The 144179-nt window shown below is 38.6% G+C and overlaps 1 protein-coding gene and 1 pseudogene across 1 annotated transcript; one reads left to right on the top strand and one right to left on the bottom strand.

Annotated features, from left to right (window-relative positions):
- Positions 1-12237: 12237 nt before the first annotated feature.
- On the bottom strand, positions 12238-20750 carry LOC100431799 (FAS-associated factor 2-like; annotated as a pseudogene).
- A 25223-nt stretch (positions 20751-45973) lies between these two features.
- TNKS2 (tankyrase 2) lies at positions 45974-111147 on the top strand. The gene is made up of 27 exons (XM_024253859.3): positions 45974-46503; positions 58760-58984; positions 62935-63030; positions 65086-65122; positions 65285-65360; positions 65744-65838; positions 68135-68201; positions 72856-73042; positions 74130-74251; positions 76752-76843; positions 76932-77010; positions 79689-79860; positions 82711-82790; positions 86355-86500; positions 87077-87242; positions 87960-88179; positions 90693-90802; positions 91526-91714; positions 94167-94419; positions 95296-95378; positions 96984-97104; positions 100809-100906; positions 101391-101465; positions 103208-103313; positions 105245-105431; positions 107785-107941; positions 108720-111147. Exons 1-27 carry the CDS (start codon positions 46305-46307, stop codon positions 108780-108782), a joined length of 3501 nt encoding a protein of 1166 aa, XP_024109627.1. The 5' UTR covers positions 45974-46304; the 3' UTR covers positions 108783-111147.
- Positions 111148-144179: the final 33032 nt, after the last annotated feature.

A 144179-nucleotide genomic window follows, 5' to 3' on the forward strand; every position in this document is an offset into this window, starting at 1 on the left:
TTAAAAGACTGACCATCGAGTGTTGAAGATAATGCAGATCATACATACACTGCTGATTAGAAACATTTAATGGTAGGCCGGGCTCGGTGGCTCACGCCTGTAATCCCAGCACTTTGGGAGGCCGAGGCGGGTGGATCACGAGGTCAAGAGATCGAGATCATCCTGGCTAACACGGTGAAACACCGTCTCTACTAAAAATACAAAAAAAAATTAGCTGGGCGTGGTAGCTGGCGTCTATAGTCCCAGCTACTTGGGAGGCTGAGGCAGGAGAATGGCTGAACCCGGGAGGCGGAGCTTGCAGTGAGCCGAGATCGCGCCACTGCACTCCAGCCCCTACGGAAGAGCGAGATTCCATCTCAAAAAAAAAAAGAAACATATAATGGTACAACCACTTTGAAAAACTGGCAGTTTTTGATAGTATTAACCCTACAACACAGCAATTCTACTTTTAGACATCTATCCAAGAAAAATGAAAATACAGGTCTATATGAAGACTTGTGCACAAATTTTCATAGGAGTTTTATTTATAATAGCAAAAATTGGACACAACCCACATTTTGATCCACAGGAGGATGGATAAACAAATTTTGCCCAGCATAATGTCTGTGAGATTCATCCATGTTGTATCAGTAGTTCATTCCTTTTTCTTGCTGAGTGGTATTCCATGGTAGTATTCCATGTAAATACAATGGCTCAAGTGATCCTTCCTCCTTGGCCCCTCAAGTAGCTGGGACTACAGGTGTCCAGCTAATTTTATTTTTTTTGTGGAGATGATGATTGCTATTCCATGTAAATACAGTGGACTACCACTTAGCAAGAAAAAGAATGAACTACCGATGCTCACAACATGGATGAATCTCACAGACATTTTGCTGTGAATGTCAAAAGAAGCCAGACACAATTGCTTGACACAGTGGTTCACACCTGAAATCCTAGCACGTTGGGAGGCCAAGGTGGGCAGATCACTTGAGTTCAGGAGTTCGAGACCAGCCTGGGCAACATAACAAGACCTCATCTCTACAAAAAAACATATATATAAAATTAGCTGGACCTCATCGCTACAAAAAATATATAATTAGCTGGACACCTGTAGTCCCAGCTACTTGGGAGGCAAAGGAGGGAGGATCACTTGAGCCCAGAAGGTCGAGTCTGCAGTGAGCCATTTTTGTGCCACTGCACTCAACCTGTATGACAAAGTGAGGCCCTGTCTCAAAAACAACAACAGTGAAAAAAAGAAGCCAGGCACAGAAAAGTACATGTTATATATTTATTTGAAATTCAGGAATAGGCAAAAGAAATCTATGGTGGTTACCTTGGGTTGGGGACAGCAGGGAGATTAACTGAGAAGAGGTATGAGAGAATTTTCTAGGATAATAGAAATGTTTTTATCTTAATTTGGGTGGTGTTCACACAGGGATATATAGAGGTAGACTCATCAAGCTGTACACTTAAGATTGGTGCGTTTTACTTGTATATAAACTAAACCTCAATAAAGAACTGAAAAAAATTTAAACATACATTTGTGCCTGAACACATGCACACGTACACACACACACATATCCATCCTGAGGATTTCCTTTTGAAGAAGTGGTACGATTTTTTAAAACTATTTTCTTTATATAAAAGTAAACGTAGATACTTGGGCTTCTAATATAACTAATGTCTAATCTTTCTCAAAGAAAAGCAATTGAATTGCTTCAAGGGAATTATCACCAAGAATTCAACATCTCAGTGTCAAAGACTCCCATTCACAATGTATTCCTGTTGTCTTCAAAAGCCAATGCTCTTTATATTCTTCTATCCAAAATCAAAGGGGTTAAAATTCCCAGAATCTATGAAAAAAAATTTCAAACTAGCATTCAAGTAGTCTAGAGGCAGTTTGGCAATTTCAGAGGGAAAAAAATGCTAAAAGTATTTTGTTTATGTACATTTGATAAATTTGAAGTTTAGTTTATTCTTTTCACAGAAATCCCACTACAGTTTTAAAGGCCAATCTGGTTTTTTTTAAGTTTTCATATATGCTACAAGGACTATATTAATATTAGATAAAAATTAAATAAATAAAGTTCATCAAAACTAACTTTTTAAACATGATTTGGCATTAATTTTTATGTTTGTAAAATGTGCAATTTTTTCTATTATATTGGGTAATATCCCTGATTTGAAAATATACATTGAAGCTCAACAGTGGTTCATTAAGGTATAAAAATAGTGATTAAAATTATAACAAAAATATTACCATTAAGAATTGTATCACAAGTCTATAGTGTGAATACAGAACTAGAATTTGTTCAGGTACATCTGAGTGTAACTTTTCCATACAGAAGCTTTAAAAGACAAGTTCCACTAAGTATGATGATTAACATCTGAAGACAGAATTTTTGAGAACTGATAAGCCATTTGCTCTTAGTCTCCAGAACATTGTCTCTTATGAAAATTCATCAAATAGTTTATGACTTTGAAATATTAGGGTCATTTTCAGTTAAAGCACCATGATCTCTCCGGTAACCAAATATGCACAAAATAATGCTTTCCAGTCTCAAACTGAGGAATCTTGATTACCACAGGCACAAAAGAGACCGAATTACAGAAACATCATTCAAAGTTTCATTCCTTACAGTAAAAACTGGTATAAGTTATAGCATTGGTAAGAAGTTTGTAGTAATAGCCATAATCAATAAAATTGATGTTTTTCTCCTAGAAAGCATAATGAGCTATTAGCAAAATTTGTCAAATAACACTATTGAACTCTGAGTATCTGAAATATAGCTATGTGGAAGGTAATTACTATCACATATCCATGCTAGAAGGTACTTCATTCTACATAGTTGCTCAAAATCACTGAAATGATGAGTCACCTCTGTCTTAGTCCATTTTCTGTGCTTATAACAAAATACCTGAAACGGGTTAATTTATAGAGAAAAGGAATTTATTTCTTAAATTCTGGAGGCTGAGAAGTCCAAAGTCAAGGGGCCACACCTGGTGAGAGCTTTCTTGCTGGTGGGAATCCCGTACAGAGTCCAGTGGTGGTACAGGAGATCACATGGTAAGGAGACTGAACATGTTAGCGTGCTATACTCAGGTCTCTCTTCCTCTTTTTATAAAGCCACCAGTTCCATTCCCATGATAACCTATTAATCCATTCACCCTCTAATCCATTAATCCATAAATGGATTAATCCATTCATAAGAGCAGGTTCAATCGCTTCAAGGTTCAATCACCCCTTAAATATCCTCAAGGTTCAATCGTCCCTTAAATATCCTACCTCTCAATACTGCCACACTGGGGATTAAATTTCAACATGAGTTTTGGAGGGGACAAATATTCAAGCCATGGCAACCTCTTAACATTATATATATTATATAGATCCCCAACCTTTTTGGCACCAGGGCTCAGTTTCATGGAAGACAATTTTTCCATGGATGGGGATGGGGGAATGGTTTCGGGATGAAACTCTTCCACCTCAGATCATCAGGCATTAGATTGTCATAAGGAGCATGCAACCTAGATCCCTTGCATGCGCAGTTCACAATAGGGTTCGCACTCCTATGAGAATCTGATGCTGCCAATGATCTGAAAGGAAGCAAAGCTCAAGTGGTAATGCTCACTCGCCAGCTGCTCACCTCCTGCTGTGAGACCCAGTTCCTAACAGACCACTGACTTGTACCATTCCACAGCATAGAGGTTGGGGACCCCGATATAGGAAGGACCTCATGACTTTATGTGTTTACCACTGAAAATGCGTGCTACAGAGGAAGAGAATATGGTTAACATCTATTTTGTATCCATCTGTGATGTGAAATGGAAACTGTATCAAGAATTTGGTAGTGATAGAATACTAACTATGGATAGAGCAAGAGCATATTTTAAAACTACAACCAAACACTGCAACAGAATATCAAGAAATATTTCTTAGATGCACACACAAGCAGAGTGTTATTAGACATTCAAATGTTTGAAACATTTAAATATCAGCATCTGAACAAGAAGAGAACCAAATGTGCTGCTCAGAGAAAAATCTCTCCAAAATTTCTGGATTAATATGCAACTCAAAAGTCCAAAACTATCTGACAAAGTCTTCAAATATTTGCTCTTTTAATGACTTACAATTGTAAATTAGCATTTTCTAATTTAGAAGAAAATAAAAGGTAAGAAAAAGTCTGCGTTTAAAACCCGACCCACAGCTCAGGGCATCCATCATCAAACCTGTTAAAACTTAGAGAAACACATTAATGATAAGACATAATGAGAGAATTTTACTAGGTGCCTCTGGGTACCACTAATTCACAACTAACATCCAACAAACCAAAAAAAAGAGAGTTGCTGTCTCCCTGGGCACAAGTCATTGGAGTGGATTTTGTTACTATACAGTTTTTATAAATAAGAAAAGTGTAATTCGGGTAAGTAAAATAAGCAAAGTCATAAGATTATACACACCAGAAGCATACCCAACTCACATCTTCACAGTTCTAATTCAGACTCTTAGCTTTATACCATTCCTTCTCATAATCAGAGCCTGTAGTGTGCTTTTGATATATTGCAAGGCTCTAGTTATTTAAACCATCAACTTAAAGGAATACTTATTCTAGAACTCTTACTGAGCTGATGGCTACCAACTAACTAAACTTCCTACACCACAACTAGGCACTGGTTGTTCAGCTTACATTAAAAAAAAAAAAAATCCTGCTATCCCACCAAATTGTCTTCTTTCTGCCACCTAGAGAGATCATTCAATACAGTCCAAAGCAAGGCACATTTGAGTCCAGCGCTCTCTCTATTCTAATGGCACTCTATTCCTCCCTAGACCAAAGTACCAATTTCTTTCCTACCCCACAACCTACACTCCCTCCCCAGTTCCAGATCTGGACATAAGATAAGGAGCATCCAAATACTGGATCTTTTTTTAATACCTCTTCTTTTTTTTTTTTTTTTTTAGAATTAGTTGAAATTTTATTAACATGTTGTCCATAATTAGTTCACCAAAATGAATGAATTTTACCTTGTGAAAATTATTAAAATACTTTCCAAATGCAAATTATGATGTGTGCCCCAAACTTTATAAATGTCCTGTTAAGATGGATTACCTCTTCTTAAGCCTTAAACCAACATTGAAGTTTAAGCTGAACTGAGGGTTCATATTCATTCTATTTGCCAGCCTTCAAAAGTCAATAGAACTATTTCCACTAGATGGCTGTCTTTACCAAGAACTGTAAGAGCTATGCCAACTTGCAGCAGTTTGCAAGTTTTAAAGCTTACCTTTTACGGAGGCAAGCATATATGCAGCCATTTAATAGGCTCACTCCTACAAAATGTCCATGTATTACTTTATTTGTTCACTCCCACATTACAAAAAGTCAATATGATAAAAATGTAATGTGTTCTAGAAAATAATAAGAGAGAAATTTTATTTGTTTCAGGCTGAAAATTTTCTAAAAGATGTACGGAATTTTGCCCTGGAGACTGAAAGACATATATAAAAATTATCTCAGTGTAATTGTTTATATTGTCAGATCAAAAGTTACTTGTTGGTTATAAAAATTGTGTTCTTTAATATTTAAGAAAAGAGATTGGCAATCACTACTCATAGTTGGAATTTGTTTCGCACCTTTCTCTAGGTCATAAAGGTATTTTAAAGTTAAAATATGATACATTGAATAGAATTTGTTATATGCTACAATTTCTACTGTATCAAGGAAATTGTTTCTTCCACTCATATGTTTTGTTATTTCCTTAGTATTTGATTCCTTGTTATTTGATTAGTACAAAAATTCAGCACCAAGTTTGGAGAGGATTGGTTAGGTGGTTGGTTGTTTTTCAGTAAACTTTTTATTCAGATATAACAAAACTAAAGAAAAGTGCACAAATTGTAAGCATATAGCTTGACTGATGTTCACAAAGTGAAATTAACATAAATGTTTTTGTGCAATTGTATATTTTACCTTTTTAAATTTTATTTGCTATTTGTTTAGTTACATCCAAGTAACCAGCACCTAGATCAAGAACTAGAACACTACCAGCCACCCAGACGTTCCTAATCACCTCCCCGAACTGGTGACCATTATTCTGACATCTAATACCACACAGATGGCTTTCGCCTGTTTTGAAGTTTATATGAATCATCCCACTTGTTTGGCTTTTCATTGTGTTGATGAGAATCATCTACTTTGTTTTCACTGCTATGTATCACAACTTACTTATTCATGATCATTTGTGTGGTGTCCAGTTTGGAGCTATTATGAATAGTGCTGTTATGAAGTTTCTATATATACGCTGAATCAATATGTATATCCATTTCTTTGAGTGAGCATATACCTAGAAGTGGAATTGCTGGGTCATGACATTTGCATATGTTCAGCTTTAGTAAATACTGCCAATTTTCTGAAGTAGTTGTACCAATCCACACTCCCACAAGCAGGATATGAACTCCACTATTCCATTTCCTCCTCAGCAGTTGGTATTGTCAGTCCTTTAAACGGTAGCCATTGTGGTGGGTATATAGTGATATCTCATTATAGTTTTAAATTGCTTTTTGCTGAAAACTAATGAAATTGTTTATATGCTTATTGGTTAAGAATGTTCCAATCTTTTCTTCATTTTCTATAATATTTTCAGGCTAGGTACAGTGGCTCATGCCTGTAATCCCAACACTTTGGGAGACCAAGCTGAGAGGATTGCTTAAGCTCAGGAGTTTGAGGCTGAAGTGAGCCATGATTGCACCACTTCCCTCCAGCCTGGGCCATAGGGCAAGACCCTGTTTCCAAAAAAAAACACATATTTTCTATCTTTTCTTTATTAATTTGTGTGAGTCAGTGGTAAGATATAAATATATTATAATTATCTTCACCTACTCTGGGGCTTGACCAGTTATGGTCTTAATATTATCTTTGATGAGTAAAGTTCAGTTTATTAATTTTATCTTTTATGGTTAGCACATTCTTTAGGTCCTCTTTTTAAAATCTTTGCCCAGATAGTCATCAGACTATGGAAAGTCAGTGTGAAGGAATAAATTCTAAAAGCAGCAAGAGAGAGGCAACTAATCACCTATAAAGAAAATCCCGGCTGGGTGAGGTGGCTCACACCTGTAATCCCAACACTTTGGGAGGCAGACGCAGGCGGAGGCAGGTGGATCACCTGAGGTCAGGAGTTCGAGAGCAGCCTGGCCAACATGGTGAAACTCCACCTCTACTAAAAATACAAAAATTAGCCAGGCATGGTGGTGTGGCCTGTAATCCTAGATACTAGGGAGGCTGAGGCAGGAGAATTGCTTTAACTCAGGAGGTGGAGGTTGCAGTGAGCCGAGATCACACCACTGCAGTCTGGGCTACAGAGCAAGACTCCATCTCAAAAAAAAAAAAGAAAATCTCATCAGACTAGCAACTTCTCAGCAGAAATCTTATAAGCCAGAAGAGATTAGGGTCCTATATTCAGTTTTCTTAAAGAAAAGAACTGCTGGCAATTAGCCAGGCATGGTGGTGTGCACCTGTACTCCCAGCTACTTGAGAGGCTGAGGCAGGAGACTTGCTTGAGCCCAGGAGGTGGAGATTGCAGTGAGCCGAGATCACACCACTACACTCCAGCCTGGGTGACAGAGTAAGACTCCATCTCCAGAAAAAGGAACTGCCGGCCAAGAATTTTGTATCCTGCTAAACTAAGCTTTATAAATGAAGAAGAACTAAAGTATTTCCCAGACAAGTCAATGCTAAGGAAATCCATCAACGCTAGACCAGTTGTACAAAAAATGTTCAAAGGAGTTCTAAACATGGAAATGAAAAGGCAATACTCATCATCATAAAAGCACACAAACATATAAAGCTCACAGGTCTTATAAAGCAATTTCACAATTGAGACTACAAAGCAACTAGGTAATAATTAACATCATAATGGGAAAAAAATTCATATATCAATATTAACCTTGAATGTAAATGGACTAAATGCTCCACTTAAAAGACATACACTGGAAGAGTAGATAAAAAATAAAATCCAACCAAATACTGCTTACAAGAAACCCACCTAATGGGTAAAGACATTTACAAACTCAAAGTAAAGGAGTGGAAAAAGACATTCCACACAAACAGAAAACAAAGAAAGCAGGAGTGGCTATACTTACATCAGATAAAACAGACTTTAAACCAACAACAGGAAAAAAAGACAAAGAAGGTCATTATAAAATGATAAAAGAATTCAACAAGAAAATGTAACAATTCTAAATATATATACACCCAACACCAAAGTACTCAGATTCATAAAACAAATACTACTAGACATAAGAAAAGGATAAGACAGCAATCCAATAATAGTGGGGAATTTCAATACCCCACTGACAGCACTGAAAAGGAAGTTTGTAGCTTGCCTACATCAAAAAGACAGGAAGATCTCAAATTAACAACCAAATGTTGCACCTCAAGGAACAAGAAAAACAAGAACAAACCACACCGAAATCTAGCCTAAGAAAAGAAATAACAAAGATCAGAGAAATTGAGACCAAAAAAAAAAAAACAAAGGATCAACAAAAAGTTGGTTATTTGAAAAGGTAAACAGGCTGATATACTCCTTGCTAGGTTAATCAAGAAAAAAATAGAGAAGATTCAAATAAGCACAATCAGAAATTATAAAGGAGACATTACAATGGACACTACAGAAATACAGAAGATCATCAGAGACTACTATTAGCACCTCTATGTGCACAAACTAGAAAACCTAGGGAAAACGGACAAATTCCTGTAAACATACAACTTCTCAAGATTGAACCAGGAAGACATAGAAATCTTGAGCAGACCAATGACAAGTAGTTAAATTGAATCAGTAATTTTAAAAAAATCTCCTGACAACAATAACAAAAATCCAGGACAAGAGGGATTCACAGCCAAATTTTGCCAGATGTACAAAGAACTAGTACCAATCCTACTGAAACTGTTCCAAATGCCAAGGAGGGAATCCTCCCTTACTCATTCTACAAAGCCAGTATCACCCTGATAACAAAGCCAGGCAAGGACACAACAAAAAAAGAAAACTATAGGCCAATATCCCTGATAAACATAGACACAAAATCCTCAGCAAAATACTAGCAAACCAACAGTACATCAAAAAGAACATCATGATGGGTTTTATTCCAAGGATGCAAGGATGGTTCAACATACACAAATCAATAAATGGGATACACCACACTAACAGAATTAAAAACAAAAATCACATGATCATCTCAACAGATGCAGAAAAAGGATTTGATAAAATTCATTATTTCTTCATGATAAAAAACCTCAACAAACTAGGCATCAAAGGAACATATGTCAAAATAATAAAAGCCATATATGACAAATCCACAGCCAACATCACATTGAATACGGAAAAGCTAAAAGCAGTCTCCCTAAGAACTGGAACAAGACAAGGATGCCCACTTTTACCACTCCTATTCAACATGGTATTGGAATCCTACCTATGGAAAGAAATAAAAGGCATCCAAATTAGAAAGAGGAAGTCAAAGTATCTCTGTTCACTGATGATATGATCTTATCTCTAGAAAAATCCTAACACTCCTCCAAAGAGTTTTAGATTTGATTGATGACTTCAGTCAAATTTCAGGATACAAAATCAAGATACAAAAATCAGCAGCATGTCTATCCACCAATAAAATGAAGCTGAGAACCAAATCAAGAACTCAATCCCTTTTACAATAGCTAGAAAAATAAAATAAAATACCTAGAAATACATTTAACCAAGGAGGTAAAAGATCTTTATGAGAAGAACTACAAAACACTGATGAAAGAAATTGTACGTGACACAAACAAATGGAAAAACATCCCATGCTTGTGAATTAGAAAAATCAATATTGTTAAAATGATCATACTGTCCAAAACAATCTACATATTAAATGCAATTCCTATCAAATTACCAATGTCATTTGTCATGGAATTAGGGAAAAAAATCCTAAAATTCCAATGCAATGCAAAAAGAGCCTGAATAGCCAAAGAAATCCTAAGCAAAGAGAACAAAGCTAGAATAAAGCATCACCTTACCTGACTTGAAATTATACTATGACGCTATAGTAACCAAAACACCATAATACTGGTATAAAATAGACACATAGATCAATGGAACAGAACAGACCAGGAATAAACTACACCTACAACAGACAACATCAACAAAAACATATACTGCGAAAAAGACACACTTTTCAACAAATGATTCTGGGAACATTGAATAACCATATGCAGAAGAATGAAACTGGACTCATATCTCTCACCATATGTAAAAATTAACTCAAGATAGATTAAAGACTTAAATATAAGACCTGAAACTATAAAAATCCTAGAAGAACACCTCAGAAAAACTCTTCTAAATGTTGGCCTAGGCAAAGAATTTCTGACTGTCATCAAAAACAAATACAACAAAAACAGATATAGACACATGGGACTTAATTGAACTAAAAGCTTCCATATAGCAAAAGGAATAATTAACAGAGTAAACAGGCAACCTACAGAATGGGAAAAAAATGTTTGTAAACTATGCATCTGACAAAGGGCTAATATCTAGAATCTACAAGGAATTCAAACTCAACAAGAAAAAAATAGATAACCCCATTAAAAATGGGCAAAAGACATGAACAGATATTTTTCAAAAGAAGATATACAAGCAGCCCACAAACAGGTAAAAAGGCTCAACATCACTAGTCATCATTGAAATGCAAATTAAAACTACAATGAGATACCATCTTATATCAGTCAGAATAGTTATTATTAAAAAGTCAAAAAACAGATATCAGTGAGAATGTGGCGAAAAGGGAATGCATATACATTGTTGGTGAGAATGTAAATTGGTACAATCTCTATGGAAAACAGTATGGAGATTTCTCAAATAACTGAAAATAGAACTACCATTCAAGCCAGCAATACCACTATTAGATGTCTACCCAAATCAAAAGGGCACCTGCACTCATATGTTTACTGCAGCACCATTCACAATAACAAAGTCATGAAATAAGTCTAAGTGTTAATCAATAGATGATTGGATAAAGAAAATGTGACATATATATACCATGGAATACTATGCAACCATAAAAATAATGAAATCATGTATTTTGCATCAACATGGATGGAGCTGGAGGCCATTATTCTAAATAAAATAACTCAGAAACAGAAAGTCAAACATAGCATGTTCTCACGTCTAAGTGGGAGTTAAACAGAAGGTATACATGGACGTCAGAGGGCAATAATAGATATTGGCGACTCCAAAGGGTGAGAGGGGCCAGGTGTGGTGGCTCACGCCTATAATCCCAGCACTTTGGGAGGCCAAGGCAGTCAGATTGCTTGAGGCCAGGAGTTTGAGACCAGCCTGGCCAACATGGTGAAACCGCACCTCTACTAAAAATACAAAAATTAGCTGGGCATGGTGGCAGGTGCCTGTAATCCCAGCTTCTTGGGAGACTGAGGCAGAGAATCACTTGACCCCAGGAGGCAGAGGTTGTAATCAGCCAAGATCACGCCACTGCACTCCAGCCTGGGCAACAGAGTAAGACTCTTGTCTCAAAATAAATAAATAAATACATTTTTTTAAAGGTGAGAGAGTGGCAGAGGGGGTAAAGGTTGAAAAATTACTTACTGGGTACAATGTTCACTATTCAGGTCATGGGTACACTAAAAGCCTAAAGTTCACCACTACACAATATATCCACGTTACAAAACTGCACTTATACCCCCTAAATCGGTGGAAATAATTTTAGAAAATCATTGCCTATTCCAATTTCATGAATATATTCATCTATGCCTTCTTCTTGAAACTTTTTTTTTCAGCCCCCTTGGTCATTGCAAAACAGAAACAAAATTATTCATAAATTGTGGGCAGTTCAAGGAACATCTCTGCTGTGTACTTTCTCTTCCCTCTCCCCTCCAGAGGTGGGAGAAGCAAGTCCTCAGAAGATGCTGCAAGTAGCTGGTTGGTGGAAGTTTTTCACTTTATTTTCCATTAAACCAAGAATCAATGAGAACTAGTGGGAATGTCCCCTTCCCCAGTTGGGGCAATGGATGAGTTGAAGGGGAAGAGTCTCTGTTTACTGGACGGTGCATGTGCATAGGCCATCGAGAAAAGGTGAGCTTGCTGCGTGGGTACGTTCATTGCTAACCTTGGGTACGCACAAACAGGTTGTGATGTCTTGCAGGCAACATGGCTTCTGATCCTTCCTTTGGATGCAGCAGTCTTTTAAAAAATATATTGTATAATAATAATATGAATTTCTCTCGGGTTTTTTTTTTTCTGTTTTGTTTGTGTGTTTTTCTGTTTCACTTAGGGATGGGAGTAGGAGGAGAGAGGAAGAAAAAATGTCATTTGTGTATTAGATCCTAAACAAACAGAACTCCTGTATGGCTGAGTCCAACCTCCTGCAGCATAGGGAAATTGGGCAGCACTTGCCTGGAAAAACTGGCTTCAATCGGAAGCTTTTCAGGGCTTTTTTTCAAGGAGAATAAGAAGTCATGGATTATTGTTAGAGACTGTGAAAAGTGGAATCATCTCCCTACTTGAGAATCACTGTGTAATTTGAAGATAATCTTGACATTTTCAGGGTCATCGGGGAAATTTCAGGTGGCAGGCATTCCAACTTCCTTTCCTTTTCCTCCTGTAAATTCCGCTACCATCTCTTCTCTGCCAGCTTTTGCTCTTGCACCTCCTCCTCCTTCTGCTGCTTAAGCTCCCACTCCTCCTATTTCTTCGTTTCTTTCTCCTGGTCAGCCCTGGGAGAAGCCAGGTAGGCCTCATCCTGCTTTTGTCTCAACACCTGGGTCTGGTATCTTTCTTCCCTTTCCAGGCATTCTGACACCAGGTAAGTCTGGTTTGTATCCATGATAGATGTCAGTTGGTTAATGAGGTCATACTGTTGAAGGAGGCCTTCTAGCCATCCCACCACAGTCACCCGCTGATCCTTCAGCATCACCATGGCCAGACCCTGTATCACCATGGCCAGACAAGCCCACGAGACCCTGTATCCCTCAGACTTGTCTGTAGAGCATGCCCAGAAGAGCACCCTAGAGAAAGAATTTTAGTGAAATAACTTTGGGTTCACAGAGTGCATTGTAACAAAACTTATCAGAGACCTGTTGATCATCTCCAAGAAGATAAACCAAAGAGTGAAGCTCCAGCTTGGCATCATTAAGTGCCTGGCTGTGTGTTCTGGGCTAGAAGACAAGGTGTGCCCTCCCATATTTCTATTCAAACGCTAGCATAAATGAAACAATGTACCCAACAGGGTCAGTGATCTGGCTGAGAAGGTCAAGCCATATAAAACAAAGGGCAAACCTAAATATATCAAGTATTGTGTAATAGGTAGACTGGAATGGAAGCATTATCAGGTAATAACCCCATCCAAGCAGACCCCTCGGTTGTGGTCTTGAGACAACATAGCTGTAGATCCTGTGGTCAGCTGTATTACCCTGCAGGGGTGGGGACAAAGGCAGGTTGAAAACACTCCATACACCATCTTGCTCATTCAAGCTGTCCTGTTCAGCAACCTCTATGTTCCAGTTATGCTGCTCCAAGGTATGGTGACACTGATCCATAGATTCTATGCCAGTTAGATCCTGAAACTGCAGCAGCTTCTCTGTCTGCTCCTGTGTTAGATCCTGCTTCTCAGACATTGCCTCTATGCTCCTGCAGAGTTTTATTACTTAACCTTTTATATCTATATCTAATATATCTGCAATTGCTTTTGAGTGAGAGCAGGGTAAAAATTCATTTTCCTATGGATATCAAATTGTCCCAGCACCACTTATTGAAGACTTTCATTTCATTACTATACTGCAGTTTCATCTTTGTCATTAATCAGATAACTGCATATATTGTGGGTTTGTTTTCAGATTTTCTATTCTGTTGCATCGGTCTATTTGTCTATCCTCAGGCCCATGAGCTTTGTTATTTTAGCAATGTAACAAGTCACAATATCTGGGAGTCTAAGTCCCCAGCCTTCTTCAGAATTGTCTTGACTCTTCTTGGTTCTTTGCATTTCTAGATGAATTTTAGGATAAATTTGTAAATTTCCACAGGAGGAACAAAAACAACTACTGGGACTGTTAACTAAAATTGAATTAACCAATAAATTCATTTGGAAAAAATTGATGTCTGGGTGGTTTTGTGATGGACTGATTTAGCTAGGCAATACTGTATCTCCCAGAATTCTTTTCCCTGATGATTTTTGGTTAGGGTGGACCATAGGAGGCCTTTCTTGCAAGAGATTTGGAGAGCAGAAGTAAAGTAGCAGCTATAATTTTTATGTTCATATGTCAGAGCAGGCGTTGTTATAGCTCATGTACATTGTAGCTAATCTCTTGGCTCACCTTTGTTGGTGCGGAAACAACAGTCAGGTTGTAATTGCTCCAAAGTACTCTGAATCCTCTTTCAACCCCTCCAACTCCTTAGCAAGTGGCACTAGTTTCTCCTGCTGGACACCCACATCACCAAGACTAGAGGCAATGAGACTTAAGCTGATCTAGGTTCTGCCTCTGTTCTACCCCCTAATATCCTTCTTTCCTTCTCAACTGTCTGTCGTACAGATTTCAAGGTCCAGCATTGGACACAGAGACAACAGCCTTATAGAGGCTGTTTTACCAGCTCCTATATTGTGCAAGGTTAAATTCCTATAACAAATCATACATACATATGCATGTGTTTATATTTATGTACATATATATAGTGTGTGTGCACATGTGCATGTATGTGTGTACAGTCATGAGTTGCTTAATGATGACGATACATTCTAAGAAATGTGTCATTAAGCAATTTCATCATTGTATAAATATCATAGAGTGTACCTACCCAAACCTAGATGGTACAGCCTACTCCACAGCTAGGTTATATGGTATAGCCTATTGCTCCTAGGGGACAAAGCTGTACAGTATGTTACTGTACTGAATACTCCAGGCAATTGGTAACACAATGATATTTGTGTATCTAAACATATTTAAAGAGCATATGCTTGCTCTATGCTATTACCACTGCTACAGCATCACTAGGCAGCATCAAGTTTTCAGCTCCATTATAACATTATAACATTGTATATGCAGTCTGTCATTGACCAAAACTTTGTTATGAGATGCGTAAGTGTATTTATTTGTTTATCTTATCTTAGTGATTCTGCCTCTCTGATTGAAACCTGACTGATACAAACATCTTTACAATATTGGGTTTTCCAATTCTTGAACATGCTATATCCCTCTACTAATTTGGTTATCTTTAATTTCTCTCAATAATAATTTGTAATTTTTTGGCATGATCTTGCCCATGTTTTATTATATTTATTCCTAGTTATTTGATGGTTTTGATGCAAATGTACATTTTATCTTTTTAATTTTCACTTGCAAATGTTTGTTTCTGGTATATAAAATACAAATTAATTTTTTTATTTTGATCATGTATCTTGCAGCCTTGCTTAAAGTCAGTTATTAATTTTAATAGCTCATGAACTCTTTTGATTTTCTACATACACACTCATGTCATCTGAGCTGATGTGAGCTTCCTTCTTCCTTTTCTTGCCTTTTTGGACTGGATAGGACCTCCAATAAAATGCTTAGTAGAAATGGTGATAGAAGAGAACCTTGTCTCATTGCCCATCTCAAAGGGATGTCTTTAAATACTTTACTCTTCAATATTATATTTTCTTTAGGTTTTTCTGTAAATACTCCTTATCTTATAAAAGAGATTCTTTCCATTCTTAGTTTGCTAAGAGTTTTTATCACAACTATTCTTTGCATTATCAAATGCTTTTTCTGTATCCAATAGTAGGTCATATGATTTTCCCATTTTTTCTGTTAATGTGATGAGTTACACTGATAAATTTTCAAATGTCAAACCAACCTCAACAAAAGCCAATTTGGTCATGATTATTGTCTTTTTATATATTGATAAATTCAATTTGCTAACATTTTGTTTAGAATTCTTCCATTTCTGGTTTTGAAAGAGATTGGCGTATAATTTTCATTTCTTAAATGTCATTTTCAAACTTTGGTCCTAAGGTAATGCTAGCCTCTTAAAATTAGTTAGGAGTATTTTACCTTTTTATATTATCTGAGGAAGTTGTGTAAGATTAGTGTTACCTCTTCCTTAAATATTTGAAAGAATTCACCCATAAGGTTGTCTGGGCCTGAATACTTCTTTATGGGAAGGTTTTAAATTACAGAAGCAACTTATTTAGTAGCTTTGAGTCTATACAACATTGGCAAGTTGTGTTTAATATCATCTTTTTATATTTCTCATGCCTACAAAATCTGTAGAAATGTCCATTTTTCATTTCTGATGTTGGAATTGTGTGCTTGCTTGCTCTCATTTGCTCATGCTATCTCCCTCTTTCTCTCTTTCCCTTTGATTTATTTGCTAGAGGCTGTCAAATTTATTATTATTTTCCAAGATCCCACTTTTCGTTGTGTTGGTTCTCTCTATTGTGCACTTGTTTTCTATTTAACTAATTTCTTTTCTTACATTTATTATTTACTTCCTTCTACTTTTGTAGATTTATTTTGCTGGGTTTTTTCTAGGTTTTTTAGATAAATATTTAGAGTCTTCATTTCAACCTTCCTTATTTTCTTTTTTTTTCTTTTTTCTTTTCTTTTTTTTTTTTTTTTTTTTTTTGAGACAGAGTCTCTCGCTCTGTCACCCAGGCTGGAGTGCGGTGGCGCGATGTCGGCTCACTGCAAGCTCTGCCTCCCAGGTTCATGCCGTTCTCCTGCCTCAGCCTCCCGAGTAGCTGGGACTACAGGCACCCGCCACCAAGCCCTGCTAATTTTTTTGTATTTTTTAGTGGAGACGGGGTTTCGCCGTGTTAGCCAGGATGGTCTCGATCTCCTGACCTCGTGATCCGACCGCCTCAGCCTCCCAAAGAGCTGGGATTACAGGCGTGAGCCACCGCGCCGGGCCAACCTTCCTTATTTTCTAATAGTATGCATTTTAAAGCTGTAAAATGCTCTATAAGCACAGCTTTAGTAGAAGCTATGCGTTTTAATGTTATATTTTCATTATCATTCAATTCAAAACACTATCTAGTTTCCAAGTTCTTATTTGAGCGGTAATGTATTTAGAATTATATTGCTTAATTTAATAACAGTTGAGGGTTTTCCAGTTAACTGTCATTGATATCTAGCTGGATTTCACTGTTTCAGAGACACAATCTGTATGGTTTTAAACCTTTGAAAACTTCATGTATACTTTATGGCTCAGCATATGGTCAATTTTAATAAATGTTCCACGTACACTTGAATTGAATGCATATTCTGTTGTTGTTGGTTGTAATGTTCTATACGTGTGTTAGGTTAAATTTTGTTAATCATATTGTTCAGATCTTCTATATAGTTGCTAATGTTTTGTCTGTTTGTTCTACCAGCTTTTGAGAGAGCTATGTGAAAGCATCCCACAATGACTGTGGGTTTTCCTATTTCTCCTGGTTCTGTAAGATTTTTGCTTCATATACTTTAAAACCATTTACTGAGTGTATATAGGTATAAACTTGTTATATCTTTCTAAAGGATTCACCCTGTCTTACTCAGTTTGGGCAGCTATAACGAAACATCCTAGACTGAATGACTTAAACATTCAACATTTATTTCTCACAGCTTTGGATGCTAGGAGATCCAAGATCAAGGTACCAGCACATTCATTGTCTGTGAAGGCCTTCTTTCTTATTTGCACATGGCTGCTTTTTTTTAATCCTCACATGGCAAAGACAGAGATAATCTCTCTCATGTCTCTTATTATAAGTGCACTAATCCCATCATGAGACTCCACTTTCCAACCTCATGAACTACTTCCCAAAGGCCCCACTTCCATATACCATCATAATGGGAATTAGGGCTTCGATAGAGGAATTTGAAGGGGGAACAGAAACATCCAATCTATAGCACACCTGTTCAAAATCATTAAATGTTTCTCTATTTCTAGTAATATTTCCTGCCTTAAAGTGTTCTTGTTTATATTGATATAGCTACATTCATTTTCTTTTGACTCGAATTTGCATGATATACTTTTTAATCCATTTACTTTAAACTGTCTACGTTCTTATATCAAGCTATGTTTCTTACAAGCAGCTATAGCAGAGTTTTGTTTTCTATCCAATTTCTGACAATCTTTTAATTGGAATGTTCAGTCCATTTACATTTAATACAATATAATAAGAAATATATAATATCATTACTAATATGTCTACCATTTTATTACTTGTTATATATCTCACCCAACTGAGTTTTTTTCTCTCATTTCTTACTTTCCTTTGGATTTAATTAAATAATGCAATATTATTCTATTTTTCCATCTATTAATTACTTATACTTTTTTAGTTGTTCTTTTGGTGATTAGCCTAAATATTGCACTTTATTACAGTCTATATTAGTTTTCTAGGGCTGGCATAACAAATTACCTCAAACTAAATGGCTTATAACAACAAAAATATTATAGTTCTGGAGACTAGAAGTCCAAAATCAAGATGTGAGCAGGTTTAGTTCCTTCTGAGGGCTCTGAGAAACAGCCTGTTCCATGCTTCTCTCCTAGCTTCTGATGACAGCCAGCAATCTTTGGCATTCCTTGGTGTGATGGTTAATAATGAGTGTCAACTTGATTGGATTAAAGGATGCAAAATACTGCCCCTGGTGTGTCTGTGTGGGTGTTGCCAAAGGAGATTAATATTTGAGTCAGTGGACTGGGAAAGGCAGACCCACCCTTAATCTGGGCAGGCACAATCTAATCAGCTGCCAGTGTGGCCAGAATAAAAAGCAGGCAGAAGAACGTGGAGAGATTAGACTGGCTTAGCCTCCCAGCCTACATCTTTCTCCTGTGCTGGATGCTTCCTGCCCTCAAACAGGCTCCAGGTTCTTGAGCTTTGGAACTCAGACTGGCTTCCTTTCTCCTCAGCTTGCAGACAGCCTATTGTGGGACCTTGTGATCATGTGAGTTAATACTCCTTAACATACTCCTTTTTATATATACATCTATCCTATTAGTTCTGTCCCACTAGAGAACCCTGACTAATACACTTGACTTGTAGGTGCATCACTCCAATCTAATCTCTGCCTCCATCTTCCCATGGTATTTTCTCTGTATCTCTTGTCCTCACATGGCTGTTTCTACTCTATGGTGTCATTCTACTCCAGTATGCCCTCATCTCTACTTTAATTACATTGGAAATGACCCTGTTTCCAAATAAGGTCACATTCTGAAGTACTGGAGTTAGGACTTCAACATACCTTTTGGGGAGGACAGAATTTAACCATAACACAGCCTAAAAATTTTTTTTTACCACTTCCCTGACAATGCTAGTACTTTAGAACACTTTAACTCCATTTACCATATCTTGTCTTTTGTTTTGTTGTTATTGTATATTCAATTTTATATATTTTACATTTTTTAAATTTTTCCTTTTGTTTTCCTTTTTTTGAGACAGTGTCTTGCTCTGTTGCCCAGGCTGCTGGAGTGCAGTGGCATGATCATGAATCACTGCAGCCTCAAACTCCTGGGCTCAAGTGATCCTTCCATCTCAGCCTCCTGAGTAGCTAGAACTACAGGCACACACCACCATGCCCAATTAATTTTTGTAGAGATGGGTCTCACTATGTTGCCCAGGCGGGTTTTGAACTGGCCTTGAGAGATCATCTCACCTCATCCTCCCAAAGTGCTGGGATTACAAGCATAAGCCACCAGAACTGGTGAAATTCTGTATGTTTTAAATTTTAAACAGCATTACTATTGTTGCTTTATACAGTCAAAATCCATTCATATATACCCATATATTTAACTCTTTCATTACTCTTCATTTTTTTTTTGCACTTTCTTTTTCCATCTTAGAACATTTTCTGTCCAAGTTTTTCCTAGTCTGCTGGGACTCCAGTTACATATATGTCAGACCTGTTCATTACGTCCCATTTGTCCCTGGTGAAATTCTTTTTTTTTCTTAATCTATTTTCTCCATATTTTTCTCTATTTTCTTGAATACATTTATTATAGTCATATTAAAATATTTGTTAACAGCTATAATTCTGGATCACCTGTCTTATTTCTCTCCCCCTCTCTCTTGCTCTCTGCCTCTCTCTCTTTCTCCGTCATTTTGTCCTATTTCTTGGTATGCTTGATACTTTTTGATTGACAGTCAGACTCTCTTGAAAAATTACAGAAGTTCTGGATGCTGAAGGAATCTCCAGAGAGGGCTCACCCTTTCCTCTGATAGGTAGGTAGAATTCGAACCAGCCACTTCAATTCAATCAGGAACTGAGCTAACTCAAAGTTAGGCTGCAGTTTTACTAAGGCTTTTTCCACCTCTTTTTTTATTTATTTATTTATTTTAGAGACACTCTGTTGCCCAGGCTGGAGTGCAGTGGCGAAATCCTAGCTCACTGAAGGCTCAGACTCCTGGGCTCAAGCAATTCTCCCACCTCAGGTTCCCAAGCGGCTAGGACTACAGGTGCATGCCACCATGTCCAGCTAAATTTTTTTATGCATATTTTGTAGAGACAGGGTCTCACTTCATTGCCTAGACTGGTCTCAAACTCCCGGCCTCAAGCACCTCAGCCTCCCAAATTGCTGGAATTACAGGTGTGAGCCACTGCACACAGCCTCTTTCTACCTTTGTATTACTACCACCCTAGAGCATAGCTGCTTAAATTCCAACTAAAAGCCTGGGACTTCTCCAGGTTCCAGCCTCCATGTCATGTTCTGAACTCTAATCCTTGACTCCTCAGCCATGTACAACTGCCAGGAACTCCATTCTGCTTTGCCTGGCTTCTTAGGTTCCTGAATTTTACAGCTTCAGAATTCAGCAAAATGGAAAAAAAAAAAAAAAAAAAAAAAAAAAAAAAAAAACCACCTTGCTGGGCATGGTGGCTCAATCCTGTAATCCCAGCACAAAGTGTGACGATTTCTTGAACTCAGGAGTTTGAGACCAGCCTGGGCAACGTAAGGAGACCCCGTCTCTACAAAAAATAATAATGATAATAAAACAATTATTCAGGCATGCTGACATGTGCCTGTAGTCCCAGCTACTTAGGAGGCTGAATTGGGAAGGTCACTAGAGTCCGGAGATTGAGGCTGCAGTGAGCTGTGATTGTGTCAATGCACTCTACCCTGGGCAACAGGGAAACCCTGTCTCAAAAAACAAACAAAAAAAAATGGTCAATTGCTGGGCCCAGCTTTCTGTCCCTCCGGTCTACAATATGTATTTCTTCACACCCACAGGATTGACAAATGCTCTGATGGCTACTCTGTCTTCCAGCAAAAGCCCTTTCCCCAGGCCCTTTACTGAGTTTTCAGCGACATTCCTTGAGCCCAGAATTGTGAAACTCCCCATGGGAAAACATTGCTGCAGAATGTCCTTTCAGCTCTCCATGGTTCTCATCTCTCCAGAATCTTGACCTCTCGAGTTCTGCATTGCCTTAGCAGCTTCCCAATACCCATAAAGAGCTTTTGGGTTTTTTTAAATCCAATTTTTATACTTTTTCTTAAAGGGTGCATTTTTCTGCCATAAGTTACTCTGCCTGGCTAAAAGTAGAAGTCCTAACCACAGAGTTTAGATCTTCCCTTTCAATGAAGCTATTGATTATGTTCAGGAAGTTAGACTGCTAAATAAGAGAGTTTCTCATTTTTTTCATCAGGTATATCACGGACTTTAAATCCAAACTGTATAGTAGTTAGTGTGCCCTATGGGAAAACATGAATTTAAATTAACAAGAGAATATGTCATTGGACTATTTTATCAAGAAATGAATGAGAAAAATAAATATGCAAAATAAAAAACAAAATGTACAATTAATAAAATACATTGAAAACAAATTTTATTCAAGATTGAAGCAAAAATGTTAAATTTATTTTATGTTGGTATAGACAACTTAATCAAACTATAAAATAAAAGTGGAATTCTTTCCAAAAGTGGTATAGCTCAGTGAATTACTAGCAGAGGCTTTTTTTAACCTCAGATGTACAGAACTGAGTTGATAATATTAATTTCTTAGCAAGCTATCATCATTTATCCATGTTAAACCCCACTTTTTAAATTTTTTAATGTAATTATTAGCTTTTTCCTTTATCTCAAATCCCCAGTTCTCAATTCAATTTCCTTTCATAAGCTCTATCTTTTATGTATTTTAATTGATACGTAATCATTATACATATTTATGGGGTACATAGTGATTGTTTGTTTATTTGTTTGTTTGTTTTCAACACAAGGTCTGGCTCTATCCCCCAGGCTGGAGTGCAGTGGCACGATCTTGGCCCACTGCAACCTCTGCCTCCCAGGCTCAAGCCATCCTCCTACCTCAGCCTCTGAAGTAGTTGGGACTACATGCACATGCCACCACACCTGGCTAATTTTTGCAGTTTTAATAGAGATGGAGTTTCACCGTGTTGCCCAGGCTGGTCTCGAACTCCTGGGCTCAAGCAATCCGTCCACCTCAGCCTACAGTGATGTTTTGATACATACAAAGTATAGTGATCAGATCAGGGTAATTAGCATATCCATCATTTCAAACATTTATCATTTCTTTGTGCTGGGAACATTCAAGATCCTTCTTCTAGATATTTGAAACTATGTAATACATTATTGTTAACTATAGTCATCCTGCAGTACCATAGAACACTAGAACTTTTTCCTCTTATCTAGCTAGTTTTATAGTTTTGGTCTCATATTTAGGTCTTTGTCATGCCAGACCCTTATTGACTTCAGTCAACAGAGGCTGAAGAAGAGGCCCAGAGCCAGTGAACAAGACATAGGGCTTATTGAGAAGACTTATATACAGGACAGTCCGGTGGCAACAGACTGGGCAGGAGAACCACAACTGCTTATAAAAAGCATGCAGTTTATATAGCATTTTCACGTAGCACCCTTCCCCTAGCAATCTCCACCTGGCAACCTTCATTTAACCCAAAACAAAGTACCTTGATCCCCTACGCTACCTGAGTTCCACAGGATATCCCAGAGGGTTCAGATGTTCCTCACAGATAAGGAATGAATCTGTGGGTTGGCTGTTCCCAGGTTCCTTAGCTCAGAAGTCTGAACATACATTCTTAAACCAGAGGGTCATTCTTAAGGTATGCTTAAGTTATTGCTGCCAGGTGTACCTGCCATACAGTCTTTGATCCATTTGAGTTTATTTTTGTATAGAGTGAGTGGGGAGAGAGAGATAAACATTTAGGTCCGGGAAGCTTGTCCATAATGAAACTATGGCAGGAGCCAGGAAGGAAGATTGTAAACAAATAGTATTACCTTCCACCTTATTATTGTTATTATTTACAAAATTTTCATACACCCATGGGTCTATCTGAGTTTTAAATTCTGTTCCAAGGTTGGGCTCAGTGGCTCATGCCTGTAATCCCACCACTTTGGGAGAACTAGGCAGGAGGATAGCTTGAGCTAAGCAGTTCGAGACTAGCCTGGGCAACATAGTGAGACCTCATCTCCACAAAAAATTAGACAGGCATGGTGGCACGTGCCTGTAGTCCCAGCTACTTGGGAGGCTGAAGTGGGAGACCACTTGAGCCTAGGAGGTTGAAGCTACAGTGAGCCAAGTTCGCATCACTGCACTCAAGCCTTAGCAACAGAGTGAGACCCCGTCTCAAAAAAATAAATAAGTAAATTATGTTCCAATGGTCTAGTTTCCTGTTCCTCTGACAAAAACATAAGTTTTTATTATTATAACTCCATAATATACTTTCATGTCTTGTAGATTAGGCTCCTTTCTCTGCCCTTTTTTATAAAATTGACTTTCTTAATTTTTACTCCTTAATTATTCTATATAAATATTAGAAAAAGTTTGATTTCCTCAAAAATTCTAAAATTTTAATTAGAATTGCTTTTATTGATTAGTCAGGGGAGGACTGACATATCCATACAGTGATTTAAGATAATAAGAGACCATCTTACACTTCCTATGTTATTAAATAATACTAAGTGCAGGTGGAGATACTAGAAAACTGTCTATGGTTGGATGGAATGGTGCTGCCATTTTGGAGAACAGTATGGCAGTATTTAATAACATTAAATAGGCAGTATTTAATAACATTAAATACGTGTAAATGTTATGATGTAGCACTTCCTCTAATGAGTTTTTACCCCAAAGAACAGTTATAGAGATATACAAGGAGACATACACAAGATATTCATTGCAGTTGTTTGTGGTAACTAAGAGTTGGAGAAAACTTACATGTCCTTTTATAAAGTAATGGATAAGGAAACTATATAAGCATATGATCGAATATAATGCAATGATCAGAAGCTGCCATTGAGAAAAGCATGGTGGCAAGAAAGCAAAAATGAAACAGGTTTTAGAATTACATTTATTAAATAATTTAGGTGTGGTTACAGACATATGGAATTGACCAGAAGTAAATTGATCAGAACTCTATTAAGTTTTTGAAGGAATTATTTTGCCAAAAACAAAAACTAACAAATGGAGTCAACAACAGAATCTGGACTAAAAAAAAATTTTTTTGACTATTCTAGTCTTAAAATAACTTCTTATAATCCTAACACTTTGGGAGGCTGAGGTAGAAGAATTGCTTGAGGCCAAGAGTTCAAGACCAACCTGGTCAACATAGTGAGACCCTGTCACAAAAAAGCAAACAACAACAACAAAAAACACAGGTCAGGCATGGCAGCTTACGTCTGTAATCCCAGCACTTTGGGAGGCCGAAGTGGGCGGATCACTTGAGGCCAGGAGTTTGAGACCAGCCTGGCCAACATAGCAAAACCCCATCTCTACTAAAAATACAAAAATTAGCTGGCCGTGGTGGCACATGCCTGTAATCCCAGCTACTTGGGAGGCTGAGGCACAAAATCCGGTTGAGCCCCGGAGGCGGAGGTTACAGTGAGCCAAGATCACACCACTGCACTCCAGCCTGGGTGACAGAGGGAAACTGTCTCAAAAAACAAAACAAAACAAAAAAGTCAGGTTCTGAAATTTGCATAGCTGAAAGCAGGCTCAGAAAGCTGTGCAGTCTCCAAGGACATATTCCTCAACAACCTCTTCAGGTATGGCCGTAAAAAATAGACAAGGAAGAACATCCGGCAGGAAAAACCCAAGAACCATGAAACACAGTGGATAAGAGAATGCCTCAAAGGGAGTAGAATCCAGCTCTAATTACAAACTAGCCCACACCCCAGGTAAGAGGAATTCACAATGCATGCCTCAGAGGATTTTATCATTGTAATGAACCAGCAATTACTATGTGTCTCCCATTATTTTTCTTTTCAAGTTAAGAATTCTTAATTGTAGCCATCTAGCCCTGTCACTAATGAATGTATTAGGTATGTGGGAGTAAGAATGAGAATAGGTGCAAATAATTTATCTCTTTAGTTCATAGGTGGCTTGACCACAAGAAGCCACTTCTATGACTGAAAGAACTGTGTATCACTAGGAAATCCTAGAACTTGAATTGGATGCACTGACTGAATGATACTTTGAGCAGTCACTCTTAAGATAAGGTGTATCTTATGTGTGGGAAGAAGAATAAAACAGATGCTATTTACCAGAAGAGTGAACTATGGCAGAAATTGGCCAGACATTCAGCAAACCTATTTTTTTTCTCCTAGATGCTCAGCTAGACCATATTTCCCAGCCTCCCTTTTGGTGAGGTGCAATTATATGACTTTCAGCCTATGGAATGTAGAAAGAGTGATGATTACACACCACTTTCAGGCTTGGCTTGTAAAAATCCACCAATCATTCCTTCACTTTCTCTCCTCATAGTTGGCTGGATAGTGACACTTAAAACCACAGCAAAAGATGGCAGAGCTTCCACCAGCCTAGGTTCCTGAATGACTGCATGGAGTGTGCCCCAGCCCCTGCTGACAGTTGGACTTTATGTGAGTGGGAAATTGTTATTATGTTAAGCCACTGATATTTCAGGAGTTATAGCAGTTAGCTTAATACATGAATACACTTTAAACCAGAAATACCAGTTTTTAAAAGCTTTTCACCTAGAGGGAACATGTACAAACATTGGTTATGGTAGTTGGGGTTAACTTTGGTATTTGTCACTTAAAAAGATAGGTAAATATAAAAACACCCCAGAGCCTAGGAAAAAAACAAAAACAAAACAAAACAAAAAGATAGGTAAATAAAAATGAAGCATCTGGAAGCAATGTACTAGATGAATGTACAATGAGACGGATAAACCTCAAGAACATAGTGTTGATCGAAAAAAGCGACGAGCAGAATTACAGATAGCAGTAGTACAATATCATTGATGTAATTTTGAAAGAAAATGGGGAAAAAAACTATAGCACAATACCACTGATGTAAATGTAAACACATAAATACACAAAACAGTATTATATATTTTTCAAAGATACACACATATCCAAGGGTATATACCAAACATGTCAGGGAAGAAGAATGGGTCTGGGAGTCAATTGAATGGGAAAAAAGAAAAGAAAGGGGATATTGCAAAAACAATGGTGATAAAGTGCCGTCAACTGAGGGCTATGACTGACTCAATTTTCTGTATCTACATGTGATTGATGCTGCAATATGCCACCCAGATTTCTTCTCCAGGAATGGAAGATTTGCTCCCCCAGCTACTAAAGTGCTGCAGGAAGACACTCCTCAGCTCTCAGTCCTCTTTGGGGATTGCTGTGGCAAAAGAAAACTGGAGGTCCAAGATGATACCTCCTTCCAAGAGTAGCTCATATACAATGATTGAGAGGTGCCTGTTCTTGCTTCAACTAGGGACAATTTTGAAGGGCCATCCTAGATCCAGAGCTTGTCATCAGGTTGATTAATTGATCACACTTCAACTTTTCCCTCTACCCAATTCTGCTTTCTTTCCCTCCCTTCCAAAGTGCTGATCCCAAGACCACTGCCTAATAAATGGCCTGCACACTAGTCTCCAGCTCTTCTTCAACTGTATCTCCACCTCTTCTTCCTGAAGCATCATGCTGTGACACAAACGTTAATGTATGTTCGTGTATCTTAACCTTTGTTGCTCTATATTTCCCTTCTGCTCACCTCTATTTTTCAAGTTTATAGCAACATTTTGTGAAAATAAATAAATATGAAAGTTTTTACAAAATATCATGAGAATGTATTTCTATAATATCAGCTTTAGCAATAATAAAACATGCTAGAATTTCTGCCATGAACATAAAATAGCTAAAAGTACCCTAGCCGTTGAAAAGAAATCATCCTTATTTATCAAGAAAACTTAAAGGAATACAAATAATGAAAAAATAAATAGACATGTAATCAGTTCCCATTAGGTAGCAAGTTAAATGCCAAACCAAAGCTTCCTCATTAAATCAGTTGTACAGTGGTGTTATTTCCAAACTCCTACAACATCACACATGAGTAGAAGTCACTTAGAAAACTCTTTAATTCCCTTAATACTTGTTCATGTAATCCACTTGCCTAGACTGTTGTTCTCTTGTGAGCTTTTGATAAGCTTTCAATCCTACGGGTTCCTATGTTTGACAAGTGTTTCCTACAACTAACTGTGTTATTAGCTTCCCAAGGCTGCTGTAACAAAGTGCCATAAACCTGGTGGTTTATAACAACAGAAATTTATTCTCTCACATTTATGGCAATGAAAAGTTCCAAATCAAGGTGTCAGCAGGGCCATGCTCTGTCTGAAACACTTTATGGCAGAATTCTGCCTTGCCTATTCTAGCTTCTAGTGGTTGCCAGCAATCCTCGCATGAGTTTCTCCCTGTGTGCCCTCTCCTCTTCCTTTAATGTAATCACTAAATGCAGTGATTACATTTAGGGCTCACCCTAATCTGATATGACTTCATCTTAATATACATCTTAATTACATTTGCAAAGATCTGATTTCCAAATAAGGTCCCATTCTGAGGTTCCAGATGGATATGAATTTGGGAGGGACACTATTCAACCCAGTAAAGTTTGCCCTCTGCTTCCCCAAAACTCACACCCATCCCATGCACAAAATACATTCACCCCATCCCCATATCCTCAAAAGTCTTAACCAATTCCAGGATTAACTCTAAATTCAAAATCTCCCCTAAACATCCACCAGTAAAGTTCCAAATATCATTATCTATATAATCTAAACCAAGTATGGGTGAAACTCTGGGTATGGTCCATCCCAGGGCAAAATTATTCTCCATCCACAGATTTATGAAACTAGAAAACAAGTTCCCTGCTTTCAAAATACACTGATGGAACAGGCATAGGCCAGGCATTCCCATTCCTAAACTAAAAAATTGGAAGAAATGAAGGACTTACTTGTCTATAGCAAGTTCATAACCCAGCAGTGCAAATTCCCTCAGGTTTCAAAGCCTAAGAGTAATCCTTTGTGGCTTGATGCTATGTCCTCTGGGCCCACTGAGGCAGGAACTCCTTTCTCTCTGACCTCTGCATCCATGGCTCTGCCCTCAAAAGTCATTCCTCCTTCATTTTGTCTTGTCTCTGTCCCTTTCAGTCCAGGCTGGCAGTGTTTCTGCTGGTGTAAAATTCTCAAAAACCATGTAAGTCTTTCATGAATGTCAAGGAGTCTCACATTGTTAGACATGAAGGTGCTCCATGGGTCCTTCCTGGATAACCCCATCTTTATTGCAGGTTGTTACTGAGATGGTTGACTGGATCCCTAAATCACACACCTAATGTCTATCGCAAACAGCTGTCCAGCTACACCTTAGCTCTTTTTTCATAGCATACTATTAGGATAGCGTAAGAATCTTACCAATGATCAACTCTTGGTTTCTTTTTCCTTAACAGTGCATTTCTCAATGTATCTCTTTCCTCTCTCATTTTACTGTAAGCAGCAAAGAGAAATCTGGCTGCACCTTTCATACTTTGCCTGGAAATCTCCTAATCCAAATATCCAAGTTCTTCTTTTACAAGTTCTACTTTTCACCGAACAGTAGAGCATAATTCAGCCAAGTTTTCTGCCAGTTTATGACAAGGATTGCCTTTTCTCTAGTGTCCAAGAATATGTTCCCCATTTATATCTGGGACTTCACCAGAAGCACCTTTATTGCTCATTATTTCCAGAAACATTCTTTTAGTGGTTATATATATATATGCCTTAACACAATAGAAGCTCTCTCCATAGCTCTCCTTCCTTCTTTCTAAGCCCTAACCAGAAGCCCCTTAAACTTCAGTATTTCTACCAACAATCTCTTTAAGGCAACCCAGGCTTTTTCTGCCATGCACCTAAAAATTCTCCCAGCCTCTACCCACTACCCAGTTCCAAAGCCACTTCCACATTTTTAGGTATTTTCTACAGCAGCATCTCACTTCCCAGTACTATCATGTTTATTAGTTTCCCAGGGCTGCCATAACAAAAGGCCACAAACTAGGTGGCTTATAACAACAGAAATTTATTCTCTCACAATTCTAGAAGTTTGAAGCGTATAATCAAGGTGTTGGCAGGGCCACGCTCTCTCTGAAGGCTCTAGGAAAGGACACTTTGTTGCCTCTCCCAGCTTCTGGTGATTACCAGCAATCCTTAGTGTTCCTAGGCTTGAAGATGCGTCACTCCAATCTCTGTCTCCCTCCTCCATGGCCACATTCTGAGGTGCTGGGTGGATATGAATATCCAACACATTTCAATCTGGTATAGTCTTTTTCTGCCGCCTTCTTATTTCTGTTTTAATTCACTGTCTCCAAGTCCAAGCTGTTCAATTCCCTTTATAATGAAGAGAAAAATAAATGTTGGCAAGGGAAAGTATTCTGTTTAAAGTTAAGAAAACTACTTGTCAGAGTCAGTCCTATAGTTGCTTTAATTATATGTATAAGTACCCCTGGAGTTATTTGTTGTACGTTTGTTTGTTTGGGGTGTTTGCTGCAAGCACCCACTGGTTCCACACAATCTTTTCTGGATTCTGTTAGCTAGTATTCTATTCAGGAATTTTACACCTATGTTCATGAGTGAAATTGGCTTGTAATTTCTCTTTCTTGTTTCTTTCTTTGTCTGCTTTGGTTATACTAGTTTCATAGACTTAGGGAGTATTTCCTCTTTTTCTAGTCTCTGAAAGTTTGAACAAGATTGGAATAATCTATTCAATGACAGTTTGGTAGAATTTTTCTGAACAATTCTTTGGGCTCATTGTTTACTTTGTGGAAAAAAATTAAATTATTGATTGGTTTGACATTAGAAAATCCATAAACATAATTGATTATGTGAACAGAACAAAAAAAAAACACATCTCAATAAGTGTAGAAAAAAAGCATTTAGGCTGGACACCATGGCTCACGCCTGTAATCCCAGCACTTTGGGAGGCCAAGGCAGGCAGATCCCGAGGTCAGGAGTTCAAGACCAGCCTGACCAACATGGTTAAACCTCATCTCTACTAAAAATACAAAAATTAGCCAGGCATAGTGGCACACACCTGTAATCCCAGCTACTCAGAAGGCTGAGGCAGGGGAGAACTGCTTGAACCCAGGAGGGGGAGGTTGCAGTGGGCCGAGATGGTGCCACTGCTCTCTCCAGCCTGGGTGACAGAGCAAGACTCCATCGTAAAAAAACACACACACAAAAAAAAAAAAAAAAAAAAAAAACAAGAAAAAGAAAAAAAGCATTTAATAAAATTCAACATCTGATTATGTTTCAACATCTATTCATAACTACTAAAACATTACCAAAGCTAATGTTTTTTTAAAACATCATACCCGGGCATAGTGGCACATGCCTGTAGTCCCAGCTGCTAGGGAGGCTGAAATAGAAGGATCACTTAAGCCCAGGAGTTCAAAGCTGCAGTGAGCTATGATAGCACCACTACACTCCAGCTTGGGCAACAGAGTGAGGGTCTCGGTATAGAAAAAAGAAAACAGAAAAAAAAAAAAGAAAAACATCATTCTTAGTATTGAAACTTAGCTGTCTTTTAAAAAACCAGAACATGACAAGCATGCCCAACATTAATACTTTTACTCAATATTATATTTGAGGTCTTAGCCAACCCAGCAAGGCCTAGGATTGGAAAAGGATAAATTTTTTCCACATATTCACATTCACAGATGATAAGACTGTCTAGAACACCCAAAACAAGAGACAAATTGTTGGAAACAATGAGAGAGTTTGGCAAAATGGTTCTCTCTTTCTCTCTCTCTATACATATATATGTATATATAAATAAAACAATCCCTTCCCTTCCATATATATAATTTCTACACCTCAGCAAAAATAATTCAAAAATATAATATTAGAGTCTTTATTACACAACTTTTCAAATATACACAAAAATTGGGAGAATAGCGTAATGAACTCTCACATACCCATTACCCAGCTTCACTTCAACAATTATCAACACTTGGCCATTCTTCTTTCATCTCCCCTAACTTTTTTAATGAACTACTTAAAACTAAAAATAGTGACATTATGTCATATGAACTATTTTAAACAAATGTCATGTCACCTTACCAGTAAATGCATATGAGTTTCTAATAAAGGCCTTTTATTTTTATCATAATGAACATGATTTTAGCATATAACCTAATCCAATTAATGCTAATACCTTAATATCATCTAATATCCAGTACAAATTAAAATGTATCAAAGTGCTTCAAAAATATCTTTTTACACTGGTTTGATAAGCCATACTTTTTTTTTTTTACTATTATAGCAATAAAACAAGGATGTGTGAGACCTATATGAAGGAAACTGTAAAACTCTACTGAAATTCTTTAAAGAAGAAAATAAATGAAGAGATATACCATGTTCAATGATGAGAGGACTCAATATTTTTAAAATCACAATAGTCAACTATAAATTCAGCACAAGTCTCATCAGCATTCAAATGGGGTTTTCAAAGAACTTGAGCCTCTGATTCCAAAATATATATGGGAGATCAAAATCTCAAGAAAAGCAAAGAAGAATATAGTGGAAGATTTGCCCTAACAGGCAACAAAACTTATTATAAAGCAATATTAAGATAGTATGGTGTAGGAGGAAGAATCTATAGATCAATCAGTGGAATGAAATAGAGTCTATATGGAAGCTTGATGTGGCACTGCAGCTTTCTTCTTAAATGAGAAAACACTTACTAGATGGTATGAGGACTATCTGTTATTCTCCTGGGGAAAAAATAAAAGAAATTGAATATCACACTATAACCCAAAATCAAGTCCATAAAGATTAAAAACTTACATGTTAAAAGCAAAAATTTGAACTTTTAGAAGAAAATATAATATCTTTACAACCTTGAGGTAAGGGAGAATTCATAAATAAACTTGATTAAAGGATGTACAAATTTAACTATATTATAATTCAGACATCTTTTCATTGGGTAAGTGAAAAAACAAACTACAAACTTGGGGAAGATATTTTTCAGCACATACAAGTGATACAAGATTAATATCCAAAATAGATACAAAATGCCTACAAATCAGTAGCAAAAGATAAACAACATAACACAAAAATGGGCAAAAGAAAAATAAGCTTTTTACTGCAAGGAAATACAAATAGACCATAAACATAAGAAAAGATATTGCTGCGTTTTGAATGATGTTATCTCATCCAAAATTCATGTTGAAACTTAATCCCTAATGCTGCAGTATTAAGAGGTGTGGCATTTGGGAGGTGACTAAGTCATGATCTTAACCTCTTGAATGGTATTAGCACCTTATTAAAGAGCTCAAGGTTGAAGGGACTGTTCTGCCTTTTCACCTTCACACAGTGCTCATCTCCTCCAGAGGATGCAGCAACAAGGCACCATATTGAAAGCATAAAGCAGCCCTCAACAGACATCAATCTTTTTTATTTTTTTATTTTTAGTTTCTGTGGATACATAGTAGGTGTATATATTTATGAGATACATGAGATATTTTGATACAGGCATGCAATGCGTAATAATCACATCATAGAATATGGGGTATCTAACCTCTCAAGCATTTATCCTTTGTGTTACAAACAATCCAATTATACTTTTAGTTATTTTTAAATGTACAATTAAATTATTATTAACTATAGTCACCCTGTTGTGCTACCAAATACTAGACCTTATTCATTCTTTTATTCTGTACTCATTAACCATCCCTTTCTCCTCCCCCGACTCCCCTCCCTCCACCAAAGGGATGCCAACATCTTCTTGGACTTCCCAGCCAAGTCCAAGAACTGTGGGAAATAAATTTCTATTGTTTATAAATTGCCCAGTCTCTCAGGGATTTTGTTATAGCAGCACAAACAGGCTAATATACTTGACTTCATTTGCTTTCCTTTTTAAACCATATTCTTTTTTTTTTTTTTTTTTTTTTTTTGAGACAGAGATCTCACTCTGTCACCCAGGCTGGAGTGTAGTGGTGACATCATGGCTCACTGCAGCCTCAAACTCCTGGGCTCAGAAGATCCTCCCATCTCAGCCTCCTGAGTAGCTAGGACGACTATAGGCACACACCACCCCACTTGGGTGATGTTTATATTTTTTGTAAAGACTATCTCGCCCAGGCTCTGTATTAACCATTTTTAAGTACAGGCATGCCTCAGAGATATTGTAAGTTTGGTTCCAGATCACCACAATAAAGCAAATATTACAATAAAGGGAAATCACATGAATTTTTTGGTTTCCCAGTGCACATAAAAGTTATGTTTACATTATACTGCAGTCTATTAACTCTGCAATAGCATTATGTCAAAAAAAAACCAATGTGCATACTTTAATTTAAAAATATTTTGGAGGAGGCAAGACAAGATAACTGAATAGATGCTTCCACTGATCATTCTCCCCAGAAAAACACCAAATTCAACAACTATTTACAGAAAAAAAGCACCTCCATAAGAACCAAAAATCAGGTGAGTGATCACAGTGCCTGGTTTTTAACTCCATATCTCTGAAAGAGGCACTGAAGAGGGTAGGAAAAACAGTCTTAAATTGCTGACACCACCCCTTCCCCATCTCTTGCACAGAGAGAGAATCTGTGTGCTTGGGGGTCAGGAAGAGCACAGCAATTGTAGGATGCTGCATTGGAACTAGCGCTGCCAACACTGTGCAGAACTCAGCTGACACCCACAGAGGCAGCACTGAGATGAGCCCTAGCCAGAGGGAAATCACCCATCCCAGGGGTCGGAACCTGAGTTTCCGTAAGCCTCACCTCCGTGGGCTAAAGTGCCCTGGGGTTCGAAGGAAACTTGAAAGGCAGTCTAGGCAACAAGGACTCCCAGTCCTAGGCAAGTCATAGTGCTGTGCTGGGCTTGGAGCCAGTGGACATGGAGGGACATGCACCTAGTCAGGCACAGCCAAGGTAGCTAAGGGAATGCTTGCACCACCACTCCCCCTATCCCAGGCAGCATAGTTTGCCGTTCCAAAAGTGACCCCTTTCTTCTGTTTGAGGAGAGGAGAGGAAACAGTAAAGACAACTTTGTCTTGTGACTTGGGTACCAGCTCAGTCTCAGTAAGATAGGGTACCAGGCAGAGTCCTAACACATCTAGCTCCCAGACAGCATTTCTAGACACACCCTGGGAAGAAGGGAACCCAGTGCCTTGAAGAGAAGGACACAAGCCTGGCATGATTCACCAACTGCTGACTAAAGAGCCTTTGGGCCCTGAATAATCAGCTGCGGTAACCAGGTAGAACACACCATGGGCCTTGGGTGAGACTCTCAGATGTGCTGGCTTGCGGTGTGACCCAGCACATTCACAGCTGTGATGACAAAAAGGAGAGACTCCTTCTGCCTGAGAAAAGCAGAGGGAAGAGTAACAGGGACTTTGTCTTGCAGCTTAGATACCAGCTCAACCACAGTGGGGTAGAGCACCAGGTAGTAGGCCCATAGGATTCCTGATTCCAGGCCTTGGTTCTTGGCAGGTATTTTTAGACCTACCCTGGGACAGAAGAGAACCCACTTCCCTGAAGGGTGAGTCCCAGGCCTGGCAGCATTCACTACAGCTGACTAACGAGCCTTTAGGCCTTAAGGGAACATCAATGGTAGTGTAGGAGTACTCCTCATGGACCTGTGCTGGTGGTGACTGAGGGGAGAGACTCCTGTGCCTGGGGAAAGGAGAGGGAAGAGTGGGAAGGACTATGTCTTGTGGTTTGGGTGCCAGCTCAGCTGCAGTAGAATAGAGCACCAGGTACATATCTCAGGTTTCCAACCCCAGACCCTGGCTCTTAGCGTTTCTGGACCCACCTAGGGTCCAAGGGAACTCGTTGCCCTGAAGGGAGGGACACAAGCCTAATTGGCTTTGCCACCTGCTGACTATAGAGCCCTAGGGCCTTCAGCAAACATAGGCAATAGTCAGGGAGTAGATACAGTGGGCCTTGGGTGAGATCCAGTGCTATGTTGGCTTCAGGTCTGACCTAGTGCAGTCCCAGTGGTGGTGATCACAGTGGTGCTTGTGTCACCCCTCCCCCAGCTCCAGGCAGCTCAGCACAGATAGAGCAACTGTGTTTGTTTTGGAGGAAGTAAAAAAACAAGAGTGTCTGCATGATAATCCAGAGAATTCTTCCAGATTTTATCCAAGACCACCAACATTGTCCCTCTGTGAATATGCAAGAACCACAGTGTTACTGGGCTTGTGGTCCTCCCTAATGCAGATATGGCTGCAGTGACGAAAAACTTAGATCACAATACTGAAGTCTCTTTGAATACCTGGAAAGCCTTCCAGGGGTGGGTACAAGCAAGCCTAGACTGCAAAGACTACAATAAATACCTAACTCTTCAATGCTCAGAAACCGACAAACATTCACAAGAATCAAGGAAAACATGGCCTCACCAAACAAACTAAATAAGGCACCAGGGTCCAATCCTGGAAAGACAGAGATATGTGATCCTTCAGACAGATAATTCAAAATAGTGTGTTGAAGAAACAAAGAAATTCAGGATAAATTCAAGAGAAGGAATTCAGAATCCTATCAGATAAAATTAACAAATAAATTTAAATAATTAAAAAGCAGAAATTCTGGAGTTGAAAAATGCAGTTGACATATTGTAGAATGAATCAGAGTCTCTTAACAGCAGAACTGATCAAGCAAGAATTAGTGAGCTTGGAGACAGGTTATTTGAAAATGCACAGCCAAAAGAGACAAAAAAGAAAAGAATAAAAAAGGATGAAGCATACCTACAAGACCTAGGACATAGCCTTAACAGGGCAAATCAAAGAGTTATTGAATTTAAAGAGGAGGTAGAGACAGAAATAAGGCTAGAAAGTTTATTCAAAGGAATAACAGCAGAGGACTTTCCAAACCTAGAAAAAGACATAATATTCAAGTATAAGATGATTATAGAACAACAAGCAGATTTAACAAAGAAGATTCCTAAAGCGATTTAATAATCAAACTCCCAAAGGACAAGGATAAAGAAAGGATCCTAAAAGCAGAAAAAAAGAGAAAGAAAGAAAGAGAAAGAGTTCTAATATTCCTGGCAGCAGACTGTTCAGTGGAAACCTTATAGGCCAGCAGAAAGTGGTATGACATATTTAAAGTGGTGAAGGAAAAAAACCTTTTACTCTAGATTAGCATATCTGGCAAAAATATCCTTCAAACATGAAGGAGAAATAAAGACTTTCTTAGACAAACTAAAGCTGAGGGATTTCATCAACAACAGACTTGTCCTACAAGAAATGCTAAAGAAAGTTCTTCGATCTGAAAAAAAAAGGATGTGAATGAGCAAAATGAGCAATAAGAAATTACCTGAGGCCGCACGCAGTGGCTCACACCTGTAATCCCAGCACTTTGGGAGACCGAGGTGCATGGATCACCTGAGGTCAGGAGTTCAAGACCAGCCTGGCCAACACGGTGAAACCCCGTCTCTACTTAAAATACAAAAATTAGCTGAGCATGGTGGCAGGCGCCTGTAATCCCAGCTACTCGGGAGGCTGAGGCAGGAGAATTCCTTGAACCCGGGAGGTGGAGGTTGCAGTGAGCCGAGATCGTGCCATTGCACTCCAGCCTGGGGGACAAGAGCGAGACTTCATCTTAAAAAAAAAAAAAAAAAAAGAAATCATCCTAAGGTACAAAACTCACTGGTAATATTAAGTACACAGAAAAACACAGAATATTGTAACAGGGTCATTGTGATGTATAAATACTCATATCTTAAGTATAAATACTAAAAGATGAACTGATCAAAAATAATAACTACAACAACTTTACAAGACATAGTACAATGAAGTATAAATAGGAACAACAAAAAATTTTTTTAAAAGGAGGAACAAAGTTAAAGTGTGGAGTTTTTCTTAGTTTTGTTTGTTTATGCAATCCATGTTAAGTTATCATCAGTTTAAAATAATGGGTTATAAGATACTGTTTGCAAGCCTCATGGTAACCTCAAATCGAAAAACATACAATGAATACACAAAAGGTGAAAAGCAAGAAATTAAATCATACCACCAGAGAAAATCAGCTTCACTAAAAGCAAGACAGGAAGAAGGGAAAAAAAGGAGGAAAAGACCAGAAAACAAATAACAAAATGGCAGGAGTAAGTCCTTACTTGTCAATGACATTGATAGCAAATGGACTAAACTCTCCAATCAAAAGACATAGAGTGGCTGAATGGATTTAAAAAACAAAACTCAACAATTTGCCTATAAGAAACACACTTCACATATAAAGACACATACAAACTGAAAATAGATAGTTTTCAAGACAAAAACTATAAAAAGAGATAAAGGTCATTTTATAACAATAAAGGGGTCAATTCATCAAGAGGATATAACAGTTGTAAATATATGTGCATCCAACACTGGAACACCCAGATATATAAAGCAAATATTAGAGAGATAGATACCAATACAATAATAGCTGAAGACTTCAACACCCCCACTTTCAGCATTGCATAGATCATCCAAACAGAAAATCAACAAAGAAATATCGGACATAATATGCACTATAGACCAAATGGAACTAATATGCATTGACAGAACATTTTATCTAATGGCTGCAGAATATACATTCTTTTCCTCAGCAAATGGGTCATTCTAAAGGATAGACCATATCTTAGGCCACAAAACAAGTCTAAAACATTCAAAAATTGAAATAATAGCAACCGTCTTCTCTAACCACAATGGAATAAAACTAGAAATCAGTAAGAAGAGGAATTTTGGAAACTATACAAACACATGGAAATTGAACACTATGCAGCTGAATGAACAGTGGGCCAATGAGGAGATTAAGAAGGAAACTGAAAAATTTCTTGAAACAAATGATAATGGAAATACAACATACCAAAAATAATGGAATAAAACAAAGGAGTATTAAGAAAAATATAAACCTGTAAGCACCTACATCAAAAAAGTAGAAAAACTTCCAATAAACAACTTAATGATGCATCTTAAAGAACTATAAAAGCAAGGGCAAAGCAAACCTGAAGTTAGAAGAAGAAAAGAAACAATAAAGATCAGAGCAGCACTAAGTGAAATTGAAATGAAGAATGCAACACAAAAGATCAATGAAACAAAATGTTGATTTTTTGAAAAGATAAACAAAATTGACAAATCTTTAGCCGACTAAGAAAAAAAGAGAGAAGATTCAAATAAAATCAGCAGTGAAAAATGAGACATTACAATTAATACCACAGAAATTCAAAGGATCGCGGCTGGGCGCGATGGCTCACACCTGTAATCCCAGCACTTTAGGAGGCCGAGGCGGGCGGATCACGTAGTCAGGAGATCGAGACCATCCTGGCCAACACGGTGAAACCCATCTCTACCAAAAATATAAAAATTAGCCGGGCGTGGTGGTGGGCGCCTGTAGTCCCAGCTACTCGGGAGGCAGAGACAGGAGAATGGCGTGAACCCGGGGAGGCAGAGCTTGCAGTGAGCTGAGTTCGCACCACTACACTCCAGCCTAGGCAACAGAGCAAAACTCCGTCTCAAAAAAAAAAAAAAAAAAAAAAAAATTCAAAGGATCATTAAAGGCTACTATGAGCAACTATATGCCAATAAACTGGAAAACCTAGAAGAAATGGATAAATTTCTAAACACATAAAACCTATCAATATTGAATCATAAAGAAATCCAAAACCTGAACAGAACAATAACAAGTAATGAAATCAAAGCCATAATAAAAAATCTTCCAGCAAAGAAAAGCCTGGGACCTGATGGCTTCACTGCTAAATTTTACCAAACATTTAAAGAAGAACTGATCCCAATCCTACTCAAACTATTCCAAAAAACAGAGAAGGGTATACTTTCGAACTCATTCTACAAGGCCAGTATTATCCTGATACCAAAAAGAAAAACATATCAAAAAAAGAAAACTACAGACCAATATCCCTGATGAACATTGATGCAAAAATCCTCAACAAAATTACTAGTAAACCGAATTCAACAAGACATTAAAAGATCATTCATCATGACCAAGTGGGATTTATCCCAGGGACGAAAGAATGGTTCAACATACACAAATCAATGTGATACGATACATCGTATCAACAGAGTGAAGGACAAAAAGCATATGATCATTTCAACTGATGCTGAAAAAGCATTTGGTAACATTCAACATCCTTTTATGATAAAAACCCTCAAAAAACTGGATATAGAAGTTACATACCTCAACATAATAAAAGCCATATACGACAGACCCACAGCTGACATCATAGTGAATAGGGAAAAACTGAGAGACTTTCCTCTAAGATTTGGAACACTGCAAAGATGTTCACTTTCACCACTGTTATTCAACATAGTACTGGAAGTCCTAGGTAGAACAATAAGACAAGAGAAAGAAATAAAGAGTATTCAAACCGGAATACAAGAAGTCAAATAATCCTTGTTTACAGATTATATGATCTTATATTTTGAAAACTCTAAAGACTACCAAAAACCTTTTAGAACACATAAACAAATTCAGTAATGTTGGCTGGCTGCAGTTGCTCATGTCTATAATCTGAACATTTTAGAGGCCAAAACAGAAGGATTGCTTGAGCCCAGGAGTTCAGGATCAGCATAGGGAGACTCCATCTCAAAAAAAAAAAAAAAATTAGCTGGGCATGATGGTGCATGCCTATGGTCCCAGCTACTCAGGAGGCTGAGGTGGAAGGATTGCTTGGGCCCAGGAGATTGAGGCTGCAGTGAGCCCTGATCACACCACTGTGCTACAGCCTGGATGACACAGTGAGACCCTGTTTCAAAAAAACAAAACAAAACTCAGTAAAGTTACAGGATACAAAATCAACATACAAAAATCAGAAGCATTTATATATTCCAGCAGTGAACAATCTGAAAAAGAATTCAAGAAAGTAATCCCATTAACCCATTTATAATAGCTACAAATAAAATTAAATACCTAGGAATTAACCAAAGAAGTGAAAGATCTCTACAATGAAAACTAAAAAACATCGATGAAAAAAACAATTTTCAAATTTATACAGATCCACAAAATACCCATAATAGCCAAAGCTATCCTGAGCAAAAAGAATAAGACTGGAGAAATCACATTACCTGACTTATCAAAACAGCATGGTAGTGGTATAAAAACAGACACATAGACCAATGGAACAGAATAAAGAACCCAGAAATAAATCCATACATCTATAGTGAACTCATTTTTGACTAAGGTGCCAAGAACACATATTGGGGAAGGGACACCGTTTTCAATAAATGTGCTGGGAAAACTGAATATCCATATGCAGAAGAGTGAAACTAGACCCCTATCTCTCACCATATACAAAAGTCAAGTCAAAATGGATTAAAGATTTAAATCTAACACCTCAAACTATGAAACTACTAAAAGAAAACACTGGAGAAACTCTCCAGGTCATTGGACTGGGCAAAGATTTCTTGAGTAATACCCCAGAAGCACAAATAGCCCAAGCAAAAAATGGACAAATGGGATCACATCAAGTTAAAAAGCTTCTGCACAACAAAGGAAACAATCAACAATGTGTAAAGACAATCCACAGAATGGGAGAAAATATTTACAAACTATTCATCTGACAAAAGATTAATAACCAGGATATATAAAGCGTTCAAACAACTCAAAAGGAAAAAAAAAGTCTAATAATCTGATTTAAAAATGGGCAAAAGATCTGAATAGACATTTCTCAAAAGAAGACATACAAATGGCAAATAGAAGAGGGCGCGGTGGGTCACGCCTGTAATCCCAGCACTTTGGGAGGCTGAGGCGGGCAGAACACTTGAGGTCACGAGTTCAAGACCAGACTGGCCAACATGGTGAAACCCCATCTCTACTAAAAATACAAAAATTAGCCAGTCATGGTGGCAGGCGCCTGTAATCCCAGCTTATAGGGAGGCTGAGACACGAAAATCGCTTGAACCCGGGAGGCAGAGGTTGCAGGGAGCCAGGATCGTGCCATTGCACTCCATCCTGGGCGATAGAGTGAGACTCTGTCTCAAAAAAACAAAAAACAACAACAACAACAAACCAAATGGCAAATAGACATGTGAAAAGGTTCTTGACATCATTGATCATCAGAGAAATGTAAAAAACATTTTCTTTGCTCATCCAAAACTACAGTGAAATATCATCTCATCTCAGCTTAACTGGCTTTTATCCAAAAGACAGGCAATAACAAATGGCAACAAGGATATGGAGAAAAGGGATCCCTCGTACACTTTTAGTGGGAATGTAAATTAGTACAACCACTATGAAGAACAGTTTGAAGGTTCCTCAAATAACTAAAAATAGAGTTGTCATATGATCCAGCAATCCCACTGCTAGGTATATACCCTAATGAAAGCAAATCAGTATATTGAGGAGAGATCTGCACTCCCATGATTATTGCAACACTGTCCACAATAGCCAAAATTTGGAAACAACCTAAGGGTACATCAGCAGATGAATGGATAAAGAAAACATGGTGCATATACACAATGGAATACTATTCAGCCATAAAAAATGTATGAGAGCTTATCATTTGCAATAACATAGATGGAAATGGAGATCATTATGTTAAGTGAAATAAACCAGGCAGAAAAAGACAAACTTTTCATATTCTCACACATGTGGGAGCTAAAAATTAAAACAATTGAACACATGAAGATAGTAGAATGATGGTTACCAGAGGCTGAGAAGCGAAGTGGGTGGGGGATGTTTAATGGGTACAAAAAATAATTAGAAAGAATGAATAAAACCTATTATTTGATAACACAACAGTGACTGTAGTCAATAATAATCTAATTGTACATTTAAAAATAACTAAAATAGTATAATTGGATTGTTTGTAATGCAAAGGTAAATGTTTGAAGTGACTGATATCCCGTTTACCCTGATATGATTATTAGGCATTGAGTGATAGTATCAAAATATCTCATATACCCAATAAATATATACACCTGTGATGTACCCAAAAAATTAAAAATTCAAACAATTTTTAAAATTAAAAATAGATATTTTGTTGCTAAAAAATGCTAACAGTCATCTGAACCTTCAGCAACTTGTCATCTTTTTGCAGTTGGAAGGTCTTGCCACAATGATATTGAGGGCTGCTAACTGATAACGGTTGCTGAAGGTTGGGATAGCTGTAGCAATTTCTTAAGAGAAGCTAAAATGAAGTTTGCCACATCGATTGACTGTTCCTTTCACAAAAGATTTCTCTGTAGCATGCAATGCTGTTTGATAGCATTTTACCCACAGAACTTTCAAAATTAGAGTCTATTTGGGTGTTGAAACTTAATGGCAAAAGAAAAAAATAGAGCCTATGCTCTCAAGCTCTGCTACTGCTTTATCACCTATGTTTACGTAACATTCTAAATTCTTTGTTGTCATTTCAACAATTTTTACAGCATCTTCACCAGGAGTAGGCTCCAACTGAAAAAAAAAAATTTTTTTTTTTTGCTCCATAAGAAGTAACTCCTCATCCATTCAAGCTGGTTTTTCTGTTTGTTTTCAGAGACAGGGTATCTGTCACCCAAGCTGTAGAGGACTGCAGTAACACAATCACAGCTCACCACAGCCTCAAATTCCTAGGCTTAAGTAATCCTCTCATCTCAGCCTCCCAAGTAGCTAGGACTACAGGTGCACCCCACCACATCCAGCTAATTTTTAAAATTGTACCTTTTGTACAGATGGATTCTATGTTGCCCAGGCTCGTCTCAAACTCCTGGCCTCAACCAATCCTGCTGCCTCAGCCTCCCAAAGTGCTGGGGAACCACCACACCCAGCCTCCGTTCAAGTTGTATCATGAGATTGCAGCAATTCAGTCACATTTTCAGTCTCCACTCTAGTTCTCTTGCTATTTCCACCACGTATGCAGTTACTTCTTCCAGTGACGTCCTGAATCTCTCAAAGTCATCCATGAGGGATGGAATCAGCTACTTCTAAATTCCTATTAATGTTGATATTTTGACCTCCTCCCATGAATCTTAATGGCATCTAGAATGGTGAATTCTTCCAGAAGGTTGTCAATTTACTTCGCCCAAGTCCATCAAAAGAATCACTATCTATGGCAGCTGTAGCCTTATGTAATGTATTCTTAAATAATAAGACTTGAAAGTTGAAAGTACTCCTCGATCCATCTACAGAATGGATGTTGTGTTCACAGGCATGAAAACAACATTAATTTCTTTGTACATCTCCACCAGAGCTCTTGAGTAACCAGGTACAATGTCAATGAGCAGTAATATTTTGAAAGGCATCTTTTTTTGCTAATAAATGGGTCTCAACAGTAGGCTTAAAATACTCAGTAAGTCATGCTATAAACAGATGTGCCATAATCCAAGCTTTGTTATTCCATTTACAGAACAGAGACAGAATAGATTTATCACAATTCTCAAGGGCCCTAGGATTTTCAGAATGGTAAATAAGCATTGGCTTCAACTTAAAGTCACCAGCTGCATTAGCCCCCTAACAAGAAAGTCAATCTATCTTTTGAAGCCAGACATTGACTTCTCCTGTCTAGGTATGAAAGTTCTAGATGGCAGCATCTTCTTCCAATAGAAGGCTGTTTCATCTACAATGACAGCGTATTGTTTAGTGTAGCCACCTTGATCAATTATCTCACCTATATCTTCTAGATCAGTAGTCCCCAACCTTTTTGACACCAGGGACTGGTTTCATGGAGGACAATTTTTCCATGGACTGAGGGGTGGGGGTGGAGGGGCATGGTGGGGGTGGCGAATGATTTGGGGATGAAACGGTTCCACTTCAGATCATCAGGCATTAGGGCATTAGAGTCTCATCCTAGATCCCTCACATGTGCAGTTCACAATAGGGTTTGTTCTCCTGTGAAAATCTAATGCTGCTGCTGATCTGACAGGAGGTGGAGCTCAGGCGGTAATGCTCACTCCCCGCCCATCCCCACCCTGCCGCCACCCCGCGCCCCCACCTTCTCTGCTCACCTCAGGCTGTGCGTCCTTGTTCCTTACAGGCTAGGGACCAGTACCAGTCCAAAGGCCGGGGGTTGGGGACCCCTCTTCTTGCTGCAGCTCCTACATCAGCATTTGCTGCTTCACCTTACACTTCTATATTATGAAGACAGCTTCTTTCCTTAAACTTCATGAACCAACCTCTGCTAGCTTTTAACTTGTCTTCTGCAACTTCCTCAGGTCTCTCAGCCTTCACAAAATTGAAGAGAGTTAGGGCTTTGCTCTGGGTTCAGCTTTGGCTTAAGGCAATGTTGTGGCTGGTTTGATCTTCTATCCAGACCACTCAAACGTTCTTCATATCAGCAGTAAGTCTGTTTCACTTTCTTATCATTCATGTGTTCACTGGAGTAGCACTTTTAATTTCCTTCAAAAACTTCTCATTTGCATTTACAACTTGGCTGTTTGGTGCAAGGGGGCCTATCTCAGCTTTCAACATGCCTTCTGCACTAAGCTGAATCATTTCTAGCTTTTGATTTAAAGTGAGAGATATGCAACTTTTCCTTTCACTTGAACACCTAGAAACCATTGTTGAGTTCTTAATTGGCCTAATTTCAATATTATTGTGTTTAAGGGAACAGATAGGCCCCAAGAAAGGGAGACAGATGGCAGAGTAGCCTGTCAGTGGGGCAGTCAGAACACACACATTTATTGATTGATTGCTGTCTTCTATGGGTGTGGTTTGTGGTGCCTCAAAACAATTACAACGGTGATTTCAACTTATCACTGATCATAGATCACCATAGCAGATTTATGGGAAGAAAAATGATAAACGCAATCATATTGGTAGTGTTCTAGTCTCAGGTACGTTCATGCATGCTCATGTTATTGATAAGCACCATAACTTCAATTTCACATGTATAAAAATGCTCAAAAAAGTGTACATCCTCTTCTAGCACTGTAGTGAGTCAACACTCCCCAACAAAAACTGGATTTCCTGAAAAACAGGTTAAGGTAGGAGGTGGGGGTGGGGGATGCTTTTCAGAATGCCAAAGGTCAACATGTATCATCTTCTGTAAGTAAAATGTATGTACAGGCATACCTTTCTTTCAGTTTAAGACAAGGGGGTGTAGTGGGGAATTATCATGTAAAACTACACCACTACCTCAAGCGTGAAAATCAATTATATACTTTTCTTTGGTTTGTTGGTCAAAGAAAAAAATTATAACTCAGAAAACTTTCTTGGAGATGCGTATGCTCAGTGTATCCAAACTTTAGGCATGTCGGGTACAATACTGATTTACAAAAAGTTCCTCTAATCAATCCTGAGCTAATAACTTACTGTGGAAAGAGTAATTGATCAGAGCCATCCCTCCAATTGGAGTCAACTTTCATGACTGTTCTGATTCCCTTTATTTTGGGGGCAGTTCATCCAAACTTCTAATTAAACGGCAACTAGTTCACTTTTGTGAAGTGGTTTACAAGAAACAACAACAACAACAAAGCAGTTGCGGAGGAAAGCAAAGAGACACAGTAAAAAAAAAAAAAAAAAAAACGGAAAAGAAATCCCCCAGGAGAAAGGGATGTGGAAGCTGAAAATACGTACAATTTCCACAGTAAGACTTCCAAAAGAATGTGCAAGATCGGAGCAAAACTTTCAAGGGCTCTTTTTCAGTGTAATGGCAGTGAGAAAGTTAAGCTTGGAAAGCCCAGGGCTTAAAACAACAACAAAAAAGACAATACGCAGTAGAACCCACCGCAAAGATGGCGGTGGGACGAAGCCCCTTCTCCCGCCACCGAAGCCTCTCGCCTCACATTTCCCACAAACCCTTCGCGCCGCCCCGCTAGCCGAAACCTGCCCGGCCGGTGCCCGGCCACTGCGCACGCGCGGAACGACGTCACGTGCGCTCCCAGGGCTCCGCGGAGCTGGCAGGAGGGGCCTTGCCAGCTTCCGCCGCCGCGTCGTTTCAGAACTCGGACGGCGGATTCGCGCTGCCTCCGCCACCGCTGGGCAGGCGGGGGGGCAAGGAGCCGAGCGAGGGGCGCGCGTGGGTGCGGCCATGGGACTGCGCCGGATCCGGTGACAGCAGGGAGCTGAGCGACCCGGGCCCTGAGCGCGTCTTCTCCGGGGGGCCTCGCCCTCCTGCTCGCGGGGCCGGGGCTCCTGCTCCCGTTGCTGGCGCTGCTGCTGGCTGTGGCAGCGGCCAGGATCATGTCGGGTCGCCGCTGCGCCGGCGGGGGAGCGGCCTGCGCGAGCGCGGCGGCCGAGGCCATGGAGCCGGCCGCCCGAGAGCTGTTCGAGGCGTGCCGCAACGGGGACGTGGAACGAGTCAAGAGGCTGGTGACGCCTGAGAAGGTGAACAGCCGCGACACGGCGGGCAGGAAATCCACCCCGCTGCACTTCGCCGCAGGTAACCGGGGCCAGCGTCCCCTCGCCTCGCTCCAGACCCCACCTGAGCAGCTGGGGCCCACAGGCCTGAAACCAGTGCTCCTCCGCCCCCCGACCTTTCTCCAGGACTCTGGTCCTGGTGATCTCGCTCTCTTCTAGTGGGGACTAGGGAGATTAGGGGTGGGGTGAGCGTGCCACACTCACTGGAAGTTTTTGTTTTGTCTTGGTTTGGTTTTTTTGCCAGGTGTTGGGGGTGGTTTGGGGTTTTGGCTTTGTTTTGTTTTACAGTATCAATACCTGTACCAACTTCCGGTCTTGTTACCCTAGAAGGCCTCTACACACAAGAAAGAGTAGGGGACGTAGTTGATAGACCTTATGATTTAAAAGGTCAGTTACCTCCAAAATTTTTCGTTCTTGCAAGTTCCATTTGGGTTAAGGTCTTGAAGGACTTTGTAAAATACAGGGATGTAATTTAAGAGGAGTAGCTTAATAGGACGTTGACACATTAGCGTTAATTGGTTTATCAGAATAGCCAATCATTACCAATTTTCTGGAGTGACTGGAACGGGAAACAAGCAAGTTTGGGAGAACTGAAACCTGACTTAGGCTGGGTGCGGGAAGCCTTAGAGACACACACACACAAGTTGGGGTGGAAAGTGGAAGTATAAGAGAAAAGATAGTGCAGGTACTTTAGCTTGAATCTAGAATTTAAGTTGGGACGAACCTTGCTTCATTCTGAAATTTAGATCGTTTGAATTACATTATTTTAATATTTATTAGGTTCACTTTATGATATAAGCATATTAAATTTAGTCGAAAAATTTAAAAGAGCCATAGATGAGATATTCAGCTTATTCCCATAAAGCATGCATGCTTTTCACTTGTAGGAAAGATTATGACTGTTTCTAACTTCAGGTGAGTCATGCGTGATTGAAAATGGGCGTACCTTCTCTTACCTCTGACAATCTTGGTTTTTTGTTTTGTGTATTTCATGATTGTTTAAAACAATTTTTTGAAAAATCAGGGAATACCTTTTAAAGTACTCCTGTTCTTTTGGGGCTAGATTGATGAAGAGAAAAGGAGCAGTGAGAAAGATTTCCTCTTTCGCAGATAATTACTTTTACACTTTCTACCAATTGGAGATTTGTTGGCTTTAACCTGTTCCGGATTTTAAATGTAAATACTACCAGGAGGTATGCTTTTTTGATCGATTGCAACTTTGTTCGCTTTCCATTGGGGAGTCTTTTAAAAAGAAGGAAGTTTGGGGAACCTAGGTGGCAGAAGTAGGAACAGTTTGTGGGCAATGGAAAGAGAAGGAAGAATACTTAAGTCAGATCACACCTAGTTAGCCTTTTTGCCCGAAATTTTGGTGGTAAGTGCTGCCGTTCTTCAGCTAATTTAGATTGTGCTGTTTGACCACGGAGTCAACGTTTAAACAACTCATTTGGCAAACTGTCACGATCAACTGATACATAAGCCAAAGGGTAGGGTTACTTAGATTCTGTTCACTTGATCTGTGGGATAAAAATAACCAAGAAAGATCTTAGTTGCTACCTTTCAAGAATTTGGTGTATTAGTGAGTTCATATCTGAAAATAGTAATATTTAGAGGTGTAAGGTTATGGTATTAGATCCTCAGTGACCTTGTTCCTTCTCTGCCTTCCCACCTTCAGTTCTATCCCAACGTTTCAAAGCATATTTTTCACATAGGTTTCATTTTGTTCAAGTTTGGAAGACTTAATATTTTGGAAACCAACCCACCCCTCACAACTTACCCAAATTATCAGGTATAGGTTATCAGATTAAGAGTTAAAGGTATAAAAAGGGAGTAATAAAAATTATGAATTGGGGGTTCTTCATTCAACCAGAGCTTTTGAAGTCCTGCACTTCAATCACATAAGAAACTTTTTTAAAAATTGGGTTTGTAAATTTAATCTGAATTTTAGGTTCATCAGAGAGAAGCTTTTTAAGTGCATCCAGCTACCTTTTCACTTAATATATGAGAATACACTTTATAATCTGTTGTAGGTGGTGAGTTATCAGTCATGTTAATGTGCCTGCAAGCGTACTGTTGGAAGTTCAACACAGGTGGTGGTATTATGTAACTGCCTGACCAAGCAGTTTCTTGTGTTTTACATCAGTCATAGAGTGAGCTATTGGAGGTGATGGGAGACATCATTATTTTAAAATTTTTTTAGCTGATTAAAGTTTGGAGATTTTATTAGGGGAGGCATGTTTTTGCCTTTTTGTTTTGATTCCCAAGTAGTATTAGGACTGAGAGATTCGTGCAGATCACAGAAAATGAAAATCAGTTTAGAAAACATTTGGTTTAATTCATCTCCAAAAGTTAGTTCAATTAAAAGAATAATCAGTTGCCAGCACCAAGACAGTTAAATTCTGTTAATGAAGAAGATAGTCAGCATAAACAGGAATTTTCCTTCTACTAGGTGTTTTTTTGTTACTGAACTAGATTGCATACTTTTCTTCTAGATAAATATTATTTAAGAAGTAATACCTTAGGAGAAAAATGACTCTGAAAATTGTTTCCTTTTCAGTCCGCCTGCCAGTGCCCCCGCCATACATAGATATACACAAGATAGGAATTTTTTTTTTTTTTTGAGACAGAGTCTAGTTCTGTCTCCCAGGCTGGAGTGCAGTGGCACGATCTCAGCTCACTGCAACCTCCACCTTCCGGGTTCAACCGATTCTCCTGTCTCAGCCTCCTGAGTAGCTGGGATTACAGGTGCGCACTGCCACGCCCGGCAAATTTTTGTATTTTTAGTAGAGACAGGGTTTCACCATGTTGGTCAGGCTGGTCTCAAACTCGTGACCTCATGATCCACCTGCCTCGGCCTCCCAAAGTGCTGGGATTACAGGCGTGAGCCACTGCGTCCGTCCAGGAATGATTTTTTTCCAACACATAACAGAATTTGTAGAGGCAAGTTGGTAGTAGGGTGGCTCTTGCTCTAATTTTACTAAAAGCAAAAGTATCTGAAAATCTTGACAGTTAATGCCCTAGAAAACAGCAAATTTCAGTAAAGAAGACTCTGCTTCTGTGAACTTATTTCTGAAAAGTAAAGAAGAGGTGACACAAACTTGGGGAGAAAGTCATCTTGATGCCCATCATAGAAATGAAAGAAATATGTGGCATTCCTTTCAATCTTAGAACTCTTGGAGTGGGGGTAGGAGTTTGCATTGTAGATCCCTAGCTAAACAAGGTAACACTTATTTTATATTTATAGTATGTTATGTTACTGTTAGTATGAGTATGCTACTGAACCACATACATAAGACCAGTTAGACTGGACTTGGATTATTATATTCAATTGTGTGAATCAAATATAAGAGGGGATTTTTTTATTCAGAGGAGGAAAGTGGAATCAGAGCATCCGGAATTTATTGCACAAGCATAGATAGGAAAATTGGTGCTGCTTATTCTAGAGATGAAAGAAGACTATACTATGTTACCGTCTTCACATATGTGGAAGAATCACAAAGAGTGAGTGAATGTTACTTGTGTGGCTTTGGGAGTCAAAACTAAGGCCAGCAGGTGGAAGGTTACAAGGGGTCAGACAACCTTTAACAATATTCAGCCATCGAACTGGCTGGAAGTATCCAAGCAGTGGCTGGATTGGCATTTTTCAGAGATGCTGTAGACAGGATTTCAGCCTAGTTCGACCAACAGGTTATAATCTCACTGGTACAAGAAAGTGGGATGGTTCCTCCAATTGAAGGCTTTAGCTGCTCAGCTACCAAAGATATACTAGCTTTTGTGATTGTCATTCATATCTTTTCCCAAAATGATAACTATTGGAGACCTCCAATAACCTCTCAGTAACATTTCCTTCTTTGGCTGTAGGCCAACATCTTAGTTGTAAGAGATGCACAAAATTTATCCAACACTCTTCACCTAGAACTACAATTATAGATTGTTGTTTTCAGGATTGGTTTTTGCTATGGGAGATAAATCATACATCAGCAGGAAACCCTAGTATCAAATAAAGATCAGTCTGTTTAGGAATTCATCATCTTTCTTGACTTATCAAATCTCCCAATGTATTATCAAGATTTTGAGCTATACCTTTGCCCTCAGCTCTTGCTGGATTTGGAGGTAGACAGTTGACTTCAATAACAAGAGTTTGGAGTACTCCTTTAAGTATACCCCCATTCAGATGGTCAAAATTTCATCACCGTAGAGGCCATGGCATTCTTTTCCAAGTTTCTACTAATCTGGCCAGACAGTATATCTATCCCAAGTTGAGATGGGCAAAGTCCTCTCCCTTGTATTCTTCGTTCTTAAGAAATATATGTGGGAAATGATTTTCTGGATCTTAGCAAACTAAAGTTAATAGTAAGTGAGGCCCGGGCACTGTGCCACAGGCTATAATCCCAGCACTCTGGGAGGCAAAGGCAGGAGTATCACCTGAGCTCAAGAGTTCAAGACCAGCCTGGGCAACAATGGTGAAACCTCATCTCTACAAAAAAATAGAAAAATGAGCCAGGCATGGTGGCACAGACCTGACACTCTGGGAGGCAAAGACAGGAGTATCACTTGAGCTTAAGAGTTCAAGAGCAGCCTGGGCAACATGGCGAAACCCCATCTCTACAAAAAAATAGAAAAATTAGTCAGGCATGGTGGCGCAGGCCTGTAGTCCTAGCTACTTGGGAGGCTAAGGTTGGAGGATTACTTGAGCCAAGGCTGCAGTGAGCCGAGATTGCGCCATTGCACTCCAGGCTGGGCAACAGAGGGAAACCTTGTAACACAAAATAGTAAATGAGAAGTTTAAAATGACATTCCTCAGAAAAAATGTGTCACTGAGAGTCCTGGCTAAAGGTTGCTTGAAAGCTGAAGGCTGTTTGATTATGCCTTCCAATCTCCCAGACTACAGGAGCTTTGTTTTGTGGCATTTGTTGACATTTTTCCAGAACTTTGTCTTTGGACAAAACTCTGTATGATAGCCTACCTTTAGATATTGCAAGACCTCACCATCTCATATGGGACCAATTGTATTATCAGTGATTAATCCCTCCTTTGGACTATAAAAGACAGGAGGGGGATAGCACTTAGTTAAACTTCCTAAGAGTCTAAGTTGGTTTCTGTGTAGGGACTTGACTGCCTCACAGCTTTTTTGAAACCATTCAGATGAAAGCATGTTTCCAGTGTAGCAGCAAAATGTGATATTATTAACAATAGTCATAGTTAGCAAGCAGTACCTGGAGTTGCTGAAACTGATGGCATCTAGATAAGTAATAAATTTGACAAGAGGCTGCTTTTCTCTGTTTTCACAAATCATTAACACCATATTCTTTGTGAGGGTCCTTTCCTATTCCAGCAGAGTATTAGACATGCATTAAACAAATGTTTGTCAAGTCCTGCTATATGCCAGACACTGACCTTGTCCCTGAGTAAACTGAAATGAACAGGACACAATACCTGCCATTAACTGACACATGGTTAATGTGGTCAACAAGTATACTTTACAGATAGGCCTGCTTTGCTTCACTGTAAGTACTATATAGTAGATTCATACTCTTTGTATGGTTTCATCAGAATTTTCACAAGTAGAACAGTGTTTGAAGTTGAGTGCTGTTCCATAATTACAAAATAAACTACAGTGTGTCCTGAGCAGCCATGACTACCAACTTTATTTAGGCTTCTGGTTCCTCATAAAGAGATCCTTAGAATATGGAGATTGACATTGACTCTGAGGATGTGCCTATTCACGTTCTACCTGGCCAGTGAGAACGTGATCAGAATATACCCTGCAAAGCATTTTTTCTTCCAGAAATTGGTGCTTAACAGAAGTACTTTGAACTATTCTTGAGACCATAACAATAGGGATTTTATCAAGGATTACTCCTCAGTTTGGGAAGTATGGTTTTTTGGGGGTTAGGCGTGTCAGGCACAGAATTTCACTCTTGTCGCCCAGGCTGGAGTGCAGTGGTGCGATCTTGGCTCACTTCAACCTCCACCTCCCAGGTTCAAGCAATTTTCCTGCCTTCTGCTTCAGCCTCCTGAGTAGCTGGGATTACAGGTATGTACCACCACGCCTGGCTAATTTTTATATTTTAAGTAGAAACGGGGTTTCACCATGTTGGCCATGGTGGTCTCTGAACTCCTTACCTCAGGTGATCCACCCACCTCTGCCTCCCAAAGTGCTGGGATTACAGGTGCGAGCCACAGTGCCCAGCCAGGAAGTATCTTCAATCTAAAGATTTCGCCAAACTCCAAACAGCTTTTTTTTTTTTTTTTTAACATAGCTACCTATTGACTGCCTCCAAATAATTTCCTTTAAGTGCCCAAGATGTGGCTTCAAACATTAAAATCTCAGACTATTCATCTACTGTCTCAGCACAGCAGATTACATTCACTCACATATTGTAGTCCTTACAGTGTGACTGTAAAATCATACCTCTAGTATCAGTCACCAGACTGGTTTCAGACATCTTAATGACTAGGGAATCATGTTAATACAGACATTGACACAGAAGTAATCTGTGTCTTGGAATGTTGGTAACTATATGGATTTAATCACTTTACCCATTCTACCCATATCGATCGCCTCAGCTAAAACTTCAGTTTCAGTAATGTCTTTCTTTTTAACTCTGATTTCATGCAACCCTCTTCTCTTTCCAGCCTTATTTTGACAGAAGGCTACTACTTGACCTTCCTTTAGATCACCAATCCTTTGGGACAGATACCTTCCCAGTTGACACTGTCTCATAACAGCTAGTTATTTTATTCCAGCTATTTCTGTGCACACCTAACTCTCCTTTCTGGGGGGATTAGCCTGTGAGTCACCATTTTGATTACTTCAGATATGCTTATTACTGCTGAAGAATAGTAATCCTTATTCTAAAATGCTTGGGTACATCAAATAACTTTATAGAGTTAGCTTTACAGGTTTTTCTTTATTTTGATTCTTTTTCTCTTACTTTCCAATTTAAGAAGCCTTTTTCTAAAAACATTTCCTGCAGATGGGTGCTAAGTGGTTGGGATAGTAGAACCATAGATTAGGGCAACTGTGGATAGCCTACTTGGGGAGGACAGTGTGATCAGCAATGCCCAGGAAGTGATCAGGAAGGAAGACTGAAGTCAGGGCTTATAACAGCAAGAGCTGACCTTCCCTTTTTTGACATTTTCCTACTTCACTTCTGCAATGCCATTCTTTCTTAGTTTTACTTCTCAGACTCCTTTTCATATACCGTGATATGTTAATTCAGCAAATATCAACAAATTGCTCTATACCATGTACTCTGAAGGATGCTGGGGAAGTAGTGATGAATTAAGATGCACATGGCTCTTGTCCTTCATGGAACTAAGAGTCTAGAAAATGCCGGGCGCAGTGGCTCACGCCTGTAATCCCAGCACTTTGGGAGGCCGAGGCGAGCGGATCACAAGGTCAGGAGATCGAAACCATCCTGGCTAACATGGTGAAACCCCCCCCCCCTACTAAAAATACAAAAAAAATTAGCCAGATGTGGTGGCGGGCACCTGTAGCCCCAGCTACTCTGGAGGCTGAAGCAGGAGAATGGCATGAACCCGGGAGGCGGAGCTTGCAGTGAGCTGAGATTGGGCCACTGCACTCCAGCCTGGGGGACAGAGCAAGACTCTGTCTCAAAAAAAAAAAAAAAAAGAGTCTAGAAAATAAGTAAAGCAGTAATTACAAATTTTAATAAGTGACAAATACTGCTATGAACAGCAAAGACAAAAATCCCTGTTGTATGGAGCTTGCATTCTAGTGAAGGAGGTGGGAGATAGACCAACTAAATGGTGTGAAGATAGGAAAAAATGTGGATGGGCAGAAGGGACTATTTTAGATAGGATGGTCAGGGATAGCCTTCTTAAGGTGGTGACATTTAAACAAACCAGGTAGTGAGTAGAAGTGAGGATGCTTTGTGCAAGGGAAGAGCATTCCAGGCAGAAGGGTGGCATGTACCAAGTCGCTGGCATACTTGACAAACTGAAAGAAAGTATATTATAGTTGGGAAAGGGAAGAATCGTGTGAAATGAAATTAGAGAAGAAGGTGAGGGCCAGCTCATGAAGGAGCTTTTAAGGCCGTAGTAGAGTGTTTGAATTTTATTCTAAGAGCATCAGTAGGAAGCCAAGGAATTATTTTAAACAGGGCTGTGATATTATTATTTTTAGAAGGTCACTAGAGACAAGTGGAAATGAGAGACCTATTTAGGGGAGACTATTGCAGGAGCTTATGCTGGAGGTGATAGTGGTTGGAGTAAGGTAATGTCAGTGGAAATAGAAGTTGGAAACATGTTGAGTTTGAGATACCTTTAAAATATCCAGAAGGAAATATGTTAAGTAAACATTCTGGAATTTGGGTGAAAAGTCTAGACTGGAGATTTAAATCTGAGGGTTGTGTATCTAGGTGGTATTTAAAGCCATGGGATCAGATAAGATTATCTAAAAAGAGGTTAGAGAACTGAGTCTTGAGGAATCCCAGGATTTAGAAATTAGGTAGAGGAAGCAATAAGCCCTCAGTGAGATATAACATGTCTAAAACTTGGACTCTTCATCTTCTGCCACAAATCTATTTTCATCTGCAGCCTTGCCCCCATTTCTGTTGATGGCAACTTCACTCTTCCATTACTGAGGCCAAAAACCTTGGCAGTAGTGTGTATAGTAGTAAGATTGGAAACAACCTGTGTATGAGAATGGAACTAGTTACATTTTGATACTCCCAATCAAGAAAATATATACAATACTGATAGGAGTTGATTTCTGGGATATTATTAATAATAGATGTTTTTTAAGAAAGGAAGATGTAAACACTATCTTTAAAGATATATATGTTAGCAGATGTTTGCTTGCATGTATATAAAATAACTTCAAGGTATGTGAAAAAAAGTGTTAACCAGAAGGAAAGGAACTGGGAAGCTGGGAATAGGAGTGGGAGAAAGGCTTCACCAGCCATGTGAATATTACCTATGGTGTTCACATGAACCATGCAGGTATATTATCCTAACCAAATCAGTCTTAATCTTAGCCCTTAACATCTGTCACCTAGACTATGGCACATAGCATTCTAAAACCTTAAGGACCTATCTACTGCCTATCTCTGCATTTGATTCGTTTATTCACACAATTGCCAAGGTGATCTTTCTTTAAAAAAAAAAAAAAAAAGGCAAATAGTCACTGCCCTAAACACATCATTCTGTAACTAATGATGTGTTGTAGCAGTATTTTTCAAACTGTTTCTAAGAGTTGCTCAGGGATACAGGAATATTTTCTTTTGGGTCTTTGTGAGGGGAAGAAGGAGGATTCAACCAGAATAGTTTTTATTTTATTCAATTAATTTGCAGTTCTATGAATGCCAACTATGTACTAGGCATTGGGTATTTAGCAGTAAACATGACCTGCACTTATTATAATCTTAAATAAGATCTAATTGAAATCTGACTGGGCCCAGTGTGGTGGCTCGTGCCTGTAATCCCCGCACTTTGGGAGGCTGAGGATTACTTGAGGTCAGAAGTTCGAGACCAGCCTGGCCAACATGACAATACCCCATGTCTACTAAAAATACAAAAAAAATTAGCCAGGCATGGTGGCACACACCTGTAGTCCCAGCTACTCAGGAAGCTAAGGCAGGAGAATCGCTTAAGCCTGGGAGGCGGAGGGTGCAGTGAGCCGAGATCGCGCCATTGCACTCCAGCCTGGGTGACAGAGTGAGACTCTGTCTCAAAAAACAAAATAAAACAAAAAAAAAACCCTGCTGTCTAAAAACAGTTTGAAAAACACTAATTTATGGGACAAAAGCCAGGTGCTACCTTAGCCTAACATACTCCTTTCATTGTTGTTGTTTTGTTTTGTTTTGTTTTTTTGAGACGGAGTCTCACTCTGTCTCCCAGGCTGGAGTGCAGTGGCCCGGTCTCGGCTCACTGCAAGCTCCACCTCCCGGGTTCATGCCATTCTCCTGCCTCAACCACCCAAGTAGCTGGGACTACAGGCGCCTGCCACAACGCCTGGCTAATTTTTTTTTTTTTTTTTTTTTTTTTTTTTGTATTTTTAGTAGAGACAGGGTTTCACCATGTTAGCCAGGATGGTCTCAATCTCCTGACCTTGTGATCCGCCCGCCTCGGCCTCCCAAAGTGCTGGGATTACAGGCGTGAGCCACTGCGCCCGGCCCGCCTGACATACTCCTGATCTAGCATCTGCCCACTTTGGCATTCTGTGTCCTGGCTGTTATGGAGCATTTGTTCGTTCTTTTCTTTCTTTCTTTTTTTTTTTTTTTGAGATGGAGTCTCGCTCTGTCACCCAGGCTGGAGTGCGGTGACGTGATCTCGGCTCACTGCAACCTACACCTGCCGGGTTCAAGCAGTTCTGTCTCAGCTTCCCATGTAGCTGGGATTACAGGCACGCGCCACCACGCCCAGGTAATTTTTTGTATTTTTAGTAGAGACTGGGTTTCACCATGCTGGCCAGGCTGGTCTCGAACTCCTGACCTCGTGATCTCCCCACTTGGGCCTCCCAAAGTGCTGGGATTACTGGCGTGAGCCACTGCGCCCAGCCCAAGCATTTATTCTTTCCTACCTCCATGTCTGTATACGTTTTGTTTCTTCTGCTTGGACTGCAGTACCCTTCCTTGCTCATCTCCTTTCCCTCACCTCTCCCTCCTCATTTTCCTAATCATCCCTTATTTTTCTGTGTGCTTTCAGCTCAGGTGTCATCACTGGAATTGCCTTAGGCAGGTCTTTTCTGTTTTCTGCTTTCCCCTAGTTTAGGAGTTCCATTCTTTGAGCTCTAGTAGCACTTAATATATACATAGCAATTATATTGTATTGAAATTTAAAATCTTCATATCTTAAATTATGAGCTCTTTGAGAGGAGGAAGAATCAAAGATACAAAGATACTCATCTTTGTGACCGCAGAGCCCAGCAATGTTAAAACAAAAATAGTTAATCTTTTCAACTATCTTTAGCTCTTCCATCAGCTGCAACCAGGCCAACCCCAGGCATCGACCTTAGAAAGACTGTACCATTACTTTCTTATCTGTTTTCATTGCTGGTCATCTTGGAAGAACTATAGTCAGACTTGGTGGCTTTAAGAATAGAATGGAGGGCTGGGCGCAGTGGCTCACGCCTGTAATCCCAGCACTTTGGGAAACCAAGGCGGGCAGATCATGAGGTCAGGAGATCGAGACCTTCCTGGCTAACATGGTGAAACCCCGTCTCTACTAAAAAATACAAAAAATTAGCCAGGCATGGTGGCGGGTGCCTGTAGTCCCAGCTACTCGGGAGGCTAAGGCAGGAGAATGGCATGAACCCAGGAGGCGGAGCTTGCAGTGAGCCAAGATCGCGCCACTGCACTCCAGCCTGCGCGACAGAGCGAGACTCTGTCTCAAAAAAAAAAAAAAAAGAATAGAATGGAGAAATTTCAGAAGAGTGAGCAGTTCCTTTCTCTCTACCCAAACATGTTATAGACCACTCCATCTGCTTTAACGTATGCCTGAAAGCCTTGTCATTTCACAACTAGGTGTAAAAAGGTTTTAAGTACTAATATATGGGAATGATAAGAGATTGAAACTCATTGGTGCTAGATCTATAAACCAGTATAAATAAATTACCGGACTTTTTTTGTTTTATTTGATTTGGGGGCAGTTGAGCAGAACTGTGGAATGTTGGTACCTAAAGGAGGCCTCCTACATGGAAAGAAGTTATATATGCGTTTTGCAAGTGGCAAAGTAGGGACTCCTTTGAAGACACTGGATTTGATACTTTTGCCTGGGGTTATCTCTCTGTGTCTCACTACATAGACAAATATTAGCTGTAAGCGGATCTTTTTTTGTTGCTTCTCGTAGTCCCCCAGTTTAGCAGAAACATTCTGTGAGATAGATGTGGGAAAGGAATTCTAGCAAGAGTTTTGTCACTGTATCATAAGGTTGTGATTTACATATTTAAGTTTTATACTTTGAACATCTGAAAATGTATACACACTAAATATGCAGAACTCTATTGTAGAGTGAGAAACATTTGAACTTTGAGCTTTCAGTCACTTATTTTGTATTCTTTCTTTGACGTTAGTAGTAGTAGTACCACCCAAGGTGCTGCTTAGGTACCACTACTGCTTAGTGGAGAGTCCCTCTGGCTTTATCATTAAGGTTAGTTATTGATATATTTCTGATCACCTTTCCATTAATTAGTTCTTGAATTTTTGAGTCTGTTATTAATTTTCAACCGGAAACATTTTAGTATGGATGGTACTTATCTAATTTGATATCTTTTCCTTGTTGAACTTACGTGTGGACAATTTGTTTTCATCTAGGTTTTGGGCGGAAAGACGTAGTTGAATATTTGCTTCAGAATGGTGCAAATGTCCAAGCACGTGATGATGGGGGCCTTATTCCTCTTCATAATGCGTGCTCTTTTGGTCATGCTGAAGTAGTCAATCTCCTTTTGCGACATGGTGCAGACCCCAATGCTCGAGATAATTGGAATTATACTCCTCTCCATGAAGCTGCAATTAAAGGAAAGATTGATGTTTGCATTGGTAAGACTGTTTACTTTTCTGACTTTTACTAATGTTGTAACTATTCTGAATCTGAACTGAATTAATCTGTTCATATCATCAAATTATGTCAAGCTGAATTTAAATATTTAAGAACATCCCATGATTTAATCTAACTACTATTTACTGAGTGTCTTTTTGTGTGTAGTACTGAGCCTAAATTTCTTTGGAGAATGGACTACAAAGTGCCTATTATACTTGCATTCTCTTGGGAGAGAAAATACACAAAGAGCCAGATAAAGGCATGGTGGAAGGGAACAGAGAGTGTTAAGAGGATAATGAGCACAGTGACTTGGCAGGATCAAGTCAAGGCCCTACTTCCTGGAGTCTTTCCGTGAGAAAGGGAAAGTCTTTCCAGTGGGGAAAGGGTTAAAAAGGTAGGTGGGGATTTCTTTATAAAAAGCTTTAAATACCAGGTTAAGGAGCTTGATATTAGTATGTGCAGGCAGTGTGGAATATTGAATATTTTTTGAAGAAGCGAACACTGTGATAAGATTACATAGTATGCAGTCATGCTCCACGTAACTCCATTTCAAAATGGATGACATACATAAGGGTGGTCCCATAAGATTATAATGGAGCTGAAAAATTCCTGTCACCTACTGACTTCGTAGCAGTCCTAACTTCATAGCACAAGGCATTACTCAGGTTTTTATGGTGATGCTGGGTTAACAAATCTAGTGCACTACCAGTCATATAAACGTATAGCATATAAAATTATGTACACTACGTAATACTTGATAATAACCAACTTTGTTACTGGTTTATATATTTTACTTTTTATTGTGATTTTAGAGTGTACTCAGCAATTTTAAAAAAAAGTCAACTGTAAAACAGCCTCAGGCAGGTCCTTTAGGACGTGTTCCAGAAGAAGGCATTATTATAGGAGATGACAGCTCCCTGTATGTTATTGCCCCTAAAGACCTTCCAGTGGGACAAGATGTGGAGGTGGAAGACAGTAATATTGATGATCTTGAGCCTATGTAGGCCTAGCTAATATGTGTGTCTGTATCTTAGTTTTTAACAGAAAAGTTGTAAAAAAATTTTTTTTGAATAGAGAAAAGCTTATAGAATAAAGACATAAAATATTTTTGTATAGCTGTACATAGTGTTTGTGTTTTAAGCTGTTATTACAAAAGTCAAAAAGTTTTTAAAAATTTAAAAATTTATAATGTGAAAAGGTTACAGTAAGCTAAAGTTAATTATTGAAGAAACAAAAATATTTTAAAAATAAACTTACGTAGCTAAGTGTACAGTGTTTATGTAGAGTCTACAGTAATGTATTATAATATACTAGGCCTTCACATTCACTCATCACTCACTCACTGACTCACTCAGGGCAACTTCCAGACCTGCAAGCTCCATTCATGGTAAATGTCTTATACAGATATACCATTTCTTATCTTTTATACTATATTTAGACATACTTAGTTACAGATATACTTACCATTGTATTACAGTTGCCTGCAGTATTCAGTACAGTAACATGCTGTTCAGGTTTGTAGCCTAGGAGGAGTAGGCTATACCATGTAGCCTAGGTGTTTGGTAGACTGTACCAGCTAGGTTTGAGTAAGCATACTCTGGTGTTGGCACAATGATGGACTCACCTACCAATGCATTTCTCAGAATATATCCCTGTCATTAAGTGACACATGACTGTATTTTATGAAGAGTAATCTGGTAGGGGACTGGGTAGGATGGATGGCATCAAGGATACCAGTTAGGAAACTGTAAAGTAACCCAGGTGAGAAATGATGCTACTGAATTATAGGGTTATAGGAGAGTAGAAATGGCAGGATAAGTAAGAAAAATATACAGTATGTGAGAAGGTTTTTTGAGAAGTTGTATTAACCTGGTATTTACTTTTGTGAGACAAACAGATTCAAGGATTTTGGACTCATTGCCACCTTAACTCCATTATTTCCTGATGTAAAACAGGGACAGTTGAAATCCTTAACAAATAGAAAGCCAGTTCAGTGCACTAGAGAAAGTCCAGGTGTTCTATGCTAGACTTAAGTTGGACCTCATGGTACCCAGCATCCCAAATCACTATTTATATCAACTTCACCAGCTTAGTTTAAATTAGGTAATTTATAAAGATGTGAAATGGATTTCCTAGTTACCTTTGCCCAATTCTCCTTTACTGTATGTTGTCTTAAATTGTTCCTGCCCTACATTCAAATACATCATTTTTATCACATAACCCAACTCTGGTACCTCAGAATCTTAGAGATATAATTAATTAGTTTTAATAATGTAGAGTTTTCCAAATATAGTTATAATCTGCACTATCCAATATGGTAGCTAAGGGCTTGCAATGTCTGAGTTGAGAGGTACTCTAAGGGGAAAAAGCATACCACATTTCAGAGACTTAGTACAATAAAAAATGTAAAATATCTAATTTTATATTGATTATAATATAAATGTAAATATTGAATTTTTGGATGTATTAGGTGAAATGTGTTCAAATTAATTTGAACTGTTTCTTTTTTTAATGTAGTTACTAGAAAATGTTGTATTATTTATGTGGCTCACATTTTATTTCTGTTGAACAGCACTGGTATATATAGGAGTAGAGCAGAATGGAAATTCACCCTATGAAAGAACAGGAGCTGAGCTTCCTTTCTGCACATATTTGCCTGTCTTCCTCCAGCTCCTTATTTAGAGAGTATACTGGAATAGCTTAATAATAATACAAATAATAATACAGTACAGAGCAAAACACAAGACTTCTCTTTTTTCTTTGTTTTTAAAACGGAGTCTTGCTCTGTCCCCCAGGCTGGAGGGCAGTGGCATGATCTCCGCTCACTGCAAGCTCCGCCTCCCAGGTTCACGCCATTCTCCTGCCTCAGCCTCTCAAGTAGCTAGGACTACAGGCGCCCGCCACCATGCCCAGCTAGTTTTTTGTATTTTTAGTAGAGACGGGGTTTCCCCATGTTAGCCAGGATGGTCTGGATCTCCTGACCTCATGATCTGCCCGCCTCGGCCTCCCAAAGTGCTGAGATTACAGCCGTGAGCCACCACGCCCAGCCAAGACTTCCCTTTTTATGTGCCTTGAATTATAATGTAGTAGTTTTGATTTGGGGTAGGTTAGCCCTACTAAGGGTATTTGGATTTTAACTTAAAATTCAGTGTAATTAACCTCAAAAAACTAACTACTCAGCTAGCAACCCTTATTTATATATCCCTCAGTTAAGATTTTTCCAAAGAAAAATTGTCCTTGTAAGGAGTAATTTGCACCTTGGTTTCAATGTACCTACTCCACTCCTTAGACTGTTTACCTTGCACCTTACAAGTGCATTGTATTATGGTATCAATAGTGGACAAATACAAGCAGCCTCCTGTTAATTATTCAGCTTTCCTGAAAAATAGAAAGATAATGACTGATGACCTTACAGAATTTATTGAAAGCATAAGGAAGCTATTCAGTTTTTTGTTTGTGTTTTTTAAAAAGGAATTTACCTGTGTGATTTTCTTTTTTTTTTTTTTTTTTCCCCCTTTAAAATCCTACAGATCTCTGTTCCCAGGCTATCTATAGCTTTACACATTTTATTTCTGTCATGATGAACAGTCTTTCTAGCATAAGCAGTGTTCTTTTGGAATGAAAAAACAAGCTTTCAAGCACACTTGCCTTTTCCCTTACACACTCTTATCTATCCTTAGTCACTTGTCACCAGCTATATAAATAGCAAAGGAAAATCTACATTGAACTGAGGGGGAACTTATTTAATGTGTCTTTAATGCATTAAGTATTAGAATACTTTATGTATTATTTTTATATTTAAAATGTAACATTCCCATTCTGACAAGATATGAAAGGTCTTTAAACAACTTTGAGACTTTGCTGGACCAGAATTCTTGAGAAAATGATTTACTAAAATCAAGTTGTTAAGATTACCATTGAACTTCAAAATAGTGTTACTATTTTGCAGTGCTGTTACAGCATGGAGCTGAGCCAACCATCCGAAATACAGATGGAAGGACAGCATTGGATTTAGCAGATCCATCTGCCAAAGCAGTGCTTACTGGTAAGTCTGTATACTCTGGTTATTCCAGGAAGCCTGTAAAGAACAACCTTGCCAGGTAGGAAATTTGCCTCCTGTGATTAATGACCTCAGCTAGATTTTTAAAATAGTGTCAGTTCAGTAGCTATCCTTTTCTACGTCTAGATAGCTGACATTTGATTCTCCTCTAAGAAAAATAAAGCTTTCTTTTTATTTTCTAATTGCTGTTTAAGTATGTCATTGTTGCCTTATTGAGGGTGAGGGTGATAGATAATTGTATATTGCTGTAGTATATTCAGGATATTTTTTAAATACCCCTGAGTTTTTCAGATAATTTATGCCTGCCCTTTACATGCAGATTGAGTATTTCTAACCCAAACTTCAAAACACTTCTGGTCTTAAGCATTTCAGATAAGGGATATTCAAGCTGTACTATTTTTTTTTATGTATTTTAATAATTTTTGATGGAATCCTTTCAAAAAGCACTAGCCATTCCATTAGCTTTTCAGAAGAGGATTCTAGGCACACTGATTTCAGTACCATGAAGCAAATGCTAGTTGTACTCTGCTGTAACATATTTATGTCCTTGGAACCTATTGCTATGCATAAGGCTATAGTTTAGATTGACAAGCTTTCCTGAGTTGTATGCACTTCACATATTATCTGCCTTGTCAGTGTGCTTTCCTCTTAGCAACTCAGCCATGTTGTTTACCAGATTCTTACCTACCTTGTGATGACTAGAATCATACCTAATCTAAAGTCAAGAGCCAAAGGGGCTTTGCTGTGAGCTTTGTGCCTGGATTTTGTGATATTTCTTCTACCATTGCTGAGAAAATTTAGGCTTCTTCATGAGAAGACTTCTTCATGAAAAGACTTCTAGAAGTGTGCACTGTTATTGTGACTATCAATCAGTGTTCATTTTCTCCTTCACTAATCCATGTTATTCCAAGCTTTTATTTTTGTTTTTTAAATCTTGGGCCTCAAAAGAGGCATTGCCTTGGCAGTCAGTACGCAATTCACATTGTGGGCAGCAGTTTGGATGTCATTCAGCAAATCATATTAATTTAAATTTTGTTGGTTTTATAGTTTTGTTTGTATTCATTTGTAAAAGTAAAGCCTTTAATAAAGAAAAGAAATAAAGAGTTCATAGTTAATCCTTTTTTATATTTGTATATATTTAAAGTAGCATTAAATAAACATGATATTGGTGTTGAAGAATCTAGGTTCATAAAGATGTTAATGATTATGTTTAATCAGTGATGCTATAGATTCTTTTGTCATTTCTATGATGTTGGTATATTGAGTTTTGTTTGTTTTGTTTAGGGGTTTGCTTTTGGGGGGGGGTGTGTGTGCATGTATGTATCAAGATCTCACTCTGTCGCCCAGGCTGGAGTGCAGTGGCACAGTCACAGCTTACTGCAGCCTCAACCTATCCAGGCTCAGGTGATCCTCCAACCTCAGTCTCCCAAGTAGCTGGGATTGCAGGCGTGCCTCACCACACCCAGCCAATTTTTGTATTTTTTGTAGAGAGAGGGTTTCACCATGTTCCCCAGGCTAATCTCTAACTCTTGGCCTCAAGCAATCCGCCCACCTCAGCCTCCCAAAGTGCTGGGATTACAGACATGAGCCAATACACCTGGACATTTTTAGGTTTGGAACAAAGTTGTAGATACATTTTGTTTCTCTGTTATAAAAATAACATACTCATTTTAGGAAATTTGAAGGGAAAAAGGAAAAGGTCACCAATAACCTATGACCCAAGATAAACTTTGTTAATATTTTGGTATATTTTCTTTTGGGCTTTCCTTTTCCTGAGCATATTGATTTTATATAGTTGAGGTTGCCTTTCATTATATAAAATAGAATCTTTTTTTTTTAATCCCATAGCAAAGGTATTTCATGTTTGCTCTTCATGCAAATATTTTTAAACTACACAGTATTCTGTTAATGAACTATTTTCCATTTATTGGAAATTTATTTCCAAATTTATCTACTTTATAATTCATTGGGCATCTTTTTGCATAAAACTCATTAATTTTTCTTTTTAATTTCTATACTTTTTTTTTTTCTAATTCACAGGTGAATATAAGAAAGATGAACTCTTAGAAAGTGCCAGGTACGTACTAATGTTATAAATATGTGACAGGAATACTTCACCATTAACTTTTTCTTTTTTTTTTTTTTACAGTAAGCAAAATTTTTTTTAATGGTTACAGTACTTATCTTGAGGAAGATCTGATGAAGAATGCAAATTACTAATACTTTTTTTGTATTCTAGGAGTGGCAATGAAGAAAAAATGATGGCTCTACTCACACCATTAAATGTCAACTGCCACGCAAGTGATGGCAGAAAGGTACTTCATTTTGCAACTGAGTTTGTGCTTATCTCCTGGTAACATAAAGATAAAGATGTGTTTATCTTATGATAAATTGAAATATATTTGAAGAGAGTGCTGATGTTTTAAGTGTTTCAGTATTTTCAGTATTTCAAATTCTTAAGCCTAGTAAAACTTTATTGATGATAAAGTTATTTGCTTCCTATATGCAATAGTGAATTTATAAACTTGTGTACTATGCCTTCAGTGTGTATGTTGGATTTTGTAAAACCAAATTGATAACTACTTAGACAATGAAGTTATAACTGGATTTTCTGGTTTTATATTTGGGTTTTTTCCCTCTCACACATTTTATTCAACCATTATTTGAATTTCATTAATATATTTGATTAATATTTCAGTCAACTCCATTGCATTTGGCAGCAGGATATAACAGAGTAAAGATTGTACAGCTGTTACTGCAACATGGAGCTGATGTTCATGCTAAAGATAAAGGGTAAGCATTTGAACAAAAACAAGGACTTTTTAAATGTTACCCTCTTCTTAATCTTTGTAACCTTATAAAAATAATATTTTTTACTAAATAACATTAACATGTATTGAGCTTTTACAATGTACAGGTTGTTCTGAGGGCGCAGGAAATTATAAAACCTTAAGCCCACAGCTCATAGAAGGTTTACATTACACTTTAGAGGGCATGAAAAGATACCTAAGAATACAATGAGGTCTCTACCAAGTGTTGAGTCATAGAGAGGGATAGCACTGCAAGAGTTCCCAGGAGGGAACTCTCAGTGATGGTTGACTGGAGTGGTTGGGAAATCCCTCAGAATGAGGTGTGACTTGACCTGGACTGTAAAGTCAAGTCTCAATTCAAGAAAGCAGAGTTTGTGGGACATTAGTCTGCAAGACAGTTGGGATAAGTGGGGGCTGCTAAAGCAGACATTAAAGCACATTTAAAAAACAGAGACTAGACTAGCTTTGCTGGAGCAGATGATTCACACAGGAGACAAATGAAGGTTAGGATTAGAGAAATAGGTAAGAACCAGGTTTTGGAGGACTGGGTATTTAGCCTAAGTAATTCAGACTTCACCCTGTGATCTGAAACAAAGGGGATGGGGATGATTATTCTAAAAGAAGTTTTAGGAGGTGCATTTGAAAGCAATGTGTTGGCTAAATTGGAGAGAGAGGAGACTAGAAGCAAAAGCAGCAATTAGGAAAGTGAGCATTCTAGAGGTTTAAGCATAATCAGGATCCATAATAATGGTGGCAGAAGAAATGAAAATGAAGGCATAGATGCAAGAGATATTGCAGTGTAAGAATGGATAAGGTTTGTTGAATGGATATGATGAGCGAGGAATAAAAGGAAAACTACACTTCAAGTTCTGAATGAGTTAGATCCAGTGATACACATACGAAATACAGGAGGCAAAATTGTTTGGGGGGAAAATGTTGAATTGACTTCTAGAACTCTTAGTTTTTTATTTGTTTGTTTGTTGCGTTTTTTATTTTTATTTTTTTTAGATGGAGTCTTGCTCTGTCGCCCAGGCTGGAGTGCAGTGGCGCGATCTTGGTTCACTGCAACCTCCACCTCCTAGGTTCAAGTGATTCTCCTGCCTCAGGCTCCTGAGTAGCTGGGATTACAGGCGCACACCACCACACCTGGCTAATTTTCATATTTTTAGTAGAGACAAGGTTTCGCCATGTTGGCCAGGCTCAAACTCCTGACCTCAGGTGATCCACCTGGCTCGGCCTCCCAAAGTGCTCAGATTACAGGCATGAGCCACCACGCCTGGCCTAGAACTCTTAGTTTAATGGGATGATACAGGAACATAGTGGAAGCATCTAGTAGGTAGTTAGGAACAAAATTGGTGCTCAGGCAAGTGAAGAATCATATATTCAAAAATAGTAAGGAAAGCCATGAACCTTTAAAGAGAGGACTCAGAACTAAAGACTAAATCACCGGTGACCATCCCTTACCAGAGTTTGGCATGATGGTGGCTATGGCAGCATATTAGTGAATGATCCCAAAGGAGAAGGAAAAGCTTCAAGATAGAAGTCAAGATTTTAAAGTTTAACTGTATCTTCCCATAGAGAAAGTTCTTCCTCCATTCCCATCATGGAAGAATTGGGTTTCAGCTTATTAAGGATCTCAAAAAAGTTTTAAAAATGAGCCAGTATTTGAGCTAAGTCTGGAAAAGACATGTAGAAATGAGCTAGAACAAAGGAGGGAGGGAAATCTATACCCAGGGAACAGTATATGTAGAGACATACAGGGAACTATAAGTTTAATATACCATTATCGAAGGGTAAGCCTAGAGAGCGAGCCAGATAATTGTGTGTGCCACGTTAATAAGTTGGAACCATCTCTTGAAAGCACAGAGTTAAGGTGTAACTACATCAGACTTACCTTTTAGAAAAATCTGCCTCAGCTTGGAGGATAAAGTGGGGTGGGAGCTATTTCAATAGTGCAAGGGAGAAATAACATAGGCCCAAAACTAAGGCAGTGGCAGTAGCAGTGAAGTATAAAGGAAGATGGATTTGAAAGAGACTTGGGAGTTCGCAGTAGCAGTGAAGTATAAAGGAAGATGGATTTGAAAGAGACTTGGGAGTTCAAATTCTTAGGACTTAGGGTTCAAATGGATGTTACTAAATTTTGAACATTTTTATTAGAACATCACATAATCCATTTGCTATTTAAGTATAAGTAATTAAATAAATTTTAATTTATAAATTTCCTTAGGCCTAAGAAATCTGTACTGAAACAGGATTTTTCCCCCCGCTTCTCATTGTAGTGATCTGGTACCATTACACAATGCCTGTTCTTATGGTCATTATGAAGTAACTGAACTTTTGGTCAAGGTTAGTGCTCTTGTACTCTCCTAATTACTTTCTAGAGTTATATAAAATAACTTGAAATACATTAGTATATCTGGGTTTCTTTTTATTTTCTGTGTTCTTAGTGCTTAAAAAAGTAGAAGTATTTATAAGCATTATAAAATATAGGTGACTGATAGCTCAGCATTTGACTGCTTTGAGATTTTTGAGATACCATATGTTTTCTTTTGTTTTTTTGTTGTTGTTTTTTTTTTTTTGAGACAAGGTCTCACTCTTGCCCAGGCCGGAGTGCAGTGGTGCGATCTTGGCTCACTGCAACCTCCACCTCCAGGGTTCAAACGATTCTCCTGCCACAGCCTCCTGAGTAGATGGGATTTCAGACAGGCGCCATCACGCCCAGCTAAGTTTTGTTAGAGATGGGGTTTCACCATGTTGGCCAGGCTAGTCTTGAACTCCTGACCTCAAGTGATCCACCTGCCTCGGCCTCCCAAAGTGCTGGGATTACAGCCATGAGCCACCATGCCCAGCCTGGATACCATATGTTTTTAAATATAAAGTAGCACCGTCATCTTGCTACACATCATCTTGTGACGCATCATCTGAAATCCATCTACTCAGGAGGCTGTGGCAGGAGAATCGTTTGAACCTGGAGATGGAGGTTACAGTGAGCCAAGATCGCACCAGTGCACTCTAGCATGGGCAAGAGTGAGACCTTGTCTCAAAAAAAAAAAAAAAATCATATAGAATAGCAGATAAAGTGATTCCATAATTTATAGCTAAAGGTGAAGTTTCAAAACTCTAAGAAGCAGTTTTTAGTGACTCATATTTTGTTAAAACCACCAGATATAATAGCAAGATTTGCCAGTTGTACTTTGAGTTGGAGCTGGCCCATTTGGTAAGGTTCACTTCTTCCAGTATGCTCAACAGCTGTTTAACAAACAGGTTCCCAAGACTAGCAAGAACCTTTTTTTTTTTTTTTTTTTTTTTTTGGTTTTTGGTTTTTGGTTTTTTTTTTTTTGAGACGGAGTCTTGCTTTGTCTCCCAGCCTGGAGTGCAGTGGCACAATCTCCGCTCACTGCAACCTCCGCCTCCTGGGTTCAAGCGATTCTCCTGCCTCAGCCTCCCAAGTACCTGGGATTACAGGTATGTGCCACCATGCCCAGCTAATTTTCTATTTTTAGTAGATACAGAGTTTCACCATGTTGGCCAGGCTGGTCTTGAACTCCAGACCTCAAGTGATCTGCCCGCCTCAGCCTCCCAAAGTGCTGGGATTACAGACATGAGCCATCACACCCAGTCCAAAACTTCCTATTTTGATGCCTTTTAGATGAGAGTAGAAGATAAATATTATCTTTGGAAGTGGATCCCAGGATGTTACCTATACCCTTTAACTTCTGTTACCCTGCACCCATTCTACTCCTTCAGCACTTTTCCCCACTCTCAGCAGCTGTTACGGGAAGAGAAAGAGGACACTTGTTTCCACTGCCTCTTTGGTTCCTTTCGGGCCTGCGTCTTATGAAATACATTTTCCCATAGAAACAACTTTATAATAATAATTAGATACTCTGAGTAGCATATTAAACTTATAATGTGGCTGTAATGTTATACATTTGTAACAGTAATGCTTTTGCTTCTTGTAAAACTGAATCTTGACTCCAGCAGACCATTTGAAAGTTGCTATGGATAAGAATGAAACATCAAACAGATTGCACTTGGACTTAAAGACAACTGAGTGGTATTTTCCTAAGACCTAGTATTTTGCTGAATAAGAATGAAAGGCTGACTAGAGGTCATACCTACAGAGGGGGTTAGCTAATGTGAGGGTGTAAGTAGTTACCAGGGTAGTAAAGTTAAGAAAAGTCAGGAGAAAGCAAGTAGATAGGGATTGAGAATGCAGATTCTGAGCACTGCTGAGTCAATTGGCAACACTTGCCTAAATAGTTTGGCTACCAGAAGCTGGCATTTAACAGCAAACACCCAGTGACTGCTTTCCATGACCAGGGCATTTGCTAGCCATGGAAGGCACTAAGACATGATCCCTGGAAAAAGCATTCAAATAATGAAGGTCTGGCTCTAACAGGCACAAGAATAACAGGGAATTCTCTTAACATTCTTCCTCATAGTCTCTGAATACTAGGAAGCAAGTAGACAGATCTGGCTAGAATGGAAGGAAAAATTATGTCAGATAGATTCATAATTAATTGAACCACTGTGCAGAGTGTTGACTGATATTTCTTTGCTTGGAAGGGAATGTTGGAACCTCCAGTGGGGCCTGAAGTTTCTATCTTTATTGTGGTGCACACTTTTATGGTTGACTTGATAAAAAATTAGAAGGAATGCTTATCCAGTTTGCAGATTAACATAAAGCTGGGAAGGATAACTAATATTCAAGTTGATAGAATCAAGGCTCAAAACCATCTCACCAGGCTCTAAGCTTTGGGTGAAGCCAGTAAGATTAATGGGGCTCAGCAAGGACACTTAAGTTCACGAAATAAGTCGCACAAGAACAAGATGGGAGAGGAGAAAATACTTTGGTGTTTACTTCTTGCTTAAACAATAACACAGAGTTTTTAAATGACCCATTAACTCAATTTAAGTATAAATTATAATGTGACAACTTAAAAAGCTGTCATAATTTTGTGCCAGTAGAATAGTATTGCAAGCAAATATAAGCATGGATGCACTGTACTCTGCACACCCAAACCACACTGGAATCTATAGGCTCTCGGTTTGGTTTGGTTTGGTTTTTTTTGTTTTTGTTTTTGTTTTTTTGGTTTGGGGGGAGAGGGTCTCACTCTACCACCCAGGTTGGAGTGCAGTGGCGCAATCATGGCTCATTGCAGCCACGACCTTCCCAGGCTCAGGTGATCCTCCCACCTCAGCCTCCCAAGTAGCTGAAATTACAGGTGTGGTGCCACCACACATGTTAATTTTTTTATTTTTTGTAGAGATAGGTTTTCACCATGTTGCCCAGTTTGGTCTTGAACTCCTAAGCTCAAGCGATCCACCCACCTCGGCCTCCCAAAGTGCTGGAATTATAGGCATAAGCCACTGCCCCTGGCCTCAATTATTTTTTAATGAATTTTTTAAACTAAAGTATATTTAGTTGAGGGCCACCACGATAATAAGTGGAAACCATCTGATATGAAAGATCAGTGTCCTTTATGATGTCTTTTGCTCCAAAGGCAAATAGATGAAAGTTAAAAGTGCATATTTTAACTTAATATAGAAGAAAACTTTCTAACAACAGAAGTTCTCTAGTAATTATAAAAAGCCATGTTAGCTGCAAATTAGCTCCCCATTGTCAAAAATACTGAAAGAGTAAGAAGCTGGTTCACCTTAGTTGAATGCTGTAGAAGGAAATTTGTGTTTGATTGGTTAAACTAGTATGACTTCAGTGGTCCATACTTAGCCAACTCCAGTACTTGGAAATGGCTAAAATTAAAAAGCCTAACAATACAAAGTGTTAGCAAGGATATGTAGCAACTGGAACTCAAACGTTGCCATGTAGCAGTGGAACTCAAATGTTGCTGATGGCTGGCTGTATAAAGTGCTATAGCCACGTTAGAAGACTCTTTGACAGTTTCTAATAAAGTTAAACATATATCTACCGTGACAGCATATGTTCATAAAGAAATGTTTATGGTAGCTGATTTGTAGCACAGGTTGAGTATCCATTATCTGAAATGCTTGGGACCAGAAGTGTTTTAGATTTCAGATATTTTTTGGATTTGAGAATATTTGCATATATACTACATAATGAGAAATCTTGAAGATGGAACCCAAGTCTGCACATGAAATTCACTTACATTTCATATACACCTTATATACATAGCCTGAAGATGATTTTATATAACATTTTTAATAATTTTGTGCATGAATTAAGTTTGTGTGCATAAGGTTAGGTGTGGAATTTTCCACTTGTGTCGTCATGTCGGTATTCAAAAGTTTTGGATTTTGGAGTATTTTGCATTTCTGGTTTTCAGATTAGAGATACTCAACCAGCCAACTAGAAACAGTCCAAATCTCCATTAACAGGATGATAAATAAGCAAATTATGATATATGTATACTGTGAAATACCCCTCAACAATGAAAATGAACTACTTGTGCAACAACATGAATGAATCTCAGCAACATTATATGTATGAAAGAATCTAGACAAGTACATACTTTAGAAATTTATATTCTTCTATTCTTACAAAATTGAAGAACAGATATATCTAATATGTGGCCAGAATGGGGGCAGGAATTGTCTATAAAAGGAGCATGAGGAAACATTCTGGGGTAATGAAAGTGTCTTGTATCTTGATTTGGGTGATGGTATCACAGATATATACATTTGTCAGTATTCATCAAAGTTGTGTGCTTCACTGTATGTCAGCTATACCGTAAGAGGAGCATTCGTTCTTGGAAAAGATGCAGGTTAAATCTAAAGCTTCGTTCTTAACTGTTCTTAAAAGTAGAAAAGTTAAGTAGACCCTTGTTGGTAGGGCTAGCAATCAGCTACTGTTTTTTCTATTGGGAAAAATGTATACTCATTCTGAAATAATTGGCTTAAAAAGTGAACTTTGGGAACATAACCTGTTTTAGCTTGTATGATGTTAAATTACACAGTACGAATAATTCTGAATTCTTTTAAAAATTGAACATTAAATATATGCTTTTTTGCTCTCCAGCATGGTGCCTGTGTAAATGCAATGGACTTGTGGCAATTCACTCCTCTTCATGAGGCAGCTTCTAAGAACAGGGTTGAAGTATGTTCTCTTCTCTTAAGTTATGGTGCAGACCCAACACTGCTCAATTGTCACAATAAAAGTGCTATAGACTTGGCTCCCACACCACAGTTAAAAGAAAGATTAGCATGTGAGTATAAGATTATGAATGTTCAGGTAGGATATTATATCAATAAACTGAACATTTTTTCTTTCCTGTTTGTTTTTAGAAATGTTTAAATAATAGAATATTTTTTTTAGCCATGGGTATCCACTGTTGTTCAGCATATTTAATAATTTGGAAGTTTCTACTTAAGATGCTATGAAAAGAAAATATGTTTGTATTAATTTTTTCAAGTCAAGTTATATGCTTTTTATATGTACTATATGAGACTTATTAGATCGTATGCCTTTGAAATGAAAGCATTTGGTTTGTTTTCATCGTTGATATGACTTTTCTGTTTAATCTATGAAGCTTATGAATTTGTGAAGTTAAAGCTTCATAAGATTGCCATCTTGTAAATAGTCTCCAGATCTTAACATCTGATATTCGTTGGCACCTGGGCCAAGTTCTTTGGTTTTCTGTCTATAGCTGAAGTAGATGTAGTGAGAAATAACCACATCGTTTGGATATGGTATTAGTGCATACAAATAAGCAACTTATATTGGATTTGTATTATCCTGGAATAACAAAGAATGATTGGTAGTTCCACAAGTCTGAAGAGTAAAAGAGAATCTTAAGGAAAACCTCTTTTATTTTTTCATCATCTAGGTGGCTTTTGCAGATATCCAACTTTTCTAGTTCCCAGTTCCCTGATGGTTTGAGCAAAGCTGTCTGTCTGCTATAGCCATGATGTCAGTGTAGAGATCACTATTTCTTTACTGAGAAAAATTTTGTGCTTGAAATATTCTAAAACGTCTCCAGTCTAGGAATATATTGTAGTACTCCAGATATCCCAAAATGAATTATGAATTAGAACAAACCATGAATCTGCCATGGGCTAAACCTGTGTATACTCTTGAGGCCATATGTCTATACAATTGCCCCATAACTTAGGGGAACTGGAGTACCACTGTCTGTTTTCAGGGGTTAAATTTGGAGAATATCTTTAGAGCCTCAATCCGGCTGTTTTGGAAGATTATTTTGAAAATAAGTTCAAGGAAAATACTAGATGTCTTTTAGATAAGCCTTTTCAATTTGATCTCGTTATAGATGTAAATGCTTTTTCTTCATCTAGATGAATTTAAAGGCCACTCGTTGCTGCAGGCTGCACGAGAAGCTGATGTTACTCGAATCAAAAAACATCTCTCTCTGGAAATGGTGAATTTCAAGCATCCTCAAACACATGAAACAGCATTGGTAATGTTTCAGATTTAAGTTTTTAAAATGCAGTAACCAAGAACATGCTAAACTAATCATAATATTCTACTTTTAGAACTAGCATTTTTTTGAGTCTGTAGTTTTAAAAAATTACTGCCTGTACAAATATTTTTTAAAAATTTAAACAATGCCAAAAAATAGACAGCCTCACCCTGCAGAAAGCAATGCTATTATCAGTTCGAGAATGCTCAGAAAAAAAAAAAATTCATATTCTGGCATGTATTATATGTAATGCTTTTATTATCATAAGTGATGTATACAGTTTGCCTTTTAGGGGCTATAAAAATGAATGCTTAGGTTAGAAAATTTGGAACCCAATGAAAATAATGAAAAATAAAATAAATACCACCATCCAGATGGAAACACTTGGTGTAGTCCTTCAAAATTAGATCTAGAATGTGAATGAAGTATTTTAGAGGTTACTTCCTTGATAGAGGTAATAATAACTGTGGAGCTATGACAAAATAGATGTGAGTAGAGAAGTCTAAGGAAAAACAGAAAAGAATGGGAGCTAATAGGGATACATGATAAAAGATAAGAGAGGGAATGGTAAAATCAGGGGCTACCTTAAAATTGAAAGGTAGAAAAAAAGAAACTTAAAGGTAGAAATTTAAAAGGAAGAAAGTAAATCCTGTTGTGTGAGTTGCAGAATGTGCTTCGGGTGAGAGAAGATAAGTAAGTTAATGTGTGTGATTTAACTGATTTAACCGATGGTAGCCTTACTTACCTGATACCTTTTATGAGAAGTTTTCTTCCTTATGCCATAATGTAAACTATGAAATTTATGTAGAAACCTACCTATAAAGCATTTTGGACCTTTTTACTGCTTGTAAGAAACATCTAAATTAAAAAAAAAATAGCAAAGCTGTAGACTAATAAGAAATGCTAGTACAAAATTAAAACCACAACAGCATTAAAACTGTACAAAGAAACATGCAAAGACTGACATGGAAAATTCTGGTCATAACTACTGTTAAGCAACTCATTTTTGTAATTAACCTTAAAACACACTAGGAGTTGTGTTGGTGAGTAGTTATGGTGCAGTAGCAGTTTATTACAGGTTCCCAGAGATTTACAGGCCCTGCTCCAAGATGGTGCAGAGGAGTAGGGTGTAATTTGAGGTGGATATGATTTTTAAAAAAAGTCTTTAAAAAACCATGTCTGGTCTCTGTGCTTTCATGATAGGTGTCCTGGGATGGTTACCCTTAACCTACCAAAGGAACTATGTTCTCCGATTAGAATTGGTTTTATTTAGGGTAAAGGAATGATTTTGGTGACAGCAACATCAAAGAATGGATCTGCAGCAAAGTCATGAGGATCTGATAAGCTTTATGATTAACAACAGATTAAAATCAAAGAACAAATTTCATGTATACTGTGTTTTTAGATGTATAGAGCAACTTAGCTGAAAAATTACCCAGAACTTTTATTCTATAGGTTTTCAGGTTTCAGTTTTAATTTAACATATATACATTGATTTAGTCATGTATCATTCAGACATTATTGAACACCTATTGTGCAGATATTAGGCTTAGGCTTATAACTGGCAAATCTCTACTTCCTGTCTCCTTTCCTCCTGGATACATCATAGATAGAGATGCTGCAGCCTCAAACTCCAGATTATATCATTTTCCACCACTGATTTTGCAAAGAGGTAATGCATGCTCCTTATTCTGCCAAAGCAACTAGTTGAGAGAGATATAAATACTGCTCAGCTTATCAGCTGTATCAGTGCTATTACTAAACAGAATCCAGAGCTGATGAGTGTTTTTTTTTTTGTTTTTTTTTTTTTGAGATAGAGTCTTGCTCTGTCGCCCAGGCTAGAGTGCAGTGGCATGGTCTCAGCTCACTGCAACCTCCACCTCCCGGGTTCAAGTGATTCTCCTGTCTCAGCCTCGCGAGTAGCTAGGATTACAGGCACGTGCTACCACGGCTGGCTAATTTTTGTATTTTTAGTAGAGAGGGGGTTTCACTATGTTTGCCAGGCTGGTCTTGAACTCCTGACCTTAGGTGACCCGCCTGCCTCAGCCTCCCAAAGTGCTGGGATTACAGGCATGAGCCACTGCACCCGGCTATATTCTGTTATTTCTTCATGTAAAGAAACCTCAACCTTTGCAACGGTGTTTTCTTAACCTTTAAAATATTGCATGAACACAATGCTACTTGGAAACAGTTTTGAAAAGGATATTGGTCACATTAAGGTTTTCATCACACCAATGGTAGCTTTTTCGAAGATACAGGACAACTGTAAAGTTTGATTGGAATATTTAATAATAGATATTATCTGATAGGTAGGATTTTCAGGTCCTGTCAGAATTTGGTTATTGTTGCAATTCAATCAAAAGTCAAGAGCAAAGTTGCGTCAAAAGTAAAACAGAAAGATTAAATAACTACTTGATTGTTCTTGATTGGAAACACGAATGTTCTTAAAATCAATTATGTATAGTCCTTGATTAATGCTGCAATTTAAATTATTTAGCATTGTGCTGCTGCATCTCCATATCCCAAAAGAAAGCAAATATGTGAACTGTTGCTAAGAAAAGGAGCAAACATCAATGAAAAGACTAAAGAGTAAGTATACATTTAATTATTGAATATTATGGAGATTTTACTCTTTTGGAAAATATATTCACTGTCTGGCTGATTTTTTCTCTTTAAGATTCTTGACTCCTCTGCACGTGGCATCTGAGAAAGCTCATAATGATGTTGTTGAAGTAGTGGTGAAACATGAAGCAAAGGTATACTTCCTTTTTGGTAATCTTTGGTAATCCAATGAGTTATTTTTTATTTAGCAGGCAAAATGCCTGACTTCCTAAACTATTTACTTTCTCATAAGTATTACTTTTTTTTCCTTATAATCTATGCTTAAGAATTGTCCTGCAGGTAACCTTTTCTATATCTAATTTTTGCTAGAACATCTATGGGTTTATTCAGATACACATTATTCCTGTATGTCCTCCCTCCTCCATTCCTTTTAACCACAGCCCACAGGTCAAAGTTATTCTTAAGGACTTTTCTGACCTATCATCTTTTCTAATCGTCTTTTCTCACCCATATCTTCTAATTCTTGGTTGTCATGATAACTTCTGTTATTTTCCCCAACCACCGTTTTTGGTTTTTGTGTTTTGTGTTTTACCCTCTGTTATTTCTGTAACTAAGCCAAAGGACTTGAACGGAAGGAAATATATTATTTAAATAATTTGACTAAAAACATAATAGCTCCCCATGTTGATAAGTTACTGTTCTTGAGTTGGCATTTGTGCACAAAGCCTTTTATTCACCAATATGCTTTCATCAAGGCTAGAAATCATCTCTTACCCAGGAACTTTTAAAAGTACTACTCAGTAAAAGATATACATAGCATCTCAGATTGGAAGAGATGACAGTAGTCACCTAATTCAGCAGTTTTTACAGTTTTTAGCCACAGATACTTGCCTCCTTCAAACAAAATCTTTAGTTGAAATTCAGTATACTCTATAACAGAGAAAGAATAGATGTGCTGTGGATGAAGGGGGAAGAATAATAGACGCTCTTCTCCTTGGATGGCCCCTGAAGCCCTTCCATAAATGAACTTTGCAGAATAGTTTATTCTTACCTGTCTTTTCTTGAGTTTCCATTCATTCAAGGAACCATTTAGAGCTCTCCAGTTTCTTTTTGTGTTGCCTCTCTGTGTCTTAATTTCTCTTTGATTTGGGGGAATTCTTGATAATGTATAATCTTGATCTTTCCTATTGTAAATTATTGAATAAAATAAAGTTTATTTCTGCTTGACTGCTTGGCATATCTTGTCTCTCTGTTCTATAACTGTTTGTTGATTGCTGTTTTCATACTTGTGGTACATTACTTGAAGAATATCTGGATGCATATTGAATTAGAGTTGTGACACTCAGTGAAACAGTCTTGACTAGGGTGACCAACCATCCAGTTTTGTCCAGGACTTCAGGTTTTTTGGGAACACAGGACTTTCAGTGCTAAAACCAGGAAAGTCCTAGGCAAACCAGAACAAGTGGTCACCCTAATCCTAACACAAAGTGGTACCCAAATAGTTTTTTTTTTAAGTGAGTATTTTTCACATTTCAGCGAGTTAGGGTATGTGAATAAATAGTTTGATTGTCCTGAGCATTTTAAATCCATTTTTCAGGCCCTGTAAGCATGGAGACTCGCTATTCATACTCTAGTTTTAGGTTCATTGAGGTCTTGATTATATTCACATTCACATGTTATCTGATTCCATGAATATGAATTGGTCAGTGTCTCATAACCCACTAGTGTCCACAGGATTGATTACTGAGGAACTTAATTTCTTAGCTATGTTGAAGAATTATTTCCATAGCAGGAAGGTAGGGATAACGGTGGTGGAGTCTTACAGGTGATTTTTTTTATTGTGAAAAATTTCAAAGATACAACCAAGTAGAAAGAATTTTGCAGAAAATACCTGCCTACCACTTAGATTCTATTACTAACATTTTACTATAGTGTTTTATTACATATCTTTCCATTTTTTCCTCCATCCACCAATATATCTTATTTTTTCACACATTTCAAAGTAATCTGCAGACTATTCCTCCTAAATACTTCTGCATGCACATCAACTAGAGTTTAATCTTTGTTTACAGTTTTTCTTTAGATGTAAAATTTGCAGTGAAATGCAGAGATCTTAAACGGATATTTGCTGAATTTTGACTAGTACATACACCTATGTAACCAAAACTCCTGTAGAGATATAGAACATTATCTCATGGCAGAAGTAATGCACAGTCCCAGGCAATCTCCACTTTGACAGATAACCATTTTATTTTTTCTGACATAAAAGTGCGTTCTAGGCCTTGACATACATGGAATCATACAAAATATACACTTTTGTGTAAGACTTTTCCCATATTGTATGATGTTTTGGAGATTCATCCACGTATCAGTAGTTTGTTCCTTTTTATTGCTGAGTATTCCACTGTGTGACTATTCCATAGTATGTGTATCTATATATTTTACGTAATAAATAAGGGAGAAGATTAAGCCAATAGAAATAAGCATTTTAATGCTAATTTATCTCTGGCTTTGTTACTATTGTCTATCTTGGGGTTAAGCTTTACATTTCTACACTTTAGAGATCCGTAAAAATACATGAGTTCAACTTTCTTAGGCAATGTCTAGCTCTAAATATCTGTGAATGCTTTAATGATAAACACAACTACTATTCAGCTCTCACATTTAACCCAAAATTGGGTCTTCTGATGGTAGCCTTCATGACTTGGTAAATTTATTCTCTAGATTTGAGCAAAAATACTTGCTTTGGCATTGGATAATAGGCCTCATAAAAGAACTGAGACTTAAAAGTAGTAAAAAGTGTTAAATACATGATTGTATGGTTTTAAATTTTGCATTGCAGGCTAATTTCAATTTTTTCTGCATTGTTAAGGTTAATGCTCTGGATAATCTTGGTCAGACTTCTCTACACAGAGCTGCTTATTGTGGTCATCTACAAACCTGCCGCCTACTCCTGAGCTATGGGTGTGATCCTAACATTATATCCCTTCAGGGCTTTACTGCTTTACAGATGGGAAATGAAAATGTACAGCAACTCCTCCAAGGTATTATATGCTTCCATGAAATTGATTTTTTTAAATTAACCTTTAAAAATTTTTCGCATATCAGGTGTTACAGGTAAGAGTTGGTAATAAGAAAAATTGAGAATTTTTGGTTATTTCTTCTTAGGTTGTTATACTTTTAATCAGCTGAATATCCTCAGTCCCCAAAGGTCATTAAGTGGTAATTATGATTTTTGTTCCAGTAGCATTTTCTGCCCAGTTTCTTAAGTTAAATATATGGCTTTCAAGTTTTTATCAAGAAAGTTTTAAGAGTAAGATAAAATGGTTGCTATTTATTTTTAAAGAAAGAAATTTTTAGATCCTACATATTCAAGGCAGGTAGAATTTGTATAAGGTAGCCAACTATTTGGCTTATTGAAACATTTAACAACTGAATACACTCATATTCATTACATCTTAAAAGATTTAGATCAAATATCTACACACTTGGCATAGACGAAACATTTCAGCCCGGATATCTGGTCCCATAAATTTTAAAGTATTTTTGTCTACATCTCTACTTTTATTAGAATTTAATGCAGTAGCTTTGACATCTGAAAGCTCAGGTGAGAAAAATGTAATAGATTAAGCTTTTCTGTCTTTAACGGTAAATCCTTGATGATCTTTATGCCTTTGTTCTGGGAACCATGTTTTGAGAAACACTCCTTGAACAGATGAAAGCAGATTGATACAACCTCCTGGAATCTGCCAAAACTGTGAACTTTAAACAAGACTGTTTTCAAGATCCCCATTACTTCCCCCATACATCACACATTCATTTCATTGTCAGTTTTTGGGATGATAACACTGGTCCTATTCAGTTGGCTAGTGATAGAATGTAAAGTCTTGTCAGTTTTATGCTAGGTACCATTACATATAGCTTTTTACTTGCCTTTCCAACTAGTTTCTTACAATAAATTATTGAAGTGGAATTTCCAGGTCAAAGGGTAGCATAAAATTGTCAAATTATCTTCTATTAATAGAAAGCTGGTATTTCGCATTTTACAGTCGGAATATATGAAAGCACCTGTTTTCTGTCAGCACTAGATATTACAATTCTTAATATTTTCCTTGAGTGAATATGCATGTGTGAATTACAGAAGTAATAGATTTTAATGCTAACTATAAAAGTCTCATCAGTGTAGCTCTCCATTTCCTCTCTGCCTACTAGCAGATGGAAAAAAAAGACATTTAATTTGCATTTCTGATTATGAGTAAGTTTGAACATAATTTTAATATGTTTATTGCCCGTTTCTCTTTGTTTTTGTTTTTTTTTCCAAGCAGGGTCTCGCACTGTCTCCCGGGCTGGAGTGCAATGGTGCGATCTCAGCTCACTGCAATCTCTGCCTCCTGGGTTCACATGGTTCTCCTGCCTCAGCCTCCCAAGTAGCTGGTATTATAGGTGCACACCACCGCACCCGGCTAATTTTTTGTATTTTTAGTAGAGACAGAGTTTCACTATGTTGGCCAGACTGGTCTTGAACTTCTGACCTTGTGCTCCCCCTGCCTCGGTCTCCCAAAGTGCTGGGATTACAGGCATGAGCCACCATGCCCGGCCTTTCTTTTTTTTTTTTATTTTCTTTTATTTTATTTATTTATTTTTGAGATAGAGTCTCACTCTGTCACCCAGGCTGGAGTGCAGTGCTGCAGTCTTGGCTCACTGCAACCTCTGCCTCCCAGGTTCAAGTGATTCTCGTGCCTCACCCTCCTGAGTAGCTGAGATTACAGGCGTGTGCCTAACTTTTGTATTTTATGGGTTTTACCATGTTGCCCAGTCTGGTCTCCAACTCCTGACCTCAAGTAATCTGTCTGCCTCGGCCTCCCAAAGTGCTGGGATTACAGGCGTGAGCCACCATGCCCAGCCAACCATGTCTCTTTTTTGTATGTGTGAATTTCTTGTTCATATCTTTAGCTCATTTGTTGAAGCGTTTCAAAGTACTCCTTTCAGAAGAACACCATATATATATATGTATATATATATATGTATAATTTTTTTTTTTGAGACAGAGTTTCACTCTTGTTTCCCAGGCTAGGGTGCAATGGCATTATCTTGGCTCACTGTAGCCTCAAATATATTCTCTTAAAAGATGCATGTTACAGTTTGGTTTTTTCCCATTTTGTTCTTGTTTAATGCTGTTATTACCTGACATATTTTTCCAAATACCAATTTTCTTTTTTTTGATGCTGCTTTTGATGTACTGTTCCAAGAAGCTTTTTTATTCCGTGTTATGAAAGTATTCACCCGTTTTCTTCTAGTATTTTTAAGGTTTAATTTTTCATACTTACGTCTTTAATCCATCAGGAGTTTATTTTGTTCTAAGGTGCAAGGTAGATGTTTTCCTTTTCTGACACTTTAAATGAGCTGTAAACATAGAATTTCAGACCTGGAAATGATGTTGCATTTCTACTAGTCTACCTTATGTCTTTAGAACTAAAAAATCTGAGGCCCAGGAAGTTCCAGTGACTTGCTCCAGTTCAGATAGCTAATTAATGACAGAACCACAGTTAGATTTCTGTTTGCTCTCTTAATTTAATACTTTTGCACCATTCCAATGGCTTGCTTATAGAGCAGGCCATCTTTAGTCATCTACTTTATGTTCCTTTATATTGCTTACATCACATTTTATAATCATTATACACATTTACATATTTTGCTTATATGTGTTGTATTTCAGAGTTTTAAGATAATCTTATTTTTCCCTCCCCAACCCTCACCCCCTTACTACCATGGAGATTTTGTACATAATCTACCAAATTGTAAAAGAACTTTGCTTTCTGATGAGATGCCTTCCATAAAGCTTGGTTCCATCTTCCAAATAGAGGTTAGTCACTCTTTCTCTCTCTCTTTTTTAGAGGGTATCTCATTAGGTAATTCAGAGGCAGACAGACAATTGCTGGAAGCTGCAAAGGCTGGAGATGTCGAAACTGTAAAAGTAAGATACAATGTTATTTTTCTGTTAACTTTGGGTTTTTATTTTGACATTGTTATTTTATCTGTACTGTTATAATGAAGAGCCTGGTTTATTTGTATGTTCTTTGCCTTAAAAGGTCAATAATACAATCTTAATTGTTCTCTACAAATGAGTAGCCTTAAGAAATGAAAGAAAAAGATTCACTTTCACCTGCATCCCAGTGAATATTACATTCACAAATATAAATAAATTCAGGTAATACCAAATGGGTTTTACTTGAAGAACCTATTCATTTGTCCCTTTAACAGAATAAAGTTTATCAAATTATTTTATATTAGTTTACATATGACACATAAAACAAGAAAGGGGAAAAACAGTGTATCACTTCTGTCTATAGATTTCTTCTGATTTCTTCATTTCTTTACCCCCTCTACCTCTAGGGATCCAGGGCTTAGTATAATAATAATGTTGCCACTTCTCTTTCCCAGGGCTTGCAACTTCAGCTCTTACCTGTTTCTCCGACAAGAGTCTTCCCCAGAGTAACCCTTCTTACTGTTTTGACTCTTACTGTAGAAATATGTATGTAAAACTGGGCACAGTGGCTCACGCCTGTCTGTAATCCCAGCACTTTGTGAGGCTGAGGAGGGTGGATCACCTGAGGTTAGGAGTTTGAGACCAGCCTGGCCAACATGGCGAAACCCCATCTCTACTAAAGACACAAAAATTAGCCAGGCATAGTGGCATGCACCTGTAATCCCAGGTACTTGGGAGGCTGAGACAGTATAGACATCTCAGATAACTTCAGATTTGTTTTTTAAATTCATTTCTCACAGAAAAATGCAACTATCATGCAGTTTTATTATTTGACATGTTTTTATTTTGATCCTCATTATTCTCATTCCCTTAAGTAGGAGGCTAATAGGATGTTGAAGGGAGGATTTTGTTTCTATTACTGCTGACTTGTGGAAGTACAAATCACTTGAGTTAAAAGGTTGTGAACTGATTTTTTTTTTTTTCAGGACACATGAAAATTAAGTTGAAAGCAATTAGCTGATTTTTTTTTTTTTTTTTTTTTTTTGGTGTTTGTGGGCAGGGAGAGATACAGAATTGTAAATGCTCATTCTCTTACATATATTAAAGAACATAAAACTATATTTAGTAACATGTTAAAGACTAAACTTTGTTTTTATAAATATAGAGGGAGTCCAGAGGAGGGGATAGATAAAGAGGAGATGAAGATGGGGGGCAGGAAATGGACTTAGAGAACACAGTAATGCCATTGGATTCAGGAAAACCTGTGCCAGGCATCAGGCTTTCTTCCCTCCCCTCTGCTTTTAAAATCACTTGATGGACATTTATCTCCATCAGCCATTCTTCTTATCTACCTCCAGACAGATGGCTCTGTACGAATCACTGGGACAAGAACATCTGCGTATTACCTAATGAACACTTAACTATTGTGCTCAGTTGTGTTTGTACACTGATAATCCACCAGGCTGGATACTTTATTCGACACATGCTATTAGAAAACCTGTCTCAGAGTGGACAAAATTAAACTGACAGGTAAAGAGTAGAATGGCCTGTGATAACTACCAAACCAAGCAGCACCAGGTAGACATGTTAAAAATAGTCGTTTCTGGGGACCTGACTTGAGACGCACTGAAATACCATCTCTTGAATGGGGCCCTGAATCTGTATATCTAGCCAGATCTTATTTGGGAAGCACAGAAGAGCTTTTTACCAGGACAATGATTAATCCTCTTGAGGTAAACCCACTGATAGCAGGCTCCTTTATTTTATTGAGCTTAGGTTATCCCCACTTTGGGAGTAGGATAGTAGAAAGGGGGAAAGAGTTTTTACTAATATGGGTATGTTCCTTTTGTTTGTTTGTTTGTTTGTTTGAGATGGAGTTTCACTCTTGTTGCCCAGGCTGGAGTGCAATTGCACAATCTCAGCTCACAGCAACCTCCACCTCCCGGGTTCAAGCGATTCTCTTGCTTCAGCCTCCCGAGTAGCTGGCATTACAGGCGCCCGCCACCACGCCCCGATAATTTTTTGTATTTTTAGTAGAGATGGTTTCACCGTGTTGGCCAGGCTGGTCTCGAACTCCTGACCTCAGGTGATCCACCCGCCTGGCCTCCCAAAGTGCTGGGATTACAGGCATGAGCCACCGTGCCCAGCCTAAGATGGATATATTCTTTTGATTCTTGAAGCACTCTGATTTACTATCTATGTTGCTTTTCTTCCCCAAACTCTCATACTTTTCATAACTACACTTCCTCGTCTGAACCAAAGAACACAGAAAATTGACCGTTTTCTTAATTCTCCCCAGGACTGTATAAACCATCAGCATTTTTTTTTTCTTTTTTGGAGATGGAGTCTGGGTTGGTCACCCATGCTGGAGTGCGGTGGCACTATCTCAGCTCACTGCAACCGCTGTCTCCCAGGTTCAAGCGATTCTCCTGCTTCACCCTCCCAAGTAGTAGAGACAGGGTTTTGCCATGTTGGCCAGGCTGGTCTCAAACTCCTGGCCTCAAGTGATCTGCCCGCCCGCCTCAGCCTCCCAAAGTGCTGTGATTACAGTCATGAGCCGCCGCATTCAGCCTAACCATCAGCATTCTATTAGTTATTTCATTCCACATAGAGTGGTATGGTTACTAAACCACCAGCATCAGCATCACCCAAGAACTTGTTAGAAGTGGAGATTTTTAGGCTCCACACCAGTTACACTGAAAATTTGAGGGTTGGACCCAATGCACATTAGAGTTGGAGAACCACTGCTTTAAAGGAGTACTTTTCAAACTTTAATGTGTTTCCATACTACCTAGGGATCTTGTTAAAGGGCAAATTCTGACTCAGTAGATAGAGATCTGAGATTCTGAATTCTTAATAAACTCCTTGGTAATGCTGGTACTACCATAATCTCATGTACCTCTATGTATATTTGCCACAAAATGCAAGTTACACTTGCTGATTATTGGCACTTAGTTTACCTGTATATATATATATACATATATATATATAGTAGCGGTAATGATAAAATTTACCCTTGAGCTTTAGAAAAAGTAGAATATAAAGGCATACGTGAGACCAGGCACGGTGGCTCACACTTGTAATCCTAGCATTTGGAAGGCCAAGGTGGGAGGATCCCTTGAGGCCAGGAGTTCGAGACCAGCCTGGCCAACATGGTGAAACCCCGCCTCTCCTAAAAATATAAAAATTAGCCAGGTGTGCTGGCATGTGCCTATAGTCCCTGCTACTCGGGAGGCTGAGGCAGGAGAATTGCTTGAACCCAGGAAACAGAGGTTGCAGTGAACTGAGATTGCGCCACTGCACCCCAGCCTGGGCAAGAGAGACTCTGTCTCAAAAAAATAATAAGACAAAAAAAAAGGCATAGATGAGAGGACCAGAGGGATTCCGAGTAAATGACAAGATGAAGTAAGAATACTAAATAGTTTCTGAGAATACTGATTTAATAAGACAAGAAAATAAGTCAGACACTTTGAAAATTCCTACTAAATGACTTGAAACAAGAAATAAGAATATGTAGATGTAGTATCATGTATGTTGTGTTTTGTCCTTCAGAAACTGTGTACTGTTCAGAGTGTCAACTGCAGAGACATTGAAGGGCGTCAGTCTACACCACTTCATTTTGCAGCTGGGTATAACAGAGTGTCCGTAGTGGAATATCTGCTACAGCATGGAGCTGATGTGCATGCTAAAGATAAAGGGTAAATGCCAACGATTGTTACGGACTCTCTTCCTTACTTTTACTTGACCTTTTTAGGAAAACCTGGAAATATGATATGTTTTATTTTTCAAGGAAGCCTGTTTCCTAACATTGGCCTAAATATTAAATAGAGCTTCTTAATTTCAATTAAGATTTTATATGGTTAGCATTCATATAAAGACTTTACTGGCATAATGCCTGGGAATTTTATAATGGCCAAGGAGATTATAACATTAGTGTGATATTGACTTTTAATGTAGTATATTTTTCAGTTTTCATGGAGCGTTTTTGAATTCTTCCAGTTTATCTTGAAGTTATTTTTTATTAAAAATATACAATTCTAGATGTTGCATATATGGATGAATGTTATAGTCTCTGCATTTAAAACATTTTTTAAATGTTCTCCCCGACTCACCAAAAAAGAACTTATTTCTGCCTTAAATAGATTTAGGTTCTACAAAGTATGATCAGTATAATTCCTTATGTAGTTCAAGAATTATCTTTCATCAGTTATATGTAATTATTTAAATTAAAACATGTTCTTCTGTGGCATTATTGTTCATTTATTACTTTTCAGAGGCCTTGTACCTTTGCACAATGCATGTTCTTATGGACATTATGAAGTTGCAGAACTTCTTGTTAAACATGGAGCAGTAGTTAATGTAGCTGATTTATGGAAATTTACACCTTTACATGAAGCAGCAGCAAAAGGAAAATATGAAATTTGCAAACTTCTGCTCCAGGTATATTTAAATACTTAACTGTAAACAGTATGAATTACATAGCATATGTTTATGGTTTTCTAAATAATTCTAGTATAAACTTAAACTAGTAAGCGATGGGAAGCAATGTTATCTAATTCTCTACCTAGATTTTAGACTAAATATCATAAACATTATTTTATATTTTAATCCACAAGTATGTTTACTAGCACCTAGAGTTATTTTTGTCTAGAGCCAACTATCCTGTGATAGTTCTCTTATTATTTTTAGTTTTTCTCTTTAGTACTTTAACCTAAAAATATTTGATGAATTATTTACTTACAAGCCAGATTTATTTAGCATTGATAAAATGGATGATACTGGTTCAGTACAGATACCAGTGGATGTTTTACAATAACAAGAATACAGAGATTTATACTTTATTTAAATGTTCATGAAAAGTAAAAATAGTATAACATGAAAGTTAATTTTTAATGAAATATGACATTTTGAATGTAGTTTAAAATTTTGACTACATTAATGCATTAGAAAAATCCAGTAATATTTAACTGCCTCTGTATTCTTTTTATAGTAATTCTGTGTATAAAGTAAACATTAGTAACAGTGATGTTAACCTTTAAGGTAGAGTCTCAATATAAATTTAGTTTTTCTTTGGTATAGTTACATTGACTATTTTCTCATTGACCAAAGGCACATTTAAGCCATTTCCCCCTTTTTTTCTGTTTTTCACATGCCTAGCATGGTGCAGACCCTACAAAAAAAAACAGGGATGGAAATACTCCTTTGGATCTTGTTAAAGATGGAGATACAGATATTCAAGATCTGCTTAGGGGAGATGCAGCTTTGCTAGATGCTGCCAAGAAGGGTTGTTTAGCCAGAGTGAAGAAGTTGTCTTCTCCTGATAATGTAAATTGCCGTGATACCCAAGGCAGACATTCAACACCTTTACATTTAGCAGGTAAGTGAATGAAGTTTCACAGATTTAGGCTGGTAGTATCTGAGATTCATTTTACCCAGGTAAAATATTTTCTGTAACTAAACTTTAAAAATTCAAATCAGGCCAAGCACAGTGGCTCACACTTGTAATCCCAACACTTTATGAGGCCAAGGCAGGAGGATTGCTTGACCCCAGGAGTTTGAGAGCAGCCTGGGCAACATGGCAAAACTGCACCTCTATAAAAAATTACAAAAATTAGCCAGGAGTGGTGGTGTGCACCTGTAGTCCCAGCTATTCAGGAGGCTGAGGTGGGAAGATTGAGCCCAGGAGGTCACGGATGCAATGAGCCTTGATTGTGCCACTGTACTCCAGCAACAAAGTGAGACCCTGTCTCAAAAAATTAAAAAAAAAAAAATTCAAATCAAGTATCTTCTAATGCCACCATTATACTGTTTAGTATATTTGTACAGGACAACCGTACTTGAAGCTATTAGCTGAGTTCGAGTTCACTTTATTACTAGTATGTTACATTCAGTAAGAACAATTGAAGTAGGCTCTGCCAGTCCCCATGTGCTTTGGGAATCATTATTCCAGGTCATCATTTTATTCGTATCACCTTTGGTAAACAAGTTTTGAAAAATATGCCTACTTGAGCCCGCCTTCCTTATAGGAAGCTAAAGCTTTCTATTCTTCCTGATGATAGCTGCTAAGCACAAGCAGGAAAAAAAAAAAAAACTCAAAACTTTCAGAAGTTACATAAGCCTCTCACCAAAGTTATCTGTTGTTTTGGTTTGTGAGAGTTCTCATAACAACATACCAAAGACCAGGTGGTTTAAACAACAGAAATTTGTTTTCTCACAGTTCTGGAGGCTAGGAGTCCAAGTTCAAGGTGTTGGCAGAGTTGGTTTCTTCTGAAATCCCCTCTTGGCTTGCAGCTGTCTACCTTCTCAGTGTGTCCTCCCATGGAACGTGGTGTCTCTTTCTATATGTCCTAGTCTCTACTTTTAAGGAAACCAGTCAGATTAGATTAGAGCCCACCCTAATGGGCTCATTTTAACTTTTTTAGCTCTTTAAAGGCTCTGTCTCCAAATAGAGTCATATTCTAAGATACTGGGGTTAGGGCTTCAACATAAGAATTTTACAGGGTACAATTCATTTCGTAACATTTGTCTTAAGGTTTCACTCATAAAACTGGCACAGTGTACCTTTGTTTTCAGTGCAAATATACAATATATTGTGGTTTCAGTACAGCTTTTTCAGCTGCATTACAGATGTTAGGAAATCATTAAAATCACTGAGCTATAGCTAATACCTCAGTGGAGTTCCATCATAGGCACAGTGGACTCATACAAGTTTGTCTAAATATACATGATTTAAACATGGTATAAAAAGAAGAAAAAATAATGCAAAATTTCTGCCATTTCGTGTAGTGTGGGAGATGGAAATCTATTATGTTCATTTCAGTCTTGTATTATAACTTGGTGTTACACATGATTTTTACCTTTAAATTCTCACTCCATGTAAGTTGAGACCTCACTGTCCAAAGAAACCAATTACTCTATGTGTCTTTCAAGTATTTTGGAAGTGATAAGCCACAAATGCTAACATGGTGAGAAAAAGCTTTACTTCCACTGGCTATCAGGAGTTTCTAGTCCATGCAAGACAAAATATGACCTGACCTCTGATTGGAAGTTGTGCTGTGCATATTTATGTTAGCTTTTATATCTTTCTTGTAGCTTATCTAGAACACTTAACATTACTGTGTCCAAGTTGTCTTTGTAAGTCACAAATAATTTATATGCACAAAATATTTCTGTCCACTTCTGCAGTGTTAAATACCATACCTTGAGACCTAGAAAGACTTTCAGATTAATGTAATATGGTAGTTTTATAATTGTATTCTTCTTTACTTGATCTTTTTAAATTCTTTTGCTTTAAATCCTTTAGCAAAAGGATAAAAACTGTAATAGAAATAAGTTTTATTTCATGGCTTTAACAGCACCTAAGTTCCTCTACTAGACTTGCAGAGATGTGTACCTCTGAGTTCTCTCTAGCAAAAAAGCATGCTCTTGTGGCCTTCTGGGGAAGAGGACTCTGAGACCCACTCTGGTTTGACTTGTATGTGATTGCAGACCTTTGACTTGCAGCCTCTGAGACCCATGTACCTGAGTTCAAGAAGTGGTATGTAACACCCATGAAGGCAGAGACTTTGGTAGGAAGGTTTTCATAGGAAAGATACAAGCAAATCAGTCAATATAATTTTGGGAATCTACAAAGCTAATTGATAACACAAAAAGCTTCCAACTTGAGGCAAGGGGGAAGTGTTTTCCAGAAGGTAAATTGTTAATAGAGTCCAATGAGCTATTTCAGATTTATACAAAATCTCTTTTTTTATGTTTTCAGTAATGTCTATGCCTTATAAATACATATATATGTATTCATATAATGACTTTTTTATATTAACAAGTGGAAGTATTATGACATAAGACTAAAAAAAAAACAAGTAAAGTAATTTTACTTCTTTTCTAAATTAGCTGGTTATAATAATTTAGAAGTTGCAGAGTATTTGTTACAACACGGAGCTGATGTGAATGCCCAAGACAAAGGAGGACTTATTCCTTTACATAATGCAGCATCTTACGGGGTAAGTTCTTCCGTGTTACCTTTAAAAATTTGTGGAATTTTAAAGTGAAAGTCAGTATTGCAACTCAAATGGAATGTAGTTTGATGTTCTCATTTTACAGAGAAGTAAGTGAGAGAGCTAAAGAAGTTAAATAACTTCCAAATTTCGCTTCTGAATCTGTTCTAAGCTTGCTGTGTGATATGCGGCGTATTGTTGTTTGTTTTATTATCTGCCTTAACACCTGTCTCTTATTTTCAGTGAGATGTTGGTGATTGTGTTTATTTGTTGGTACTCAGAAAATCCACTGGGGCACCAACGGGGTAGATGGAATCTGTACAGATTCAGATGCGTTGTTCCTGACTTATCATAGTCCAATGTTACATTCAAAATTGACCATCTTCAATGGTATAGTTTGAATAATTGAGGAAGATTGCTGCTTTATAAATTGACATTTAGTAGTTATAACATTTGAATAAATTAAAAATGATTGAAGTCATATTAGTCTAGTTTCCTGCTAAATAGAATTCCTAACTCTTTTCTAGATAGTTTCTCAAGTTATTGAAATGTCCACTGTAATTTTTAATCAGCTACCCATAAGTTGTGATGTTGGGGAGAAAGAGTTTTTCTTTTCATTTCCAGAGTAAGTTTGAAAATGTGGAAGTAGGTACACAACTCGTTTCTTCTTAAGAAAGTAAAGTGTGACAAAATAATATTTCAGACCGTAACGGGTATTTTCTTTTACAGCATGTAGATGTAGCAGCTCTACTAATAAAGTATAATGCATGTGTCAATGCCACGGACAAATGGGCTTTCACACCTTTGCACGAAGCAGCCCAAAAGGGACGAACACAGCTTTGTGCTTTGTTGCTAGCCCATGGAGCTGACCCAACTCTTAAAAATCAGGAAGGACAAACACCTTTAGATTTAGTTTCAGTAAGTGATGGGCTTTTTGAAAAATCTCAGTGTTTTTCTGACTTTTTAAAATTCACTTGATGTTATTATAGAATGTCTTTATAGTCAATGTGAATGGCAAAACCTGGGTTTTAGCCCGATTTTAATGTAAGAGTTCTTTAGTATTAAAATATAATAGAATTATAAAGTAATATAATTATTCTTCTGTAGAATAGAATTATCCATCAGTTATTATATACTGAGTATTCTGGAAATAGGAAAAAGAAGTACATGATATAACTGCTTACGTTAGTTAGGAAACTAAACAGACCCAGGCCCTCAGAGAATGCTGTTACTTAACAGTGCATACAGCGCAAGATGGTACAGACCATGGGTCTTACACACGGCCCCAACTGGGAACATTGCCCCCAAGGTGTAATCACAAAGCCTGCTGCCAGTAGAGATTCCTTTTCCTCCCACACTGCCTCATCCCAGAATTCTTGTTGCTCACCCTACCTTAACTGTTCATGAAACAAGCCTATTATCCACTTTGCTGTGGAGGTCCTGTTTTCCTTCCCCTCTCTCCGGAGCATGGAGCAGGTGTAGGAGCTTCCACTGAACCTTCCACCTCTGCTTTGGGCACTGAAGCAGATGCCTGTCTTGCCTCTACCACTGAGGACATTGACTAGAGCAGTGGAAAGAAAGGAGGAAGGAATTCTTTTTGAGATGAGAAGGAAGGGTAATCTTTTCTGCACACTGCTTTCTACTGAGAGAGATTGCATTGTTCCACATTACAATAAGAAACTGAGGTAGTTCAGCTGCATTGGGGCTTAAGTAGATTTTTCTCAGTCAGCTAACAACCCAGCCATATTTACAACATTATCTCTTCAGGGAAATATCTTTCTAGTTCCAAGTTACCTTAAAAGTGAACATTTGGAATTCATTCCACCCGTATGTTAGTCGACCAGATGCAATTAAGTTACAATGAAGCAAAATGCTGTAGAGAACGTACAGGGGCTTTAGAGTCAGACAGACTGGGCCTAGAATTCCAGCTGCACCATTTAAGTTGTACAATCTTATGAACTGCCTAACCTCTAAACCTTAGTTACCTCATCTATAGATAGAAGTAAAATATATCTGGTTAGTATGAGAATTAAATGGGGTAATTTACTTAAAGTCTTTGGCGTGGTATCAGGTACATAAAAAGCACTCAATAAATGGTACTATTATTACAAACAAATGTCATTTACAAACTGAATGCAATGGGAATGCATAGACTGGGGGAAGAGAAAGGTGATGACTGGAATAGGCAGAACAAATGACTATGGAACAAGTACTGATTTACTCCTTGCTGAATATTAGTTGAACATTATGAAAGAAGAGTACATATTACTAATTAAACAAATTAATGTACCAATAAATGTGAGGACTTTTTTCCATTCTAGCAGATTTTTTTAAAATTTTTATTTATTATTTTTTTGAGACGGAAGTCTCACTCTGTCACCCAGACTGTAGTGCAGTGGCACAATCTGGGCTCACTGCAACCTCTGCCTCCCAGGTTCAAATGATTCTCCCGCCTCAGCCTCCCAAGTAGCTGGGATTACAGGCATGCACCACCACACCCGGCTAATAATTTTTGTATTTTCAGTAGAAATGGGGTTTCACCATGTTGGCCAGGCTGGCCTCAAACTCCTGACCTCAAGTGATCCACCCACCTCGGCTTCCCAAAGTGCTGGGATTACAGGCATAAGCCACTGCACCCAGCCCCATTCTAGCGGATTTGATTAAAATGATTATCTTTTCTACCCACTTCCTCTCCAAAAAACTTTCAATTTTAAGGAACAAATACATTGCTGAATATTTTCCAGAAAATACAAACAATTCTGTTTGCTAAAGTTCTGTGTAGGTTGAATTACTTCTTTCAGAGTAACTACAATAGGACTAAAATCTCTTACCTTTTAAAATTTATATTTCTGTAATTCGTTGTGCTTCTCAGTCACAATATCAGAATTAGGGTTTTGTTCATGCTTTGCCATATTTAAATTATATTTTGACAATATGTGTTTTGGAAGAGATGTTCTCAGTTATGTCTTATATTTTAATAACAGTTTAGCTGGATACAGGTTGAATATCCCTTATCGGAAATGGTTACAACCAGATGTGTTTTCAGCTTTTGGATTTTTTTTCAGATTTTGAAATATTATACTCAAGCATTATACTTACTGTTGAGCATCCCCGATCCCAAAATCTGAAATCCAAAATGCTCCAATAAACATTTCCTTTGAGCTTCACGTCAACATTTTAAAATTTTCAGATTTGGGATGTTTGACCTGTATTAACCTGTTTGCTTCACTTTTTAAAATGAATAATCCTCCATTGTGATAATCCTGGCACAAATTGCTGGGTTTTTTCATATTTCTAAATATATTTTATTAGGTATAATAGCATTTTAAAACTTGCTTATGGCAGATGTTGTCTCTGACACGTATCCTAGGCGGATGATGTCAGCGCTCTTCTGACAGCAGCCATGCCCCCGTCTGCTCTGCCCTCTTGTTACAAGCCTCAAGTGCTCAATGGTGTGAGAAGCCCAGGAGCCCCTGCAGATGCTCTCTCTTCAGGTCCATCTAGCCCATCAAGCCTTTCTGCAGCCAGCAGTCTTGACAACTTATCTGGGAGTTTTTCAGAACTGTCTTCAGTAGTTAGTTCAAGTGGAACAGAGGGTACTTCCAGTTTGGAGAAAAAGGAGGGTGAGACGTTCTACAAAAATAACTTTCTAACTGGTATTGTAGCCCCATATTTGTCATTTGGGATGCTAAAAAGTCATTTTTAACCTTGAATACAAGGTATTAATATCAAATTAGTTAACATAGCCTTAAAAAGGTTTAACCTTGTATTGCTTTCTTCCTTCCAAGTTGACAGTTGAAGAGTCTTGTGCTACTAACCTACTATTTATTTATTTATTTTTGAGATGGAGTTTTGCTTTTGTCGCCCAGACTAGAGTGCAGTGGCGCGATCTCGGCTCACTGCAACCTCTGCCTCAAGGGTTCAAGCAATGCTCCTGCCTCAGCCTCCCGAGTAGCTGAAATTGCAAGCACCCACCACCACGCCCGGCTAATTTTTGTAGTTTTAGTAGAGAGGGGATTTCACCATTTTGGCCAGACTGATCTTGAACTCCTGACCTCAGGTGATCCACCTGCCTCGGCCTCCCAAAGTGCTGGGATTATAGGCGTGAGCCACTGCCCCCCGCCCTTGATCTACTCTTTAGATGTAAACCTTTTCTGTTAAAATTCATCTCACCTTATGCAACAATGTGGAGCTTGTTTTCATAAACTTTTTTGTGAAGTAGCTTACATCCTGAAAGATAGGAAAACTGGTTTTAAAAATATAGATGCAATTAAAAACAAAGTTTAAAATAAAAATGAGAGTACTGAGACTGCCCCATTGATTAACTTTTTTCTAATGTTGAAATTTTATAGCTTTCTCTTGTTCAGTATTATATCCTAAGTGGCTATTAATATTATTTTCTTGATATATGGTAACATTACAAGACTTTATTGTTATAGTGATGAAATACATTATTCTGATGTGAAATTCCATTTGTTTTGGATTTTTTTATTTCCCAGTTCCAGGAGTAGATTTTAGCATAACTCAATTCCTAAGGAATCTTGGACTTGAGCACCTAATGGATATATTTGAGAGAGAACAGGTGAGTAGATAAATCATATCGTTTGGATTAGTGTTTTATGGAAACTCAAGGAAAATTTGGAACATACTTGAAATGAGCTGAATCATGTAAGCTATTGGGGGAGAATGTTTTTTAAGAAATGACATCAGTCAGCCTTCTAATTTGGCTTGACCGTGAAACTTCCATTTAGTTTATTAGCACACAATTGACTCGAGTAGTAATGGTGAAGTAGCTTTCTTGAATGGAAAGTTTAGCTTATTCAGTTCTTGAAGTAAGTTATCCTTGAGCACTGTCTATTCAGTTCTCTCTCAAGCCTGACACATTTCTAGCTGCTATGGGAAGGTATATGAATATGCCAGCCATATCTGGGCTTTTCTAAGCAGTCTCAGTTTAAAGTACTCATCAGAATACATTTACTGATTTTTGTTGTTGTTGAGAAAATAATGTTACTGTAGATTTGCACTCTAAGGGACTTTCAGTGTAGTTATGGAATTAGAATAAGAACATATGGCCGGGTGCAGTGGCTCACACCTGTAATCCCAGCACTTTGGGAGGCCGAGGTGGGTGGATCATAAAGTCAGCAGTTCAAGACCAGCCTGGCCAAGATGGTGAAACCCCCGTCTCTACTAAAAATACAAAAAAATTAGCCAGGCATGGTGGCAGGCACCTATAATCCCACCTACTGAGGAGGCTGAGGCAAAGAATTGCTTGAACCCGGGAAGCAGAGGTTACAGTGAGCCAAGATTACACCACTGCACTCCAGCGTCAGCGACAGAGCGAGACTCTGTCTCAAAAAAAAAAAAAAAACATGAAAATTCAAGTTTTAGCATAGATTTTAGAAATTTGTAGAAGGGAGCCGGGCACGGTGGCTCATGCCTGTAATCCCAGCACTTTGGGAGGCTGAGGCGGGTGGATCACCTGAGGTCAGGAGTTCAAGACCAGCCTGGCCAATATAGTGAAACCCTGTCCCTACTATAAAAATACAAAAAATTAGCTGGGCGTGTTGGCGGGCACCTGTAATCCCAGCTACTCAGGAGGCTGAGGCAGGAGAATCGCTTGAACCCGGGAGGCAGAGGTTGCAGTGAGCTGAGATTGCACTTTTGCACTCCAGCCTTGGCAACAAGAGTGAAACTCCGTCTCAAAAATAAAAAAACAGAAATTTGAAGAAGGAAAAGATTACTGTGAGCTAGGCTCATCAGGGAATGCTTCATGGAACGTGTGTAAGTAAAACGGGATTTTAAAGAATGGCTTCAATTTCATGAAGCCATAGTGTATTACTGTATTAAAGGTAAAAGGGTTACTTTGAACAGTGATGCAGAAGTACCACTTGGCATAGTCCAGACTCATTGAAAGACATTATATAAATAGGATTGGATGTAGAGTGATGGTAGAAAAGTATTATGGAAAAGATAAAATAGAATACCTGAATGTGGTTAATTTGAAAGTGCGTTTTTGTTTTGCATTTTAGTTGTGCTCAGGTTCTTATGCTAAATGGAAATAATATTTTTAGAAATGTTTAAAATAATCTGAAGTAAATGTGTGAATCTTACATATTATGAAAACACCAATATATGAATGTCCACCAAATAAGTAAGCATTCTAAGTAGTTTCCTCCTCTTTTGTAAGATCACTTTGGATGTATTAGTTGAGATGGGGCACAAGGAGCTGAAGGAGATTGGAATCAATGCTTACGGACATAGGCACAAACTAATTAAAGGAGTTGAGAGACTTATCTCCGGACAACAAGGTATTTTATTTTAATAATTGCTGTTGTCAGTTTAACGGTTTGCATAAAGGCAACCCTCAGTGTACTAAGTTATAATTTAAAAATATGTATGAGAGAATCTGTTTAATAGGAAGAATACTAATTTAGGATTCAGGAAACTGGGATTAAGTCTTAGCTGAGCTACTAACTTAAACTTACTGAGCTGCTGCTGTTAACGATGTGAACCTAAGTAAAATTTCTGGACCATTCAAAAATTTGGGAATTGTTTTAGCTCCTGAAAATAAGGAAGTTAGTTTGAGATTATTTTCTGAAGTTATTCTAGCTCTAAAATTGTATTATTTTAAAGGTCTGAAACTTAGGTATCTCATTTCTTATGGTAATATAATAGATAATAACTAAGTGTTCAGGCTAACTCTTAAAGTACTGTAGTAGATCTCTTACGTAGATAAAATTTTAAGCACTTGGGATGAAAATACTGGAAAGCAATAATGTGGCAACTGAGGAAATTGAATAAAACAAAGTTGAATAATATTTTTATTTCTCCTTAATGTTGGTGCTTAAGGAAAATGAAAATTGCATTTATTCAGCAGATGTTAACACTTTATACCAGGTCTGGGTATAAAAAGGTGAATTGTGGCCAAACGCAGTGGCTCACGCCTGTAATTCCAGCACTTTGGGAGGCCGATGCAGGTGGATCACGAGGTCAGGAGATGGAGACCATCCTAACTAACACGGTGAAACCCCATCTCTACTAAAATACAAAAAATTAGCCGGGCGTGGTGGCAAGTGCCTGTAGTCCCAGCCATTCAGGAGGCTGAGGCAGGAGAATGGCGTGAACCCGGGAGGTGGAGCTTGCAGTGAGTGGAGATCACGCCACTGCACTCCAGCCTGGGCAACAGAGCGAGACTCTGTCTCAAAAATAAATAAATAAATAATATAAAAAAATAAAAAGGTTAATTGTTTTGGCCAGGCTCAGTGGCTCATGTCTGTAATCCCAGCACTTTGGGAGGCCGAGGCGGGCGGATCACGAAGTCAGGAGATCGAGACCATCCTGGCTAACACGGTGAAACCCCATCTGTACGAAAAATACAAAAAAAATTAGCTGGGCGTGGTGGTGGGCACCTGTAGTCCCAGCTACTCGGGAGGCTGAGGCAGGAGAATGGCGTGAACCCGGGAGGCGGAGCTTGCAGTGAGCTGAGATCACGCCACTGCACTCCAGCCTGGGCGACAGAGCGAGACTCCGTCTCAAAAAAAATAATAAAAAAATAAAAATAAAAAGGTGAATTGTTTTAAGTGTCAAAACCACATTTAACTTTATTGTTCAACTGAGGGAGTGATTTATCTTGCAGTCAAAAATATCCAATAATTGAACATCCTGGCTGTACACCTGAGGTTAAAGAGAAACCTCCATCAGTAAAAATGAAGGTATTTTCAGGAAAGAATGTATGCTAGCCAGGATGGGGTCCACCTCTGAAGAAATAAGAGCACCTCTAAAAATGTAGATGATTCAAGCTAAGGAATACTTTGAACTGGTATTTTAGAATAAGCTCAATTAAAGGTAGATGTATTTTACTGCCTGATAGGGACTAGGATAAGGTATTTAAAGTGCAATGTGCTCTTGGCTGTTTCTAGTATAGAGGACAAATTTTTGTAAGATAAGGAGGAGGAAAAGTCCATGATTTCCTGAAATATTAGTATACAATATAATTAGCACTAAAAATGAGGAACTAGAACCCGCAGTTGTAGACCATCGTTGTAACTCTACTGGAATAATACTGATCTGGTGTGATAACAATTATGTTGGAGTACCAGGATAACAAGAGTCTTTTAGGAAAGAGGCAGGGTAGAAAAGGAAAGCAGGCAGTATTTGTATATTAAACATATCATAGCTATTAGGACTGCACTGAAAAGCTGAAAGGCTCAATGACAGAAATGGATACATTGCCTCCAAATGGCAGAGGTACTTCCATGCCACCTCTGGTCCTGTAGTCACTCTGATACATCCAGCTCCACTTGGATAGGAACATTCATTCCTATATGAAGAAGAAATGTCACGAGACAAAATGCTGTGTCTGATCCAGCATATCAGGGTCACTTTCCTACATAAAGTTACCATCTTCTTTATGTTCATTCAAAGCCAAGATTCTTCTTTTTCCCCCAACCTGATGTTAGTCAACCAACAGGGATTCTATACTTACACCTGATTTGCGAAGTGGAACTAGTAGCTGCCCATGATGATCTTCTAACAATCTATCATGCTGACTTAACAGCCTTACCTGTCAGTGCATCAAGTCAATAGATGACTAGTACCATAGTGATCTTTCAGTATTGATAAACATCATCTTGTATATGTTGCAGGTGCCTCAGTCAAGCATTTGTCACAGTCTTTATTCTGTAAAATACTCTCCATATGCTCTTCATAATCCTTAAAGATTATTGCAGTTCAGCCACTTCTGTGACTCTTTATTAGCATTGGCATGTTGGTAGTAGTCCTGTTCTTCAGACCATAGCTTTGAACCAGAATAGTGCTCTTCATCTCCAGAGACAAACTTCCATGCATTAAACCCAGCAGTAAAGGATTTGGCCCCTACATGGGAAAACAGCAGTGTTGGAGATATTGTTGTAGAGATTAAAGGAGAGAGTTGTGCTACAAATACACCAAAGGAATTAGAAAATTCTGTTTAAAATTCCACTTAAAAAGCTTTTATAAGAGTAAAGATACAAAAATAGATATGATTATCTTGATCATTGACATTTGGAAAACATCACAAATTCATTGCTGAGGTAAACGATCTATTATGGGACAGAATATACATTCAATAGGTGGTAAACTGTGGATTTCTCATTCTAGGGTGATTTAAAATTACCTGAGGCTATGCAGTTTCTGTCATAATTCTTCCTCATATTTAAAAGAAGAAAGATTAAATGTTGAAAGGACTGCGTAGTTAGTAAAGAAAGTAATTGAAGAAGAAAATGTGTTACAAACTCATTAAGAATAGGAGATAAGAGAAAGATTTTCTGAAATATTTCCACAAAACCTCTTATAGTCAGGTCAAAAAGTAATAGTCTAAATGCAATGTGGTATGTGTACTGGTTTTGATCGTAGAACAAAAAAAAAGGACATGAGTGGGGAAAACTAGTGAAAAAATGACATCTATAATTTAGTTAATAAGTTTTGACAGGTGTGCTATGGTTATATAAAATGGTAACATTAGGGGAAAGTGAGGGAAGGGTACATAGGAACTCTGTACTTTCAGCATTTCTAAATATCTAAATTATCACACTATGAAATGTTTTTAAAATTGATAGTAAGCGGCCGGGTGCAGTGGCTCACACCTGTAATCCCAGCACTTTGGGAGGCTAAGGTGGGCGGATCACCTGAGGTCAGGAGTTCGAGACCAGCCTGACCAACATGGAGAAACTCCGTCTCTACTAAAAATACAAAATTAGCCAGTCGTGGTAGCAAATGCCTGTAATCTCAGCTACTCGGGAGGCTAAGGCAGGAGAATCGCTTGAACCCAGGAGGTGGAGGTTGTGGTGAGCCAACATCACACCAGCCTAGCCTGGGCAACAAGAGTGAAACTCTGTCTCAAAAAAACAAACAAAAAAAAAGTTTAAAAAAAAAATTGGTAGTAAGCATCAGAAAAATTAGGTGGTTATTTTTGGTTTTGATGTTCATTGTTTATTGGCAATTTATTTTTCTACCTTCAAATTTTGTTTCATAGGTCTTAACCCATACTTAACTTTGAACACCTCTGGTAGTGGAACAATTCTTATAGATCTGTCTCCTGATGATAAAGAGTTTCAGTCTGTGGAGGAAGAGGTATGTTCATATAACTTCTATAGTAGTTTCGCCTTATATATTTAGTTCACTTTGTATCCTCTTGTTTCTTTTTCTTCCTTTAGTTTGCATTATATAATTTTCACCTATAAATTCTGTTTTCAAGCTGATTATCTAATAACTGTCTCTAGAAAATATTACTCATGAATTTATAAGACTCTTATTCTTTGTTTTTGTGTTTGTTTTTGTTTTTGCTTTTGTTTTTGTTTTTGTTTTTTTTAGTAGAGATGGGGTTTCGCCATGTTGCCCAGGCTGGTCTCGAACTCCTGAGTTCAGGCAGTCCACCTGCCTCGGCCTCCCATAGTGGGACACCATGCCCAGCCCTCATATTCTTTAGAAAACAAAAATATTAAAACCTGTTTTGTATTCTCAAAAATAGAATCAGACGAGTCAAGAACCATGTTCCCCAAATCAGAAAATACACAAATGCTAATGCACATATAATTTCAAACCATTTTTCTGACAGATGCAAAGTACAGTTCGAGAGCACAGAGATGGAGGTCATGCAGGTGGAATCTTCAACAGATACAATATTCTCAAGGTAATAAATTAGTGAAAGTAAAGTTTTCTGAGACCATAGTTTTCAAAGCCTGAAGCCATAAGTAACTTTCATAAGAATCTAATCTGTCTAGCCTGGTAAGTCCTTGACTTGGCATCAGAGACTATTTTGGGAAAGAAGATACCTTGGAAGATAATATTCTCCAAATCCCTGTGCTATTTTTAATAAAGGATAAATGTTCAATTCTTGTTGAACATATTCAAGTTTATGGGTTATGCTTTATCTTGGGGTAATGCTAAATACTATAGGTTCAATACTTTATATAAAGTACTGTTAAAGTACTCTATTGTAACAAAGCTAAATTTTTTTTGTGGCAGATACCATCTTTATAGTCATACAATGCCTTTTTTTTTATCCTGATTGACTACAGGTTTCTGAAAGTCCCCAAATATATTATCTTTTTATAAACTTTAATAGTACTCTCTTCATCTTTTCCAAAAAAATATATTTAAAAAATGTTTTGAGTCATTTAGTGACTGCTGTCTTACTGATTTCAGTTACTCATCTCAGGAACTTTTTCAACATTATGTTTTTCTTGAACTATAGTGATCAAAACTGCACACCATACTTGATGCATAATGAATTCGTATTAACTACATTGATGCAGTATTTTCCTAATAATTGTAAAAATAAGACAGAATTAAAATGTGACAAATGCCTTTCTAATACACAAATGCTAAACTCTGAACAGTATCAAATCTTTCAGCTGTATTGTATTTCTGTTTCATAACATACTATGAGTATAATATGTAATCAGACAAATACATGCCTACTACAGGTACATTTCAGTGAAGTCCACTTTGTCTACAAGCATTAACAAAATGTGTGGAGTTTTGTTAGGAGTGAGAGCAGGAGAGAGATTGTGTGTTTGATTTCTAAAGTAGTTGGATTTGAGAAAGATACAGTTTTCTTCCTCTAATAAAGGTATTTTCATGTGTTGTGTAATAAAAATTTTTTCAGTGATGAAATGGTTTTTTGTTGTTGTTGTTGTTGTTCCTTTTTAATGCATTAATGAGATCTATTTGTGACAGTTATGGTCCTTGATTACATCTGTGGCAATATTTTGCATTATTTGAGCCAAGACTAAAAAACCATCAGCTTCCAGGTGTGCTCTAGGAACCAGCAGGGGGCTGTAGCACCTTTAAACACAGCTAAGAAACAACACTAGTATTGTGAATTTTGTTCCTAGAAATACTCCTAATGAGACTGATATCCACCTTAAAATCTTTTGCAGACAAAAATTTTCTGAATTAGAAGGTCAAGGGAGTAATTGTGTGTGTGTTGAGGGGTGGGGGACACTATTTCAAATATTCTTAATTTAAAACAGATGAATATGGAACTCTGAGACAAATACATTGGGGGATAAAGGACACTCTTCTCTTTCTAGTACTTTATACAGAAAAAACTCGGCATGTCTGATTTGGAGGTGTTTTTGTAATAGTTTTAAGTTAATGAGAATGGAAGTGTTTTAATAAATTAACAGTATTCCTGACCTTCACATATGGCCTTTTTTTCTTTGAATTTTTTTAATCTCCAAAATGTAGCTATACTTCCAATTTTATGGTTGGGACAAAGTATTTTTAGTTGATTAAAATAACACATTTTATATTTCAGAGAAAAGTTTTGCCTACCTTCTAGCTAAATGTATGGCCCATGTTTGGTTTAGATGAAGAAGTCAGTAAGTAATTCCTAAAGATTTGATTTTTCTGGTTTATTTTTTATAGATTCAGAAGGTTTGTAACAAGAAACTATGGGAAAGATACACTCACCGGAGAAAAGAAGTTTCTGAAGAAAACCACAACCATGCCAATGAACGAATGCTATTTCATGGTAAGATTCCTCCCCACCGACTCTACCACTGTCTTCCACATTAGGATAGTTTTTTTGTTCAGATATGAAATAATAATAAGCCTGTGTATTCTTTATGTCATTATTTTAAGATAAACCTGGTATTTCTGTAACTTTCACATTTATATTTTCAACTTCTTTTGAATTTGTGTATTTTATAATAGATTGTTTTTAAATAAGATTACCACAATAAAAAATAGAAATGAGAGTGTTGACTATCTTTCTTTTTTTTCTTTAAATAGTGAATTTTGCTTATGGTCACTCTAAGAAATTTTGTGTTTTACTTTTAACTAGTTGATTGAATTAAAAATAAAACCTGGGAATCACCTCAGAAGAAGGTGTACATCCTATTCTGATTTTGATTCTAAGTATCAAACCTACACAATTTGAAAAGAGCCATTGTTATTGAACCTGTAGAGGTTTCTGATGACTGTAGAATTGAAACCATAGAATTGAATTGAAAGCACAATTACTTATTCTTCTTGGAATTTTCTACTTTTATTGTATTATAAGCTGGCAGGTGTTGATTAGTCTTTCAAATTTTAGCAAAGTTAAACATATTAATGTAGTATTTATGAGGCCTTCAAATACATTACCCATAGTAGTTCCAGTCTGTTTCTTCATTTGTCCTTGATTGCAGAAAAATTTTAGAGACCTGTAAAGTTCTCTAAAACACAGTAAATTTCATAATACCCTGGGAGAATGGCTGTAACAGAATGGATTCAGGTGCAGAATCTAAACATGTTGCACTCCTTATCCCAAAACCCTAAATAATTATCATGATAATTTCTTGACACAAAGCATATTTATTTATCTGTTAACGTGATGGTTATAATGTGTTTTTTCTAATTTGTAATATAAATAATTTTGGTTTTCCCAAGTTAATTCAAAAAATGATTCTATTCATCTGTATTTCTGTAAAGTAGAATTCAGTATATTTTCCTGTCTGTCTGTGGAAAGGGAACGTGATCTTGATAAATGAATTAGCTGTGGTTTTTTGACTTTTTCCATCCCCCACTCTACTCCACTCCCAAGGAAAGAGGAGAGAGAAGCCAATGTGCAGGGGGTGAGGGAAAGCACCACATTTGCAGATAGAATCTTGTATCGAAATTGATGAAAGGCAGAAGTGGAAGGATAGAAGAGAAGAGGTATAAGAAAGAGAGTAAGAATGTGAAAGTTGGGCCGGGTGCGGTGGCTCACCCCTGTAATCCCAACACTTTGGGAGGCCAAGGTGAGTGGATCACCTGAGGTCAGGAGTTTGAGACCAGCCTGATCAATATGTTGAAACCCTGTCTCTACTAAAAATACAAAAATTAGCCAGGCGTGGTGGTGTGCACGTATAGTCCCAGCTACTCAGGAGGCTGAGACAGGAGAATTGCTTGAACCCGGGAGGCAGAGGTTGCAGTGAGCCAAGATCATGCCACTTCACTCCAGCCTGGGCCACAGAGCGAGACTACATCTCAAAAAAATTTTAAAAAAAAGAATATGAAAGTCTACTTGGGCCACTTGATACCTTCAAAAAAGCACACAGGCATAGGCATCATTCTAAGACCTAATTGCATTTAGCTTTGCTATCTAAAGTGAATTATGAGCCTCTTGGTTTTAGATTTTTATGGATTTGCAGTCTAGCATTTGGTAACTCTTACATTGATATTTCAAGTAATCTGTTTTTCTAGTTCAATCTGTGTCTTTATTTTAGCACATGAACCAGCACTCTGTTAGAAACATTAGTTGATGTTAGCAGTTCTTTATTCTAAAATAGCTGGCTGACAGTTAACTTGTTACCCTTTTTCGTTTTGGCTTTATTATGGTGGGGCTGTATATTTAAGAATTCAATTTCTAAGAAACTAGTTTTTTACTTTTTATTCTAAGATAAATTTTAAATTATTGTTACCCATCTATATGTGTTTCAGGGTCTCCTTTTGTGAATGCAATTATCCACAAAGGCTTTGATGAAAGGCATGCGTACATAGGTGGTATGTTTGGAGCTGGCATTTATTTTGCTGAAAACTCTTCCAAAAGCAATCAATATGTATATGGAATTGGAGGAGGTACTGGGTGTCCAGTTCACAAAGACAGATCTTGTTACATTTGCCATAGGTAAGAGATCACTTGTTCTCATTTATTTTGGTGGTAATCAGATAAGAACTAGTTACATTTTTGAGGGCAAAGCATCATGTTGGACAGCCTTAGGAATGCAAGCCAGGCATGTTTTAGATTGCTTTTGGCCCTCTCACCAATTATAATAATAGCTAATATTTATTAAATGATCCATATGGGCCAATTATAATTTAAGCACTTGACCTGTTTGCCTAATTTAATCATTAGAATATCTGGTGCCTTAAAGCATACTGAGTAGAAAGTAACATTAGGCATGAAAGAGGCTTTATTGTAGCCCTTGAGTATTGTAGGACTCTGTGGACTCTTTAATTAAAATCTAGTATTCAAATGCTAAAATGGCATTATTTGTCAAGTCTAATTATTTGATGGCAGTGCCTGAGCCTCTCTTCCACTGTGATACGATCCTAATCCTCAATTTGCAATATTACTATAAGAACTTAAAATTAAAACATTGATCCTTTTTGAAAGGAAATAATAATCAAATAACTACTTTGCACTTGTTTTTTCCACTTTTAATTACCTGTTCTAACTCACTTGTTACAAATCATTTAAGTAACTTGTCCCTAACTTATAAAATCCTTATAGGCAAAAAATAATGCCATTTGAAAAATCCAATAAGATTAATTCCTGAGATTTATTCGACAGTTAGGGCACTGCTTATTGAATATACAGAGCAGTAGTTTATCAAGCATTAGCATGCATTAGAATCACCTAGATGGCTTGTTTAAATCACAGATTCTTAGGCTCCACCTTCTCAGTTGCTGATTTAGTAGATCTGGGGTGGGACTCTAGAATTTGAGTTTCTACCAAGTTCCCAGATGTGACGCTGTATTTCTGACCGCTGATCTAGAAAAACCCCTAGAACAGTACTTTGCACTTTGGCAGTACATTGGAATCACCCAGGGAATATTATAAAAAACTATTAATACCTGTGTCCCACCCTCACAGAATCTCTTTTAATTGGTCTGGGGCATGATCTGGATATTAGAATTTTTAAAAGCTTCCCAGTTGATTTCAAAGGGCTTCCGAGCTGAAGAATTGCAGTCATGGAGGGAAACAGGTCTTTCTTTGTGTTTGTTTTGTTCTTACTGTTATCCCTCTAAATTTAGGCCTGCATAGGTAGTACACAGTAGGCCCTCCTATGTATGACGTCCTACTCACTTCTATTTTAGATCATAAATTGGAGTGCTTAGGAGGCATGTAATTTCCTGTAAATTGAACACTGCTGTTTTTATTTGTCATATATGTTATGAAGGCTAAATAGTTCTGATTATTAGTAATAAGCAACATTCTAATACCTCCCTCTTCTTTGGAAGATAGAACCATCAACTGGTCTACCGAAATCTCCTGTTATCTTCTAAAAAGAAACAATGACGTTAATACTGAAAGGTTGTTTGAAACTAAGAAAGGCCAGTCACATGCCTGAGAGGAGTGAGAGGGTAATCTACCGAAACTGGTGGTGAGGGAGACGGGGAGACCACCAGTTTACTTCCTATCTAAGGAAGTAACATTTCAGCTGAAGTCTGAAAATTGAGTGGGTATCAGCCAGTGGAAGAGTGGTAAAATAGATACCATTCCAATGGTGGAGAAAATTCTATGGATGGGGACCATTAATAAAGGAAGTTTGGCCTTTGTGAAGAAAAGAAAACTAATGTGCATGGGGCATAATGAACACAAAATAAGACTCAAGAAATTGGAGCCATTGTACAGAATTTGGATTTTCTCCCAAGTACAGTGACAGCCTCTAAAAGGTTTTAAGCAGAAAAGTGACTTGATCTCATTTTTGTTTGTTTTAATTACTTGGATGGGAAAGGTTTGGACAGGAATTAGAGAAGAAACAGGAAGACTGGTTTAGAAAGCCATTGTGTGATAGTCCAGGTGAATATTTCAGTGATTTGACTTAATAGTGACAGTAGAATTAAGAAAAGTAAATGGATTTCAAATATATTTTGAAGGTAAAATCAACTGGACTTAATTAAATATGTGTCCAACTTTGCAAGCCACTTAATGGAAGTCCACTAAACCTTCTTCTTCTCACTTGGCCAGTGACTTTTGTTTTTTGTTGAGATACAAACAAGGTGGTAGAGTCTGCATCTCTATAAGGTTATTACATTTTTCAGATTTTATAGTTAAAATAAGGACTAAATTGACAAATTATTTCATTAATAAGAGTAACAGAAGACATTCTTAAAAAGTTCTTTTAGGGGTGAAATGATAAAAACAATTATAAGTATTTATGTATAAATTTTTAAAACTTATGCCGTGTCCACACATTGTCATATTTATGTATCAAATTTGACTTCAGGGTGATCTTTTCCTTTTCATTTTATAGGCAGCTGCTCTTTTGCCGGGTAACCTTGGGAAAGTCTTTCCTGCAGTTCAGTGCAATGAAAATGGCACATTCTCCTCCAGGTCATCACTCAGTCACTGGTAGGCCCAGTGTAAATGGCCTAGCATTAGCTGAATATGTTATTTACAGAGGAGAACAGGTAATGTAGTTTTATTTGTTCATCTTCAAAAATGCTAGGGAGGCATACTTTAACTTTTTATTAATCTCTTGAATTGACAAGACATATTGCCTTAACTGGATTTTTAAAAAATTTTATTTGGAGATAATTTTAGATTTGGAAAGTTACAAAAATAATAAAGAGAATTGTCTTATAACCTTTACCTAGATTTCCTAAATGTTAATATTTTGTTCTCTTTTTTCTCTTACCATTCTCTCCTTCCTTCCTTGTGTGTGTACATATTTTTTTGTGAACTGTTTGAGAGTAAGTTGCAGGGCATGTCCCTTTACCATTAACTATTTCAATTGTAAATTTCCTAAAAACAAGAAGACTTTATTCAAATTTTGCCAATCGTTCTGGATTTTTCTTAGCTCTTATAAATAATTGAAATCTTGTATTTAACAGCCTGTCCATAGCAAAGAAGTATATAATTGTGTTGCTCTCAGTGAGAGCCAAAAGTAGTTCTAGAGCAGTGTTGTGAACTGGGGGTAGGTATCAGAATCACCTCAGTTGCTAAAATCAGACATCATTTTAGTCTTATCTGATACTTATGAACTTAGTATTCATCCTAGACTTGCTGATTGAAAATCTAAAGAACTGTAGTCAGGGTAAAGATGTTTTGAGAAAATGTCCCTAGATGATTCTGATCTACAACAGTAATTTAGAACCTCCTCCCTAAGATTAGGAATACTTACGGAAAGTCTGTTTATCTTTCAAGAAAATTTTTGTACCGTTATTTGAATTTATCTTTCTCTTCCAGGCTTATCCTGAGTATTTAATTACTTACCAGATTATGAGGCCTGAAGGTATGGTCGATGGATAAATAGTTATTTTAAGAAACTAATTCCACTGAACCTAAAATCATCAAAGCAGCAGTGGCTTCTACGTTTTACTCCTTTGCTGAAAAAAAATCATCTTGCCCACAGGCCTGTGGCAAAAGGATAAAAATGTGAACGAAGTTTAACATTCTGACTTGATAAAGCTTTAATAATGTACAGTGTTTTCTAAATATTTCCTGTTTTTTCAGCACTTTAACAGATGCCATTCCAGGTTAAACTGGATTGTCTGTACTAAATTATAAACAGAGTTAACTTGAACCTTTTATATGTTATGCATTGATTCTAACAAACTGTAATGCCCTCAACAGAACTCATTTTACTAATACATACTGTGTTCTTTAAAACACAGAATTTACACTGAATACAATTTCATTTGTAAAACTGTAAATAAGAGCTTTTGTACTAGCCCAATATTTATTTACATTGCTTTGTAATATAAATCTGTTTTAGAACTGCAGCGGTTTACAAAATTTTTTCATATGTATTGTTCATCTGTACTTCATCTTACATCGTCATGATTGAGTGATCTTTACATTTGATTCCAGAGGCTATGTTCAGTTGTTAGTTGGGAAAGATTGAGTTATCAGATTTAATTTGCGGATAGGAGCCTTTATCTGTCATTAGAAATCTTTCTCATTTAAGAACTTATGAATATGCTGAAGATTTAATTTGTGATACCTTTGTATGTATGAGACACATTCCAAAGAGCTCTAACTATGATAGGTCCTGATTACTAAAGAAGCTTCTTTACTGGCCTCAATTTCTAGCTTTCATGTTGGAAAATTTTCTAAAGTCATTCTGTGAAAATTAGAGCAAAGTGCTCCTGTTTTTTTAGAGAAACTAAATCTTGCTGTTGAACAATTATTGTGTTCTTTTCATGGAACATAAGTAGGATGTTACATTTCCAGGGTGGGAAGGGTAATCCTAAATCATGTCCCAATCTGTTCTAATTACCTTAAATCTAAAGGGGGAAAAAAAAAAAATCACCAACAGGACTGGGTAGTTTTTTATCCTAAGTATATTTTTCCTGTTCTTTTTACTTGGTTTTATTGCTGTGTTTATAGCCAATCTATACATCATGGGTAAACTTAACCCAGAACTAAAAATGTAGTTGTCTCAGTCCCCTCCAGGCCTCCTGAATGGGCAAGTGCAGTGAAACAGGTGCTTCTTGCTCCTGGGTTTTCTCTCCACGATGTTATGCCCAATTGGAAATATGCTCTCAGTTTGTGCACCATATGGTGACCAGGCCTGTGTTCAGTTTGGCAGCTATAGAAGGAGATGCTGTCCCATAAAATGCCATTCCTATTTTCTAATATAAAACTCTTTTCCAGGAAGCATGCTTAAGCATCTTGTTACAGAGACATACATCATTATGGCTTGGCAATCTCTTTTATTTGTTGACTCTAGCTCCCTTCAAAGTCGACGAAAGATCTTTACTTACTTAATGAGGACATTCCCCATCACTGTACCAGTTCACCTTTATTTTACGTTTTATTCAGTCTGTAAATTAACTGGCGCTTTGCAGTAACTTGTACATAAAGTGCTAGAAAATCATGTTCCTTGTCCTGAGTAAGAGTTAATCAGAGTAAATGCATTTCTGGAGTTGTTTCTGTGATGTAAATTATGATCATTATTTAAGAAGTCAAATCCTGATCTTGAAGTGCTTTTTATACAGCTCTCTAATAATTACAAATATCCTAAAGTCATTTCTTGGAACACAAGTGGAGTATGCCAAATTTTATATGAATTTTTCAGATTATCTAAGCTTCCAGGTTTTATAATTAGAAGATAATGAGAGAATTAATGGGATTTATATTTACATTCTCTCTCAACTATGTAGCCCATATTACTCACCCTATGAGTGAATCTGGAATTGCTCTTCATGTGAAATCATTGTGGTCTATGAGTTTACAACACTGCAAACTGTGTTATTTTATCTAATCCATTGCTTAATGAGTGTGTTTTTCCATGAATGAATATACCGTGGTTCATGTGTTAGCATGGCAGCATTTTCAGATAGCTTTTTGTTTGTTGGGAAGTTGGGGTTTTGGGGGTAGGGGGAGTATTAGTACATTGCATGAAATAGCTTACTTTATAATGATGGAATTGCTTTTTCTTTTGTCTTGTGATTTTTTTTTGAAGTGAAATTTAACTTTTTGTGCAAGTAGTACTATTATACCCATCTTCAGTGTCTTGTACTGTATCACATTCCATACCCTCATTTAATTCTTAATAAAACTGTTCACTTGTTTTTCTGGGTAGCATGGTAATTACTGGAATAGTATAAATGTGTTGAATGGTCTTTGAGAAAATGAATTAAGATTACAATAAACCACAATTACAGGAAAACAATGTAGTTCTGAGTCTAATAGTGATAAAGAATGCAGTTTGAAGTTTGAAATATTGAATATTGTAGCTGTACTTGCTCATTAAAATGAAAGTAACTGTGAGATGCTTTCAACATTTAGTCTATTCAACACAACTGGTAAACCTTAAAGCTCATTCCTGGGAAATTAATCTTCTTAACTTATTAAAAAGAATATATTTTTATTTCTCTGTCATATGAAAACATTCTTAATAAGTTTCCAAATCTCAAAGTTAGTGGTATTTATTGCTATTAAAAGAAAGTGTAATCGCATATGTATATTAGACTTCAGTATGTTAAGTTTCCTTGTGTGTGATCAATTCCCTGATTTCCATAATAAGAGAATGATGGTGCAAATAATTCTTAAGTCTTTTGGCTTTGAAATACATTTCAGCAGCTCTGTGTTCCTGCTTCATTTAGGGTAATATGGACGTATTTGCTGCTATTTCAAGTATGCATGCCAGTCTCAGGTGTTTATTGTGATCCAGTTGTTTGCAGGTTGATGAGGCAAGAAAGCATGCAGATTTCCCAGAGCTCTTATAGTCAGTACTCCTGACTGCCTTTACCTGCTGTCCTGTTACAGGACTAGAGTGACAAAAGAAGCAAGTAGTGGTGGTACTCATTTTTCACCAGGAGAACTGTCAGACTTCTATAAAATTAAATTGTAATATGCCTTTCCGTGTCTCCTGTGTCTGCACACCTCCTACCCTCTTGTGCTGACTAGTTTAGACAGGCTGTGACCTAAAATACTTAATTACTGCTCTTCACATAAAGCCATTATTATTAGAAGTGTTGTCTCCACCTTGTCACCCACCCACAGCTGTCATTTCCATAACGCAAATATATACAGAGCCCCGCAAAGCAGTATGCCCATGTACTATAAAGCAGCGCTATACAAAGGTGTGATCTGCAGATGGGATTGGTCTGCAAACTGATATTGCTACCAGCCCATGGAGATATGAATACAAAAAGTAAGGGTAAACTTTTAAAAACTTTTATAGCAAGACATTGCTGTAATTTTTTTTTCTTATTTTTAATTGAAATATTGGCCTGCAATGGATTGGAAACTTAGAAAGAAACTGATCCTTCACAGATAATTTGAAAGGTTTCACATCTGCTTTGTATACCAGTAGACTTAGCACCTAGCATATCTGGCACATAGTGTTCCTCAGTAAATTTTTTGTTGGCTGAATAAATAGTGATTAAGTGATTGGGCTGTAAGGTCAGATGTATATGGATTGTAATTTTTATTCTACCCCTCACTATCTTTGTGATCTTGAACAAATTATGTACCCTTTAGGATTTTTATAACACTTTATAAGGTTGTTGAGAGTAATAAATGATTTTCTATCTGTGCTACTAAGCATTGTACTTGCCAATAACTGGTTATTATAATTACTATTTCCCTGAATACTCCAGAATTAATGGCTTGAGTTTTCCCACTTGTCACAGAAACATAGAGCATAGAATTTTAAAACTGCAAGATGTATTAGCCACTAATTCCTTTATTCTAATGAAATCTTAAGAAGCTCAAAATGTAAAGTATATAAATCCCTAACCCACAGGAATCTCAGTTTAAAAATTACTGATATGAGCACACAGACAGACATACCCATAATCCAGTCTGCATCATATTTGTCTAGAAAAAAGCCTCACTCAGATGAACTCATCAAAAATCCAAAACAGTGTATTGTAAGCACAAATCAGTAGAGACAATCTTGGAGGATTAGCCCCTCCCACAAACAAAGTAGTAAAGTAAATATTGTTTAAAATGATTGGGTTGAGAGTGGGAATAAAAGAAATCATCAAAACCATTAAGATGATGCTGTGAAGAAGGCAAAGTCTTTGAAAAAGTAAGTCTTTAGAACTAAATGTATATAATTAGAAATTAAAAACTCAAAACATTAAACTACAGACTGGGCGTATCTGAAGATAGAATTGGGGAACTAGAAGATATAGTGGAAAACACACAGATTGTAGCACAGAGAGAAGAGATGGGAAATATCAGAGGGCTAGGAGACAGAATAGAATGAGGAGATACAACATAAAGAATAGGGGAGGGAAAAGACTTGAAAAATACCCAAGAATTCATAGAGAATATGAATCTTTAAAGAAGCAGCAGCTTAAGAAACACCTAGGAGGATGAATAAAAGCAAGTCTGCTACTAGACATAGTGAAACTGCAGAGCATCAAAAGACAAGAAAAAAAAATCTTTAATAGAAAAGATAAAGGATTAATATACTGACAGCAGATCAGTGGCAGCAATAGAAGCCAGAAGACAAAATAACTTAGAAGTGCTGAGGAAACTACTGTTAGCCTAGAATTCTATACACAGATAAACTAGTACTTTAAAAAGAGGATGAAAAATGCATCCGCTCTTTTGCTGAGAGATCTAGTAGATTGTTCTTTAGCAAAGAAAGCAGTTGAATCCAAAAGAGGAGCAGGATGCAAGAAGTATAGTGCACAAAGAAATCGGCAAACATATCAGTAAAAGGGCTGAAATAATATGATAAGGAATAATATTCAAGACCAATGTGTATGATTTGCTACTATTTGTATACGTAGGAAAAAGTACAACATGCATTTGCTTGTTTATGAATAAAATTCCTTCAGGATACACATGAACTATTAGGAGGAAACCTCAGTGCCACTGGGATCAGATGTGAAAGAGACTAAACTGTATATCCTTTTATTCCTTTTGAATTTTATAACAGGACTATTTAAAGCACTATAATAAGCATTGTCTGCAATACACAAGTAATAGATTTGAGATTTTTAAAACAAGGTGGAATGAAAGTGCTAGTTGACAATAGTATGGGAAATAGAAGCTTTAAGATGCTGATGAAATTTAGACTTTAAGTCAAGTATGCATATTAAATTTTGAAAGATAATCACTAAAAGAGTAGAAATCGAAGTGTAAAGATGGGAGAAAGGTAATAAAAATGAACCAGTCAAATAAAAATAAGAATAGCAGGTGACTCGTGCACTTTTTTTCCCCAAAAATATGTCAAAGAATCAGGTGAACAGGAAATATCTGTAAAAGGTTAAGAGTATCCTGGACGCACCTGAAGAAGAAAAATAAAGCAGGAGAACCAGAGATGAAGAATAGTATTAATGCTGTCGTAACTGAGATAGTGTGATATTGATATAGGTGTAGAGTCTTTGACCAGTTGAACAGAGTTTATAAGGGCTTTTTATATACCAGAGTAGTAGTATAGATCCTGAGGAAAGGAGGAACTATTCAATAAATTGTAATGGGACAGCTGGTAATCCACATGGAAAAATACATATCTGGATATATACACAAAAATAAGTTTCACATAGATTTTATATAGGACTTATATGTGAATAGCAAAATATTTTAAAAGTTTAAAAGAAAATATAAGAAACTTTATGACTTTGAGATAACGAAGAACTTTTTTTTTTTTTTGAGACCGAGTTTCGCTCTGTCGCCCAGGCTGGAGTGCAGTGACGCGATCTTGGCTCACTGCAAGCTCCACCTCCTGGGTTCACGCCATTCAAGGAAGATCTTTTTAAGTGACCATCAAACAACACTGACCCTAAAAGAAAAGGTTGGTAAATTTGACTGTATTAAGTTTAAAAGCATCTGTTTATCCAAAGGCCACTAAGAAGAAAGTAAAGAGACAAGTCATAAAGTGTGAGAAAATATTTGCAACACATAAAGGGCAAATAATTTATATTCAGGATATACTAAAAACTACAAGAAAAAAATGAAAAATGCGGGGGGGGGGCGCGTGTGAACAAGCGTTTCTCAAAATGGGAAACTCAATAAACATCAAAAAATGCTTAGCCTCATTAGTAATCAAGGAAATTCAAACTAGGTACCATAAGGTACCATTTTATACCTGCCAGAACCGACAAAAGTAAAAAACTTAGCAATGCAAGTGTTGGGATCTGGATCCCATACATTGCTGTTGGTGTGAGTGCTTTTGAAATCCATTTGGCATTACTGGTAAAATGAGAAATTCCTCCGACATCTAGGTGTGGAGAGAAACCCTTGCTCAGTGGCTCCAGGAGTCATATGAAGGAACACAACACTGATCACAATGTTTATATAATGACTGTCTTCTCTTTCGACTCTTCACAGTTCTCCAGCCTCCTTTTTGCCCCAGAAATCTAATCTTGATGGGCTACATGGACAGATTCCCTGTTCTCTGGCTTTTCTTTGGGTTTAACCCAAGGGGAGTATCAGCCGGATGTTGGAGGGTGATTAGGAAGAGAGTGAAATTCAAACATGTATTTCCCAGCTCCCATCCTGATCAGTCTCAGGACAACCTTGGCACTATTGACGTTTTGGGAAGATAATTACTTGTTGGGGCTATTCTGTGCATTGTCGGATGTTTAGTGGCATCTCTGATCTCTAATCACTAGATGCAAATAGTACAGCTGCCCCTTGTGACAACCAAAAGTATCCCAGACATTGCCAAATGTCCCCTGGAGGACAAAATCGCCCTGGGTGAGAATCACTGGGTTAGCTGTCCCCTTCACTAAAAGGTCACCCCTCCTTACAGAGTGGCCTTCCTTCTTACACAACTTTGGAGGTAGAAGCAGTAAATGTAAAAACTAGCAATTTAAGGGAATAAAATAGGTAAGGTAATCAAGAAAAATCAGAAATCTACAATATAAAAAAGTTTCAATAGAGAAGTAGCCACAAATACAAAGAAAAATGTTTAAAAATTTTAAAGACCACTTTGCTCAACTCCGTACAAATAAATTTGGGAATGAGATAACACCTAGGGTAATATTCTAGTAAAACATAAATGACTAAAACTAACCCAAGAAAAGAGAGCAAGTCTAAACAAACCAGATGCCAAAAAAGAAAGAAAGAATTCTGTCAAAGAGCTATCCCCAAACAATTCCCAGACCCAGGGAGTTTCATGGTAGATTCTTAAAAAACATTAAGGAATAGATAACTCCAATGTTATTTAAACTGTTCTAAGAGTGTAGACAGTTTCCAGTTTTTTAATAAATACACATAGAATTAATATCAAACTTCAACAAGGTGATAGAAAAAGGAGTGGACATTAATGCACAAAATGTTAAATAATTGCAAGCAAAATCTAGCACAACATTAACAGAATAATACCAGTAGGAATATAGATAAACTGCAAATGGATATGAGTGAACTTTGGGGTGATGGAAATGTTAAAGCGGTTTTTTAAAACTAATACATAATGACCAGTTGGACTTTATACCAAAAATGCAAGGCTGGTTCACCACTAGAAAATAATATAGTCCGGGCACAGTGGCTCACGCCTGTAATCCCAGCACTTTGGGAGGCTGAGGTGGGTGGACCACAAAATCAGGAGTTCAAGACCAGCCTGGCCAACATGGTGAAACCCCATCTCTACTAAAAATTAAAGAAAAAAAAAATTAGCCAGGCATGTTGGTGCATGCCTGTAATCCCAGCTACTTGGGAGGCTGAGGCAGGAGAATCACTTGAACTCAGGTGGTGGAGGTTGCAGTGAGCTGAGATTGTGTCATTGCACTCCAGCCGGGGTGACAGAGTGAGACTCCATCTCAAAAAAAAAAGAAAAAGAAAAGAAAAGAATATAATTCACCTTATCAGTAGCTCACAGGGCAAAAATTAGACAATAATCCCCCTGAATTCTGAAAGGCATTTGATAAAGGCATCTAAATTTGATATATACATATATGTGTGTTTATATATATGTGTGTGTGTGTATATATAGTGTGTGTGTACTATATATATAGTGTGTGTCTGTGAGTCTGTGTGTGTATACAAGAATATATATATACACACACAAAAAATAGATACTTCCAGACATAATATTTATACAATTGCTCCTTGATTTACCATGGGGCTACGTCCAAATCCATTGTGAATCAAAAATATTGTATGTCAAACATGCATTTAATGCTAGTGATATGATGGTTCATCTTAGAATTTTTTGACTTAACAATGGCACAAAAGCATTATTCAATAGATATCATAATGGGTTAGGATTAATGATTTAGTAGAAATCGTAATCCCATTGTAAGTGGTAAGGAGCTCTTTGACTTATAATAGGGTTACATCCCAATAAACCCATCAGTAAAGAAAAATCGTTAAGTCTAAACATTGTAAGTCAGGAACAAACTTTACCATGCAACACACCTAGACAAGGAGCATTTTGTTTTGATTCACCATTCTTGTAAGCTCTTTGATCTGGTGTTTTCTTGGCCTTGTACCAATTGGACCTTTGTGCTGCTGGAAAAGACAGATGTCTACCTGTTGCCTCCTTCCCCTAACACTCTCCTAGTGGTTCTGCCAGAGTGCCCAGAATGTCCACTTTTTAAGCAGTTCTTTGGGTTCAGGTGGTGATAATATGCACAGATGTCATCTAGAGGGGCTCATTAAACCCTCCGTTAACTGTCCTAAGAAGGTGGAGCGCCTGTCAGGCAAACTTGAATGGAGAAAATCCCTGGCGTGAGAAGACAAAGATGTGAGAATTGCTTGGGAGACTCAGGTTCTGGTCTTTCTTCTACCGGTTGGGTGAATTGAACAAGTTGCTCAACTTTTCTGGGCATCACTACCATCTTCTGAAATCCAAGGGAGTATAGCTGATCCAAGTCCTTATTCCTAACAAAATCTTTTGCTGAAAACCAATGTGTAAAATAGGTGAAGGCTGAAAAGGATAGGAGAGCTGTGAGGAGCCCAGTGACAGATTCCAGGAACCCACCAGGACTTAGCAAGTCAGATTGTGCAGAGCACATGAGGCTTCATTTCAATTTCTACCTTCTTGAATTATCTTTCTTCTCCCCATATCATAGTTCGAGAGGAAATGCAAATAAAAATTGCAAACCCCAAAATTATACACATCATAGAAACAGATGTGACCTCTACAAGTTCTTCCAACTCTCAGTCTGTGAGTTTATGAGAATCCCAGACTGAAGTTAAATTATTTTCTAGCTGGATGATAACAAATTTAAAAGAATGATTACAATACAAAAAATTAGCCGGGCGTGGTGGTGGGCGCCTGTAGTCCCAGCTACCGGGAGTCTGAGTCAGGAGAATGGCATGAACCTGGGAGGTGGAGCTTGCAGTGAGCCGAGATCGCACCACTGCACTCCAGCCTGGGTGACAGAGCGAGACTCCGTCTCAAAAAAAAAAAAAATGATTACAACTGCACCACACTAGAGTATGATTGGAAAATTCCCCTTTAGATTGAAGTAACACTATACTGACCTGCAAGTATCTTTAAGATATATTGTCAAGAGAAAAATAAAGCAAAATGTCTTGTACACTACCATTTGTAAGAAAAAGAAGAGGAGGAGGAGGAGGAGGAGGAGGAGAGGGGGAGGGGGAGGGAAGGGGGAGGGGAGAGAAGGGGGAAGGAGAGGAGGAGGAGGAAGAGGAGGAAAGAAGAAAAAAGAAGGAACGGAACAAGAAGAGAAAGGGCCAGTGCAGTGGCTCATTCCTATAATCCCAACACTTTGGAAAGCCAAGGCAGGAGGATCACATGAGCCCAGGAGTTCAAGATCAGCCTGGGCAACATAAATGAGACCCCATCTCTACAAAAAATTTAAAACAAAAATTAGCCAGGCATGGTGGTGTTCACCCGTAGCCTCAGCTACTAGAGGTGGGCCTGAGGTGAGAGGGTCACTTGAGTTTTTTTTCTTCATCTTCTTTTTATTTGAGACAGAGTGTTGCTCTGTTGCCCAGGCTGGAGTGCAGTGGTGTGGTCATAGCTTACTGCAGCCTTGACCTTCTGAGCTCATGTATATTTGATTATGCATAGAATCTCTGAGAAAAGGCCAGGCACAGCGGCTCACGCCTGTAATCCCAGCAGTTTTGGAAGGCCGAGGCGCATGGATCATGAGGTCAGGAGTTCGAGACCAGCTTGGCCAATATGGTGAAACTCCATCTCTACTAAAAATACAAAAATTAGCTGGGCGTGGTGGTGCGCACCTGTAGTCCCAGCTATTTGGGAGGCTGAGAGGCAGAAGAATTGCTTGAACGTGGGAGGTGGGGGTTGCAGTGAGCCGAGATTGCACCACTGCACTCCAGCCTGGGCAACAGAGTAAGACTCCATCTCAAAAAAAAAAAAAAAAAAAAAAAAAGAATCTCTGAGAAAATACAGAGGAAACTGATAATCTGGTTGCTTCGATGAAGGAAACGGCATGGCAGGGGATGGGATAGAAGGGAGGCTTGCTTTTCACTCTATTGCCTTTTTAATTCTGTACTGTGTGCATTTCACTTTTTAAAATTGCTCTTTGGTTTCCCCCCTTCATTCCATTTGACCAGCAATTTCACTTCCGGGAATTGATCCTACATATTTGCTCACACAGAAATATTACATGATCATATAGTTGTTCACTGAAGCATTTTTTTATTTTTCTTTTTTTTTTTTTTGGTAATGTTTGAAACATTGTCAATGTTCATCAATAGGATACTGGTAAAATAGAAGGTGGCACATTCACAAGATGGAATTCCTTGCATTTGTAAAGTTGTAAAGAAGGCTGAGGATGTGTTCTACATACTAGTGTGAAAAGATCTGCAAGATACATTGAGTGAAAGGGAGATGGCCCAGCGTGGTGGCTCATGCCTGTAATCCCAGCACTTTGGGAGGCCAATGTGGGAGGATCACTTGAAGTCAGGAGTCAAGACCAGCCTGGCCAACACAGGGAGACCCTGTCTCAAAAAAAAAATTGTTTTAATTAGCTGGATATGGTGACATGCACCTGTAGTCCCATCTGCTCAGGAGGCTGAGGTGAGAAGATCACTTGTACTCAGGAGTTTGAGGCCGCAGCGAGCTATGATCACACCACTGCACTTCAGCCTGGGCAAGAGAGTGAGACACTATCTCAAAAAAAAAAAAAAAAAAGAAAGAAAAGAAAATAGAAGATGCAGATGTGGATATAATATGAATTTTAAAGGTGAGGTTAAAATATATACCTATAAGTATATGTGCTCATATATGTATTAAATTTTCTGGCAGGATATACTAGAAACAAACAATAGTACTCATTAAATGTTGGAAAACTGGGTGTAAATGGGGAATAGGGATAGAAGAGAGACTTTACTGAATACCTGTTTATACTTTAATATTTTTGAACTATGAAAGCAATACGTATTCAAAAATTAAGTAATTTATATTTTAAAACCAATAAATGCATTAAAATTACACTTTGGCTTCCCCTCCCACCAAGCACTGCCATTAGGATTTTGCTTCAGGACCAGAAAAACAAAACAAAACAAAACAAACACTCTTCTAAAGAAACCAGCCCTTGGGCCTCCCTTTGTCCTTTCAAATAGTGACTTGCAGAAATTCCAATTCAGCAACATTTCTCCCCTCTGGCTTCAGAACTGTTGCATGCTAACTTTTTATTCCCCTCTCCCCTACCTACTCCTTTTTCCCAGTTCTCATTAATCTTCCCTGGGCCTCCTCTTTAAACACTACTGTAGCCACCAGAGCTCTCTGATTTATAGCACAATGTTGTGCTTAGAATTATAGAAAAACAAAAGCACAGCTCTGAACATGGGTGTCCCAATGGCACCTCAGCCTTAACCAACTTCTGCCTCTATTGCAAGCTCCTAAATGGCCTCACCTCTCACTTTCCTCATACAATTGACATTCCAGCATCCTTCAGGGGATAAAGAATTGCCTTTCACATGGACTCTGTCTTCTCACACTCAAGGCCAGCTGAGTCTGCCCCCAACCCTTGCTAAAATCCCCACATACCCTGGTTGCTCATCATGTGTTTATCTTGTCTCCTCCAGTTACCCTCAAACTTGGCTCAAACCAGTTTTCAGGGCCTCTAGTCCCCGCTGAAACCCAGTGGTGGATCTAAACAGGCTGCCATTCACTGCTTGAATCAATGAACTCCAAGGGCATTATTGGATTCATTTAATACAAATGTCCCTGGCATTAGGCTGAATGCTGGGAAGACAGTCATGAAGAAGACTGACAACATGGTTCCTGTCTGCACAGGCCAGCAGCCTTAGAGAGAAGGCAACTTAACAAGGAGCCAAATACTGCGGCTCTCAACTCTGGCCACATATTAGAAATTCTTGGGAACACTCTAAGTCCATGCTGGACAGATTGAATCAAAATCTCTGGGAGTGAGGCCCAAGCAACAGTATTTTTTAAGTTCTAATGACTGGCTGTCATTAGAATCTTTAAGAGAATGGATTTACAGGCAACCTCCTATTTAATGATACAATCTAAATGATTCCTGGGCAATAGTCCTTAATCGAATCATAAAAATTGAATTTATTTCCTATGAGTATAAGGCTAGGAACTAGGGTACTGAAAACCCATTTCATACCACAAACAACAAAGACAAAAATTTAACCTTGAAAGTAAAAGACGACAAACCCAAATACATACTTTAAGAAATATCCAGTGGCAGGAACACATTCCTGCCAATATTAGAACATGGCATAGTCCATCAGACAGGATGAACTACCTTGATGGTAAGAGTCCTAGAGAATAAGAAGGTATTTTCCAACCTATTTCACACACTGGGTGTTGGATTTCTTGGCTTCACTCCATCCCTTAGAGGTTCTGTGAAATTTCAACTACATATAGAACCTTCTACCACCCCAGTCATCCCTTGCCCCTATACTGGGGTGTTACTTCATTTAACAGGACCCAAGAGTATGTGGTGTGATGATGTGACTCAGTCAATGGGCCTCCCAGTACAGAGTGTCACTCCTTCCACACTCTCTCTGGTTGTCACTGAAGATTTGAAAAGGCAGCTGCAAGAGATTTTTCTCTAAGCCTTATTTGTGAGTGGGGCAGTGTTAATGCTTTTAACATTATCTCCATTTGGGCCAAATCAAACCGAAAGAGAAAAACACATAGGAAACAGCGTCAGGACAATGAAATTCATAAAACTTACAAATATTTAGCCCCCCATTTCCTCATCTGTAAAATGGGCATCATTATAGATTTATGTATATAAAACATAGGTTTGCTATGAAAATTAATGGTGATCTTTGGATAAATTGTCTGATCTATAATACTACACAATAGACAATATTTAATATTATTTATTTTAATATCTAAAAAGGAGGGCTGGGAAATGCTGCTTTATGATTTTATGACTTATAGATTTACAAGTTGCCCCTACAGAGGAATTACACCAATTTACACTCCCACCAGTAGTATATAAGAGTACACATTTTTTAGCACCTCCAACAGAGTATCATTCTTTAAAAAAAAAAATTGTTGGCCAGGCGTGACGGCTCATGCCTGTAATTCCAGCACTTTGGGAGGCCGAGGCCGGTGGATCACCTGAGGTCGGGAGTTCAAGACCAGCCTGGATAACATGGTAAAACCCCGTCTCTACTAAAAATACAAATATTAGCCGGGCGTGGTGGTGGGCACCTGTAATCCCAGCTACTCGGAAGGCTGAGGCAGGAGAATCGCTTGAACTTGGGAGGTGGAGGTTGCAGTGAGCCAACATCATGCCATTGCACTCCAGTCTTGGCAACAAGAGTGAAACTCTGCCTCAAAAAAAAAAATTGTTAATTTGACAGATAAAATTGATACTAAGTTGTTTTAACCTTCATTAATTTCATTAATTCTAAGTTTGAATATCTTTATTGTTATAATTTTGGTCTATTTTGTATTTATGGTTTTTTTGTTTGTTTGTTTGTTTGTTTTTTAGATGGTCTCTCTCTGTTGCCCAGGCTGGAGTGCAGTGGCGCGATCTCGGCTCACTGCAACCTCTGCCTCCTGGGTTCAAGCGATTCTTCTGCCTCAGCCTTCCGAGTAGCTGGAACTACAGGTGCACGCCACCCCACCTGGCTAATTTTTTATATTTTTAGTAGAGACGGGGTTTCACCATATTGGCCAAGCTGGTCTCGAACTCCTGACCTCGTGATCTGCTGACTCAGCCTCCCAAAGTACTGGGATTACAGGCGTGAGCACTGCACTTGGCCATATTTATGTATTTTTTACATATCAAATTAAAATTTTTTTATTTAATCATATCTCTTAATTTTCATGTTCTTCTATATGTCCTCATCTTGAGATCATATAAATATTCATCTTTATCATACTCTAGCTCTATTTTTCTTTAAATATTTGACTCCTAGATCTATTTGGAATTTATTTTAGAATATGAGTGAAGTAAAGATTTGACTTAATTTTAATTTTTCCCTAAATCTTTTGTATTAGAACCACTTATTATCTTATTTATTCTTCTCCTGTTGATTTGAAATACCATTTTTTATTGTTTCAATAATTTTCACTGTTTCTTATTGTAATAATAACACATTTTAATTATTATTATAACTTAATAATATATAAAGGATCCTCCTACTTCAGCCTCCTGAGTAGCTGGGACTGCAGACAGAGCATCACCTGTAATGCAAATTCAGGGAAGGAGTCTTAGCACTGCATCTTGTTTACATGGTACACAATTTTTATGCCTGTTGTCCCCTAAAGTAAAACCCGTTACTTTGGCTAATGCAACCTAAATTGAGATATTTTATTCTATATGATGGAACACTATGCACCCATTAAAAATAACCTTCCCTAGGCCAGGCATGGTAGCTCACACCTGTAATCCCAGGACTTTGGGAGGCCAAGGCAGAAGGAAAGCTTGAAGCCAGGAGTTCTAGACCAGCCTGGGCAACATAACCAGACCCTGTCTCTAGCAACAAACAAAAAATTAGTCAGGCATGGTGATGATGCTCTGCCTATAGTCCCAGCTACTCAGGAGGCTGAAGCAGGAGGACACTTTGAGGCCAGGAGTTTGAGGCTACAGTGAGCTATGATGGCACTACCATACTCCAGCCTGAGAGACAGAGCCAGACCCTGACCCTTTAAAAAAAAAAAAAAATGCTGGGCACGGTGGCTCACATCTGTAATCCCAGAACTTGGGGAGGCTGAGGTGGGAGGGTGGCTTGAGCCCAGGAGTTCAAGACCAGCCTGGGTAACATGGCAAGACCCTATCTCTATTATAAAAAGAAATATAGGCCAGGCGCAGTGGTTCACATCTGTAATTCCAGGTGTGATTTAAGTCAAATCCTTACTTCACTCATATTCTAAAATAAATTCCAAATAGATTTTGGGAGGCCAAGGAGGGTGGATCACTTGAGTCCAAGAGTTAGAGACCAGCCTGGGCAACATGGCAAGACCCCATCTCTACCAAAAAATATAAAAATTAGCCAGGCATGGTGGTGTGTGCCTCGGGTCCCAGCACTCAGAAGGCTGAGGTGAGAGAATTTCTTGAGCCTGGGGGCCAGAGGTTGCAGTAAACCATGATAATGCTGCTGCACTCCAGCCTGAGTGACAGAGGGAGACACTGTCTCAAAAAGAAAAAAAGAAATATATATATATATAAAATATACATTATATAATACATAGTAAATATATAATATATAGTAATATAATATATATTAATTGTATAACCTTTTCCAAATAAGTTTTTTGTTTTTTTTGAGTCTTGCTCTGTCGCCCAGGCTGGAGTGCAGTGGCTTCATCTCGGCTCACTGCAACCTCCGCCTCCCAGGTTCAAGTGATTCTCCTGCCTCAGCCTCCCGAGTAGCTGGTATTACAGACATGCATCACCATGCCCAGCTAATTTTTGTATTTTTAGTAGAGACGAGGTTTCACCATGTTGGCCAGGCTGGTCTCAAACTCCTGACTTCAGATGATCCACCTGCCTCGGCCTCCCAAAGTGCTGGGATTACCGCACCCAGCAGAAGAAATTTATTAAAATGCATTGGATATAATATTAAAAGATTTAGGATAAACAATATGATCCTGCTTTGTTAAAGCAAAAATAACAAATCACCTGTCTACATGCATAGAGAACAGATTATCGATAAATTAATACACCAAAATGTTAATGGCAAGCTATCTCTAAGTAATGGGACGATGGGTGATTTTTACTTTGCTGTATTTTTCAGCATTTTCCAAATTTTCTACAATAAATATGCGTTACCATTATAATCAGAACAATCAGTAATCACTATGACTTAAATGGATATTTTAAGGTCCACTCCAGTCCTGGTTAGGGTGGTTGGATTGTCAATCTCACCCCAAAGAAGAGACCGCTCTTTCTCTCCATGAGAGCAAGGCTGGGCATCCAGCCCTGAAAGGGGATGCATTCACCACTTCAGTTCAGTTCTTTTGATTGGAAGACACTGCCATTAGATGTTAAATGCCAAATAACATCATCTGGAATCACATGGTGACCCTTTGTGTTGCCAGCTGGGAGAGGGGTGTGTGGCATCACCTCCCACTTACCCTCTCCAAACCCCAACCAGAAGGGCTGGGAAGACACAGAGATAGTGTGGTACTTCAGGGTGGTATGCTAATGCAGGCCTCTAATCCTATCAGGAATGCTTAGGGTGTTAATTTGACCATCTTTCACAGCTCATAAATCTACTGAAGCAAAGCCAAGCTGCCAGACACCATCAAGCAAAACTCCTTCTGAGGCTGGCAGTTGGAGTAAAGCAGCCGGGATCATGCCACAATAAAGTCCAATAAAGAGCTTTGTATGTGGGGGACTGGAGAGCAGCTTCTCACATTTGGATACAATAGAACAAAACAGTGGGAAATGTGAATGTCTGATTAGTCAGACTGGTGGTCTCCCCCGTGCCCCGCCTGCCCACTGAGCCATAGATCCTCATTCATTCACAATTCTTTGCACGCAGATGGATCTATCTTGCTCCCAAACAATCGCCGGCACAGACTCCCATCGGATTAGTTTGCTTAATCCCTGTGTATAAATACAGATCAACTGTATTCACTTCCATTGGAATCTGCTAGCCTTTTTATATTAAAACCTATTTAACTTCAGTCAAATCACTCCTGCCTAGATCCATTCTCTCTTTATTCGGTGGTCAGAATGGAAACATTCTTCTCTTTCAGGAACAGGGCATTCCCCCAGAAGAGTTCCCACTGTTGACAAATAGGTGGGGTTTAAAACTGTCAACAGAAATCAGTAGCAACCTCCGGATTACAGCTTCATCCAGAGTCCATCTGTTCCTCAAATCAATCCGTTTAAAAATCAGCTGATTAGGGATTCTAAGTAAAAACATCCTTTGGAGCATCCATTTCAAGAGACATTGAGGCAGTCAGTTAGATTTTCATCAGCTTCCTCTTTGGTCCACACCTCTTGGAGGGCAAGTTGCAGCAGTTTTCTGCCTCTAGGGACAGAAATCTCTGACCGAATCTGCAGGCTGGCAGGGGTGGGGAGGGAGTGGTAGTTCCACATGGTCCAAGACTGGAAGTACCAGAAAAACTGAAGAAAGACCCACCCATTCTGCAGTTCTGTACAGGCAACCAATGACATTCCCAAAGTGCTGGGATTACAGGCATAAGCCACCATGCCCAGCCAACAAATTATATTTTTAAATGAGTGCACACAGTATGATGAATACAGAGTGGAAAATTAGCTTTCATTCCATCCCATTGTCTCTGGCCAACCAGATCTCCTCCTCAAACTACTGTACCACTTATTGGCATTTTTTTCCTCTAGAGATAGCCTATGCACACACAAGCCTCTAGGTTTACATTTCCTCTGTATTTATTTTTACAATGATAACATACTGTACCTGCTGTTCTGAACCTTGCTTCTTTTTTCCACTCAACAATCTGTCTTGATAGGTACACATAGGACTGGCTCATTCTTTTCATGATTCCAATTTTCTGGTGTATGAATGCACTGTAATTTAGAACCAGCCTCCTATTGATGAACTGTTGTGCTATTTATAATGTTGTATTTTCAATTAACACTGTGATGTATTTCCTTCTCATGCATCCTTTTAATCAAAGGTTATCTTCATTTAAAATATGAACAGGTATTGCTCAATTTTCCTTCTAGAGACCGTTTCCCAATGGTAAGAGAAGAATAATTCTCTTACACTGGGGCTGATGGGTAGCTGTATCCCATCAGAGGGGCTGTACTGGTTGTTAAAAGATCAGCATATTTATGCACTCACTGTTAACTAGCTGCCAAGTGCCTTTCTCTTATGTCTGAGAGCCTTTAGTTTGCTCACAATCCAGCGACTTAAAACTTGACACCAGGGGCCAGGCATGGTGACTCACACCTGTAATCCCAGCATTTTGGGAGGCCAAGGTGGGTGGATCACCTGAGGTCAGGAGTTCAAGACCAACCTGGCCAACATGGTGAAGCCCTGTCTCTACTAAAAATACAAAAAAAAAAAAAATTAGCTGAGCATGGTGGCAGGTGCCTGTAATCCCAGCTACTTGGGAAGCTGAGGCAGGAGAATCGCTTGAATCCAGGAGGCGGAGGTTGCAGTGAGCTGGGATTGAGCCACTGCACTCCAGCCTGGGCGACAGAGCCAGACCCAGTTTCAAAGAGAAAGACACAGCCGGGCGTGGTGGCTCATGCCTGTAATCCCAGCACTTTGGGAGGCTGATGTGGGCGGATCACGAGTTCAGGCGTTCAAGACCAGCCTGAACAACATAGTGAAATGCCGTTTCTACTAAAAAATACAAAAATTAGCGGGCATGGTGGTGCACGCCTGTAATCCCAGCTACTCAGGAGGCTGAGGCAGGAGAATTGCTTGAACCTGGGAGGCAGAGGTTTCAGTGAGCAGAGATCATGCCATTGCACTCCAGCCTGGGTGACAGAGTGAGTACTCCATCTCAAAAAAAAAAAAAAAAAAGACAGAGAGAGAGAGAGAGACAGAGAGAATTGACAACAGGCAGAAGAGGGAGCTGCAGTCTGTTCTGACTGTCCAGTGCCTGGGTATTAAATATTTTGAATATCACTCTTTTACCTTCACTAATATGAGAGATGAAAATGGTCTCACAGTATAGCTAATTTGCAGTTCTCTTTTTAAAATGCCATTTTAATTTCCCTTTCTGTATATTGTTCATATTCTATTGGGTTGCTTGTTTTGCATCTTGATTTTTTTTTTTTTTTTCCTTGAGAGAGAGCCTCTCACTGTGTTGCCCAGGCTGGAGTACAGTGGCGTGATTACGGCCCACTGCAGCCTCAACCTCCCAGGCTCAAACAATCCTCCCGCCTCAGCCTGCCAAGTAGCTGGCACTACAGGCACACACCACCACACTGGCTAATTTTTTTCATTTTTTATAGAGGCTGGTCTCAAACTCCTGGGCTCAAGCAATCCTCTCACCTCAGCCTCCCAAAAGTGCTAGCATTACAGGCATTAGCCAGCACACCTGGCCAGAATTGATTTTCTTAACACGTAAAAAGGTTTTCATCCTGGCATAGTGGCTCACACCTGTAATCCCAGCACTTTGGAACGCCGAGGAAGGAGGATCGCTTAAGCCCTAGAGTTTGAGATCAGCTTGGGCAACTTAGTGAGACCACGGCCTCTAAAAAGTTATTTTAAAATTAGCTGGGCATAGTGGCACAAGCTTGTAGTCCCAACTACTTGGGAGGCTGAAGTGGGAGGATCATATGAGCCTGGGAGGTGGAGGCTGCAATGTGCCACGATCAAGCCACTGCACTCCAGCCTGGGTGACACAGTGAGACCCTGTCAATAAAGGGAAGGGGAGGGGAAGGGAGGGAAGAGAAGGGAGATATTTCAAATTTTTATGAAGTGGAATTTATCAATCTTTCAAAGCTTCTGGGTTTTGTGGTTGTACTTAGGATTTCTCTATATCAAGATTAGTAAAACTTTTTTTTTCTTGTAGTTTTGTGATTTTGTTTTCTGTTTTTACATATTTGACTCATCTGAAGTATATTTTGATGTAAGGGGTAAGGTTTGGATCCAACACTATTTTCCCCAAACAGCTCCCCAATTGTTGCAACACCATCATCTTTTCCATGATTATATAATATACTGCTGTCTTAGTCAGCCCAGGCTGCCATAACAAAATAACATAGACTCCGTGACTTAGACATTTATTTCTCACAGTTCTGGAGGCTGGACGTCCAAGATCAGGGTGCCAGCATGGTCGTGTTCTAGTGAGGGCTCTTTCCGGCTTGCAGACAGCTGCCTTCTCACTATGCCCTAACATGTTGTGGGGGGGGTCCACCCCTCATGATTCAAAGAAAGAAAATTAATTCCTTGGCTATGTCAGCGGGCATAGTGAGAAACAGTTGTCTGCAAGCCAGGAAAAAGTCCTCACCAGACCTCAGTCATGCTGGCACCCTGATCTTAAACTTGTTGTCTTGTTTTCAAGGTCACTAATCCCATCATGAGGGCCCCACCCTTATGACTTTATCTAAATCTAATGACCTCCTGAAGGCCCCATCTCCAAATACCATCACATTGACAGGTAGAGCGCCTGTAGTCCCAGCTACTCCAGAGGCTGAGGCAGAAGAATCACTTGAACCTGGGAGGCGGGGGTTGCAGTGAGCTGAGATTGTGCCACTGCACTCCAGCCTGGGCAACAAAGTGAGACTCTGTCTCAAAAAAAAAAAAAAAAAAGAATCCTTGTACATTTATTTTTCCATAGTGGCTTTAGAATCAGTTTGTAAAATTTCACATTTCATCCCTCAAATAGGTTGACATGTTATTAGGTCATGAAAATTTTATATATTAATTTAGGAAGAAATTAAGTTATATTATTGAATCTTTCTGTACAAGAATAGTATATAAGCAGCCTGGGCAACACAGTGAGACCTGGTCTCTACCAAAAATTTTTAAACAAAAATTAACCAAGTGTAGTGGCATGCACCTATAGTCCCAGCTGCTGAGGAGGCTGAGGTGGGAGTATTGCTTGAGCCCAGGAGGTGGAGGTTGCAATGAGCCGAGATCTCGCCACTGTACTCCAGCCTGGGCAACAGTGAGATCCTGTCTCAAAATAATAATAATAATAATAATAGTGTATCTTAAGTAACAATTCTTCTCATTGTTACATTTATTATTAGGTACATATTTTTTGTTATTACTATAAATGGAATCTTTTCTTCCATTACATCTTATAACTGCTTTTTATGTATAAATAGGAAAGCTATTAATTTTTATTAATTAATTTTATATCCACCCATCTTACTGAATTTTTTTATTGTTTGAGATGGGTTTTCAGTTGATTTTCTTGGGTTGTTCAGATAATATCTGAATTGGAAGTAAAAATAATTTTACTTTATCCTTTAAATTTTTTAAGTTTTTTTTTCTCTTGACTAATAGCATCAGCTACTATTTGCAGAACAATGTTAAATAGTGATAGTGGGCAGTCTTATCTGGTTCTTGACTTAAAAGAAATGTTTCTAGTGTTCTTCCCTTAAGCATGAAGCTGGCTTTTGGCTTATATATATAAAGTTGACTTAATATATTGTAGTTACCAAAAGTGATTCTTACCAGAATCGGCTGGGGAATCTTCAGGTTAAAAATAGTCTCCTGCAGCCCGGGCAACTAGTGAAACTCTGTCTGTACTACAAAATATATATTTTTTTTTAATAAGCCGGGGGCAGTGGCCTGCACCATTAGTCCCAGCTACTCAGGAGGCTAAGGCCGGAGTGTTGCTTGAGGCCAGGAGTTCAAGACTGCAGTGAGCTATGATCCTGCCACTGCACTCCTGCCCAAGTGGCAGAGTGAGACCCTGTCTCTAAAAAAAAAAGTTCCTGAGTGTTGCCCAGAGGGTCAGTTTCAGAAGGTCAGAGTGGGGCCCAGAAATCTATATTTTTCCTGAACTTCCTTGGTGGTTCAGATACAAGTAACATTCAGCCCAGACTTGAAGAATTCCAGTGGACAGAAAGCACTTTAGAGTCAGATCTGGGCTCAAGAGGGCAGCTCTTTCCCCCATGTCATTTACTTCCTCTGAGCCTCAGTTTCCCATGCTGCTAAAAGAGGGAGAATAATCACATATGCCCTGGTGACTCGAAGAGGGGCTAAGAGGCTCAGATGAGGTAATGTCTGTGAAAACATTTGGCAGATTAGAAACTGCATATAAATGTGAGGAAGCGTGACCTCACTGTGCCCAAGAGGGAAGATATTTGGAAGAGCCTGACTGATTTTCAGGGCTCGGCGACATCTCCCAGCGAGCCTTGGAGAGCCTGCTTCAAAACCCACAATTACATTCCACGAAACACCCTCTGCTTCCTTGTCAACAGGCTTTGCTTCACGTTAGGTCAGCTTCCACTGCTCAGGGCTTTGTGATGATCATGCACTACAGGTTGGTTTCAGAGGCACAGACACCTTACCGCCTGTGTGTGATCCAGGACCAATGAAAAAAACCCTCTCCGGCCACACCCCGTTCCCTGCCTGGTCCCCTTGGAGTCTCCGGCATTTGAGAGAGCTTTTGTGGCTTGAATCAAAGTCACAAAACCCCCCCTGCTAATCCCATGGGGTCACAGTTGGACCTAGTGCTTCAGGGGAGGACCAATAAGACAGAATCCATTTTGCATTTCCCTTCCTGCTTTCCTACGGAGAGATGTAAATGTCCCTAGAGGTGAATATAATAAGATAGAGCCAACGTGGGGATGTTGCTCCCTGGGACGCTGCATGAGTGGTGTGACATCATGTTCTTAGTCTGAGCTTCAGTGGATCTCTTAGAATGTCAGAGACCCGTCTCCTCCTAGAAAAGGAGTTCCTGCCCTGTGGTCTGTGAGCTAATGAAAATGCAGGCTGCCTCAGCCTGGATTAAAAGAGGTTTTCTTTCCCATTTCCCATTTAAAGACACTGTAGTCTTGAAATTACCATTTAAAGCAGGAGATAAATTGCCAGAGGCCATTTCATGCCAAGGTACATTAGAGAGCAGAGTGTCAAACTGTGCTTAGCCAGGAGACAGTGATGGGCAAATCCTGCTCTCTGAGAGCAGCAGGCATAAAATGTGGCCCCTGGATAGAGGGAGGGCCCTTGCTTCCAGCCCCCATAGCTTGTCTCCCTTCACCAGCAGGAATATTCTTTCTTTTGTGGCCTCTTGTTTAGGCTGTTCTTGACCTTTCATAAATAAAAGACTCTGAATTTTGGCAGGCCTTGCGCTTTTTTTAATAAAGAGGGGGAAGCCATTTGAAGATAGAAACAAAATTGCTTGGATGGTTGCCTGTGAAGTTACAATTATAGCAATGACTGAAGATGGAGGACAGGAATTGAGAGAAGAGGGATTTTTTTCCCCTAGCTGTCAAAATGCTGGATTTTATGTCCTTCCGTGAGAGCCTGCCGTTATAAATTTTAGACCCTAACTCATCAACAGTGAGTGCTAAAAGACATTCTTGAGGAAGGCCTGGTTTTTCGATACATCTAAATTTTTATTAGCTTTTACTCCAGCATCAGTAAACATTCCTGAGTGCTCACTAGAGGCAGGGCAGTGAGAAGCAGAAGGACGAATCAAAGAACAATTATATCCCAGCACCTGCACCATGCCTGCTGGCCAAGTGTTTTCCTTGAGAAAACCTAAAAACCTTAGCTTCCCTCCCTTTGCCTTAGTAATTCCCCAAACTCTGCTGTTCACTGGAATCACCTGGAATGTTTTTTGGAAAATTCTGATCCCAGACTCTCACGCTAGATGTTATGATTTAATTGTGGGGAGTTTTTTAAAGCTCCCCAGGTGATTCTAACGTCCAGCAGTGTTGGAGACTCACTGGCCTAACTTCCGCTCTTTCTTCAGGTTTCAGTTTAGTATTTCTTCCTTCAGGAAACCTGCTGGAATTCTCCTTCCCCTGTCTTCACACACCTGTGACCCCGAACCCGTGGAGTATCGCTCCTTGAGGGGCTCCTGCAGCACCTGGTACTTGGCCTTGGTGATATGGGCCACTTGACTCAACACTCTTCCTCAGGATGAATGGGACACCCCTGAAGGCAGGACCAATGGCTCGCTCATTCTCCAGAGCCTGGCTCATCATGAGCCCTTGAAGTACTAATTGAAGGAGTAAATTCACATTCTCCTTGGACATTTCCTTTCACTCTTTCTGTGCATGCTAATTTACTTTCTCTAGTAATAATAAATGTCATTTTGTTTTGCATGCTGCTATGGTTTGAATGTTTGTCCCCTCTGAAATTCATGTTAAAACTTAATCCCCAGTATAACCATATTAAGAGGTGGATTAGGGTCAGAAGGGCTCTGCCCTCATGAATGAATTAATCCATTGATGGATGAATAGATTAGTGGGTTATCACAGGAGTGGGTTAGTTATCATGAGAGTAAGTCTCTTATGAAAGCCAGTTTGGGTCTTAGTGCACCCCCACCCCCCTTGCTCTGTGATGCCTTCTGCCATGTGATGATACAGCATGGGACCCGAACTGGAAGCCAACCAGATGCAGTTGCCAGATCTTGGTCTTTTCAGCCTCCAGAACTGTAGGAAATAAATCTCTTTTCTTTATAAATTACCCAGTCTTGGGTTTTCTGTTACAGCAACATAAAATGGACTGACGCCCACTTAATCACACTGTCTCTAATTTTCATGGTCATTGAGTCATGTAATAAAAGTGAAGCATTTACACTGTTTTAATTTAATGTATTTATTCTTTTGAAACAGAGTCTTGCTCTGTTGCCCAGGCTGGAGTGCAGTGGGGCAATCTCAGCTTACTGCAACCTCCACCTCCTAAGCACAAACAATTCTCATTCCTCATCCTCCTCAGTAGCTGGAATTACAGGTGAGTGCCACCACACCGAGCTAATTTTTGTGTTTTTAGTAGAGACAGTGTTTTCCCACATTGGCCAGGCTGGTCTAGAACTCCTAACCTCAAACCATCTATCCGCCTCGGCCAAAGTGCTGGGATTACAGGCGTCAGCCACTGCCCCTGGCCTCTTTTATGCTTTATTGTATTTATTTATTTATTTTTTTTTTTGAGACGGAGTTTTGCTCTTGTTACCAGGCTGGAGTGCAATGGCACCATCTCTACTCAGTGCACAAGAGATTCTCCTGCGTCAGCCTCCCGAGTAGCTGGGGTAACAGGCGCATGCCACCACACCCAGCTAATTTTTGTATTTTTAGTAGAGATGAGGTTTCATCACGTTGTTCACGCTGGTCTCGCCTGCCTGATCCGCCCGCCTCGGTGATCCGTCCCGCCTCGGCCTCCCAAAGTGCTGGGATGACAGGTGAGCCACCACACCTGGCCTCTTTTTTATGTTTTATATACTTTATAAGATTTTTAAAAAATAGTGCCAGCTGAATCTGTCAAATAAAAAAAATCCCAAAATGTGGTTAATCACAAGAGAAGGTTAAATGATTAGACTTGGTTCTCGAGCATTATTTGTGAAAACATGTATTTTCATTTAGGTCTCCATAGACCTAAAACCTGATTTTCTCCCTATTATTAAAAAGGTTTATATTTTGTAAAATATGCTTCATAACTTAGACAAAGGCTAATCAATGAAAGTGTCTCCTTTTTGTTTGGTTAATGCGGATTTAATGAAAGGGCACACACACATTTCTGAAGTTGTAGCTCACTTTATTGCCAAAATGCAGACAAAGAAACAAATCTGCAAACACAGGGCCCCCTGTAACATCATGGAAGGGGTCAGATTACAAGGCTGGGCGACCGGGGCCTTCAGAGCCACGGTAATTGTCCCCACGTTCCGGGCCCCTGCGACGCCCACAGACTTCTTAATGTCCCTCTTTGTAACCCCTCAGGGCCGCGCGAATAGCGGGGAAGGTAACGTGACTGCGGAGCTCAGGGCCCGCCCGGGAGGGGCGCGGGCCTGGCCAGTGGGAAGGTCGCACGCCGAGGGGCGAAATCACCCCACCGGCATCAGACCACCGCCTCCATTCAGCGGAGAAATGTGGGCGGGCAGAGGACGCGCGGTCCCCTCACCCGGCGTTAACCCTGTGCGCGCCCGGAGCTTCGCCCGGAGCATTGCAGCATCGCGCAGCGCCCGGAGCCCGGAGCCCTCACAGCTCCACCGGTGCCCGGAGCATCTATCTCCCCGCGCGCGGTGCCGCCGCTCGCCACGTTCACATTCCTCCACGTGCACGCGTGACTCTTTTGGTGTTATTTTTTAAAATCTCACTATTTAATCGCCATGTTTACCTTCCCCAGAACCACATAGTCTCATCGCAATTCAAATAATTTAGAAAACATTTTAAGATAATCGTGGGGCCCACGAAGCCAGTGCAACGTAGGTGGCTTCCCTTGTTGGAAGTCACCGCACCGAGGCCAGAAGAGGGTAGCCAGCGCCCAGGCAAGCGCTTAAAACTGCAGCCTCCTCCACACCTTTGCACGTGGGGAAACCGAAGCAGAACCCTGTCTCTTTCACTTTTCTTCCCCTCGCTAAGACTTTTTTATATTTGTAAGTGGAGGCGCGATCCAGTTAGTTTTTCTCCAGACTTTTAATGTAGAAAATATGCAAATCTACAAAAAAGTTGAACGTGTAGTGCAGTAATACAATTAACACCTGTAGATCCTTCACCTAAATTCACTTCTTAGCATTTTGCCCTACTCGCTCTATCCTTTGTCTGTATAGAGAGATTCCTCTCGTCTGCATTATTTGAAAGTAAATTGCAGACCTCATGACAATTTGCCCCAAAATAATTCACATGCAACAACTAGGAATAAGTACATTTTCTTATGTACCAACAACACCATTTATCACACCTAAGGAAATCAACGCTAATTTAATATCTCCTAAAATATAGTCCTCATTTAAATTTTCTTATTTTACCCAAAATGCCTTTCAACTAAATTTTTTTTAAATCCAGAATATGTTAAAGATTCATGCATTGCGTTTCGTTATGTTATTTGCTTTTTATGATAATTTTGTTTTAAATTTTAATTATTTTCAGCCTGTATAGCATATTTCTGGAATTTAAATTTGGGAGCTGTAGTTATTCTAGATCTGTGTCTAGTTAGCACATTTAAAAACCAGGCTTTTGAGGGAAATTATTTGTTGCGGAGCTTCTGGTGCACACAAGAAAAGATAGGTTTCCTACGCAGACCAAATTTGCTTCCCTGGTCGGGGGTCTGATGCAACAAAACCCCCTTTCCCAGGCTTTCTCCTCCAGAGTCAAATGTCCCATAAATAAAGACATTTAGTCTTTTCATTTTTTCTTACCTCCCATTTAGATCTTGATGATTTTCTGCTGCTTTACAACAGCCCCGCCCAAACCCAAGTTAAACCGTTCTCTTTTCTTCTTCTTCTTTTTTTCTTTTTTCTTTTTTGAGACGGAGTCTTGCTCTTTCACCCAGGCTGGAGCGCAGTGGTGTGACCTCCGCTCACTGCAACCTCCGCCTCCCAGGTTCACGCCATTCTCCTGCCTCAGCCTCCCAAGTAGCTGGGCTTACAGGTGCGCCCGCCACCACGCCTGGCTAATTTTTGTATTTTTAGTAGAGACGGGGTTTCACCGTGTTAGCCAGGATGGTCTCGACCTCCTGACCTCGTGATCTGCCCGCCTCGGCCTCCCAAAGTGCTGGGATTACAGGCGTGAGCCACCGCGCCCGGCCTAACCATTCTCTTTTCTCTTGTTAGATGACGATTAAAAACATTTTTAGGTTGGGCGTGGTGGCTCACGCCTGTAATCTCAGCACTTTGGGAGTCCGAGGCAGGTGGATCACTTGAGGTCAGGAGTTTGAAACCAGCCTGGCCAACATGGTGAAACTCCTTCTCTACTAAAAATACAAAAATTAGCCGGGCGTGGTGGTGGGTGCCTGTAATCCCATCTACTTGGGAGGCTGAGGCAGGGGACGCTTGAATCCAGGAGTCGGATGTTGCAGTGAGCTGAGATTGCACCATTGCACTCCAGCCTGGGCAACAGAGCGGGACTCCCTCTCAAAAAAAAAAAAAAAAAAAAAAAAAAAAATTAAATCTTCACAAGCCCCGTTGCTCTTCTTATCTCATATGTGGACCTCGGAATTCTTTCCCTCTAACCCCATTGCCTTTTTCTCCACGCCTATCTATAACAAAGTGCTATCTATCGAGTGCTATCTATCAAGTGCTAGCTATACAGCAAACACTATATTAAGTGCTTTATACATATCTCATCCTCAGAACAGTCTTATAAAGTTAGCATCATTAGTATTACTTCCATTTTAAAGATGAGGAAATTGAGACTTAGGATAAGTAATTTGTCTCCTAAGTGTGACATGGCAAGACATCACTGGGACTTGAACGTTGGTTATCTGACTCCATAATCTACATTCTCAGCGGTCCCCAACCTTATTGGCACCAGGGCCGGTTTTGTGGAAGACAATGAAACTAACTGTCCCATCTCAGATCATCAAGCACTAGTTAATTTCTCATAAGGAGCACTCAGCCTAGATCCCTCGCATGCACAGTTCACAATAGTTCTCATTCCTATGAGAATCTAACCCTCCGCTGCTCTGACAGCAGGTAGAGCTCAGGCGGTAATGCCTACTCGCTGGCCACTCACCTCCTGCTGTGCAGCCCAGTTCCTAACAGGCTGAGCTCAACCCGGAGGTTGGGGATCCCTGCTCAGTATGACATACTACCTTTGAGACTTTTAGCTTCTCCAGAGCCCTCCCTTTATTTAATACGTGAAGAGCCTGTAAAATTGGGAGGTATTTCCATACACCAGATTACTTTACTGTGCCACTATTTTCATAAGTCGTTTGGTAGAAAGTGGTGACACTCATGTGCCTATATTAAGCACGAGGCTAATATTTTCACTAAATGACATTTAGGAAACCCGTATAAGCTACTACCTCACTGAGGCATAGAACACCACTGGTGACACTCTAGGGAGTCAGAGAATATTAAATCATCCCCCGAGCCAGTAGTTCCCAGATGTCTAGAATTCCAAGACTAACAAAACCTTCTAAGACATTTTGGGGAAAGACATAAGGTTGCCACTTTGATACTTTGAAAAGTGAAGACATTAAACTTTTCAAACTACCATCTATAATACTAGCATCATCATTTTATATATAAAAAAAGGATATTTGAAACCCACCTGCCTCCACCCCTGCAAAAAAAAAAAAGGACATAATCTCAGAATAAAGAATAATCCTTAATCTGATCAATTCAGTGCTACCAAAATTCACTATATTGTCCTTGTTTTTCTCATTTTGTGGTAGACAGGTCTAAGCATCATCATGAACTGACTTTGGGTCTGCCCATAGAGGCTGGCACCATCATCTTACAAATAAGGTAATGATTCATCAGGCACATCTTTATGTTAGCCAGAGTTACCGTGATGGAGTCTGCAGGCAAAGATGGAAGGGATTAGGCCCCTCTGTCTAACAAAAGCATGGAGAGTGGCTCCTCCTCATTAAGGGGGAAGCTCTGATGCATGTGGAAGGCTATGAATTTGGGACTGGTAGAAAGGCATTCTGGCTGAGCAGAAACAATGGGTTAACAGAGACTAAAGGACTGAGGTATTTGGTGGAGGATGTTCAAGGTCTATGGCCTGATGACGAGACAGCTATGCTGTATTGGAAAGACCTGGGTTCGAGTTTCAGCTCTGTTTTGTGTCCTTGGAGAAGTCACTGAATGTCTCTGAACCTGTTTCCTCACTCACAAAATGCCATCTCATGAGGTAGATAAGAGGATGTACAAAAAATGCTTTGTAAATTAAAAACAAATACAAATTATAGGAATTATTATTGTTGAGTTGTTTTGTTTTTTGTTTTTTCAAGACAGCGTCTGGCTTTGTCACCTAGGCTGATGTGCAGTGGTATGATCATAGTTCACTTCAGCCTTTAACTCATAGGCTCAAGTGATCTTGCCAAGTAGTTAGGACTATAGGCATGCGTCACTACACTTGGCTAATTTTTAAATTTTTTTTATTTCTTTAGAGACAGGATCTCCCTATGTTGCCCAAGCTGGTCTTGAACTCCTGGCCTCAAGTGATCCTCCACTCCTTGGCCTCCCAAAGTGCAGGGATTACAGGTGTGAGTCACCATGCCTGGCTGTTTTTTCCTTGTTTGTTTTGTTCTGTTTTGTTTTGTTTTGCTTTTATGATAAAGACTTTAAAACAAGTATATGTGTTACAATTCTGGAGGAACAAGGATTTCATTTTGGAGCACTATTTAGATTTCACACAAGTTGGAAAACAAAGCGGTGGCCTTTGGAGATTTCATTCTTAGGCATGTGGGTAGAATACACCTCCTCTCTGTTTTAAGTCAGTGCCAGTTCCAGGCTTCCTGGCCCTATCTAGGGGGTTGGTGCCTGGGAAAAGGCTGCAATAAAGGTCAGAGGTGACCTTGCACAAGGGTAATGAGTCAGTGTGTGTGCATCCTTCAAGCTCATGAGAGTAGCACAAGCTCTGAAGAGGAGTAGTACTACCCTTATGGCCAGATGAGAAGGGTCACTGCCTGAGCCTGCTCCGGAGAGGGTCCTGCGTATCACAAACACATTTACAAAAAAAAATTAAAGAGTGCAAAAGTTCATCTATCATTTGGGAGGGCTTGGGTCTGCCAGTACAACATGACCTGGCCATACTGTTTAGTCCCCAGGGAAATGCTTCTCCATATTTCTTGTCCAATGTTCTCAAAACAAAAGGGACTGCAGGTGACTGCTCCTGATGTTGGCAATTGAATTACTCCAGAGCATGAGGAACTTGGTCGGCAGAAATCCTTGGGAATGAGAAAGGGTAATCTTGTCATGTCCTTCCTCTCAGATAGTAGGAATGCAGTAGAGTCTTGCATTACAACTTTTTTTTTTTTTTTTTTTTTTTTTTTTTTTTTTTTGAGATGGAGTCTCATTCTGTGGCCCAGGCTGGACTACAGTGGTGCCACCTTGGCTGACTGCAACCTCTGCCTCCAGGGTTCAACTGAGTCTCCTGCCTCAGCCTTCCAAGTAGCTGGGATTACAGGTGTGTGCCCCCATGCCTGGCTAATATATATATATATATTTTTGTTGTTGTTGTTGTTGTTGTTTGTTTTGTTTGTTTTTGAGACAGAGTCTAGCTCTGTGGCCCAGGCTGGAGTGCAGTGGCATGATCTCGGCTCACTGCAAGCTCTGCCTCCCAGGTTCACGGCATTCTCCTGCCTCAGCCTCCCAAGTAGCTGGGATTACAGGTGCCGGCCACCACGCCTGGCTAATTTTGTTTTTGTATTTTTAGTAGAGACAGGATTTCACCATGTTAGCCAGGATGGTCTCGATCTCCTGACCTCGTGATCCGCCTGCCTCGGCCTCCCAAAATGCTGGGATTATAGGCGTGAGCCACCACGCCCGGCCAATTTTTATATTTTTAGTAGAGACGAAGTTTCACCGTGTTGGCCAGGCTGGTCTTGAACTCCAGACCTCAAGTGATCCACCTGCCTCGGCCTACCAAAGTGCTGGGATTACAGGTGTGAACCACCGCACCCAGCCTGGCAGAAGGTTTAATATTTCATTTACCATCAAAATTTCTTCAAATGGAGAAACTAGACATTTTTATATGCTAAGCACAAAGCCGAAGTTCTGTAGCTACTCTCACGTTTCACAACTATCTTCATGATTAGCTTTGGCCAGTGAAGAGGCTTGTGAAAGGACACATTTAGGTTCTCTATTAAAGGAAAATGACTATCACTTGTGCATAAAAGGAGCACATGAATCACTGGAACTGCAAAAAAAAAAAAAAAAAAAAAAAAAAAAATCTGAATAAACAGCAATGGACAGTATTCCACAATAACAACTAAAAGCCAATATAAAAAACATCGATATAATATTCCTAAAATAATACTTAGTCAAACACAATGGCACTTTTCATGGTATTAACAGCACAATATTTACAGAAATAATGGGAAATTTCTAGATTTATTAGAAATGGTTTCAAAAGCTAAAACTAGAACAGCCAAACATGGAAGATAGTTAAGAAATAATAAAATAAAAGATTACTGTATGGATGAAGAAGTCAAAATGAAACTATTAATTTAATGGACAATAAAGTAGGATTTTAAAACATATAATTTTATTTATTTTTGTTTAACTTTTATTTTAGGTTGAGGGGTACATGTGCAGGTTTGTTATATAGGTAAACTTGTGTCATAAGGGCTTGTTGTGTGTCACCCAGGTGCTAAGACTAGTACCCAATAGTTCTGCTCCCCTTCCTCCTCCCACTCTCCACCCTCAAAAAGGCCTCAGTTTCTGTTGTTCCCCTATTTGTGTTCATGTGTTCTCATCACTCAGCTCCCATTTATAAGTGAGAACATGCAGTTTTGGTTTTCTGTTCCTTGTGGGTGAAAGATTACCTAGGTGCCGAAGTAAAAGACTGAAGGCACAAACTGTTTCAGTATAATAAAGAAAATAGTTAGAATAAAAATAGTCATAATACAAATTAGATATAGAGATGATCATGGACAATTATCATCATTATTATAAGCATTATTAATCATTAGTTTTTAATATTACTCTTTGTTATATTACTAATATAACCTAGGAATAACCGGTGGGTATAGGGTCAGGTGCTGAAGGGACATTGTGAGAAGTGACCTAGAAGGCAAGAGGTGAGCCCTCTGTCACGCCCGCATAAGGGCCGCTTGAGGGCTCCTTGGTTAAGCAGTAATGCCAGTGTCTGGGAAGACACCCATTACTTAGCCGACCATGAAAGGGAGTCTCGTTTCCTTGGAGGAGTCAGGGAACATTCTGCTCTACCAGCTTCTTGTGGAAGGCTGAATATTATCCAGGCCTGCCCACAGTCATCCGGAGGCCTAAACCCCTCCCTGTGGTGCTGTGCTTCAATGCTCACGCTGCTTGTCCAGTTTCACGTTCCTCCTGTACTCCTGGTTCCTCTTTGAAGTTCGTAGTAGATAGTGGCCGAAGAAATAGTGAAAGTCTTAAAGTCTTTGATCTTTCTTATAGGTGCATAGAAGAAAATGCTGACGTATGCTGCCTTCTCTCTCTTCTTCAGCTACATAAAAGGGAAAGCACTCCTGTCCTATGATCATGTGACTTGCTTCACCTTCTCAATCACTTAGAAGATTCACCCTCCTTACGCTGCCCCCCTTGTCTTGTATACAATAAATATCAGCATGCCCAGCCGTTCGTGGCCACTACCGGTCTCCACATCTTAGGGGTAGTGGTCCCCCGGGCCCAGCTGTTTTCTCTTTATCTCTTTGTCTTATGTCTTTATTTATTACAATCTCTTGTCTCTGCACACAGGGAGAATACCTGCTGAGCCCCATAGAGCTGGACCCTACAGTTCCTGTGTTAGTTCACTAGAATAATGGCCTCCAGCTCCATCCATGTTCCTGAAAAAGACATGATCTCATTCTTTTTATGGCTGTATAGTATTCCACGGTGTACATGTACCACATTTTCTTTGTTTAATCTGTCATTGATGGGCATTTAGGTTGAAAATCATACATATAATTTTAGAAAGTGATACTCAGTTCAACTAGTTTGTAACAAGAACAAAAGGCATGTCGAACAACTAACACTTATTCTTTGTAAGTTGAACTGGCAGAAGAAAACAAGAAAATCAAAATTGGTATTTCATTAGTTTCACGCCTATGATAAAAAGTACAGGTTTTGACTCAAAATCTGTTGCCTAAAGAATTGAAAAAAGAAGCAAACCTTTTAGCTGTAGGCACTGATTTAGAACATTGCTGAGGGCAGGCTTATAATGGTGCTAACACCTTTGGTAAAGAGAAAAATGTACATCCAGAATTTTGGCCAAAAATCCAGAAGCATTCTTTGTGCTCTACACTAGCACTATCCAACAGAAATATAATGCAAGCCACACATGTAATTTTAAATTTTCTTTTCTTTCTTTTTTTTTTTTTTTGAAACAGGATCTCATTGGAGTACAGTGGCTTGATCATGGTTCACTGCAACCTCAACCTACCTGGATTAGGTGATCCTCCCACCTTAGCCTCTCAAGTAGCTGAGGCTACAGGCATGAACGGCCATGCCCAGCTAATTTTTGCATTTTTTGTAGAGATAGGGTTTTATCATGTTGGACAGGCTGGTCTCAAACTCCTGGGCTCAAGCAATCCACCCGTCTTGCCTCCTAAAGTGCTAGGATTACAGGCACGGGTCACTGCGCCCAACCTTAAATTTTCAAGAAGTTACACTAAAAACACATAAACAGGTGAGATTAACAATTTATTTTATTAAATCTAATATATATAAAATATTACCACTTCAACATGCAATCAATATTTTTAAATTTTTGGCGGCGCGTGGTGGCTCATGCCTGTAATCCCAGCACTTTGGGAGGCCGAGGCAGACGGATCACTTGAGGTCAGAAGTTTGAGACCAGCCTGACCTTCACGGTGAAACCTCATCTCTACTAAAAATACAAAAGTTAGCTGGGCGTGGTGGAACGTGCCTATAATCCCAGTTACTCGGGAGGCTGAGGCAGGAGAATCGCTTGAAGCTGGGAGGCAGAGGTTGCAGCGAGCTGAGATTGCACCATTGCACGACAGCCTGGGCAACAGAGGGGGACTCCATCTTAAGAAAGATATATATACACATATATACACACACATATATGTATAAGAGCATACATATATATACATATATATTATATTTTAATATTTTTTAAATTAATGAGATAGTTTACATTCCTCTTTTGAAACCTAGTGTGTACTTTATGTTTGCAGCACATCTCATTTCATACTATCCACGTTTCCAATGCTCAATACCTCATGTGTCTAGTGGCTGCCATATTGGACAGCACAGTGCATAGTTTGAGTTTATTTCAGGAGACATGACCTCAACTGTGTCAATAGCCATGCAATTCTTTGGAATAATTAAAAGGTTGTATGCAATATTTTCTGGATCTGGCTGGGGATGTCACATCTTGATGAAATATATATAAAAACTAACCTTACAGCCACTTTCATGCACACAACGTTAGTGCCTTTTAAATGCTGCTAAAGCACCCCTTCTACCTTGTGAAGTTACAATGAAAAGAGAGCAATCTATGAGGATGCAGGCCCTCACCAGACACTGAATCTGCCAGTGCCTTGATCTTGGACTTCCCAGCCACCAGAACTGTTGAACAAATCCTGGCAGAATTTAAGTTCAGTGCTGTGGAATGCCACCCCAACAAGCATCCTGAAAATTCCAAAGCAATGGAGACTCTTCAGAAACCGCAGAAGGCATTCTGACCAATGAAGAGAGTAGTGCCCACTATCATCACTAGTGAAGAAGCCAGATATTGATGCCAGTCCTGCAATGGGAAGCTGATATGGTTTCACTCTGTGTTCTCATCCAAATCTCATCTTGAATTATACTCTTATAATTACCACGTGTTGTGGGAGGGACCTGGTGAGAGATAATTTGAATCATGGAGGCGGTTTCCCCTATTGTTCTTGAGG

Source organism: Pongo abelii, chromosome 8 (assembly GCF_028885655.2).
Source record: "Pongo abelii isolate AG06213 chromosome 8, NHGRI_mPonAbe1-v2.0_pri, whole genome shotgun sequence".
Lineage (NCBI taxonomy): Eukaryota > Metazoa > Chordata > Mammalia > Primates > Hominidae > Pongo > Pongo abelii.

What these genes read in the sequence shown, in the direction of transcription:
- TNKS2 (XM_024253859.3), top strand. Translation starts at nt 46,305, where the DNA reads ATGTCGGGTCGCCGCTGCGCCGGCGGGGGAGCGGCCTGCGCGAGCGCG. An exon ending in TGTACAGCAACTCCTCCAAG is followed by an intron (nt 79,861 to 82,710) that starts GTATTATATGCT and finishes TCTCTTTTTTAG; the next exon opens with AGGGTATCTCATTAGGTAAT. An exon ending in TCTTGTTACATTTGCCATAG is followed by an intron (nt 105,432 to 107,784) that starts GTAAGAGATCAC and finishes TTCATTTTATAG; the next exon opens with GCAGCTGCTCTTTTGCCGGG.